At 44.4% G+C, this 143507-nt stretch overlaps 4 protein-coding genes across 31 annotated transcripts in view; 2 read left to right on the forward strand and 2 right to left on the reverse strand.

Annotated features, from left to right (window-relative positions):
• The first annotated feature begins 3492 nt into the window (after nt 1-3492).
• SYNC (syncoilin, intermediate filament protein) lies at nt 3493-26647 on the forward strand. Of its 5 annotated transcripts, none has more exons than XM_055102939.2 (5): nt 3493-3756; nt 10659-11838; nt 22351-22475; nt 22644-22723; nt 24874-26647. In XM_055102939.2, the coding sequence occupies exons 2-5, from the start codon at nt 10870-10872 to the stop codon at nt 24882-24884; spliced, it is 1185 nt and encodes a 394-aa protein (XP_054958914.1). In that variant the 5' UTR covers nt 3493-3756; nt 10659-10869; the 3' UTR covers nt 24885-26647. The 5 variants fall into 5 exon arrangements, with proteins under 5 accessions (XP_054958914.1, XP_054958907.1, XP_008963757.2 ...); XM_008965509.6 differs by lacking the exon at nt 3493-3756 and adding an exon at nt 3834-4098; XM_055102932.2 differs by having other exon boundaries at nt 3508-3756; nt 22644-26647.
• On the reverse strand, nt 26083-55702 carry RBBP4 (RB binding protein 4, chromatin remodeling factor). Its single transcript, XM_003812965.5, has 12 exons — nt 55568-55702; nt 54829-54976; nt 49359-49504; nt 38482-38655; nt 38026-38141; nt 37748-37908; nt 37523-37649; nt 37317-37394; nt 34220-34296; nt 34047-34104; nt 33845-33955; nt 26083-27094 (listed from the first exon to the last, which is right to left on the reverse strand). Exons 1-12 carry the CDS (start codon nt 55581-55583, stop codon nt 27029-27031), a joined length of 1278 nt encoding a protein of 425 aa, XP_003813013.1. The 5' UTR covers nt 55584-55702; the 3' UTR covers nt 26083-27028.
• A 165-nt stretch (nt 55703-55867) lies between these two features.
• ZBTB8OS (zinc finger and BTB domain containing 8 opposite strand) lies at nt 55868-86092 on the forward strand. Of its 15 annotated transcripts, none has more exons than XM_003812970.6 (7): nt 55868-56457; nt 73141-73165; nt 73863-73984; nt 74208-74290; nt 76052-76104; nt 80391-80427; nt 85974-86092. In XM_003812970.6, exons 1-7 carry the CDS (start codon nt 56325-56327, stop codon nt 86058-86060), a joined length of 540 nt encoding a protein of 179 aa, XP_003813018.1. In that variant the 5' UTR covers nt 55868-56324; the 3' UTR covers nt 86061-86092. The 15 variants fall into 15 exon arrangements, with proteins under 15 accessions (XP_003813018.1, XP_034816411.1, XP_057156475.1 ...); XM_055102989.2 differs by lacking the exon at nt 76052-76104 and adding an exon at nt 80070-80158 and having other exon boundaries at nt 56107-56457; XM_014344339.4 differs by having other exon boundaries at nt 56365-56461.
• A 15731-nt stretch (nt 86093-101823) lies between these two features.
• ZBTB8A (zinc finger and BTB domain containing 8A) overlaps nt 101824-143507 on the reverse strand; it is a 69385-nt gene continuing 27701 nt past the window's right edge. For 4 of the 10 annotated variants that reach the window (XM_055102943.2, XM_055102949.2, XM_055102942.2 and 1 more), the window contains 2 exons: nt 115734-116557; nt 107694-112647 (listed from right to left, as the gene is read on the reverse strand). In XM_055102943.2, coding sequence (XP_054958918.2) covers nt 112007-112647; nt 115734-116556 — 1464 coding nt within the window. In that variant the 5' untranslated portion in view covers nt 116557 and the 3' untranslated portion in view covers nt 107694-112006. The other 6 variants (XM_055102959.1, XM_008965514.4, XM_055102961.2 and 3 more) reach the window with 3 other exon arrangements.

Consider the following 143507-nt stretch of genomic DNA (forward strand, 5'->3'; position numbering starts at 1 on the left):
AGCACAGCCCAAGTGCCAATGTTTGCCAAGTGAGCTGAATCTTATGGGCTCAAATACCTCACACTGCCTTGCTGTATGCAATCTGGGCACATGTGTGTCTATCTCCCTGAGTAGACTGGGGCTCCTGAGAGGTGAGTGGCCCAGGCCTAGCACACAGCAGGCATCAAATATTGCCTAAATTAGCCTAAGTAAAACCATCCTCCTTCCCTTCATTCATTCAACAATTTTTTTGGAGCTTCCAGATAGCTGAACATATGGAGGTTCCTGGAGGATGGTGTGCCCAGGGAGGGAATGGAAGCTTCACGCCCCTTCCTCCATAACTCTGCCCTATTCATCTCTTCATCTGTATCCTTTTCAATATCCTTTATAATAAGCCACTAAAGCTAAATATGGCCATGTGACTGAGCTCTGGCAATAGGACACAATCAGAAGTGGTGTGAGGTGAGCGACCCCTCCTTTTTACTTTCACTGGATAGAATGAGGCATTAGAAGGGAGCTTGGACTGGTCTTGGACGGGTGTGGATTAGGGCCACAGTCTGGAGATGGTGGAAGACCAAGCTGTGATTCTGCATCTTTGGCAGATTGTATTTTCCCAAGACAGAGGCAATACTATATCCCATTCCATAAGCTCTTCTTATACTGTGACTTTGACACACCCTTCCCATTAAAAGGTGGCATCTATGTCCCCTCCCCATGAGCTGGAGGCCCGGGTTTTTGTGACTGCCTTTAGCAACAGAATAGGTCAGCAGTGACAGTGTGTAGCTTCCAAGGCTAGCTCAAAAAAAATGCCTTTCACTTCTGCCTTGTTCTTTTGGGACGTTTACTGTTGGAACTTAGCCACCATGCCATGAGGAAGCACAAGCAACCCGTGGAAAAGCCCATGTGGAGGAGAACCAAGACCCCCAGCCAAATACCCTGCTGAGCTCCCAGCTGACAGACCGCATCAACTTGCCAGCCACATGAGTGAGCTGTCCTGGACGCGAGTTCTGCAACCTCTGGGCAAGCCACCTCAGCTGATGCCACGTGAAGCAGAAATGAGCTGCCTCCACCAAGCCGTGCCCAAATCACAGATCTGTGGGTAAAATAAATGATTGTTATTATTATAAAAAACAAAAACAAACAATTTTTTTTAAGGTCCTACTATGTGGTAGTCCCTGTGCTGGGCTCTGGAGACACAGCAGTAAACAAGACACATAAAGTCTCTGCCCTCATGGGGCTTCCATTCTAGTGGGGGAAGCAGAGAAGAAAATAATTGAAAATGAATAGTATTGGCCGGGAGCGGTGGCTCATGCCTGCAATCCCAGCACTTTGGGAGGCCGAGATGGGCGAATCACGAGGTCAGGAAATCGAGACCATCCTGGCTAACACGGTGAAACCCCGTCTCTACTAAAAATACAAAAAAATTAGCTGGGCATGATTGCAGGCGCCTGTAGTCCCAGCTACTCCGGAGGCTGAGGCAGGAGAATGGCCTGAACCCAGGAGGCGGAGCTTGCAGTGAGCTGAGCTCGCACCACTGCACTCCAGCTTGGGCAACAGAGCGAGACTCCGTCTCAAAAAAAAAAGAAAGAAAATGAATAGTATTGTTGCAGATTGATAAGTGCTGCACAGAAAATAAACAGGGTGACAGGGATAAACAGTAAATGGGGTGAGGCATGGTGGCTCCTGCTTGTAATCCCAGCACTTTGGGAGGCTGAGTCTGGAGGATCCCTTGAGGCCAGGAGTTTGAGATCAGCCTTAACAACATAGTGAGACCCCATCTCTATTAAATAAAATTTTACAAAACCCAACAAAACAAAAAAGCCCATAACAAAAAAGTAAATGGGTGGACATTATGGGCAGGGGGTGGGGAGGCATCAGAGAAGGCCTCTGTGAGATGTGATCTGAGACCTGAAGGAGAGTAAAAGGTGGGCTGTGAAGAGCTGGAAAGGGTTTTCTAGGCAGAGGGAGCAGCAGAAAAGGCCTGGCTGGGTGTGGTGGCTCACTCCTGTAATCCCAGCACTTTGGGAGGCTGAGGTAGGAGGACTGCTTGAGCCTAGGAGTTTGAGACCAGCCTAGGCAACACAGTGAGACCTCGTCTTTACAAAAAATACAAAAATTATCCAGGTGTGGTGGTGTGCATCTGTAGTTCCAGCTACTCGGGAGGCTGAGATGGGAGGATCACCTGAGCCCGGCAGGTTGAGGCTGCCGTGAACCATGGTTGCACCACCGTACTCCTGCCTGGATGACAGAGTGAGACCCTGACTGCAAGAAACAACAGCAACAAAAAAAAACAACAACAAAGGCCTGGAGGTGGGGAAGTTTCTGGGACCCTGGGGAATTCAGGGTTTCAGCCTAAAGAAGCGCTGAGCAGGAGGGTAGGAGCGGGTCAGAAATTCAGTCCTGGGGACAGCCTAAGGCCAGGTCCTGGGCTGGGGGTTGGAGGGGCAGAGCCAGCTCCTCTGAATGCCACCCTTGCCGCCTGTTGCTTGGTACCACAGCAAACAGAGCCTCTGGCAGGCCTGCCCTTGCTGCCTTAGCTCTCCTCTGGCGGGCAGCAGATGTCAAATGCCCAGCAGCTGAGGCTTCGCCAGCCTCCTCCCCTGGAATAGTTCGGGGGTAAGTCAGAAAATGACCAGCAGCCTCAAAACCTGGCTTTTTCTCATGCATACCTTACAAGGGTATATTTGGCTGCCCTGGGTGTTAAATCTTCCACCCCCTTGCATTAGACAGAGAAATATAAATATACAGCCACAGGCAGCACACTCAGACGCGAGGATGAATGAACATTTATCAACCCCCAGTCACGCACAAGCACACAGTCAGAGTCACACGCGGGACCATACGCATGCCCCCCACACAGAGTCAAAACCGCCAGCCCCACAAAGACACTCCACCATGGCACAATCACCACACACATTCACCCTGAGATCACACAATCACACATCCACATGCTCACACACAGACATGTACCCCACAATCACCGCAGAGTCACACAGGGGCACACAAGCCCACACACATTCAACACCACGGCATGCTTCCCCCACCGGCCTCCCAGGCACCCCAGCCCCTGGGGCTTGTTATGGTGCCGGCATTCTTCTGCGATTGAGTCAAAGACCTCCCCAGACAGGGTAGCTAAGTGGAAAAAGGAATCTGAAGGAAGAACGCCTGAAGCCCAGGTCTGGGAAGGGGCCCAGCAGCTTCTCTCTTGGGGAGAAAGACGTCAGTGCTGGTTTGACCCTGACACTAGTGGGCTGAGGACGTGGGGGGAGGTATGTCTTGAAGTTGACAGAAGTGGGCTGAGTGGGGTGACAGGTGGAGCAGGAGAGAGACCCCAGGAAGCCTCAAAGGGTGGGGCAGAAAGTGGGGTTAAATATGGACTCAATGTGATAGGCGTAAACTCCTTCGCAGTTCTCTCTAACCCCAGCCACCCAGCCCGCCCCCAGGCTCCAGGCTGTCCCCAAACGCGCGGGGTGTGGCCGTGAACCCTCCTCCCCGGCCGCGCCCTGCCCCGCCCTTCACGACAGCTGCCGGGGACAGCCCGGAGTGCCCAGAGGGTGGCTGCGGCCCTTCCCCTCGTGGGTGGGGACCAGAGGGCGCTGAGCGGCAGCGGACACCCCCAAACAGTCGCGGGAGAGGGGTGCTGGCTCCCTTTGAGCAGCCCGCCCAACCCTGCCCCCACCCTCCCAGGCTGGACAGGGAAGGTGCTCCCTGGGGCTTCAGACCCCCCTTCTGACTCCCCCTGCAACGGGACCTCACGAAAGGAAGGGTGGAGAGAAGGTTCGGGAAGACGAGGGGGCTGGGAGGTTTGGAAAGACAGCTCCAGGCCCCCGTTCCCACCCCCGCCCCAGGCTGGTCCGGGAGGGGCAGCCTCTCCCCGCCCCCGGGTCCGCGCGGCCGCTCCCTCCTCCCCCGGCAGGAGCCCCGGCCAAGTGGGCGCGCCCGGCCCGGGGCCGGCCGGGATCCGGTGTCGGCTGCAGCTGGCAGTGCGGCGGGCGCGGGCGCCGGAGCGAGGGGCCCGCGGGCCCGGCTATTAATAACGCGGCCGCCAGCCCGGGGTCGCGCAGCCATGGCCAGCCCGGAGCCCCGGCGCGGCGGGGACGGCGCCGCCCAGGCCGCGAGGTAGGACAGTGCCGGGCCCGCGTCGCCGCCCCGCTGGGGAAGGGGTGCTGCTGGACGGGTTCCCTTTCCCCCCGACCGCGGGCGTCTTTCGCCTGTCTAGGGGTAGTGGTCCAGCCGGGGTGGGGCACTGGAGCCGCCTCGTGAGGGGACATCGGGGAGTCGGGCCGTCCCGGGGTCCTGGCACCTCCGTTTGTCTGTGGCTTTTTATAATACCCCTCCCCCTCCCGGGGCTACATGAAAATTAACCCTTCCAGGCGAGTGGGCATCCACCGCTCAAGTGCCATTTGGCCCATAGCAGCCAAAGACACTTCTCGCTAGCCTTCATTCCTCCCTGCAAATGTCAGTTGGAGACAGAGGCCTCCCCTGCTGAATTGGCTGTGGGGAAGCCACTTGGTGCAAGGCTGGGCATCTGCCAGCTTGAAGTTAAGAGTCTGTCAGGGCTTGTTCTCTCCCGTCTGGCCTGGGATGGGTGGGGGAAGGGTCCAGGGGCCCTCCCCACTATCCCTGCTGGCAGGGCACGGCTGATTATTGGGGGAAGGGACCTGTGGCTGAGGGGTTTGGGGTGAGGTGTGAGTATTTCTGTCCCAGGTCATACTGTGGCTCTGGGACTTCCCAGTGTACCAAGAGGTGAGGGTGCAAATACACAGCTCCCGACACCCCTTCACTGTCACACAGGGGCACAAAGCTGAGCGGTCTTACACACACACACTCGCCCATACTGCTGTCCACACCTACAGCTACAGTCAGACACACGGACTCTTGCCTGCACAATGTCACATGGACTCCCAGCCACATCCCTGAACAGGGTTGGAGAGCTCTGCGGTTCTCTGGGGACAGGGACAGAGTGGCAGAGGCAGGCTGCCCAGGGCCCAAGGAAGCCCGAGGTCAGGGGCCCCAGCTAAGCTGGCTTCCTCTCCTCTGAGCCTCCTGTCATCTGCTTCTTTCCCTCCTCTCTCTGTTTAAAAGAGGCGGCTGTGTGAGGGCAGCACCCAGCAGAGGCCTGGCACCATGGGTGGGGTGGTGGAGGCAGCACGATGTGTGCTAACAGCACAGCTTGGAGGTCAGGAGGCCTGGGTTTTACTTCCAGCTTTGCCATTCGACCTTGGGCAGATTTCCTCCTTGGAGTTCATCTGGTTTCTGCCTGTCTGCCCTTACAGAGCCCCACCCTAGGATATAGAGCAGAATGAGAACTCTGCTTGTCCTTAGGAAACTCACTATCAGGGAGACAGACACATGTACTTCTGTAACTGGAGCAATAAGTGTGAAGATGTGCTGCATACAGAGTGCCCTGAGAACACACATGGGGCTGTCTGGGAGATACTTTACGGAAGAGATGAAGTTTGAGCAGGGCTTGAAGGATGAGTAGAAATTTGTTAGATAGATAGAAGTATATTGTGGGCCCGGCGCGGTGGCTCACGCCTGTAATCCCAGCACTTTGGGACGCCGAGGTGTGCGGATCACCTGAGGTCAGGAGTTCAAGACCAGCCCGGCCAACATGGTGAAACCCGGCTCTACTAAAAATACAAAAATTAGCCAGGCGTGGTGGCGTGTGCCTGTAATCCTAGTTACTTGGGAGGCTGACAGGAGACTTGCTTGAACTCAGGAGGCAGAGGCTGCAGTGAGTGGAGATCACACCATTGCACTCCAGCCTGGGCAACAAGAGTGAAACTCCATCTCAAAAAAAAAAAAAGTATATTGTGACTGCTGCATGCCAGGCTTTTTATATGTGCTGTAGTTACCTCTTTTGGACCTCACGCCTGTCCTAGGAGGGTGGTAAATACTGCAGGCCTTCTCCAGCCTCCACCACTTACAACAGTTGTGGAACCTTGTGTGAGTTCTTACTCTGTGCATTGGCTTCCTCATCTATAAAATGGAGATAATAGATGAAGATTCTTTCTTTCTTTCTTTCTTTTTTTGAGACAGAGTCTCGGCTCTTGTTGCTCAGGCTGGAGGGCAATGGCGCAATCTCAGTTCACTGCAACCTCTGCCTCCCAGGTTCAAGCAATCCTCCTGCTTCAGCCTCCTGAGTAGCTAGGATTACAGGCACGCACCACCATACCCAGCTAATCGTTTGTATTTTTAGTAGAGACGGAGTTTCACCATGTTGGCCAGGCTGGTCTCAAACTCCTGACCTCAGGTGATCCACCCGCCTCGGCCTCCCAAAGTGCTGGGATTACAGGCGTGAGCCACTGCACCCAGCCAATAGATGATGAGGATTCTATAAATGAGTATTCATGTAAAATGCCTAGAATAATCTTGAACACGGTGAAGTCATTCCAAGGTGGGCGGCTCGGCACGAGAATGATGAAAGGGCCGTCTGCTGGGAAAGCAGGGACTGTTGAATATCAGAGTGAGTTTGGCTGGCTGAGCAGGTGCATCCTTCCTGGCCCTGGCTCTAGGAGCTCTGCCTTCCCAGGTAGTACAGGGTTGTTCTCTAGTTAGGTGGTTTTTGAGAAGCTGCAATTCTCAGCTGGACACCGTGGGCTTAGAGTAGGAGGTGTAAAAAGTTAATGCAAGCTCTAGGATGTCAAGCATTGGGTGGGTTGCAGGAATAATGTGAGAGGAAGCTAAAAAAGGTATGTTTGGGGCCGGGTGTGGTGGCTTATGCCTGTAATCCCAGCACTTTGGGAGGCCGAGGCAGGCAGATCATGAGGTCAGGAGTTCGAGACCAGCCTGACCAAGATGGTGAAACCCTGTCTCTGCTAAAAATACAAAAAATTAGCCAGGCATGGTGGTGGGCGCCTGTAGTCCCAGCTACTCGGGAGGCTGAGGTAGAGAATTGCTTGAAACCAGGAGGCGGAGGTTGCAGTGAGCCGAGATTGCACCACTGCACTCCAGCCTGGGCAACAGAGCGAGACTCTGGCTCAAAAAAAGAAAAAAAAAAAAAAGGTATGTTTGGGCCACATCTTTAAGGACCTTGAAACCATGCGTAGCAATTTGGGTATTTATTGGTGAAGTGGAGCAATAGTTCACTCTGTGTTGTAGCAAGTTAACTGTGGTGGTGTAGAGAATAGATTGAGGTGAGGAGAGGAGGAAGTCCTTTTAGAAGACCAGGACAAAAGTGCCAGTGAGACAGGATGACTTGGAGGAGGGCCCTGATAGTGGGATGCAGAAGAGGGGGATGGAGACTGTAGTCTTTCTAAGATAGAAAGGTCACTTTTTAGCCAGGCGCAGTGACTCGTGCCTGTAATCCCAGCACTTTAGGGGGCCATGATCCCTGGTGGATCACAAGGTCAGGAGATTGAGACCATCCTGGCCAACATGGTGAAACCCGGTCTCTACTAAATACACAAAAATTAGCCAGGCGTGGTGGCAGGCACCTATAGTCCCAGCTACTCAGGAGGCTGAGGCAGGAGAATCACTTGAACCCAGGAGGAGGAGGTTGCAGTGAGCTGAGACCACGCCACTGCACTCCAGCCTGGGCGACAGAGTGAAGCTCCATCTCAAAAAAAAAAGAAAAGAAAAGTCACTTCTCAGTGAACTGGCTATACAGGGGAGGGAAAGAGCTGTCTGAAGATTTCTTGCCTGTGGCCGGATGTGGTGGCTCATGCCTGTAATCCCAGCACTTTGGGAGGTCTAGGTAGGAGGATCGCTTGAGCTCAGGAGTTTGAGACCAGCCTGAGCAACATAGTGAGACTTCATCTCTACAAAAAGTTAAAAAATTAGCGGGTGTGGCGCTACGTGCCTGTAGTCCTGGCTGCCCGGGAGGCTGAGGCAGGAGGATGGCTTGAGCCGGGGAGGTTGAGGCTGCAGTGAGCTATGATCATGCCACAGTACTCAGGCCTGGGCGACAGAGGGAGACTCCATCTCAAAAAAAAAAAAAAGACAAAAACAAAAAAACAGAAACAGGAAAGACCAAAGCTATTTGCATTTGAGGGGCAAAGCAGCAAGAGAACACTCCCCAGTGGGAACTGACTGAGCTGGCAGGCAATAGGCAGCTGGGTCAAAGAGCTCAGATGTCAGAATGATGGAATCTGACTTCAAGAGCGTTTGACAGGATAGAAGGGTGGGCCAGTTCTAACAAGATGAACTTTTACAGAAACAAGAAATGTTGCTTACAAGCACTTGGTATGAAAAACTTTTTTTTTTGATACAGAGTTTGGTTTTGTTGCCCAGGCTGGAGTGCGGTGGCGCAATCTGGGCTCACTGCAAGCTCCGCTTCCCAGGTTCACACCATTCTCCTGCCTCAGCCTCCCGAGTAGCTGGGACTACAGGTGCCCGCCACCACGCCCAGCTAATTTTTTTGTACTTTTAGTAGAGACGGGGTTTCACTGTGTTAGCCAGTATGGTCTCGATCTCCTGACCTCATGATCCGCCTGCCTCAGCCTCCCAAAGTGCTGGGATTACAGGCGTGAGCCACCACGCCCGGCATTTTTTTTTTTTTTTTTTTTTTGAGATGGAGTCCTGGTCTGTCGCCCAGGCTGTGGTGTGATCTCGGCTCACTGCAACCTCTGCCTCCCAGGTTCAAGCGATTCTTGTGCCTCAGCCTCCCGAATAGCTGAGATTACAGGCATGCACCATCATGCCCTGCTAAGTTTTGTATTTTTAGTAGAGACGGGGTTTCACCATGTTGGCTAGGCTGATCTCGAACTCCTGAGCTCAGGTGATCCACCCGTCTTGGCCTCCCAAAGTGCTGGCATTACAGGCGTGAGCCATCTCGCCCAGCCCTGGGGCACTGTTTTTGATACCCATCCCAATTTCTAGCTCTTGGGGAACTTAAGAATAAAGGCAAATTTTAAAAAAATCCTCAAAAGAGTGACAGTCTGAAAGCTGTCACTTGTGTCACAAGGATATGACACAAATGAAGAGGGCACTGGAAACCTGGACATGTATGGAATAACAAAGATAAGCTGGGTTTTTTTTGTTTTTTTTTTTGACAGGGTCTCTGTTGCCCAGGCTGGGGTGCACAGTGGTGCAGTCATGGCTCAGCACAGCCTCGACCTCCCAGGCTCAGGTGATTCTCCCACCACAGCCTCCCAAGTATCTGGGACTACAGGTGTGCACCATCATGCCCAGCTAATTTTTTGTATTTTTTTTAGAGATGGGGTTTCGCCATGTTGCCCACGCTGGCCTTAAACTCCTGGACTCAAGAGGTCTTGGCCTCCCAAAGTGCTGCATTACAGACATGAGCCACCGCACTTGACCATGGTTATCTTTTTTTTTTTTTGAGACGGAGTTTCGCTGTTGTTGCCCAGGCTGGAGTGCAATGGTGCAATCTCGTCTCACTGCAACCTCTGCCTCTGAAGTTCAAGAGATTCTCCTGCCTCAGCGAGTATCTGGGATTACAGGCATGCACCACCACGCCCAGCTAATTTTGTATTTTTAGTAGAGATGGGGTTTCTCCATGTTGGTCAGGCTGGTCTTGAACTCCCGACCTCAGGTGATCCGCCTGATTCGGCCTCCCAAAGTGCTGAGATTACAGGTGTGAGCCACCACGCCTGGCCGACCATGGTTCTCTTTAAGTGTTTAGATAACTTACACAGAAAAGAAGGTAGAAATATCTGATCCTAGAAGGAAGAATCAGGTAAATCCAGTGGCTAAAAGTTACCAGGAATTGCTGGGCATGGTGGCTCAATGCCTGTAATCCCAACACTTTGGGAGGCTGAAGAGGGCGGATCACTTGAGGTCAGGAGTTTGAGACCAGCCTGGCCAACATGGTAAAACCCCATCTCTACTAAAAATACAAAAATCAGCTGAGTGTGATGGCACGTGTCTGTAGTCCCACCTACCTGGGAGGCGGTGGCTGAAATGGCACCACTGCACTCCAGCCTGGGTGACAGAGCAAGACTCCATCTCAAAGAAAAAAAAAAGTTATAAGGAAGGTTTTACCTCAACGTTATAATTTTATTAGAACTGGGCTGGGCGCAGTGGCTCATGCCTATAATCCCAGCACTTTGGGAGGCCGAGGCGGGCAGATCATGAGGTCAGGAGTTTGAGAACAGCCTGACTAACATGGTGAAACCCCATCTCCACTAAAAATACAAAAATTAGCCGGGCGTGGTGGTATGTGTGCCTGTAATCCCAGCTGCTCAGGAGGCTGAGGCAGGAGAATCACCTGAACCTGGGAGGTGGAGGCTGCAGTGAGCCAAGATCGCACCACTGCATTCCAGCCTGGCAATAGAGCAAGACTCCGTCTCAAAAAAAAACAGGCGTGGTGGTGCTACTTTGGAGGCTGAGGCAAGAGAATCGCATGAACTGGGGGACAGAGGTTGCAGTGAGCCGACATCACGCTATTGCACTCCAGCCTCAGCAATACAGCGGGACTCCATCTCAAAAAAAAAAAATTATTATAATTGTGGAACAAACAGTGGTGCCTCAGGTATGTTGAGTCCTTGGAGCTGCATAAGCAGAGACCATATGGTGATGTCGCTGGGATGCTGGCAGGGGATCTACACAGTGGTTGGGTGTGTGGAGGGGTGGATTGACAGAGTGGAGGGAGCAGACGAATGGCTGCTGACATCTAAGAACCTGAGGTAGTCTAGGCCCATGGCTGCTGGCTCCAGAATTGCACCATCCTGGGATTGTGGCTGCCCTTTCACTTTCAATCATTTCTTTTGCAGGAAAACAAGAGTAGAGGCCAATTCTCCTCTTCCAAAGAACTCTGGATCCCTAAATGAGGCAGAAGCCTTGAACCCAGAAGTTACTCTATCTTCAGAGGGGTCCTTAAACCTCGAAGACATTCTCTACCTGGAGGACACAGGTGACCTTGATGAGACACTCTATGTGCAAGAGACTGAGAAGGCAGAGGAGGCCCTGTATATTGAGGAGGCCATGCAGCCAGATGAGGCTCTGCATGTGGAGGAGCCTGGGAATCCAGAGGAGACAGTGTGTGTGGAGGAAACCACGGAGCCAGATCGGATACAGTTTGTGGAGGGGCCCGTGGAGCCAGGAAAGCCCACAAGCCCAGAGCACGTTGTTTATGAGGGAGAGACAGTCACAAGGGCGGAGAAATCTAACCCTGAGGAGAGCCTCAGAGCCGAGCAGAGCCCCAGCATGGAGGAGAACCTGAGCATAGAGGACCTGGAATTGCTAGAGGGGCGTTTCCAGCAGTGTGTCCAAGCTGTGGCCCAGCTGGAAGAGGAGAGGGATCAGCTCATCCATGAGCTTGTATTGCTCCGGGAACCAGCCCTGCAGGAGGTACAGCAAGTCCATCAAGACATCCTGGCTGCCTACAAGCTCCATGCCCAAGCAGAGCTGGAGAGAGATGGCCTAAGGGAGGAGATCCGGCTGGTCAAGCAGAAGCTTTTCAAAGTGACGAAGGAATGTGTGGCCTACCAATACCAGCTGGAGTGCCGCCAGCAGGACGTGGCTCAGTTTGCCGATTTCCGGGAAGTGCTGACTACAAGGGCAACCCAGCTCTCAGAGGAACTGGCCCAGCTCCGGGATGCCTATCAGAAGCAGAAGGAGCAGCTGCGGCAACAACTAGAAGCCCCTCCAAGCCAGAGGGATGGGCACTTTCTCCAGGAAAGCCGGCGACTCTCTGCCCAGTTTGAAAATCTCATGGCAGAGAGCCGCCAGGACCTGGAGGAGGAGTATGAGCCTCAGCTCCTGCGGCTCCTAGAGAGGAAAGAAGCTGGGACCAAAGCTCTGCAGAGAACCCAGGCTGAGATCCAGGAAATGAAGGAGGCTCTGAGACCCCTGCAAGCAGAGGCCCGGCAGCTCCGCCTGCAAAACAGGAACCTGGAGGACCAGATCGCACTTGTGAGGCAAAAACGAGATGAAGAGGTGCAGCAGTACAGGGTAGGCCCATTGGGCATGAAAAGAACTGAGGTCTTTTAACCTGGGGAAAGAGTGGCCAGAGTCCAAGGTCTTTGGGGCTGAAAGATAGTGTCACATGTAGGAAGAAAAATTTGTTCTTTGGGGCCACGCAATTTTTTCTCCATTCTTCATTCATTCAGGCCCATGCTAGGGACTAGAAGTTATCTGCACTGTTTTTTTTTTTTTTTTTTTTTTTTGAGATGGAGTCTCGCTCTGTCGCCCAGGCTAGAGTGCAGTGGTGCGATCTCAGCTCACTACAAGCTCTGCCTCCTGGGTTCATGCCATTCTCCTGCCTCAGCCTCCTGAGTAGCTGGGACTACAGGTGCTCACCACCATGCCCGGCTATTTTTTTGTATTTTTAGTAGAGTCGGGGTTTCACTGTTGTTAACCAGGATGGTCTGGATCTCCTGACCTCGTGATCCGCCTGCCTTGGCCTCCCAAAGTGCTGGGATTACAGGCGTGAGCCACCGCGCCCGGCCTGCACTCTGTTTTTTTGCGACAGGGTCTTGCTGTCACTTAGGCTGGTGCAGTGGCATGATCACAGCTAACTGCAGCCTCGACCTCTCAGGTTCAAGCAATCCTCCCACCTCAGCCTCTTGAGTAGCTGGGACCACAACTGTGCACCAACATGCCCAGCTAATTTTTTCTTTTTTGAGACAGGTGCAATCTTGAGGGCTCACTGCACCTCAAACCTCCTGGGCTCAAGCGATCCTCCTGCCTTAGCGCCCCCAAGCAGCTGGGACTACAAGTGTGTGCCACCATACCTGGCTAATTTTTTGTAGAGACAGAGTTTCACCACGTGGCCCAGGCTGGATTTGAACTCCTGAGCTCAAGCTATCCGCCTGCCTTGGCCTCCCAAAGAGCTAGGATTATAGGTGTGAGCCACCGCAGCCGGCCAATTTTTGTATTTTTTGTAGACAGGGTTTTGCCATGTTGCCCAGGCTGGTCTTGAAATCCTGGGCTCAAGTACTTTTAATGGCAAAAGCTGCAATTAATTTTGCACCAACCTTAATAGAATCCTCTCATCTTCACTTTCCTTTTATGTGCATTTGTCCCCATCTCTCTTGCATTCAAGTTATTTCTGATTAAGTGTGAGCCAGTTCTAATCCCTTTTTAGAACAGAGTGGGATATAAATACTAAGTGAATAAACAATTACGTAGTCCCTCCTAGACTGTGAACTTTCAGAAGGTAGGGAATACATTTTACTTATTGTTGTATTACTCTCTGCTACTCAAGGCTCAGAGCACATGTGCTGCTGGGCACTAATGAGAAGACTGTAGTGTGGTGCTCTAAGCAGTACTTTAATCTTTTGAAACACTGATTCCTTTGGATAAACTTAGAAATCTATGTCTTCCCAGAGATTGTGATATGCCCTTAAGGGAACAAGTTTCTCTGTTGAAATGGCTGCATTCACTTCACTGAAGATTTTGTCAAGCTTTCTGTAGTTTGTATTATGAAAACACTCTGTCTGGGAGCGGTGGCTCACGCCTGTAATCCCAGCACTTTGGTTGGGAGGCTGAGGTGGGTGGATCACAAGGTCAGTAGTTTGAGACAAGTATAGCCAATATGGTGAAACCCCATCTCTACTAAAAAGACAAAAATTAGGGGGGCGTGGTGGCACATGCCTGTAGTCCCAGCTACTTGGGAGGCTGAGGCAGGAGAATCGCTTGAACCTGGGAGGCGGAGGTTGCAGTGAGCTGAGATTGCACCACTGCACTCTAGCCTGGGTGACAGAGTGAGACTCCATCTCAAAAACAAACAAAACAAAAAACAAAAAAAAACACTGTGGTTTTTGGGGTCATAATACTGAATGTTTTTTATTTTTATCTTTATTTATTTATTTTTGAGACAGAGTCTTGCTCTTTCACCCAGGCTGGAGTGCACTGAACCAATCTCGGCTCACTGCAAACTCCACCTCCCGGGTTCAAGCAATTCTCATTTCAGCCTCCTGAGTTGCTGGGACTACAGGTGCCCGCTACTGCACCCAGCTAATTTTTTGTATTTTAGTAGAGATGGGGTTTCACCATGTTGCCCAGGGTGGTCTCAAACTCCTGAGCTTAGGCAGTCCACCCGCCTCGGCCTCCCAGTTATTTTTACAGAGTCTCGCTCTGTCACACAGGCTGGAGTGCAGTGGAGTGCAGTGGCATGATCTCAGCTCACTGCAACCTCTGCCTCCTGGGTTCAAGCAATCCTCCTGCCTCAGTCTCCCAAGTCGCTGGGATTGCAGACCTGTGCCACCATGCCCAGCTAATTTGTGTATTTTAGTAGAGATGGGGTTTCACCATGTTGGTCAGGCTGGTCTCGAACACCTGACCTCAGGTAATCCACCGGCCTCAGCCTCCCAAAGTGTTGGGATTACAGGCGTAAGCCACCACACCCAGAAGTAATACTGAATGTTTTTAAACTCTTCATATTCCCCTTACCCTATTTTTTAAAAAATTGGTTCACAGTCTAGTGAAAAGTCATTTATTTAGCATCAATACTATCCTTAACAGCCAATACTCAGACAGACATTACATTAATAGTTGTATCTCAGAGAAGAAAGTAAAAGGTGATTTATGAGAGGTGCAGGTAAAAGGGCTGTGGGATAGATGATGATGATGATGATTATTATTATTTTTGGAGATGGAGTCTGTCACTCTTGCCCAGGCTGGAGTGCAGTGGCGCTCAGCTCACTGCAAACTCTGCCTCCCGGGTTCGCGCCATTCTCCTGCCTCAGCCTCCCGAGTAGCTGGGATTGCAGGCGCCCGCCACCGCGCCAGGCTAATTTTTTGCATTTTTAATAGAGACGGGGTTTCACCGTGTTAGCCAGGATGGTCTCGATCTCCTGATCTTGTGATCCGCCCGCCTCGCCTCTCAAAGTGCTGGGATTACAGGCATGAGCCACTGCGCCCGGCCGGGATAGATTATTTTTAGGCGCTGGTTAAATCAGAGAACTCTTCATGGAAAAAGAGGTGGAATTTGAGCTAGGTATGAAAGCATAGGGAGAATCTAGACCAGTGCTGCCCAACAGAAATATAATGCAAGTCACATAAATAATTATAAATTTTCTAATAGCCACATTAAAATAGGCAAAAATTCAGCTGAGCTAAGCCTGAGGGGAGCAGGGGAGAAAAGATATAGGTAAAATTAATTTAAATATATTTTATCTAACTCAACATATCTGAAATATAATTAGTAACTTGGCTGCAGGTGACAAGCTTGAGTTTTGGACTTTATTCAGTAGTCTGCTTCATCATTAAAGGGATTTAATCAGGGAAGTAACATGATTGCCTTGCTACTTTTTTTTTTTTTTCTGAGATGGAGTCTCCCTCTGTCACCCATGCTGGAGTGCAGTGGCACGATCTCGCCTTGCTGCAACCTCCACTTCCCAGGTTCAAGCGATTTTCCTGCCTCAGCCTCCCAAGTAGCTGGGATTACAGGCGCCTAACACCATGGACGTGGCTAATTTTTTTTTTAGTCGGAGTCTCTTCTATTGCCTAGGCTGGAGTGCAATAGCATGATCTCGGCTCATTGCAACCTCTACCTCCCGGGTTCAAGCAGTTCTCCTGCCTCAGCCTCCCGAGTAGCTGGGACTACAGGTGCACACTGCCACGCCTGGCAAATTTTTTGTTTTTTTTGTTTTTTGAGAAGGAGTCTCGCTCTGTCACCCAGGCTGGAGTGCAGTGGCATGATCTGGGCTCACTGCAACCTCTGCCTCCTGGGTTCAAGCGATTTTCCTGCCTCAGCCTCCCGAGTAGCTGGGACTACAGGTGCATGCCACCATAGCTGGCTAATTTTTTCTATTTTTATTAGAGACAGTGTTTCACTATGTTAGCCAGGATGGTCTTGATCTCCTGACCTCATGATCCACCTGCCTCGGCCTCCCAAAGTACTGGGATTATAGGTGTGAGCCACTGAGCCCGGCCAATTTTTTGTATAGTAGGGACGGGGTTTCACCGTATTGCCCAGGATGGTCTTGAACTCCTGAGCTCAGGCAGTCTGCCTGCCTCGGCCTCCCAAAGTGCTGGGATTACAGGCATGGGTCACCACGCCCGGCCCTAATTTTCGTGTTTTTGGTAGAGATGAAGTTTTACCATGTTAGCCAGCTGGTCTTGAACTCCTGACCTCAGGTGATCTGCCTGGCTCGGCCTCCCAAAGTGCTGGGATTACAGGCTTGAGCCACTGCCTGCCTCTCTTTTTTTTTTTTTTTTTTCTTTGGAGATGGAGTCTTGCTCTGTCACTCAGGCTAGAGTGCAGTGGCATGATCTTGGCTCACCGAAATCTCCGCCTCCTGGGTCAAGTGATTTCCTGCCTCAGCCTCCCGAGTAGCTGAGATTACAGGTGCCCGCCACCAGGCCTCGCTAATTTTTGTATTTTTAGTAGAGATGGGGCTTCACCATCTTGGCCAGGTTGGTCTCCAACTCCTGACCTCGTGATCCACCCATCTCGGCCTCCCAATGTGCTGGGATTACAAGAAGTACTGGTGGCAGGATATAAAGTGGGCTAGAGATGCAGAGCAATGGAGAATAATTAGAAAGCTACTCTAAGGAAGAGGTTAAGATGGTTTCAGATTTGATGATTTGTGCATCTTCCCAAGGATTGTTTTCCAAAGATAATCTTATGACACAAAGTTTTAAAAAGAATATTCAGAAGTCTGTCTATCTAATCTCTATCAAATGGATCTTTCTCTATTGAGAGGAAGTCTTGGTCTTCCTGCCTCAGCCTCCCGAGTTGCTGAGATTACAGGTGTGAGCCACCTTGTCTGGCCTGAAACACTCTTGGTAGTATAATAGCTTCTCTTGTTGCTATACCATCATTAAAGTAGGAAGCAAGGTCTGAGGGCCCTAATTTTTCTTTCTGAAATGGCTTCCTAAACTGTTTGCTAAAGTTCTATTTCATCAACTTACCTTTTTTTTTTTTTTTTTTTTTTTTTTTTTTTTTGTGACGGTGTCTCACTCTGTTGCTAGGCTGGAGTGCAGTGGCACAATCTTGGCTCACTGCAACCTCTGCCGCCCGGGTTCAAGCGATTCTCCTGCCTCAGCCTCTCAAGTAGCTGGGACTACAGGCTCACGCCACCACGCCCAGCTAATTTTTGTATTTTTAGTAGAGATGGGGTTTCACCATGTTGGCCAGGATGGTTTTGATCTCCTGACCTTGTGATCCGCCCGCCTCGGCTTCCCAAAGTGCTGGGATTACAGGCATGAGCCACCACGCCCGGCCCATCAGCTTACTTCTTAAGGGTGTCCCTTTAATCCTTAGGCTGCACTCCACTCTTAACATTGCCTCTATCATCACCTTCATCAATTCATTCAACAGTTTCTAAGTGCCTAATTACTGTGGGCCAGGCAGTGAGCTATGTGCTGGCAATAGCAATTAGAAATAGTATGTGTGGCCGGGCGCAGTGGATCACAAGGTCAGGAGTTCAAGACCAGCCTGGCCAAGATGGTGAAACCCTGTCTCTGCTAGAACTACAAAAAAATTAGCCAGGCATGGTGGTAGGCACCTGTAATCCCAGCTACTCAGGAGGCTGAGGCAGAATAGCTTGAACCTGGGCAGCAGAAGTTGCAGTGAGCTGAGATTGTGCCACTGCACTCCAGCCTGGGTGACAGTGACTCACCTCAAAAAAAAAAAAAAAAAAAAAAAAAAAAAGCCAGGCGAGGTGGCTCACGCCTGTAATCCCAGCACTTTGGGAGGCCGAGGCGGGCGGATCACGTCAAAAGATCGAGACCATCCTGGCCAACATGGTGAAACCCCCATCTCTACTAAAAAATACAAAAATTAGCTGGGCGTGGTGGCATGTGCCTGTGTTCCCAGCTTCTCGGGAGGATGAGGCAGGAGAATTGCTTGAACCCGGGAGGCAGAGGTTGCAGTGAGCCGAGACTGCGCCACTGCACTCCAGCCTGGCAACAGAGCAAGACTCCGTCTCAGAAAAGAAAAAAAAAAAACAGTGTGTGTGTGTTGCGGGGTGGGGGTAATGCTCCTGCCCTCAAAGAGTTTGTACTCCAGAGGCCGGGTGCAGTGGCCCATGCCTGTGATCCCAGCACTTTGGGAGGCAGAGGCGAGTGGATCATGAGGTCAGGAGATCGAGACCATCCTGGCTAACACGGTGAAACCCTGTCTCGCTAAAAATACAAAAAATTAGCCGGGCGCGGTGGTGCGTGCCTGTATTCCCAGCTACTCGGGGGCTGAGGGAGAATTGCTTGAACCCGCAAGGTGGAGGTTGAGATCGCGCCACTGCACTCCAGCCTGGGCGACAGAGACTCCGCCTTAAAAAAAGTTTGTACTCCAGAAGGAAGCATAACAGACAAAATGAATGTATTTCGTAAAATCTAAGCACTGTTGATTTTAACATGCATCCTGATCGGAGATGTTAAAATGTGGCAGTCTTGGCATCAATTAAACATATTTCAATGTTATAAGCACTGTAATAGCTGTAGTGATAAGGCACTGTCCTGATGAAAACAGGCATGACTACCCCAGCCTGGGCAAAGAGGGGACATTTCATAGATCAACAATAGCTAGTATGTACTTGAAGTTCTTTACACAAAATAATTCCTTTAGTCCTTACATCTCTATGAGTTAGGTATAAGGCATTTGAAAAATAAGAAGACAGAGGTAAGGCAGAGCAGTGATTTGCCCAGGGTTAGGCAGCTTGAGAGTGATGGAGCGAGGATGTAACTCCTGAACAATCTAGCTTGAGTCCATACTCAGGCTCTTCAAGATGCTGGAGCTGAACCTTAAGAATGAATTCATGCCAGGAGCAGTGGCTCACACCTGTAATCCCAGCACTTTGGGAGGCCGAGGCAGGTGGATCACCTGAGGTCAGGAGTTCAAGACCAACCTGACCAATATGGTGAAACCCCGTCTCTACTAAAAATACAAAAATTAGGCCGCCTGTAGTCCCAGCTACTTGGGAGGCTGAGACAGGAGAATCACTTGAACCCAGGAGCCGGAGGTTGCAGTGAACCAAGATGGTGCCAGTGCACTCCAGCCTGAGCGACAGAGCAAGACTCCATCTCAAATAATAATAATAATAATAATAATAATAATAATAATTCACTGGGCAGGTAAGGGAGAGGTCTTCCAGACAGAGGGAACAGCTCATACAAAAGCATGGAAACACAAAAAGACATGTTTTGGGAAGTGAGCTTAGTGGTGGAATCACAAGGAATGTAACTAGATCCAGCTGGGACTAAACATTTTTTTCTTTTTTTTTTGAGACGGAGCCTCGCTCTGTCTCCAGGCTGGAGTGCAGTGGCGCAATCTTGGCTCACTGTAACCTTTGCCTCCCGGGTTCAAGCCAATTCTCCTGCCTCAGCCTCCTGAGCAGTTGGGACTACAGGCGTGTGCCACCATGCCCAACTAATTTTTGTATTTTTAGTAGAGATGGGGTTTCACCACATTGGCCGGGATGGTTTTGATCTCTTGACCTCGTGATCCGCCTTGGCCTCCCAATGTGTTGGGATTACAGGCGTGAACCACCGTGCCTGGCCTACTAAACACTTTTACGTTTTTTTTTTTTTTTTTTTTTTTTTGAGATGAAGTCTCGCTCTTGTCCCCCAGGCTGGAGTGCAATGGCACGATCTCAGCTCATTGCAACCTCCGCCTCCCAGGTTCAAGCAATTCTCCTGCCTCAGCCTCCCGAGTAGCTGAGATTACAGGCACCTGCCACCACGCCCGGCTAATTTTTTGTATTTTTAGTAGAGGCTGGGTTTCACCATGTTGGCCAGGCTGGTCTCGAACTCCTGACCTCAGATGATCCACCCGCCTCAACCTCCCAAAATGCTGGGATTACAGGCATGAGCTACTGTGCCTGGCCAGTTTTATGTATTCTTTAGACTAGTGGTTTCCAAAACTAAAGTTTTCTCTAAAGCTGTGGACCTTCTCCCCCAGATAATTTTACACAGAATGCAATATATAAAGCAGTTAAAAGTGGAGTTATTCTCTAACGGAAAAGTACCAAGGGCACTCCAATTTGGCCAGCTTTTGGGGTTGCACAGAAAGTTTGAGAACCACTAAAAAGCCTATTACCTTGAGTATGAGCTCTAAGCCAATGGCAAATCCTGGCTCTATCACTAAGTTGGAAACTTTGGACAAATTACTTAAGCTCTGTGGCTCAGCACCCTCACATGAAACATGAGATTAATAATACTCCCATATCCATAGGGTTGCAAGGAATGAACTAGTAAGCCACTTTCCCAGAATTCCATGACTATACATTGATTAGACCTCTTCTTCCCCTTTAACTCTTTACTCATCCTTTAAACCCATTTCCCTTCTTCCTGAAGTTTCCCGATATCCTTAGTGTGCGACAGATAACCCTCCTGTTTCCACAGCACCTATTACTTTATACTACTATTGCTGTAGCAGTTCCCCTTTTCCTGAGTTGGGGAATGTATCCTTTCTTTGTCTTTGTCCTGTGTAGAAAATTAAAACTGGCAATGCTGTCAATGCAAGTGCTGGGGCAACTGTAGACAGACATGTACTGGCCCTTGAGAAATTAGTATCTAGGTAGAAGGCAGCAGAAAACAAGGGACTGGCTGTCTAGGTGAAAAAAGTGGCAGGAACACAGGCACACAGATCTGAGTTGGTTAGGCTAGAGTAGTGCCATCACTGCAAGCCACAGATGTCATTTTAAATGTTCTGGTAGCTCTATTAAAAAAAAGAAACAGATGAAATTAACTTTAATGCATTTTATTTAACCCAACACATATGTTTCAACATGTAATCAGTATCAAATATTTTTGACGTATTTTACATTTTGTGTGCTGTCTTAGAAATCTGCTGTGTATTTTACACTTACATTACATCTCAATTGAGACTAGTCATATTTCAAATGAGTCCTATGTGACTAGTGACTTCGGTACTAGTAGTCCAGGGCTAGAGGAAAATGTTCATACGGAAGAGTAACAGAGGTTCAAGTTGGAGGTAGGGGTCAAACTAGAGGGGGTCTGAATGCCACTAAAGAAAGTGGAAAGCCTTTGAAGGATTTTGAGTTGATTGTAAAGTTAATCTAGTGGTTAACACAGGATTAAGAAAGACCATCCTTAATGCCACTGTAGCAATCCTTCCTTCATTTCATTGAGGCTGTTCCACTCTGTCACAGCTTATCACTGGTGGTGCAGACTGCTTTTCCAAGCATGTACTTTTGTACCTTACCAACGGGTCTGGTAGGTAGTGAGGACTGAGCAATCAGGACAGCAGTATGCAGATGCTTCCCTCTTCAGATGACACACTCTTAGGCATGGCTGGGCACTAAAAAAGGTCCTTTGACAATGTTGGTGAAAGCTGAGATTCAGCCAGAGTATCAAACAGTGCGGATTGATGTGCCACAGGTACAATGTCAAGTATGACTCAGAGGACAAATTATCTAGATCCTTCTAATAATAGCATGTACCCCAACAACTGGATTCCTTAGTATTCTTCAAAATCTGAGGTAAAATCACTCTCGCTTTAAAAGATACCAACTTCACCCCTTCCTCTCTTCCCAACTCCCTCCTGCTTCCTTAAGGATCCATGCCAGCTAGCAGGTAAACCAGAGACTGACTTGCTGACATCTTCCTTACCTTATTCCTCAGGTATACATCCTAGGCAGGGAAAATTTACAGAATGCATCCCAGCCTGATTTTGGAAGAATGAGAAAGTTATCTGAGGGATCCCAAGGGCCTCCTGTGCATACCATCTTTATCTTCCAACTTAGAACTAACCAAATTCAGTCTTTTTGTGTAATGAAAAAAGGATAAGCTGGGCACAGTGGCTCACATCTGTAATCCCAGCACTTTGGGAGACCGAGGTGGGAGGACTGCTTGAGCCCAGGAACAAGACCAGCCTGGGCAACATAGCGAGACCCTGTCTCTATACAAAAATAAAGAAGAAGAAAAAAGGATGCAGGAAATTAACAATAGGATAGCCAACACCCTCACTAAAGCATCAATTTCCATATGATGTTAAGTACCAGGTAGAAATATCTCTGACTTTAAGGAGCTTTGGACACAAAAACTTTTCCTTAAACAAGCCATTTATTTTCTAAACATGGACTTCCACTAGTTGTGTAACTCTCCTAGAATTCTAGCCAATATTTAATAATTGTTGCCACACTTTTGTATTTCAACTTAAGTATTTTATATTATTAAAAACTACCAATTATCTTAACAAACCTGCACATGGAGGGAGAGGTATATGAAACTCAGCCCACTAACTAGACCAAAATCCTCCTCAATGACACTAAGGTTGTAATACTAAAAAGTCCCGATCACCCTCCCAGGATTCTATTAAGCAAGCTGTGGTTAACAGACAAGATGCCTTTTTGGTCATCATTTTCAAAAGCATTGTCACTTTTTTTCCAAGACACAACTTCTTTGAACCTGTTTCATAACCTATCATATAAATACCAGCCTCAATACTGCTATCAAGATTAAACAATGAACAAAAAAGTGTTTTATAAATAAGAGTGGACAATGTGAGTTTTTATTGTTTGGCTCATTAGAAATGTTCTTGGCCATCTCATGCAGGAACAGCTGGAGGAAATGGAAGAACGCCAGAGGCAGTTAAGAAATGGGGTGCAACTCCAGCAACAGAAGAACAAAGAGATGGAACAGCTAAGGCTCAGTCTTGCTGAAGAGCTCTCTACTTATAAGTCAGTTTCTGCTGCTATACAAATCTCATCTAATACTGGCTGAGGGGATGGTGGGAGGGCTTAGGGAAAATTTTACCTTAGAGTCAAAAACAAAAAGAGGATTTGGGAAATGATTTTCAAATTGTGCTTATCCAAAAACACATGGAAAATGGCTCTCTCTTTTTAAAGGGCTATGCTACTACCCAAGAGCCTGGAACAGGCTGATGCTCCCACTTCTCAGGCAGGTGGAATGGAGACACAGTCTCAAGGTGATCTTTGTGAAGAGAAGAGTGGTGTTTGCATTGTTACTGCTTTCCTAACAATACTAATTAATGCCTTAAAAACAGGCCGGACGGGGTGGCTCACACCTGTAATCCTAGCACTTTGGGAGGCTGAGGAGGGTGGGTCACCTGCAGTCAGGAGTTCGAGACCAGCCTGGCCAACATGGCGAAACCCCGTCTCCGCTAAAAATACAAAAATTAGCCGGGCATAGTGGCAGGCACTTATAATCCCAGCTACTCAGGAGGCCAAGGCAGGAGAATCGCTTGAACCAGGAGGCAGAGGTTGCAGTGAGTCAAGATCACAATACAGCACTCCAGCTTGTACAACAGAGTGAGACTGCCTCAAAACAAAACAAAAACCCAAAAAACAAAAACAACAAAAAACCCTTGTGTGCCTAATGACAAGGGGATAACCCAAACCTCCAAAATGCCTGAGTCAGGCATTCAGAGTTCATTTGGAATGTTTGTTTCTAGTAGGACTCAAAATATGCCCTGATTATCACCATGAATTCTGTGGCATCTAGGCTTTGGGCATCTTGTTTCCTCATCCTACCCTACCCACCTGCTATTCTCAGTTTTCCTTATAATAGCAGAGAAAGCAGTTGTGCTATCAAAAATAATAAACATATCTATCCATTAAGTTCCTTATATAATATTCAAAGGCTGTGGTTTTGGGTGGAAGCAGAGATGTTCATGTTACACAGACTTACTCTTTTTTTTTTTTTTTGAGACGGAGTCTTGCTCTGTTGCCAGGCTGGAGTGCAGTGGTGTGACCTCTGCCTCCCAGGTTCAAGTGATTCCCCTGCCTCAGCCTCCCAAGTAGCTGGGATTATACGCACGCACCACCACGCCTGGCTAATTTTTTGTATTTTAGTAGAGACGGGGTTTCACCATGTTGGCTAAGATGGTCTCAATCTCCTGACCTTGTGATCCACTTGCCTCGGCCTCCCAAAGTGCTGGGATTTCAGGTGTGAGCCACCATGCTTGGCCTACACAGACTTAACTTTTAGACACTGACAAAACTGAAGGCATCTTTCTGACCAATCACCTACTCAGGATCCCTCCCCCAATGTTTTACCAGTATATTCTGATAAAAGTTCTAGAGTCCGTGAAAGAAACTAAGGATAAAAGAAAGTCCGTGTCAAGTTGTACATTATACAGATGCCTATAAATTTTATTCATTTCCTAAACTTACATCAAATTCACAACTTTCTTTTTTTTTTGAGACAGAGTCTCGCTCTGCCACCCAGGCTGGAGTGCAGTGGCACAGTCTCGGTTCACTGCAACCTCCACCTCCTGGGTTCAAGTGATTCTCCTGCCTCAGCCTCCTGAGTAGCTGGGACTACAGGAGCATGCCACCACGGCCAGCTAGTTTTTGTATTTTTAGTAGAAACGGGGTTTCACCATCTTGGCCAGGCTGGTCTTGAACTCCTGACCTTGTGATCCACGTGCCTCAGCCTCTCAAAGTGCTGGGATTACAGGCGTGAACCACCGCGCCTGGCCCACAAGTAACTATTGTTGCTTTTTCTAATTTTCTAGGATTTTATTTTATTTTTTTAAATTTCTTTTTAGTAGAGATGGGGGGTTGGGTCTTGCTATTTTGCCCAGGCTGGAGTAGTGGCACGATCTTGGCTCACTGCAACTCTGCCTCCTGGGTTCAAACAATACTCCTGCCTCAGCCTGCTAAGTAGCTGGGATTACAGGCATAAGCCATCACACCCAGCCTTGAGGATTTTCTTATACTGTGTTTGAATCCACATGACTGATAATATGCTTAATGTTTGAGAAATTATAACCTTGCAATTGAGGTTAATGATCTACTAACTACCTTTGTGTTGATCAGATTGTGTACAATCTGGAAAAGACAACGACTAATCCAAAGAAATGAAACTACAGAATTTCAGGCATTGTAATTATACCTGTGAGAAGTTAACCTAGCAGAGAAAACGTTTAACTATCCCTCCCATCACCATCACCATTCATTCTATTTGACAAACAGGAGGCATCCAAATATTTGCTAGGGGAAAGTCATCCCTGATCATCCATAAATCACACTGTAACAATCTCTTCTCAACAAAGCCTGCAGTAACTAAACCTCAGAAGTTCACTGTTATAAACTTTTTCTTTCAACTTTACAGGGGCTGTTTAGAAATATATGGCCAAATCTGTAACCCGGAAACAGCAAAAAACTTCTTAGCAAAGGATCACTAAGTACCCTTTGGACGTACTCTTCCAAACAGACAAGAGTGCCAGAAACTTGGCAAGCAATTCATCCTGTGGAAGTTGCAAATACTGGCTGACCTGCTTAAAAAGATTCTAAAGTTGGCCGGAGGCAGAACATGTCAACTCTTTGCTGGATTCTATTTCATCTGCTGTTGATACTGATCTCAATGCACCAAGGAAAGGAAAGATGAGCCTCCTGTCTTCCAGCAACAACCCTCACATATGCACTGAGTAAAAGATGAATGTATGGACACATCTGGGAGTATTTTAAAGAATGTATCTTGCCTTGTGTTGACCCAAACCAAAAACATTTTTGAGGGGCACATGGGGGGTCAAAAAGATAGCCAATTTCCATTACATGGGTTTACAATTTTCATTCTTTTGTGCCACGAGTGTTAGAATTTAAATGAATACTTTTACAAAGTCTACTTTTTGTTCAAGGATATGCTGACCCATATAGTTTACTCTTAAAATTGTGTCAAGGTATTTCTCACTATACTCTAAAACAACTAGACTTGAAAAGAAACCAGTTGAGATTTGAATCTAATGGTTAACGCTATTCAGATTTTCCCAAAGATCTTACCTCATGAAAGTAGTTCTGGGTCAGAATGATCTACTCAGTTAAAAAACAACAACAAAAAAAACTAAGCGATTAGGAAAAAACAGGAATTTTATCTGGTTATTGCATCTGGTGATAGAGGCCTTCAAAGCCTATTATTTCTAACCTAAGTAAAGGCCCCAGTGAAAAACATACTGGGGAGATAAAACCTCTCTCTGAGAAAAGGTTCAAGCACCTTTTCCAAATTTAAATCTTGCCTTAAATTCTCTCTACCACACTGCCTTTGACACTCTTGGAAGTCCATGTAGTTCTCTACAGATAGACTTCAAAGAAACGTTACTTATCAAAGACTAATCTGTGCCACCTCTGATTCAGTGTTTTATGTCTTTCACTTTCCCTGGGAAGGAGTAAAGTTCTTTTCTACAGCTCTGGGACTATTACATTTAATTCTGCTCTTGATAGTCAAAGACCATGGACAACAACTGTCATCTGAAGGACTCTTCTAGAAGCCAGAGACTGGTGTTTGATGGATGTTTTATACTAAATAAAACCCATCAGCATGGGGTTATGTAGAAAAGCAATTTATTCCATTTTAAGCACTTACACAGTTAGTCATGGAGAGTAACAGGCCTGCTGGTGAAACAGGTCACCCAAAATGGAGATGGCATCAAACTAGTGGTCAAGGACTAACTCCTAAAAAAAAAAGCAACTCTTATCAAGGATTAATTTAATTTTTAAAACAAATACAAGTTATTGATTCACTCTTCTCAACTTGACAGTCTACCTGTGGTATAACTGTCAGGTAAAAACATACATCTTTACAACTTGGTGGTCCCAAGTTAAAAAAAAAAAAAAAAAACACCAACAAAAAAAAAAAACACCATTTCACAGACAGGAAATAAACAACATGAAAACAGCTCAAGAAATACACTAACGAGCAAAAATATATGAATATATGGGGAAAGAGGAACGTGTTGTTTTGACTTAACTGAAGAAACCAAGAGGAAACTGGTCTACGTATGAAAATGTGCATACTGGAAAGTCAGGTGTCAAGATTTTCGAGTAGGAATCTATATGACTTGAATCTCCCCCTATTTCCTGAATAAAAGTGACATCTTTCAGTATTTATACTTCATGGCTCAGACACCTACCTCATTTGGCTCTATTCCTTACTCACTCTAGCCTTTACTTAAATGAGTCTGAAAAACTTGGGGATATAGCATAAGAAGAAAAATAATCACACATAATATTCCCCTTTCTGTAGCTACTTTAGACCTGGGTTACTAGAAAATTCCTGAAGAAAATTTCAACATTAAGTCTGTGGCTTTGTTGAATCAAGCCCCCCTATTAATATTTAGAAAACACCCACGGTTTGGGCTAATAGCATTATCGGTGGTACCTATTATATAGAGGGATAGCTGAATAAAGTCTGTCTCAAAACCAGTGTTAAATCACTCTCAGGGTTGAGAAGAAAAAAGGGGAGTCTAAAATCACAACAAGTAAAGACATATCTAGGACCCTTGTCCTTCTGGATCCACGCTTCCTTCAGGGTCTTCATCATTATAAATGTTCTCTGCCTGCCCAAAAACAAGAAAAAGAATTTAAACATGAAGACTTCTTCTAAAACTCAAGGTTTCAACAACAGATTAGGCCAGGAAGCCAGACAGTAAATACTTTATAGCTTTTGGGCCACACAATCTGTGTTACAACTATTCAACTCTTGGATGAAAGTATCCGGAGACAACCTATAATGGGTAATGAAATATTAATTAGCATGATCATGTTCCAATAAAAATAAGCAGCTGATCCCCAGATGCGTGATTAGGACATTCCCACAAAACTGCAGTGTGGATACTATTTGTCTTGATAACCAACATTCTTGAGTTCTTTAACCAGGCATTATAATTTTTCTTTCCTTTTGAGATGGAGCCTTGCTCTGTCTCCCAGGCTGGAGTGCAGTGGCACCATCTCGGCTCACTGCAACCTATGCCTCCCAGGTTCAAGCAATTCTCCTGCCTCAGCCTCCAGAGTAGCTAGGATTACAGGCACATGCCACTACGCCTGGCTAATTTTTGTATTTTTAATAGAGATGGGGTTTCACCATGTTGGCCAGGCTGGTCTCGAACTCCTGATCTCAGGTGATCTGCCCACCTCGGCCTCTCAAAGTGCTAGGATTATAGGAGTAAGCCACTGTGCCCAGCCTAACCAGACATTATTAATAATAGCCAAAAAGTAAAAACAACCCAAATATCCATCAACTACTAAAATGGATACACGATATATCCAATCCATATGATGGAATATTATTTGGCATAAAAAGCCAGTCAGGCCAGGTGTGGTGGCTCACACCTGTAATCCCAGCACTTGGGAGGCTGAGGCAGACAGATCACTTGAGGTCATGAGTTTGAGACTAGCCTGACCAACAAGGCGAAACTGCATCTCTACTACAAACACAAAAATCAGCCATGTGTGGGGGTGCACCCCTGTGGTCCCAGCTACTTTGGAGGCTGAGGCATAAGAATTGATTGAACCTGGGAGGTGGTGGTTGTAGTGAGCCAAGATTGCACCACTGCACTCCAGCCTGGGTGGCAAAGCAAGACTGTGTGCCAAAAAAAAAAAAAAAAAAAAAAAGCTGCCACATACTTTAGGATTTTATTTATATAAGGTGTCCAGGCCAGGTGTGGTGGCTCACGCCTGTAATCCCAGCATTTTGGGAGGCCAAGGCAGGCGTATCACCTGAGGTCAGGAGTTCGAGACCAGTCTGGCCAACATGGTGAAACGCTGTCTCTACTAAAAATATAAAAATTAGCCAGGCATGGTGACAGGCGCCGGTAATCCCAGCTATTTGGGAGACTAAGGCAGGAGAATCGCTTGAACCCAGGAGGCGGAGGTTGCAGTGAGCCAAGATCACACCACTGCACTCCAGCCTGGGGGGCAAGACTTCGTCTAAAAAAAACAGGGGTCCAAAACAGGCAAATCCATAGCTTGGTGGCTGCCTAGGGCTGGGGGACTATGAGAAAAATAGGAAATGATGGCTAATGGGTACAGGGTTTCTTTTTCAGATGATGAAAATGTTCTCAAATTGACTGTGGTTGATGGTTGCACAACTGTAAATACACTGAAGACTGCTGAACTGCACACTTAAAACTTCCAAAACAATATGTTCCGAATCTCTATATATTGAAGAGAAAAACTGTTCTTGTATAGAATAAACTCTACTTCTACTGCTTGACAGAATACCTGTATCCAACGGCATAATCTTAAAATACAGGAACCACTTTCACAGGAGCAAAATTTACTGCTCTTAGCACCTACCATGCACATATCACTATGATAGGTACTGCAGAGGACAGGATAGTCTTACCTTCAAAGAGCTTGTGATCTGACCCCAGAGAAAAGAATACATACAATTGTGTGATGCTTTCTGACGTTACTTCTAACACCAAATGTGGGGTACCCTTTCTTAGGACACCAACTGGGTGTACAACAACTCAATCCTATTCTGACACTATCTGAAGTTGGCTTTGGAGAAGACTGTCCTTACTTCAGAAGCCACTTGCAATTCGCTGGTCCCAGGCTACCTGCACACTTCTATCCCACTTGACTACAAATTTCAGGGTTCCCACTACTGCCTCCTCAGGTCTGATAATTTGATGGAATGACTCACAGAACCCAAGAAAGCTTTTTACTATTACTGTTTTTTGTTTTGTTTTGTTTTGTTTTTTTAAATAAAGGATACAACTGAGGAACCACATGGAAGAGATGCATAGGGCAAGGTGGGGAGGGGCTGCAGAGCTTCCATCAAGTCTCTGGGCATGCTACCCACCCAGTATGTCGAGTTGTTCACCAACCCAGAAGCACATCAAATTAGGAGTTTTTATAGAGTTCAATCTCTGGCCCTGCAACCCCAAGGTTGGCAAGTGGGCCGACAAGTTTTAACCCTCAAATCAAGTGATTGGCCTTTCTGACTAAACCAACTATGAGGCTATCTAGGGGCCCCACCAAAGTCACCTCACAGTAGAACAAACTCAGGTGTGGTCCAAAGTGGATCACTAGGAACGACAAAGACACTCCTAGCACTCTGTAAACTCCGAGTGTTTTTGGAGAGCTCTGTGCCAAGAACTGGGACAAAGACCAAATATTTACTTACTCTATTACAATGCTAAAAACACCAAATAAAGTAACAACTTGGAATGGAGGTGATGGCCTTGCAGGGATCTAGTTTAACCTTGAATTCTTCAGTATTTTTTTTTTGAGACAGGGTCTCGCTCTGTCACCCAGGCTGGAGTGCAGTGGCACCATCTTAGCTCACTGCAACCTCTGCCTCCTGGGATCACGCTAGCCTCCCACTTCAGCCTCCCAAGGAACTGGGACTACAGGTACGTGCCATCATGCCCAGCTATTAAGTTTCTGTATTAATATTGAAGGGATTTATTACAAAAAGAGTGAGGTGAATTTTCTGTTTTCAAGTTACACATCTTTTTTGTAAAAAAATTATAATACAGAAAGGTCTAAAGAAACCAAGAACTAGGTACCAAGCACATTTTAGCAAACAGCTTTTCTTTTTCTTTTTTTTTTTTTTTTGAGATGGAGTTTTGCTCTTGTTGCCCATGTTCGAGTGCAATGGTGCGATCTTGGCTCACCGCAACTCCTCCGCCTCCTGGGTTCAAGCAAGTCTCCTGCCTCAGCCTCCCAAGTAGCTGGGATTACAGGCGCCCGCCACCATGCCTGGCTAATTTTTGTATTTATTTTTTAGTAGAGACGGGGTTTCACTATGTTGACCAGGCTGGTCTCAAACTACTGACCTCAGGTGATCTGCCCACCTCGGCCTCCCAAAGTGTTGGAATTACAGGCGTGAGCCACCACACCTGGCCAGTAATCAGCTTTCTAAATATAGACTAGATACACAAAATTTTAATATGAGGAATACCATTATGCTATTCTTCAGTCTGTGCTTCCCCTTTAACAGCATGTCATGAATATCTTATAACCCTAACCGTACTTCTTTCTTTTCTTCCTTTAGAGACAGGGTCTCGCTATGTCATCTAGGCTGGAGTGCAGTGGTGTGATCACAGCCCACTGTAGCCTCAAACTCCTGGCCTCAAGGGATCCTTCTGTCACGGCCTCCCAAAGAGCAGGGACTAAAGGCACATGCCACCATGTCTCACAGCAGCCTCTACCCGCTGGATTCAAGGTATCCTCCTGCCTCGGCCTCCCAAGTAGCTGGGATCACAGGCACGTACCACCAAGCCTGGCTAATTTTGTTTTGGTAGAGACACGGTCTCACTTTATTGCCCAGGCTAGTCTAGAACTTCTGGGCTCAAGTGATCCTCCGGCTTTGGCCTCCCAAAGTATTTGGATTACAGGTGTGAGCCACTGAGCACAGCCCCTAATCGTACTTTTTAAATTTATTTTTATTATTTTTTTTGAGACAGAGTCTCGCCCTGTCACCCAGGCTAGAGTGCAGTGGCACGATCTCAGCTCACTGCAAGTCCTGCCTCCCGGGTTCACGCCATTCTCCTGCCTCAGCCTCCCGAGTAGCTGGGACTACAGGCGCCCGCCACCACGCCCGGCTAATTTTTTGTATTTTTAGTAGAGTTGGGGTTTCACCGTGTTAGCCAGGATGGTCTCAATCTCCTGATCTTGTGATCCACCCGCCTCGGCCTCCCAAAGTGCTGGGAGTACAGGCGTGAGCCACCGCACCTGGCCCATCCTTCTTTTTGATAAGTAATATTACAAAGTATGGATGTTGTGATGGTATTTGGAGGTAAAAGAAAAAAAAAAGTATGGATGTAGTACAATCTGTTAATCTGGCAGGTCACAAACTTATTTTATTTCTGTCTTCAATTAATAGTGCTATTGCGCCAGGCGCGGTGGCTCACGCCTGTAATTCCAGCACTTTGGGAGGCCGAGGCAGGCAGATCACCTGAGGTCAGGAGTTCGAGGCCAGCCTGACCAACATGGAGAAACCCAGTCTCTACTAAAAAAAATTACAAAAATTTAGCCAGGCGTGGTGGTGCATGCCTGTAATCCCAGCTACTCGGGAGGCTGAGGCAGGAGAATCGCTTGAACCCAGGAGGCGGAGGTTGCAGAGAGCCAAGATCGCACCATTGCACTCCAGGCTGGAAAACAAGAACAAAACTCTGTCTCAAAAATAAAAATGCCGGGCATGGTGGCTCACGTCTGTAATTCCAGTACTTTGGGAGGCCAAAGAGGGCGGATCATGAGGTCAGGAGATCGAGACCACCCTGACCAACATGGTGAAACCCCGTCTCTACTAAATAAAAAACAACAACAAAAAAACTAGCCGGGCATGGTGGTGCATGCCTGTAATCCTAGCTACTCAGCAGGCTGAGGCAGGAGAATTGCTTGAACCTGGGAGGCAGAGGTTGCAGTGAGCTGAGATTGCTCTACTGAACTCCAGCCTGGGTGAGGCAGTGAGACTCTGTCTCAGAAAAAAAAAAAATAAAAAAAAAAAATAAAGAAATAAAAAATAAAGTACTGATGAAAACATCCTCCCTCTCCTCATGATGAGTCAAAAACTATTCCCTGGAACTTAATTCCTGGTACTAGATCTACTCTGAGAGACACCAAGTTTCTTCTGAATTCTTTTCCTTTACCAGACAACCACCAAGTTACGCACTTCTTTAAAAACAAAAAAAAGCGGGGGGGGGGCAGCCTCACATGTGTAATCCCAGCACTCCGGGAGGTGGGCAAATCGCTTGAGCTCACAAGTTCAAGACCAGACTGGCCAACATGGCAAACCCCATCTCTACAAAAAATTTTAAAAATTAACCAGGGCTGGTGATGCACACCTGTGGTCCCAGTTACTAGGGAGGCTGAGGTAGGAGGATGTCTTGAGCCCAGGAATTGGAGGCTGCAGTGAGCTGTAATCGCACCACTGCACTGTAGCCTGAACAACAGAGCAAGAAACTGTCTTCCACCTCCAAATTGTCGCAAACTCCATACAACATAAAACTTATCAGCTTAGCCATTTTAAGTGTACAGTTCAGTGGCATTAAGTACACTCACACTGCATTAACCATAACCACCACCTATCTCTGGAAAATATATATATATATACACACACATATATATATATATTTTAATTGAGACGGAGTCTCGCTCTGTCGCCCAGGCCAGAGTGCAGTGACGCAATCTTGGCTCAATGCAAGCTCCGCCTCCCGGGTTCACGCCATTTTCCTGCCTCAGCCTCCTGAGGAGCTGGGACTACAGGCGCCCGCCACCACGCCCGGCTAATTTTTTTTTGTATTTTTAGTAGAGATGGGGTTTCACTGTGTTAGCCAGGATGGTCTCGATCTCCTGACCTCGTGATCCACCCGCCTCGGCCTCCCAGAGTACTGGGATTACAGGCGTGAGCCAACGTGCTCGGCCGAATATAACTATTTTAAAAATATTAATGTATGAGACACCACAGTTATTTTTATTAAATTGAAGTGCTTTGAAAATTTAAGAGGCCAGGCGCGGTGGCTCATGCCTGCAATCCCAGCACTCTGGGAGGTCGAGGTGGGCGGATCACAAGGTCAGGAGTTTGAGACCAGCCTGGCCAACATAGTGAAACCGTCTCTACTGAAAATACAAAAAAATTAGCCAGGCATGGTGGTACGCACCTATAGTCCCAGCTACTCAGAAGGCTGAGGCAGGAGAATCGATTGAACCTGGGAGGTGGAAGTTGCAGTGAGCCGAGATTGCACCATTGCACTCCAGCCTGGGTGAAAAAGTGAGAGACCATCTCAAAAAAAAAAAAAAAAAAAAAAAAAAAGAAAATTTGAGGAGGGTGTTCACATTCTTTGAGGTAGAGATAGGGAACATTTTTGAAATCTAGACAGCTTTCATGGAGAAATAGTAGTATTTGATGCTGTGATATGATATACCTCCTTTGGGTATGTAAATTTGTACTTGTAAGATGATAAGGAAAGATGGGAGAAACACCGCAGATAGATGGTATGAAATCTGGAAGTGAACTAGAACTAGAGGTAAACAGACATGGAAAATTCTTGAGTTTTCAAGTCTGGTTAGCTAGGAAAATGTTGGAGTCATACAAAAAGAAAGAAAGGAGGAGGAGAGGGAAAAGGAGAAGTGGGAGAGAGGGTCAGTTTTGTTTAGCAGAGTTTAAAATACCAGTGGTATGACCAAATACAGTCTAGAGCAGGCAGCTGAAAATGATAATGTATAGACAAGTCTTAAAATCACACCTGGGAGTAAAATGAACAGAGATGGTAGCTGTAATCATAAAATATACAAATGTAAATTGATTCTATGTCTCACTTATTTCACCTCCCCAAAATAAATGACTAAACCCTTACCATTTGCCACACTTGCATGATATTGTCTTCTGATACAGAACAGATCACCCAAGGTTCATTGGGATTCCAGGAGAAATCAGATATCTTGGCAGTATGACCACCATGAATAAACTGAAAGAGGGAAGAAAACAAAGAGGTGAAATGCAGATAGAGGACATTAAATTACAGACTATTTCAGTACTGTCCAATGCTTTTAACATACCAACAACTCTGGTGGCCCGTCTTCTGCATCTTCTGGGGATTGTTCCTCTCCAATTTTACTAGTACAAAAGCATAATTTTAAAAGTTAAAACAGATTTACCCTTAGTAACTACCTTTGCAAAGTGTAAATAAAGGAAATAATTATGTAGAGAGAGGAATGAATACAAGAATTACCTTAAATCCCAGACATTCAGTCTGCGATCAGTACCACTGGAAGCTAAAATAGTCTCATTGTGAGGTGACCACTGAACCTACACATAGGAATGAAGAAAAGAGCAAAGCCATGAATTAGAAAATAAAGGGAAAAAATTCACAAAATATTTAACAATTTAAAAATTTTGTAAATAAAAGGGAAGAGGAAGTCAAGGTATTATACACGTTACAGTTAAAATTAAGAGCTAAAGAATTTATTTTATGGGCAGGCGCGGTTGGCTCACGCCTGTAATCCCAGCACTTTGGGAGGCAGGTGGATCACATGAGGTCAGGAGTTCAAGACCAGCCTAACCAACATGGTGAAACACTGTCTCTACTAAAAATACAAAAATTAGCTGGGTGTGGTGGCAGGCGCCTGTAATCCCAGCTACTCGGGAGGCTGAGGCAGGAGGATTGCTTGAACCCAGGAGGCAGAGGTTGCAGTGAGCTGAGATCGTGCCACTGCTCTCCAGCCTGGGTGACAGACTCTCTCAAAAACAAACAAAAAGAAAAACAAAAAAAAAATGTTTACAAAAACAACCCATTACTAGACATTTCTAGACCCAGGATATAAGCTTTTGTTCCATTCCCACAGCACCCCCTTGCACACTTTTTCTTGAGACGGAAGTCTTGCTCTGTCACCCAGGCTGGAGTACAATGGCAGGATCTCAGCTCACTGAAACCTCCACCTCCCAGGTTCAAGCGACTCTCCCACCTCAGCCTCCCAGGTAGCTGGGATTACAGGTGTCCGCCACCACGGCCGGCTAATTTTTGTATTTGTGTAGAGATGAGGTTAGGCTGGTATCAAAAAAAAAGAGATGAGGCCTCGCTATATTGCTTCTAGGCTGGACGTGAACTCTTGGGCTCAAGGGATCTCGCTGCCTCAACCTCCTGCGTAGCTGGAGGTGTGTGCCATGTGCCCAGCATCATTTTATCTTTGGAAACATCACATCTTGTCTGTTCTTGTGGGGTGATCTCAGTTCACTGCAATCTCCTCCTCCCATGTTCAAGCGATTCTCCTGCCTCAGCCTCTTAAGTAGCTGGGATTACAGGCGTGCACCACCATGCCTGGCTAATTTTTGTATTTTTATTAGAGACGAGGTTTCACCATGTTGGTCAGGGTGGTCTCAAACTCCTGACCTCATGATCCACCCGCCTCGGCCTCCCAAAGCGCTGAGATTACAGGCATGGGCCATCGTGCCCGGCCTACATCTTGTCTATTCTTATTTGCTAATTCTGGCCTCTACCCAAATGCAATCCAATTCTGACCTAAGAACTAAAGTACAGATGACATATACAATAACTATGTTCCCAAGTATTTACTATGAGTTCTGTATTACATATAAGCCTGATTAAAAATGACTCCATGCAATAATTTTATTAAAGAGTCAGACAAAAAATTTACTACTATATATCCAACAATCAGAGTTTGTTACCAAATATGGTAAAAGTGCTACCTAGCCTTAAGGTACAGAAAAAGAGGGCATTAGTGACCAGCAATTAAGGAAGAATTTGGATTCTGTCCAGGCAAGAACACCGTCACAAGCAAAGCAAAGAGATAGGGTAAGGATAAAATGTTCACCAAGGTGGGCTGAAAAGTAGAAAATAAGAGACTAAGTATGTAGGAGTATGGCTCACCTAAAGCCCAGTTCAGACGCCACCTTCACACACCAGAATTAATCTTTACCACCCTCAGGTTCATAACACTTGACAAAATCTTTTATTATAGTAATTTCTAAACAAGCCCTCCCTCACTATAAAATTTCGGGCTCGGCTGGGCGTGGTGGCTTACGCCTGTAATCCCAGCACTTTGGGAGGTTGAGGCAGGTGGGATCACCTGAGGTCAGGAGTTCGAGACCAGACTGGCCAATATGGTGAAACCCCGTCTCTACTAAATATACAAAAATTAGCCAGGCATGGTGGTGCACGCCTGTAATCCCAGCTACTTGGGAGGCTGAGGCAGGAGAATCGCTTTAGCCTGGGAAGTGGAGGTTGCAGTGAGCCGAGACTGCACCATTGCACTCCAGCCTGGCCAACAAGAGCAAAATGCCGTCTCAAAAAAATTAATTAATTAAAAAAAAAATAAAAAAAATTGGGGGCTCTTTGATAGCAAAGGCTACATAACGTAATCTCTCATAGTGCCCTAGCAACAAGCTTTGAACATAGTGCAATGATTATTTCTTTTTTTAATTTTTGCAATCAGACCTGGGCGATAATCTTGAGCAGGATATAAACTCCCACATGCTTAGCGTTCCAATAATGGAACACTAGGCATAAATGGGTTTAAACTGATGAGGTAGAAAATATGGAGCCAGAGGTTGAGGCTTGGGTTGAGAAATCAACACATGTGGCATGTAATGAAGGATGAAGAATATATTGGAAAAAGGGAAGAGATCACTAAGTGTCAGAAACAAGGCTGAAAAAATAATCAGGCACTAGTTTTCCTTTCTTTGTAAATTTTTATTAAAAAATAAAGAGACAGGGTTGGCCAGGCTGGTCTCAAACTCCTGGCCTCAAGTAATCCACCCATCTCAGCCTCCTAAAGTGCTGGGATTACAGGCATAAGCTACCATACCTGGCCTAGTTTTCTTAATATCTGAAGAATGTAAGTGGTCAATAACCAGTTTGAGAAAGTATAGAAATAACAAAGAAAAAACAATTCCCACAGAAAGTAGCATAGGCATATAGATTTCTATTTTTAGCAACGGCATAAAGCACATGTGTGCCCACTCATACATCCAGGTTTTTCTTTTTTCTTTTTTTTTGAGACGGACTCTCGTTCTGTCGCCCAGGCTAGAGTGCAGTGGCACAATCTCGGCTCACTGCAAACTCTGCCTCCCGGGTTTCATGCCATTCTCCTGCCTCAGCCTCCCGAGTAGCTGGGACTACGGGCATCCGCCACCATGCCCGGCTAATTTTTTATATTTTTAGTAGAGACAGGGTTTCACCGTGTTAGCCAGGATGGTCTCGATCTCCTGACCTTGTGATCCGCCCGCTTCAGCCTCCCAAAGTGCTGGAATTACAGGCGTGAGCGACCGCGCCCAGCAGGTTTTTCTTAAAACAAACAAGTTTCTCTTACCTGGAATATTTCATCCTTATGTGACTCAAAGGAATGCAACTTAAGTTTCAGATTTCTCAGATCCCACAAGGCAACAGTCTATGTACAAAAAGAAAAGCAAGAGTAATCAATTTTTTAAGAAAAAAAAAATATTGTAAGTAAAATATCTCTGCAATTCAAAAAAACCTAGAGAAATTATGTTTTCTATTAAAATAAACGAAACTGACCTTGTCAGCTGATCCTGTGGCAAGAATGAACTCACTATAAGGATTGAAAGAAAGGCAGTTCACTTCAGCAGTGTGAGCATCAACTGAGTGGCTTGGTTTGGAAGTATTGTTTGAACGAGTATCCCAACTTCAGTGAAAAAAAAAAAAAGGAAAAAAACCTTGAGATGGTGACTAAACATAAAACTTAGACAAGATATTTAGAAACTCTGAATGGATTCTACTCACATCATAAGTTTCTGATCATCAGCAACTGACCCAAACAGAGACTCATGGAGTAGATGCCAGGAAACATCTTCTACTACTGCCGTATGCCCTGTAAAGATGGTCTTCGCATCTACCACTTTTCCCTCCTTTGGAACGGCACTGATGTCCCACAGGCAGATGGTCTTAAATGTAAAATTAACCATTATATAAAAGGAAGATTCTCACCTCCCCACACACCCCAAAAAAGAAACCAACTGGTAACTAGCCCAGATTTGCTTCAAAATGGGAAGTATACACACGTGGTCATCTGAAGCACTAAGTAAGTGCCCACTGAGATTTGGGTTCCAAGAAAGCCCATAGCCTTCCTTCTGATGTCCACGGAGACGCAAGTCTGGGTTGCATTCTCCAGAAGGATCTGCAAAGTGACAGACACATCAAGACTACCCAGTCCACTGGCTCTCTGGGCCTACTGAGCATAATGGAATTTTGGTCAAGATGTCTAAAGCTCTTAACATTTATAAATGATATAGGAACCGTTATGATCAAATAGATAATGCTTAAACAGCACCAGTATTTTGTTCTATGTAAAAAAGCATTATTTTTTCATGGAGGCAAAATGAAGAAAAATATACACATATCAATACAAATCACAAGATGTTAAATTACACAGAGTAACATGCAATTAAACTCACAGTGAGTGGAACCATGTATTTCTATAGTGACTCATTTGTATTTGAATAGAAAAGGGCACGTACCTGGTTTAGAAGGATGTTTTGTATAGTCAAAGACAAGAACATCACTGGAAGGAGTCTTTGTTGCAATGATACAAGGGTTCTGGGGCATATAACGGGCCCTGTTTACTTCTCCTTCATGGTTGATCTTGATTTCTATTTCAATTTTTCCACTAACTGAACCAAAACCTCCAAATTCTGTGAATAAATTAATTGCAAATGAGGACAAAACAAGAGCTACTCTAGAGGTTACCCAGAGTATAAGAACACAGGAAAGGATTTTTTTTCCTTAGCAACAAACTGGCATAATACTAGATGTAATCTATACATTTGCTAGCACTATAAAGTGCTTTCCTACCCCTGTGACTCCAGGTAGTTAAATAACTAATAAGAAATACAGTCAGCTCTCCATATCAGTGGGTTCTTTATCCATGAATTCAACTAACCATTAATTGAAAATATTCAGAAAAACATTGCATATGTATTGAACATGTACAGATTTCCCCCTCATCATTATCCCCTGAACAATACAGTCTATTTATATAACATTTACATTATATTAGATATTATAGGTAATCTAGAGACATTTTAAAGTATATGAGAAGATCTGCATAGGTTATGTGTAAACATTATGCCATGCTGTATCAGAGACTTCAGCATCTGTGAATTTTGGTATCCAAAGGAGGTCTTGGAAACAATTCCCCACGGATTCTGAGGGATGGCTGTATTATATTACTATCTGAAATTAAGGAAAACTAGAATTCTACTGATGTAGGGTCCAGCCCTACGGGGCTTAGCGGGTGTTCTCCCCGTGTGCGGAGACGAGAGATCATAAGAAATAAAGACACAAGACAAAAGAGATAAAGAGAAAACAGCTGAGCCTGGGGGACCACTACCACCAAGACGCAGAGACCAGCAGTGGCCCCAAATGGCTGGGTGCGCTGATATTTACTGCATACAAGACAAGGGGGCGGGGTAAGGAGGATGAGTCGTCCAAGTGATTGATAAGGTCAAGCAAGTCACATGATCATGGGACAGGGGCCCTTCCCTTTTAGGCAGCTGAAGCAGAGAGGTAAGGCAGCATACGTCAGCGTTTTCTTCTATGCACTTATCAGAAGGATCAAAGACTTTAAGACTTTCACTATTTTTTCTACTGCTATCTTCTAGGAACTTCAAAGAGGAATCAGGAGTACAGGAGGAACATGAAAGTGGACAAGGAGCATGACCACTGAAGCACAGCACCACAAGGAGGGGTTTAGGCCTCCGGATGACTGTGGGCAGGCCTGGATAATATCCAACCTCCCACAAGAAGCTGGTTGGTGGAGCAGAGTGTTCCCTGACTCCAAGGGAAGGGAGGCTCCCTTTCACGGTCTGCTAAGTAATGGGTACTTTCCCAGGCAATGGTGTTACCGCTTGCCAAGGAGCCCTCAAGTGGCCCTTATGCGGGCGTGACAGAGGGCTCACCTCTTGCCTTCTAGGTCACTTCTCACAATGTCCCTTCAGCACCTCATCCTATACCTGCCAGTTATTCCTTGGTTCTATTAGTAATACAACAAAGAGTAATATTAAAAGTTGATGATTAATAATGTTTATACTAATGATTGATAATGTCCATGATCATCTCTATATCTGCTTTGTATTTTAACTACTCTTATTCTAACTATTTTCTTTATTATACTGAAACAGTTTGTGCCTTCAGTCTCTTGCCTCGGCACCTGGGTAATCCTTCGCCCACATACTTCAAAAACAGATCTTAATAAAGTTTTCAGCCAGGCGCAGTGGCTCACGCCTGTAATCCCAGCACTTTGGGAGGCTGAAGCGGGCAGATCACCTGAGGTCAGGAGTTCGAGACCAGCCTGACCGATATGGTAAAACCCCGTCTCTACTAAAAATACAAAAATTAGCTGGGCGTCGTGGCAGGCGCCTGTAGTCCCCAGCTACTGGGGAGGCTGAGACAGGAGAATTGCTTGAACCTGGGAGGCAGAGGTTGCAGTGAGCCAAGATCGTGCCACTGCACTCCAGCCTGGGTCACAGAGCAAGACTCCGTCTCAAAAAAAAAAATAAAGTTTTCAAATTTCAAAGTGTGCTGAATAAGTATGCTGAATAAATAAAACCAATGCTACTACTATAATGAATATTAAGTACACAGTGTGCTAAACACTAAAGTGCCCTTCTTGCATTGCTTGTATGAAGCTCTAGCTTGGGATGAATGTTCTGAAATACCATCATGCCGTTTATCTTCTCCTTACAGTGTTTCTTTTATTTCAGTGAGGAAAAACAGAGCCACAGCAGCCAGTTCCATTTTGCTACACCCACTTACACATGCCAACCAAAGTCCCTGGTTGAAATAAACCAGGTAGGCAACAACTAGATGAAAACATTTTTTATTCACACATGACTACTATGTGCACTTAGAGAGTTCTCTCAAGTACCATTATAGTATATATAACAATATAATGTGTGATTATGTAAATCTTGGCAAAGCAATATATAAATAAAGGTAGTTAATGATCAAAGAATAATAGAAGGCAGCATGGTACGGTTGCAAAAGTTCCAAAGTAAGAGTCAGACCCAGGCCCCTAAGTGGCTCTGTCACTTACTTAGTTTGGTGATTCAGGGAAGGCCTTCAGTTTCTCTGAGCATCAAATACCTTATCCACAAAGCAAAGAAGTTGTGAGAGTAACTTAAAAATAAATAAAAATATTCTGTCAATTGCATTGCTACATAGTGTTTTTTTTTTTTTTTTTTTTTTTTTTAAAGACAGGGTCTTGCTCTGTCACCCAGACTGGAGTGTAGTGGCACGATCTCGGCTCACTGCAACCTCTGCCTCCTGGGTTCAAGCGATTCTCCTGCCTCAGCCCCCCGAGTAGCTGGGACTGCAGCCATGTGCCACGACGCCCAGCTAATTTTTGCATTTTTAGTAGAGACGGGGTTTCATCATGTTGGCCAGACTGGTCTTGAACTCCTGACATCAGATAATCTACCCGCTTCAGCCTCCCAAAGTGCTGGGATTACAGGAGAGAGCCACTGGGCCGGGCCTAGTGTTATTCTTTGAAGGACAAACATCTTTTCAGAAAGCCAAGATATACATGGGTGGTATGGCTGGCTATTAGATAACTTTCAACTTCAAAATAACTTTTGAAAAGCAAAATGTTTCACACAGGCTAAAAACCTAAAAATAAAAATTCAAGATAGATTCTAAAGGAGAAAAAATCCCTAATTTTTTCCATAACTCCAGCCCACAAGCATCTACAATCTATGAAAAAACAAGGCATATATGGTACGTACCTCAGGAAACTTCAGTCTAAGTACAGGCATAGCTCATTTTATTGTGCGTCACACATATGTTTTTTTCCCCAATTGAAGGTTACAGCAACCCTGCACTAAGTCTATTAGTGGCATTTTCCCAACATGTGTTCAGTTGGTGCCTCTGTGTCAGCATTATTATTATTATTTTTTTAGCAATGAAGTATTTTCAAATTAAGGTATGTACATTGTTTTTTAGACATAATGCTATTGCACGTTTAGGAGACTATAGTATAGTGTAAACATACAAAAAATTTGTGTGGTTTGCTTTATATATTTGCTTTACTGCAGTGATTGGGAACTGAACCCCCATCATATCTCTGAGATATGCACATATACAACTGCAAAGGCCAATGACCACCACCCCCAAAAAAGTGGCTGGGCACGGTGGCTCACACCTGTAATCCCAGCACTTTGGGAGGCCGAGACAGGTGGATCACAAGGTCAGGAGTTTGAGACCAGCATGGCCAATATGGTGAAACCTCATCTCTACTAAAAATACAAAAATTAGCTGGGCATGGTGGCACATGCCTGTAGTCCCAGCTGCTCAGGAGACTGAGGCAGGAGAATTGCTTGAACCCGGGAGGCGGAGGTTGCACTGAACCAAGATTGCACGACTACACTCCAGTCTGGGCGACAGAGTGAGACTCTGTCTCAAAAAACAAACAAACAAACAAACAAACAAACAAAAAAAAGCAGCATAGCTGCCAGAAAAGAGGCACCAATAACAAAGGAGGAGAAGCCACAGTTGGCGGAGCCCACAGAGCAAGGGGTAACCACTACATAACATTGGTTATTTCAGTATTGAGTAGATATTAAATGTAGGCCTCCTAAACCATAAAGAAAACCACAGTAGTAAGAACTTAGCGTATTCAAAATTGAAAATTGGGCCGGCCCAATGTTACTGGGTTATCAGAACTTACTAACATCAGTGTTATCAAAGTTGCACACATCCCTCACTGTTAAATTTGACAGGGTTCAGGAGATCAAGACTATGTTGGCTAACACGGTAAAACCCCATCTCTAATAAAAATACAAAAAAAATTAGCCGGGCGTGGTGGCGGGCGCCTGTAGTCCCAGCTACTTGGGAGGCTGAAGCAGGAGAATGGTATGAACCCAGGAGGCGGAGCTTGCAGTGAGCTGAGATCGCGCCACTGCATACCAGCCTGGGCAACAGAGCGAGACTCCATCTCAAAAAAGAAAAAAAAAAATTGACAGGGTTAAAAAAAGAAATGGAAAATTGCATTTAAAAAACATTTCAAGGCCAGGCGTGGTGGCTCAAGCCTGTAATCACAGCACGTTGAGAGGCCGAGGCAGGCGGATCATGAGGTCAGGAGATTGAGACCATCCTGGCTAACACCGTGAAACCCCGTCACTACTAAAAATACAAAAAATTAGCTGGGCATGGTGGCAGGCACCTGTAGTCCCAGCTACTCGGGAGCCTGAGGCAAGAGAATGGCGTGAACCTGGGAGGCAGAGCTTGCAGTGAGCGGAGATCATGCCACTACACTCCAGCCTGGGCGATAAAGCGAGACTCTGTCTCAAAAAAAAAAAATATTTCAGGGGCTGACTGTGGTGGCACATGCCTCTAAGTCCTAGCTGCTTGGGAGGCTGCGGCTGCAGTGAGCTGTGATCACACTACTGCACTCCGGCCTGGGCAACAGAGCAAGACCCTGTCTGAAAAAATACATATATAGTAATATAATACAAAATAAATAAATAGGTGTTGAAGCTGTTATGCGAAAAGGCCAATCTGAAGTAGTAAAGAAAAGGCTGAGGTATCAACTTGCTTTCCTATTTTGTTGGCTTCTCTCCATATAAATATTATTAAAACAAACGTGAGGTATAACATGATATAGTAAAGGTGCACAAATCGTCGTAGCTTGATGAGTTTTTATATATGTATGCACCAGGTCAAAATATAAAACATTCCCATCTTACCAGAAGGTATGAACTGTGTCTTCCCAGTCAATACTATGTCCTCAAACAAGGTAACCACCATAGTGATTTTTACCACTGAGCCACTTTTTGAGTCCATGAACCTTACAACTAAGAATCTACCAGCTTGAGTAAAATATATAATAATTTATTATAAATTTGGACTAAAGACTAGAGACATCACTTTTTAATTTTTATTTATTTTTATGTTTTTTGAGACGAGTCTTGCTCGTCACCCAGGCTGGAGTGCAGTAGTAGCACGATCTCGGCTCACTGCAACCTCCGCCTCCTGGGTTCAAGCGATTCTACTGCATCAGCCTTCCAAGTAGCTGGGACTACAGGCACACACCACCACGCCCAGCTAATTTTTCTATTTTTAGTAGAGATGGGGTTTCACCACGTTGGCCAAGCTGGTCTTGAACTCCTGACCTCGTGATCCATAAGCCTCGGCCTCCCAAAGTGCTGGAATTACAGTCGCCAGCCACTGCGCCTGGGCTGAGATATCACTTCCTTAAAAAACAAAACTAGGCTGGGCATGGTGGCTCACGCCTATAATCCCAGCACTTTGGGAGGCTGAGGCAGGTGGATCACGAGGTCAGGAGTTCGAGACCAACCTGGCCAACGTAGTGAAACCCCGTCTCTACAAAAAATACAAAATTAGCCGGGTGTGGTGGTGCATGCCTGTAATCCCAGCTACTCGGGAGGCTGAGACAGGAGAATCGCTTGAACCTGGGAGGTGGAGGTTGCAGTGAGCCGAGATTGCACCATTGCACTCCAGCCTGGGTAACAAGAGTGAAATTCTGTATCAAAAAGCAACAACAACAACAACAACAACAAAAATTAGCTGGTGTGGTGGTGGGTACCTGTAATCCCAGCTACTCAGGAGGCTGAGGCAGGAGAATCACTTGAACCCAGGAGGCGGAGGCTGCAGTGAGATCGCACCACTGCACTCAGCCTGGACGACAGAGAGAGACTGTTTGTTAAAAAAACAAAACAAAACCCCCAAAAAACAAAAAAACCCGGGCGTGGTGGCTCAAGCCTGTAATCCCAGCACTCTGGGAGGCCAAGGCTGGCAGATCGCAATGTCAGGAGATGGAGATCATCCTGGCCAACATAGTAAAACCTCATCTCTACTAAAACCACAAAAATTAGCTGGGTGTGGTGGCACAGACCTGTAGTCCCAGCTACTTGGGAGTCTGAGGCAGGAGAATCGCTTGAACCCAAGAGGCGGAAGTTGCAGTGAGCCGAGATTGCCACACTGCACTCCAGCCTGGCGATAGAGCAAGACTGTCTCAAAAAAAAAAAAAAAAAAAAAAAAAGTAGGCAAAGGACATGAACAGACACTTCTCAAAACACATATAAGCGGACAACGAATGTGAAAAAAAAAGATCAACATCACCAATCATCAGAAAAATGCAAATCAAAACAGATAGATGCCTCTCACACCAGTCAGAATGGCTATTATTAAAAAGTTGAAAAATAACATGGTGAGGCTGCAGAGAAAAGGGAACACTTAGACACTGCTGGTGGGAATGCAAATTAGTTCAACAACTGTGAAAAGCAGTCTGTGGAGATTTCTCAAAGAACTAAAAACAGGGCCAGGCATGGTGGTCACGCCTGTAATCCCAGCACTTTGGGAGGCTGACGCAGGTGGATCACCTGAGGTTGGGAGTTCGAGACCAGCCTGACCAACATGGAGAAACCCCATCTCTACTAAAAATACAAAATTAGCTGGGCATGGTGGCGCATGACTGTAATCCCAGATACTCGGGAAGCTGAGGAAGAAGAACTGCTTGAACCTGGGAGGCGGAGAGTGCAGTGAGTTGAGATAGCGCCACTTTACTCCAGCAACAACAGTGAAACTCCATCTCAAAAAAAAAAAAAAGAACTGAAAATAGAACTACCATTCAACCCAGCAATCCCATTACCGGGAATATACCCAAAAGAAAAGAAATTGTTCTACAAAAAAGACACGTGCACTTGTATGTTCACTGTAGCATTATTCACAATACCAAAGATACGGAAATCAACCCAAGTGTCCATCAATGGTTGACTGAATAAAAAAATTTTTTTGGCTGAGTATAGTGGCTCATGCCTATAAGCCCAGAACTTTGGGAAGCCAAAGTGGGTGAATTGCAAGAGCCCAGGAGTTTTCAGACCAGCCTGGGCAACGTGGTGAGACCTACTCTCTACAAAAAATACAATGGAAATCAGCTGGGCATGGTGGCGCATGCCTGCAATCCCAGCTACTCAGGACACTGAGGCAGGAGGATTGCTTGAGCCCAGGAGGCAGAGGTTGCAGTAAGCCGAGATTGTGTGACTGCACTCCAGCCTGGGTGACAAAGCAAGACTCCGCCTCAAAATAACAACAAAAACTCAATCATTTAGGAAAAAAAGGCTGGATTCTGATTCCATACCAAATACCAGAATGACAAAAGTTTTAATGGCCCAAACATAAAAGTCCCAGAAGACAACAATAGATGAACACATACTTTATGAAATCATTGAATGGGAGGTCTGAGGTGGGAAGATTGAGGCCAGAGTTCCAGATCAGCCTGAGCAACATAGTGACATGCCATCTCTTAAAAAAAAAAAAAAAATTAAGTTATCTGCGTGTGGTGGTGGGCGCCTGTAATCCCAGCTACTTGGGAGGCTGAATCAGGAGAATAGCTTGAATCCGGGAGACGGAGGTTGCAGTGAGCAGAGTTTGCGCCACTGCACTACAGCCTGGGCAACAGAGCCAGACTCCGACTCAAAAAAAAAAATAAATAAATAAAATAAAAATCCAGGTATGGTGGTGTATGTCTGTTGCCAGAGCTACTTGGGAGGCATAGGTGGGAGGATCGTTTGAGCCCATAAGGAGGCTGCAGTCAGCTAAGATCATGCCAGTGCACTCCAGTCTGGGTGACAGAGCAAGGCTCCATTAAAAAAGCAACTTACAGCTTCTAACCAATAACAGGACTTAAGATTTTAAGTTAAACAAGAAAATGATCTGCACCTATTTATTGGGTGGAGAGGGTGTCATTTACCTTATATGAAGAGGTAACTCAAAAGGAAATACGGGCAAAAAAACATAAATAAGCAGGAGATGTAAGCTCAACATCACAAATAAAAAAAGAAATGTAAACTTGAGAATGAACTCTACTGAGTCCAGTGTTGGCAAAGGCATGGAGAAACAGACATAAATACATACGCTGTTGTGGGACTTCAAATCTTTTTCTGGAGTGCAACTTAGCAGTATCAATTATATTAAAAAACGGTCCTGCCCTTTGATACAACATTCTACTTAGAAAGTATTTCTATAGCAAAACTATGCTTTTGAAGTCAAAAAATTAGAAACCATCTAAATGTCTATCAGTAAGAATAGTTAATTATGGTCTACTATACAGCCATCAAAAGGAGGCAGGTCTCCATCTACTAACAAAGAAACATGCCCCAGATATATTAGGCCATAAAAGCAAATTATGAACCTATATTGCATATTCTATACCTGGCATACAAAACTACTCAACATATTTGTTGAATGAGTGATCCAATACACAGGATAAATCCTTCAGAAAACAATACATCACAATACATTCATTTAAGTGATATCCAGGGGAAAGGTTTTTCTTTTGTTTTGTTTTTGAGACAGAGTTTCCCTTTTTTTTTTGCCCAGGCTGGAGTGCAATGGTGAGATCTCGGCTCACTGCAATCTCTGCCTCCCGGGTTCAAGTGATGCTCTTGCCTCAGCCTCCTGAGTAGCTGGGATTACAGGTGCGTGCCACTGCACATGGCTAATTTTGTATTTTTAGTAGAGACAGGGTTTCACTATGTTGGCCAGGCTGGTCTTGAACTCCTGACCTCAAGTGATCCACTGGTCTCAGCCTCCCAAAGTGCTGGGATTACAGGAGTGACTCACCGCACCTGGCCAGGGAAAGGTTTATTATATGGGAGAAGGGGTGTGTTTTTTACATTGTGTGTAAAATTATATATATATGTAAAACTACATATATGTGTGTGTATACATTTATATTGTGTGTGTGTAAAATTATATATATTTTATATATATAAAATTTATATGTATTTTATATGTATATATAAATTATATATATTACACACAATATAAATATATACACATGTAGTTTTACATATATAATTTATATATCTATATATAAATATAATACATTTATATTATCTAAAATTATATATAATTATATATATTTTACACACAATATAAATATATACACGCATGTAGTTTTACATATACATACATATATACGTGTATGTTTATATATAAATATAACATTTATATTGTGTAAAATTATACATATAATTTTACACACACACAATATAAATATATACACACACATATATGTAGTTTTACAATTTATCACACTACCAATCAGAGTATTTGTGCCTCAGTAACAACAAGAACAAAAGGCAGGAGGATCATTTGAGGTCTGGAGTTCGAGACCAGCCTGACCAACATGATGAAACCCTGTCTCTACTAAAAATACAAAAAATTAGCCAGGCGTGGTGGTGCATGCCTGTAGTCCCAGCTGCTTGGGAGGCTGAGGCAGGAGAATCGCTTGAACCTGGGAGGTGGAGGTTGCAGTGAACTGAGATCGTGCCACTGCACTCCAGCCTGGGCAGCAGAGCGAGACTCCATCTCCAAAAAAAAAAAAGGAAAGTGTTTAAGCATTTCATGAGCAGTTAAACCCTTAGGTTATGGCCTAAAAACAGGATATAATTAAACAATTCATTGGAACTTAGTTTCTATACACATAGAGAGTGCCATGGTTAAGTCATTTCTACCACTTTAAACCTAGAAAGGGTAATTTAAGTTAGTGTTTCTCAACCTTTTTTTTTTACTATTGCTCCTCTAAGGACTCTTTTAAGAACTATTCCCTCCCCACCAGTCCCATGAAATTTTAATACCATAGATATCCTATGTCCTCTGTGCATATCTGTGCTTTAAACAATCAACCAGTAAGATTATTTACACCTACTCACATACACAAACCAATTTTCACCTCCTTAGGGGTAGTTATCTCCCGTGTTAAGAATGTATAGCAATATGGATGGGTGCGGTGGCTCACGCCTGTAATTCCAGCACTCTGAGAGGCTGAGGTGTGTGGATCACCTGAGGTCAGGAGTTCAAGACCAGCCTGGCCAACTTGGTGAAACCCTGTCTCCACTAAAAATACAAAAATTAACTAGGCGTGGTGGCGGGCGCCTGTAATCCCAACTACTCAGGAGGATGAGGCAGAAGAATCGCTTGAACCCGGGAGGCGGAGGTTGCAGTGAGAGAAGATCGTGCCACTGCACTCCAACCTAGGCAATAGAGCGAGACTGAGTAAAAAAATAAAAAATCAAGAATGTACAGCAATAATATATATTTTTGCTTCTTTCAATTGCAGAAATCCTCCCCACCAGCACCAGCTGAGAAAAGTTTATTGTGAAGGTACAGAACCAAGGATGTGTTAAGTATTTCTTCTGATACCTAAAACTCTAATATAAATACCTACCATTGCAAACTCAGGCTTTCCCTCAACCTTAAATATTGTTTCTAAAGTCAGAGTTTACTTTATCAAAGTGCACATAACTTTTATAATTCAAAGACATAAAAGATATGACCCACACATCTTTACTTCTTTCACCTTTAAGATTCCTACCTCCTTTCTCACTGTCGTAGTGTGACGCATCAAACTGAGCATCATCATTAGGGAGCTGCACACTGGCTATAACAAGATGGTTTTGTTCATCCGATGTGTGTGTCCCCAGGACAAGTCGATGAATGCTGAAATCTTTCCCTTCTGGTCTGTAACGGCAATATATAGTCACTGTTCAAATTAGTAACATCAGGAGACGGCGAAGTCAACAATATACATGTATGTAAAAGTCACTATTACAACCAGGTTTTAAGAGAGGGGAAAAAGTCATTAAGGGTCTTTTCTTTCTTTCTTTTTTTATAAATACAGTCTCACTCTTTCGCCCAGGCTAGAATGGAGTGGTGCGATCTTGGCTCACTGCAACCTCTGGCTCTCCGATTCAAGCGATTCTCATGCCTCAGCCTCTCGAGTAGCTGGGACTACAAGAACCTGCCACCATGCCTGGCTAATTTTTGTATTTTTAGTAGAGACGGGATTTCACCATGTTGGCCAGGCTGGTCTCGAACACCTGGCCTCAAATTATCCACCCACCTCAGCCTCCCAACGTGCAGAGATTACAGGCAAGAGCCACCGTGCCTGGCCAAGAGCCATATTTTCTACTTAATTACTCTGGAGAAAAAGTAAAACGTTTTATGGAATAAAATGTGAATTAACTACTCACTCACTACCAACAGGTTGGAGGGAAAGCAAACCATTGTTGGGTATGCTAATAATTTTGCTTACTAAAACTTTCATTAAAAAGGAAAGAAGGGGAAAGGGTGCAAAGAAATTGAAAAGAATGAAAAAAGGGAAAGAAGAGTAAATAACATAAACCAATTTTTCAAACATTTACTAACCGCCTATCAATGGACACATTGCTCCAAACGCGACGGAAGTACAAAGACGATTAAGACATGATTCCTGACCTCAAAAAACCTGCAGCTGGGCCAGGCATGGTGGCTCACGCCTGTAATCCCAGCACTTTGGGAGGCCGAAGAGGGTGGATTAATTGAGGTCAGGAATTCGAGACCAGCCTGACCAACATGGTGAAACCCCGTCTCTACTAAAAATACAAAAATTAGCCGGGTGTGGTGGCGGTGCCTGTAGTCCTAGCTACTCAGGAGGCTGCGACAGGAGAACTGCTTGAACCCAGGAGGCAGAGGTTGCAGTGAGCCAAGACGGTGCCACTGCACTCCAGCCTGGGCAAAAGAGCAAGACTCTGTCTCAAAAAACAAACAAACAAAACAAAAAAAACCGGCGGCTGGCTAATCCCAGCTACTTGGGAGGCTGAGGCACAAGAATCGCTTGAACCCGAAAGGCGGAGGCTGCAGTGAGCAGAGATCATGTTATTGCACTCCAGCCTGGGTGACAGAGAAAGACTACTTCCTGTCTCAAAAAAGAAAAAAATAAATAAAAGAAAGAAAATTAAACAATTTGCCTAAGATCACACAGCTACTAAGTAACAAGTATGCTGAAGTCCAAATCTGACTTCTGATATGGGAAGCACAGTGGGAGAGAAGGCCGATTAAAACTGACTATTTAGTGTTCTGAATGCCGTCTTAAGGCATTCTGTACTCCATACTGGGTCAAGGGCATCCACATCATCTGGGAACTTGTTAGAAACGCAAATTCTCACATCTACTCCAGACCCATTGAATCAGAAACTCTAGAAGGTGGGGCACAACTAACTGTTTCACAGTACCTCCAGCTGATTATGATGCATATAAACTTTTGAGAATCCCTGGCCTAGATGGGAAAGATGCTACACAACCAGAATTCACTGGGGTTTATAAATTGACTGCCTATAAAATGGAGAAAGAGAAAATGTCAAACTAAAGCCAATTATGATGAAAAGAAATAGGAACAACAGGAGAGAAAGTTGGGGTAAGGCCTTCACGTAAGGAATAATTCCATTTACAACATGTCAAACTGGGGAAGCCAGTAAGATATACCAGGGAAGACACGGGCAGGCAGAAGATAAATCAGGAAAAGCTCTGGAGAAGTTAGGTCTAAAGATATCAATAGGAATTCTTCTGCACAGATGTCACAGGCAAAGCTTTGAGAGCTTCTACATTACACTGAAAAGAAATGAAGAGAGATATGAACAGAAAATTGGAATTACCTGTATGTAGAAGGTTAGACAAGAACCAGAAAAAGAATGAAGGAGAGGACAGTGTTACAGAACTACAACCGTGGTTTTTCTTTCTTTTTAAAGGGGGGAAACGGATCTGGGTAAACACCAGAAAAAGAACACACACAAAAGTAAACACTGCATCAGGGCTGCTTGCTTGTAAGTAATCCTCATCTTAAAAAACAAAAACAGGGCCAGGCACGGTGGCTCATGTCTGTAATCCCAGCACTTTGGGAGGTCAAAGTGGGAGGATCACTGGAGCCCAGAAGTTAAAGAACAGTCTGGACAACATAGCAAAAAAATTTTTCAAAAATTAGCCAGGTATGGTAGCGTGTGCCTGTAGTCCCAACTATTCCAGAGGCTGAGGCAGGAGGATTCCTTGGCCCAGGAGGTCAAGGCTGCAGGGAACTCTGATTGTGCCACTGCAACCCAGTCTGGGCAACAGAGCAAGATCCTGTCTCAAAAACAATTTTCAGCCAGGTGCACTGGCTCACGCCTGTAATCCCAGCACTTTGGGAGGCCGAAGTGGGTGGATTACCCGAGGTCAGGAGTTCGAGACCAGCCTGGATAACATGGTGAAACCCCATCTCTACTAAAAATACAAAAAATTAGCTGGGCGTGGTGGCAGGTGCCTGTATAATCCCAGCTACTTGGGAGGCTGGGGCAGGAGAATCGATTGAACCCAGGAGGCGGAGGTTGCAGTGAGCTGAGATCATGCCACTGCACTCCAGTATGAGTAACAAGAGTGAAACTCCGTCCTCCGTCTCAAAACAGCAACAACAACAAAAAACAATTCTCACATTATTTATCTAGATTTGCTAATGCAGAAAACTACTAAGATGACAGTACAGATTTCAGCCTTGGGGAATTAAGTCTTTAATTCTTGCTTTCGTAACCTAGCTAGTCATTCTATTATATTACTTGGGAAGTTTCTGAAAAGTAGGGGTTCTAGAATGTTTAGTGGGTATGGGATGGCCAATATTTGTGATCCACTAGTCCAATAAGCACAATTTAGCATATGACTATAATAAATGTGGAATCACCATTCCAGTACACTTCTCATTAAGTACTCTGCCACAAGTTCTTTTTCTTTGAGACAGGGTGGCAATCCCTAGCTCAGGCTGGAGTGCAGTAGCAGGATCACAGCTCAATGCAGCCTTGACCTCCCAAGGCTCAGGTGATCCTCCTGCCTCAGCCCCCGCCGAGGAGCTGGGACTAACAGGTACGCACCACCATGCCCGGATAATATTTGTAATTTCAGTAGAGACGGGCTTTTCACCATGTTGCCCAGGCTGGTCTGGAACTCCTGGCCTCAAGCAATCTGCCTGCCTCAGCCTCCCAAAGTGCTGGGATTACACGTGTGAGCCACCATGACCAGCCCACAAGTTCTTAAATGGTTTGAATTACCACTGAAAACTCTTGACAGAAATGATTCCAATTATCCTGAATTCCCCAAGCAATTCTGATGATCAATTGCATGTGGGAACTCCTGGTCATGATAAAGAAGCTTCTAGGCCGGGCGCGGTGGCTCACGCCTGTAATCCCAGCACTTTGGAAGGCCGAGGCGGGTGGATCATGAGGTCAGGAGATTGAGACCATCCTGGCTAACACGGTGAAACCCCGGCTCTACTAAAAATACAAAAAATTAGCCAGGGGTAGTGGCCGGCGCCTGTAGTCCCAGCTACTTGGGAAGCTGAGGCAGGAAAATGGCGTGAACCCGGGAGGCGGAGCTTGCAGTCAGCGGAGATCACGTGACTGCACTCCAGCCTGGGCAACAGAGCGAGACTCCGTCTCAAAAAAAACAAAACACAAAGCAGCTTCTAACTCCCAATTTCTAGGTTTTTACTATGGTTTTGTGTAACATCCCTAGGACACATTTCCCTATTTTTCCTTATGCCACTGTAAAGGTAGCAGCCTCATTCTTAAGTTACTAGTATAATTTCTGCGAAATTTCTATCATTTGTTGAGCTACATCATAGTCTAATAACATTTTGCAATTATCTTAACTTTTAAAGATCCAAGTTTTGAAGGAATTTACTTAGCACACAATCGCTTTTGAATGTTATTCAGAAAACTTAGTTTTGTACCAGAAAATCCATTATTCCAAATGGCACAATGGTCTTGTTAAAACTATGTTAATATCATCTAAATTTACCCTCCTCTTTGTTTTTTGCATTGTCATTTCTTCCTAAGAAATGAGGCAAATTGAGGCAAATTTTCCTTCCTCTGATAATTTTATCTGTACCACTTTTATGCTAATTATAACTAATTTGGATCCCCGATATGTAGCACCAAATACAGCCCCAATAAATGCAAACTATTTTATCCCCTCTACTAGAGATAAGCTACCTACACGTAAGAAACATGGGATTAATCTTTATAGCCCTCATTATGCCCAAACCCCTTATAAGAAAGCCATTCCACCTTCAGGTGTTTTCTAGGTACCCTAATTATCTCTCTACAACTGCTGTCACCATATATAACTATAATTATTAGTTTATATCTGCCACTTCAACTAGACAATGTGCTCCTTGAAGGCAGGTACCATGACATACTACGAGAATTCAAATTAAGTTTTGTTGAGGCCAGGTGCAGTGGCTCACGCCTGTAATCCCGGCACTTTGGGAGGCAGAGGCGGGCGGATCACCAGAGGTCAGGGGGTTGGAGACCAGCCTGTCCCACATGGTAAAACCCCGTCTCTACTAAAAAAACAAAAAAATTTAGCCAGGTGTGGTGGCAGGTGCCTGTAATTCCAGCTACTTGGGAGGGCTTAGGCAGGAGAATCGCTCGAATCTGGGAGGCAGAGGTTGCAGTGAGTCGAGCTCGCGCCACTGCACTCCAGCCTGGACAATAGAGTGAGACTCCGTCTCAAAAAGAAAAACAAAAAAGTTTTGTTGTAAGGACTAGACTCATAGTAATACTTTTTTCTTTTTTTGTGTGGGGGGCAGTAGAGACGGGGGTATTCCCAGGGCTGGTCTCCAACTCCTGGCCTCAAGTAAGCCTCCTGCCTGGGCCTCCCAAAGTGCTCAGATTCCAAGTGTGAGCCACTGCTCCTGGCCATAATACTTTTTGAAAGTTGACAAGTTTTGTACTATTATTTGGTACAGCCACTATTATTACAGGTATTATCATCAGCTACAGCTATTTAATTCAGTATTGAGAAAAAAACGCCAATGTTTTCTCTTGTCAGGTAAGTTACAAAATCATTTTGTTATTTTGCCTTACTTTGTGGCCTAGAAAAAATGTCACCAAGAGGTTTTGATCACATGCCTTCTCCGGGTGACTGAAGAGCGGAAAAAAGAAAATCAATGAGAAATCTACACTGAAAATACATCAAAATAACGTTCGGGAGAGTCATGTCACCTGGTTACATCTGGAAGCCACTGGGCAGTTAGGCTGGGCCACTCCAGAGCATGGGTCATCACCAAATCATAAAGAAAAGGGGTGTTCTTTTTCCATATTTTGTATTCCTCGTTGATCACTCGTTCTTCCACTGCGTCGTCGAAGGCTGCTAAAATTTTTAAAAACAAATTTAAGTTAGCAAACAAACGGAAACCGAGTAATCCTCTGCAAAGCCACCTGCATGACTCCTACATCCTAACCATGAAATGGAGGTGATTTGTCTAAATCCCCACGGCAGAGGCATGCACACTCTCCACTTTCGCGGCGCCGAAACTCCTCGGGCCATCCCCGCCAAACACTCCGTTACCCGTTCCAGGCCACGGGGCCAGCCAGGCCTTCGGAGCACGCTCGCGCGCGCCGAAACTCACAAGCCCGACGAGGAGGCCCGAGCTCCGAGCCTTGTGGGTAGGAAGCGGTGTCCCCACGCTCGGGACAGAGGCCGAGAAACCGATATCGGAGGCAGGAAGAGAAACAAACACTGGCCGGGGGCCCCACCGCTGGCTTCGCCAGCTGCGACCGAAATCGGTCCCAGGGAACTGGCGAGCCGTTAGCCCGCCCCACGGGGAGTTCCCTCTTCACGCCTTCAGTACCGGGGACTGCACTCGGCAAACTCGGGCCTGCCCTCACTGTTAGGCCATGTCGAGGCCGCGGCTCAGCCCAGGCACCCACTGCCCTCCTGGGTCGGCCCCGGCACCCTCACCTTCCTTGTCGGCCATGGCGGACAGGCGAGCCGGGGGAATCCTGGGGTCGAGCGTTGCAGGAGGGGCGGGGAGGCTGCAAGAGCTCGCTCTGTGCGCGCGGCCTCTATTGTTTCCTGCGCCCCCAGCGCGAGGGCTGACTCGCGCACCTTCGCGCCAACATCAGCCAATCGGAGCGCTCCTAATGGCGGGATGGGCGGGGAAGCCGCGTTCGCGACCAATCCAGACGCGCGGAGTAGCTTTCCGCGGGGACCGAGGCGCGCGCTCCGCCCCTCCCCCCACGCCTCCCCGAGCCGACTTCCAGCGATTGCGCGCGCCGGCGTTGACGGGACTGCGCCCGGTCAGGGTCACGTGAGAGAGGTTTGGTCCGCACACTCCCGCGGCAAGAGGGCAGCCATTTTCTTGAAGGCTATTAAGCTTACGACCCTTTCAGAGTACTGAGATGAAAAATCTAGAATGCCTTCGGGTCTAATTATCAATTTTGGGGGTGAAGCGGGGGAAAAAACCTCGCCAGTCAGACCCAGACGGGTTTCATTCAAGGTGCCCTTCAACGTTTTTCGTTAGTCTTTGGAAAGAACTAGTAATGAAGGAAGCGCAGAAGATGGGGTTTTGGCTTTTTAAATATGCGATCCAAGCGGCAGGGTAGGGACTAAAGTAGGTCAACAGCCAACTCCGAGAAAGGAGTGTGGTCCTTTAAGGGTGTGCGCCAAGGGGCGGAGTCTAGAGCGGAAGTAGTAATTCCGGGCCGAAGTCCGGTGGATGAAGGGCGGAAGTAGAGTGTCTAATCCTGCAGTCATGGCGCAGGAAGAGGAAGATGTTAGAGATTACAATTTGACTGAAGAACAGAAGGCGATCAAGGCCAAGTATCCGCCAGTCAATAGGAAGTACGAGTGTGAGTAGGTGGCTTACTTCTCTCTTTACATGTAAGCACACAGGCATCCCCTCTCCTTACCTGCGGCTTCCTGCTGCTCTTTCTACTGTGCCCCATGGGTACTTCAGGCATGATCCCATTTGTGCCGGCTGTTGTAGTCGCGTTCGTACTTCTCCTGGGAATGCTGAAGGAAAAAGCCACCTGGTTTAATAGTCGCGAAACCTGGCCTCCCTCATTTACAGTCTCTTGAACTTCTTCCACATGTGTCTAATCACATTTATCTTCGTAAATTCTAAAGATAACCATATTTTCAGGCGTTTGCAGTGTTGCTACCCCCATGTATTTCCCAACGGTGAGATTAGAGTGTGCGAGGTTAGAGGACTCGGAAAGCTAATTAGGGGATTTCTAACTTGATGTTTCACCTCGATCATATTAGCAAAAAACCTGGTTTTGCCATTTATGATTGTGATTTTTAAAAATGATTATTTTAGGCCGGGCGCGGTGGCTGACGCCTGTGATCCCAGCACTTTGGGAGGCCGAGGCGGGCGGATCACCTGAGGTCGGAAGTTCGAGATCAGCCTGACCAACATGGAAAAACCCCGTCTCTACTAAAAATACAAAATTAGCTGGGCGTGGTGGAGCATGTCTGTAATCCCAGCTACTCGGGAGACTGAGGCAGGAGAATCGCTTGAACCCGGGAGGCGGAGGTTGCGGTGAGCCGAGATCGCCCCATTGCACTCCAGCCTGGGCAACGAGCGAAACTCTGTCTCAAAAAAAAAAAAAAAAAAAATATATATATATATATATATATATATGTGTGTGTGTGTGTGTGTGTGTGTGTTTTTAGACATGGGGTCTCGCTCTGTCGTCCAGGCTGGAGTGCAATGGAGCGATCATAGCCCGCGCTGCAGTGTCCAGCTGGTTTTGCCATTTATTCGCTTAGTGACTTTAGGTAAATCACATAACCTATCTTTGTCTCTTAAATTCTATATTAAACGTTAAGCTGTCATCCCTAAAGGTAGCTGTGGTTTGGGGAGCACAAATCTGACTTTTATTTATCTGCTTAAAATCTTTCATTAATTTCTCATTGTCCTCTCTGTAAAATCTACTTATTTACCATAGTATTCTAGGCAATGTGCTTTCTGGAGCTGGCATACCTCCTAGCATATCCCCTTCTCTTACTTAAAAACAATTTAAAAATATTATAGGCCGTTTGCGGTGGCTCACACTTATAATCCCAGCACTTGGCGAGACCTACGTGGGTGGATCACCTGAGGTCAGGAGTTCCAGACCAGCCTGGCCAACATGGTGAAACCCCGTCTCTACTAAAAATACAAAAATTAGCTGGGCATGATGGTGGACGCCTGTAATCCCAGCTACTCGGCAGGCTGAGGCAGGAGAATTGCTTGAACCCAGGAGGTGGAGGCTGCAGTGAGCCGAGATCACACCACTGCACTCCAGCCTGGGCAACAGAGTGAGACTGTCTCAAAAAAAAAAAAAAAAAAAAAAAGGCCTGGTGCTGTGGCTCACGCCTGTAATCCCAGCACTTTGGGAGGTTGAGGCGGGTGGATCACCTGAGGTCAGGAGTTTGAGGTCAGCCTGGCCTGGCCAACATGGTGAAACCCCATCTCTACTAAAAATACAAAAATTAGCTAGGCATGGTGGTGGGTGCCTGTAATCCCAGCTGCTTGGGCGGCTGAGGCAGGAGAATCGCTTGAACCTGGGAGGCGGAGGTTGCAGTGAGCCGAGATCGCGCCACTGCACTCCAGCCTGGGCGACAGAGCCAGACTCCATCTCAAAAAAAAAATTATTTTTAATAGGTCATATATATTGATTTGAAATTCAGAAAGTGTAACATAGGCAGTGAAAAGTAACTCTGGCAGCCCCCATCCTCAACCACCTAGTCCCCCTCTGTAGAGCAGTCATCGTTACCTTTTTCTTACATGTACATACCTAGATGTTCTAGCATTTGCTTTAACCAATTTTCAGTTGATGGACGTTTAGGCTATTTCTACTCTTGTGGTATTAGAAACAGTGCAGCATTGAATACACTTGTACATCCACTGTTTTGTACATGTGCAAGTGGATCTGTAGAATCAAGTTCTCCAAGTTTTTTTTGTTTCCATTGCTAAGACTTCTACATTTTTTAAAAGGATATTTTAACTTGGACAGTTATTGCCAAATTGCTCTCTATAGGAGTTGTACCAATTTATACTTTCACTAGTATTGTGTGAATGTGCCTCTTTCCTCCCACTTCTACTAATTGTTACCATACTTTTTTATCTTTTCTAATTTGTAAAGTATACTTACTGTATTTTTCTTATTGTAAGTGAAGTTGAACATATTATAGTGTTTTGGAAGCTATTTGTATTTCCCATTCTGGGGTGTGTATGTTAATATTCTTAGCCCTTTTTTCTCTTGGGTTATTTTTTTTTTCTCTTGGGTTGTTGGTTTTTCTTACTAGGCAGAAAGTATTTTTATGCAATGCAGTTCATTAACTAGCGGTCCCCAACCTTTTTGGCACCAGGGACTGGTTTCACGGAAGTCAGTTTTTCCACCAACGGGGGTTGTAGGGGAGGATGGTTTCAGGATGATTCAAGTGCATTACATTTATTGTGCATTTTATTTCTATTATTATTACATTGTAATATATAATGAAATAATTATACAACTCACTGTAATATAGAATCAGTGGGAGCCCTGAACTTGTTTTCTTGTAACTAGATGGTCCCATCTGGGGATGACAGATCATCAGGCTTTAGATTCTCATAAGGAGCACACAGCCTAGATCCCTCAATGTGCAGTTCACAATAGTGTTCAAGCTCCTATTAGAATCTAATGCTGTGTCTGATCTGAAAGGAGGTGGAGCTCAGGCAGTAATGCTAGCAATGGGGAGCTGTTGTAAATATAGAAGAAGCTTTGTGAGCTCACGTCCTGCTGTGCTGCCTGGTTCCTAACAGGCCACCAACTGGTACCGGCCAGGGGGTTGGGGACCCCCTGCATTGACCCTTTCTTTCTTTTCTTTTTTTTTTTTTTTTTTTTGAGACAGAGTCTCGCTTTGTCATCCAGGTTGGAGTGCAGTGGCATGATCTCCAGTCACTGCAACCTCTGCCTCCCAGGTTCAAGTAATTCTTCTGCCTCAGCCTCCTGAGTAGCTGGGACTACAGACATGCACCACCACACCTGGCTAATTTTTTTTTTTTTTTTTTTTTGAGACAGAGTAGCTGGGATTACAGGCATGCACCACCGTGCCTGGCTAATTTTGTATTTTTAGTAGAGACAGGGTTTCTCCATGTTGGTCAGGGTGGTCTCGAACTTCCAATCTCGAACTTCCAATCTCAGGTGATCCGCCCGCCTCGGCCTCCGAAGTGCTGGGATTACAGGTGTAAGCCACCACGCCTGGCATTTTTTTTTTTTTTTTTTTTTTTTTTTTTGAGACAGTATCTTGCTCTGTCTCCCAGGCTGGAGTGCAGTGGCACCATCTCAGCTCACAGCAACCTCCGCCTCCTGGGTTCAAGTGATTCTCTTGCCTCAACCTTCCGTATGGCTGGGATTACAGGTGCCCACCACCACACCCGGCTAATTTTTGTGGTTTTTTTTAGTAGAGACAGGGTTTCACCATGCTGGCCAGGATGGTCTTGAACTCCTGACCTCAAGTGATCCGCCCACCTGAGCCTCCCAAAGTGCTGGGGTTACAGGCATGAGCCACCACTCCTGGCCAACCCTTTTTTTTTATGGCTTCTAAGATAAGAAGTCATACTCAGGGAATGCCTCGTCCACTGAGATTTTAAAATAATTTTCCTAATTTTTTTTTTATACATTTGAAAATAGAACTTTTGGCCGGCGGATCACGAGGTCAGGAGATCGAGGCCATCCTGGCTAACATGGTGAAACCCTGTCTCTACTAAAAATACAAAAAAATTAGCCAGGCGAGGTGGCGGGCGCCTGTAGTCCCAGCTACTCGGGAGGCTGAGGCAGGAGAATGGCGTGAACCCGGGAGGCGGAGCTTGCAGTGAGCCGAGATTGCACCACTGCACTCCAGCCTGGGCGACAGAGTGAGACTCTGTCTCAAAAAATAATAATAATAAAATAAAAAACTTTAATTGAATAACCTGGAATTAGATACCAAGAAAAAAAAATCTTTTTTTTTTTTTTCCCCTGAGACAGTCTCGTTCTGTCACCCAAGCTGGAGTAGTGCAGTGGTGCGACTTTGACTCACTACAACCTCTGCCTCCTGGACTCAAGTGATCCTCCAACCTCAGCCTCTTGAGTAGCTGGGATTACAGGCGTGCACCACCATACCCAGCTAATTTTTCATTTTTAGTAGTGATGGAGTTTCACCATGTTGGCCAGGCTGGTCTCAAATTCCTGACCTCAGATGATCTGTCTGCCTTGGCCTGCCAAAGTGCTGGGAGTACAGACGTGAGGCACTGCACCCAGCCAAAATACATCTTTTATTGAAGTATGATGTACTTATAGAAGAGTGCCCGTGTCATAAGTGAATTTTCAGAAACTGAGTACACTTGTATAAGTAGTATAATAGTTCTCAAAATGTAATCTCTGTATTCCTGGGGTTCCCTATACCCTTCCAGAGGGTCTGTGATGTCAAAACTATTTTCATAATAATACTGAGGTGTTATTGTTTTCACTGTGTTGATATTTGTACTGGTGGTACAAAATCACTGGTTGGTAAAACTGGCCACAGCCTGTAGTCCCAGCTACTCCAGAGGCTGAGGTGGGAGCATCACTTGAACCCAGGAGTTTGAGACTGGGCTTGGTCTTTTGGAGCTATAATTGCACCACTGCACTCTATCCTGGGCTACAGAGTAAGGCTGGGCTCTATCTTTTGGAGCTATAATTGCCCCCACTGCACTCCATCCTGGGCTACATAGCAAGACTCTGTCTGTGAAAGAAAAAGCAAAAACAAAATCTCTTGGCCCTTTAGCACAAATTGAGACAGCAGCACCAAACTGTATGCTAGAAAGGGTCTCCCTCTGTCTCCCAGGCTGGAGTATAGTGGCGCTGTCATGGCTCACTGCAAGCTTGAGCTCCTAGGCTCAAGCTGTTCTCCCACCTCAGCCTCCTGAGTAGATGGGACTACTGTCTATGCCTGGCTACTACACCTAGCTAATTATGTTATTTTTTATAGAGATGGGGTCTTGTGGTGTTGCCTAGGCTGATCTTGAAATCCTGGCCCTAAGCAATCGTCCTGCCTTGGCCTCCCAAAGTGCTGGGATTACAGGTGTGAGCTACTGCACCTAGCCCTAAGGACATTCTTGAATGAAAATGACTTTTTTTTTTGAGATGAAGTCTCACTCTGTTGACAGGCTGGAGTGCAGTGGCGCCATCTTGGCTCACTGCAACCTCCTCCTCCCAGGTGCAAACAATTATCCTGCCTCAGCCTCCTGAGTAGCCGGGACTACAGGCACACGCCACCATGCCCAGCTAATTTTTGTATTTTTAGTAGAGACGGGGTTTCACCATGTTGGCCAGGATGGTCTCAATCTCTTGACCTCGTGATCTGCCCACCTCGGCCTCCCAAAGTGCTGGGATTACAGGCATGAGCCACCGTGTCTGGCTACCTTTTTATTATTATATTATTTTTAATTTTAAGTGCATGGTAGTAAATTAAACACCTGGGTGAGGTGGCTTGTGCCTATAATCCTAACACTTTGGGAGGCCTAAGCCGGAGGATTTCTTGAACCCAGGATTTCCAGATTAGTCTGGGCAACACAGTGAAACACATCTCTACAAAAAAAAAAAAAAAAAGCTGGGTGTGGTGGCATGTGTGTGTAGTCCTGTAGTCGCACCTACTGGGGAAGCTGAGCTGGAAGGATTGCTTGAGCTCAGGCGTTCAAGGTTGCAGTGGGTTATCATCATGCCACTATACTCCCGGCCTGGGTGACAGAGTCCCTGACTCCAAAAAAAAAAAAGGAGAAAGAAAAGAACATTCTTAGGATAGAAGCAGTGGCTCACACCTATAATCCCAACACTTTGGGAGGCTGTAATGCCCATCCTGGTATTTACTAACTCTGTTTTTAGACTCTCCCTTTTCCCTTAATCACCTAGTCTTGTTTCCACCTGAATTGACTCTCCCTTAGCTAAGAGAGCCAGAGAGACTCCATCTTGGCTCTTTCACTGGCAGCCCCTTCCTCAAGGACTTAACTTGTGCAAGCTGACTCCTAGCACATCCAAGAATGCAATTAACTGATAAGATACTGTGGCAAGCTATATCCGCAGTTCCCAGGAATTCGTCCGATTGATAAACGCCCAAAGCCCCGGATCTATCACCTTGTAATAGTCTTAAAGCCCCTGCACCTGGAACTGTTTACTTTCCTGTAACCATTTGTCCTTTTAACTTTTTGACTACTTTACTTCTGTAAAATTGTTTTAACTAGACCCCCCCTCCCCTTCCTAAACCAAGGTATAAAAGTTAATCAAGCCCCTTCCTTGGGGCCGAGAGAATTTTGAGCATTAGCCGTCTCTAGGTCGCCGGCTGGTAAAGGACTCTTAATTTGTCTCAAAGTGTGGCGTTTTTCTAACTCGCTTGGGTACAACAAGGCCAAGGTGGAAGGATCACTTGAAGCTAGGAGTTTGAGCAACCTGTGCAACCTAGTGAGACCCCCATCTTTTTAATAGAAAAAGAAGAAAAAAAAGTAAAAAAAATTAGCTGGGGCCAGGCATGGTGGCTCACGCCTGTAATCCCAGCACTTTGGGAGGCTGAGGCAGGCGGATCACGAGGTCAGGAGTTGGAGACCAGCCTGGCCAACATAGTGAAACCCCCTCTCTACTAAAAATACAAAAAATTAGCCCAGTGTGGTGGTGCACGCCTGTAGTCGTAGCTACTCGGGAGGCTGAGGCAGAAGAATAGCTTGAACCCGGGAGGCAGGGGTTGTGGTGAGCCGAGATCATGCCACTGCACTCCAGCCTGGGCCACAGTCCCAGCTACCTAGAGGCTGAGGCAGGAGTGATCTCTTGAGCCCAGGAGGTCAAGGCTGCAGTGAGCCATGATTGTGCCACTGTACTCCACCTTGGTAGACAGTGAGAACCCATCTCTTTAAAGAAAACAAAAACAAAAACAAAAACTAAAGGCCAAGTGCAGTGGCTAACATCTGTAATCCCAGTACTTTGGGAGGCCAAGGCGGGTGAATCACCTGAGGTCAGGGGTTCGAGACCAGCCTGACAAACATGGAGAAACCCCCGTCTCTACTAAAAATACAAAAAATTAGCCATGCGTGGTGGTGCATCCCTGTAATCCCAGTTACTTGGGAGGCTGAGGCAGGAGAATTGCTTGAACCCGGGAGGCAGAGGTTGCAGTGAGTGGAGATCGTGCCATTGTACTCTAGCCTGGGCAACAAGAGTGAAACTCTATCTCAAAAAAAAAAAAAAAAAAAAGGCCAGGCACGGTGGCTCACGTCTGTGATTCCAGCATTTTGGGAGGCCGAGGCCCGCAGATCACCTGAGGTCAAGGGTTTGAGACCAGCCTGGCAAACATGGTGAAACTCTGTCTCTACTAAAAATACAAAAATTAGCCGTGCGTGGTGGCGCGTGACTGTAATCCCAGCTACTCCGGAGGCTGAGAGCAGGAGAATCCCTTGAATCTGGGAGGCGGAGGTTGCAGTGAGCTAAAATTGGACCATTGCACTCCAGCCTGGACGACAGAGGAGACTCCATTTGAAAAAAAAAAAATTTTGTTTTGGCCAGGCGCCGGTGGCTCACGCCTGTAATCCCAGCACTTTGGGAGGCCGAGGCAGGCGGATCATGAGGTCAAGGGATCGAGACCATCCTGGCCAACGTTGTGAAACTCCGTCTCTACTAAAAATACAAAAATTAGCCAGGCGTGGTGGCACGCGCATGTAGTCCCAGCTATTCGGGAGGCTGAGGCAGGAGAATCGCTTGAACCCGGGAGGCGGAGGTTGCAGTGAGCAGAGATTGTGCCACTGCCCTCCAGCCTGGGTGATAGAGCGAGACTCGGTCTCAAAAAAAAAAATATTTGATGAATCAATAAGAACTGTTGATGTTATTAAATCTTAACTTTTAATATTCTGAATAGGTGCCTTTTTAATTGTTGACAAAATAGTCGAACTCTATAAAATATTTGAAGAGATGTATTCTGAGCCAAATGTGACCATGGCCCCTGACACAGCCCTCTGGAGATCCTGAGAACATGTGCTCAGTGTGCCCAAGGTGGTCAGGGCACAGTTTGGTTTTATACATTTCAGAGAGGCATGAGACATTAATCAATTAAGTTTAGGAAATACGTTGCTTTGGTCCAGAAAGGTGGGACAACTCAAAGCTGGGGGGTGGGCGGGAGGGGGGAGGGGGGAGGGGTGGGGTAGCTTCCATGCTATAAGTGAATTTAAACATTTTTTGATTGATAATGGGTTGAGTTTGTCTAAAGACCTGGGATTGTGGCTCATGCCTGTAATAATCCCAGCACTTTGGGAGGCCAAGGCTGGCGGATCATGAGGTAAGGAGATTGAGAGCATCCTGGCCAACATGGTGAAACTCCGTCTCTGCTAAAATACAAAAAATTAGCCAGGCATGGTGGCACGCGTCTGTAATCCCAGCTACTCAGGAGGCTGAGGCAGGGGAATTGCTTGAACCCAGGAGGCGGAAGTTGCAGTAAGCCGAGATTGTGCCACTGTACTCCAGTCTGGTGACAGAGCGAGACTCCGTCTCAAAAAAAAAAAAAAAAAAAAAAAAAAAAGACCTAGAATTGATGGAAAGGGAATGTTCTGGTTAAGATAAAAGATTGTGGAGAACAAAGTTCTTTTGAAGTCTTATAGTGGCTGCCCTTAGAGACAATAGATGACAAATGTTTCCTATTCAGATGTTAGTTAACATCTTTAGGATTGGGAGGGTCTGGAAGAAAAAGATCTAGCTATGTTAATAGAGATTCTTTATGGATGCAAATTCTCCCCCAGAAAGAACAGCTTTGCCGGGCCATTTCTTTTTTTTCCTTTTTTTTTTTTGAGACAGAGTCTCGCTCTGTCACCCAGGCTGGAATGCAGTGGCACCATCTTGGCTCACTGCAACCTCTGTCTCCTGGGTTCAAGCAATTCTCCTACCTCACCCTCCCGAGTAGCTGGGATTACAGGTGCCCGCCACTACGCCCAGCTAATTTTTGCATTTTTAGTAGATACGGGGTTTCACCACGTTGGCCAGGCTGGTCTTGAACTCCTGATCTCAGGTGATTTGCCTGCCTTGGCCTCCCAAAGTGCTGGGATTACAGGTATGAACCACCGCGCCCGGCCCTGGCCATTTCAAAATATGGCAAAGAAACATGCTTTGGGGTAAAATATTTTGATTTTCTTCCTTGTGTTGTATCTTGTAATTTTATGCCAGACTCAGGTTAGAAAGTAAGTCACGATGTATAGGGTTAAATAAAATCCTTCTGATGAGAATTTATGATTTGTAGGGCATGACTCCCCAAACCCCTTAGATAGGAATTTGGGCAAGATAAAAAAAAAAATCAGAGTTTAGTTGTCAAAATATTCTATGTAACAAAATTAGAAGTATGTATAAAGTTTTTGTTTTGTTTTGTTTTGTTTGAGACAGTCTCGCTCTGTCACCCAGGCTGGAGTGCTGGAGTGCAGTGGCACAATCTCGGCTCACTGCAACCTCCGTCTCCCGGGTTCACGCCATTCTCCCGCCTCAGCCTCCTGAGTAGCTGGGACTACAGGCGCCAGCCACCATGCCTGGCTAATTTTTTTTTTTTTGTATTTTTTAGTAGAGACGGGGTTTCACCGTGTTAGCCAGGATGGTCTCGATCTGCTGATCTCGTGATCCGCCCGCCTCGGCCTCCCAAAGTGCTGGGATTACAGGCGTGAGCCACCGTGCCCGAGCCACCGTGCCCGGCCTGTATAAAGTACTTTTGTGGCATGTTAAGTGTTGATTACTCGTGGAAAAGAACAATAATTGGCCGGGCGCGGTGGCTCATGCCTGTAATCCCAGCACTTTGGGAGGCCAAGGCGGTGGTGGATCACCTGAGATTGGGAGTTCGAGACCAGCCTGACCAACATGGAGAAACCCCATTTCTACTAAAAATACAAAATTAGCCCGGCGTGGAGGCGCATCCCTGTAATCCCAGCTACTCAGGAGGCTGAGGCAGGAGAATTGTTTGAACCCAGTAGGCAGATGTTTTGGTGAGCTGAGATTGCGCCATTGCACTCCAGCCTGGGCAACAAGAGCAAAATCTGTCTCAAAAAAAAACAAAAAACAAAAAACTTGTGTAATTGAGTTGTGAGCTGAACTAGGTCCGTTTTTCATGGAACACTTTTTCTTGAAAGAATGAAAGACATGCTTTTGTTATTCAGACTTCAGTATTTGGCTTGCTTTATTGCCCAGGCTGGAGAGCAGTGGCACGATCTCGGCTTACTGCAACCTCCACCTTCTAGGTTCAAGGGAGTCTTCTGCCTCGGCCTCCCGATTAGCTGGGATTACAGGCCCCACCACCATGCCCAGCTAATTTTTTTTTTTTTTTTTTTTTTTTGTATTTTTAGTAGAGACAGGGTTTCACCGTGTTGGCCAGGCTGGTCTTGAACTCCTGACCTCAGGTGATCGGCCCACCTCGGCCTCCCAAAGTGTTGGGATTACAGGTGTGGGCCTCCACACCCTTGAAAGTGAACAGTGATCTGTCACATCAAGGAAAATAGCTGACAATATTTGTTGATAATGGTAAAATTCAAGTCCAGTTAAAATTTTCAGGCCTGATGAGCTTAATCTCAGCACTTTGGGAGGCCAAGGGAGACAGATGGCTTGAGCCCATAAGTTCGAGACCAGCCTGGGCAACGTGGCAAAACCCTGTCTCTTATAAAACATTAACTAGGTGTGGTGGTGCATGTCTGTAGTCCTTACCACTTGGGAGACTTGAGGCGGAAGTATCACTTGGACCTTGGAGGTCCAAGCTGTAGTGAGCTGTGATTGTGCCACTGCACTTCAGCCTGGATGACGGAGTGAGACTCCGTCTCAAAAAAGAAAACAAAAAGATTCATTCTAAGTGCATAGTAGATCAATGGATTTTAATTTTACAGTATGGTAAGTTCATTGTGATGGTTACAGAATCCACATTGCAACTAACGTTGAAAAAACTACCATGTTTTGGTCGGTGCAGTGGCTCATGCCTGTAATCCCAGCACTTTGGGAGGCCGAGAGGGGTGGATTGCCTGAGGTCAGGAGTTCGAGACCAGTCTGACTAACATGGTGAAACCCCGTCTCTACTAAAAATACAAAAAAATAATTAGCCAGGCGTGGTGGCGTGCACCTGTAATCCCAGCTACTCGGGAGGCTGAGGCAGGGGAATTGCTTGAACCAGGGAGGTGGAGGTTGCAGTGAGCTGAGATTGCACCACTGCACTCCAGCCTGGGCGACGGAGCAAGACTGTCTCAAAAAAAAAATACCATGTTTTGAGTTTTGGTATAACATAAAAAAAGATTATCCATAATTTTTTTAAAAGGCTAGTTAAGTAAAGCAGTGGGAGTGGAGAAGGAACAAAGAAATGTATAACTGGTTATGATGAATTAATTGTAAACATCACTGCACTTGGACCAGCCTAGCCACAATTATTTGAAAAAGCTATTAAAATGCTCCTGTATTTTCCTTCTGCATATTTGTGAGGTTGGATTTTATTTATGCACTCCAACTAAATGACTATATTGCCAGACATTTAAAATATTTGAAAAAATGTAAAACAGTGCCAGTCTTCACTAAATTTTTTTTAATTAATAACTTTTATTTTTTTTTAGAGTTGGGACCTTACTCTGTTGCCCACACTGGAATGCAGCTCACTGCACTCTTAGCTCACTGCAGCCCAAGCTCCTAGGGTCAGGCAGTCCTCCCCATCTCAGCCTCCCAAGTAGCTGGGACTACAGGCATGCACTACCACGCCTGGTTTTTTAAAAACTTTTTAAGAGATGGAGTCACACTATGTTGTCCAGGCTAGTCTTGAACTCCTGACCTCAAGCTGTCCTCCTGCCTCAGCCTCTTCAGTTGCTGGGGTTACAGGAATGAGCCACCATGACCAGTTAAATCTTTTAACAATATAGTTACTTTTTCATAAAAATATGCAAGGCCAGGATGGTGGTAAGCACTTGAGCCCAGGAATACTAGGATATATTGTACTATGGTCGTGCCTGTGACTAGCCACTGCACTCCAGCCTGGGCAACATAGGGAAACTCCATCTTTTTTTTTTTTAATTTTTTTTGGGGTGGTGGAGTCTTGCTCTGTTGCCCAGGCTGGAGTGCAGTGGCATGATCTCGGCTCACTGCAACCTCTACCTCCCAGGTCCAAGCAGCTCTTCTGCCTCAGCCTCCCGAGTAGCTGGGACTACAGGCACATGCTACCACACCGGGCTAATTTTTGTATTTTTAGTAGAGATGGAGTTTCACCATGTTGGCCAGGCTGGTCTCGAATTCCTGACCTCAAGTGATCCACCTACCTCAGCCTCCCAAAGTATTGGGATTACAGGTGTAAACCAATGCGCCTGGCCAGGAAACTCCATCTTTAAGATAAATAAATAAAAGCAAAAAGATAAAAATACTCAATTTATGTTCAATAAAATGGAATGATTGTTATTATTATTATTATTATTTAGATGGAGTCTCACTCTGTCACACAGGCTGGAGTGCAGTAGTGCGATCTCAACTCATTGCAACCTTTGCCACCTGGGTTCAAGCGATTTTCATGCTTCAGCCTCCCAAGTAGCTGGGATTACAGGGTTGTGCCACTATCCCCAGCTAATTTTTTCTATTTTCAGTAGAGACAGGGTTTCACCATGTTGGCCAGGCTGTTCTCGAACTCCTAATTTCAAGTGAACTACCCACCTTGGCCTCCCAAACTGCTGAGATTACAGTCGTGAGCCACCACACCCAGCCTATTGTTATTTTTAAATGAATTAATACGTATTTAAAAATCTTTTCACTTAAAATTTGCAGTGTGGTCATTGACAGATATAACCCATATTAATAAAAGCTCTTTGGGGTCTTCAATAATTTTTAGGAGAATAAAGAATTCTGGGCTGGTCGCAGTGGCTCACGCCTGTAATCCCAGCTTTTGGGAGGCTGAGGTGGGCGGATTACAAGGTCAAGAGATCAAGACCATCCTGGCCAACATGGTGAAACCCCGTCTCTACTAAAAATACAAAAATTAGCTGGGCATGGTGGCGCATGCCTGTAATCCCAGCTACTTAGGAGGCTAAGGCAGGAGAATCACTTGAACCTGGGAGGTGGAAGTTGCAGCGAGGCTGTCTCAAAAAAAAAAAAAAAAAAAAAGAATTCTGGAGACTCCAAAATTTGAGAACCACTGCCCTATAGCAGTGTGTCACTGTCTTTTAAATTGATTTTTTTTAATTGAAATATAATTTAGTCTGGGCGCGGTGGCTCAGGCCTGTAATCCCAGCACTTTGGGAAGCCAGTGTAGGTGGTTCACCTGAGATTAGACGTTTGAGACCTGCCTGGCCAACATGGCAAAATCCTGTCTATACTTAAAAAATACAAAAAATTAGCCAGGCATGGTGGTGGACTCCTGTAATCCCAGGTACTCAGGAGGTTGAGGCGGGAGAATCACTTGAACCTGGGAGGCAGAGGTTGCAGTGAGCCAAGATAACTCCACTGCACTCCAGCCTGGGCTACAGAGCGAGACTCTGTCTCAAAAAAAAATTATATATTTTACCTGAGTAAGGTGCTCAGACCTTATGGTGTAAAGTCCAGTGAGTTTTTATAAACAGATGCATACATCTCTGTAACCAACACTCCATCCAATCTATAGAACGTGTCCATCACCAGAGAAAGTTCGCTTTTGCTCTTTTCCAGTCAATCCTCCACTTCCTTGTCTTGAGAAAAACACTTGTGTTTTCTACCACCATAGCTTAATTTTGCCCATTTTAGTTTTCATATAGCTGGAACCACACAGTTTAGATTCTTTTTTTTTTTTTTGAGGCAGTCTTGCTCTGTCACCCACACTGGAGTGCGGTGGTGCAATCTTGGCTCACTGCAACCTCCGCCTCCAGGGTTCAAGCAGTTCTCCTGCCTCAGCTTCCGGAGTAGCTGGGACTACAGGCGGGTGCCACCACGCCCAGCTCATTTTTTTTTTGTATTATTAGTAAAGATGGGGTTTCACCATATTGGCCAGGCTGGTCTCGAGCCCCTGACCTCGTGATCCACCCACCTCGGCCTCCCCAAGTGTTGGGATTACAGGCGTGAGCCACCGCGCCCGGCCAGATTCTTTTATGTCTGGCTTCTTCACTCGTGTGTGAAAGGTAAATACAACTCGACGTTACTCAGAGCAGTGAAAACAGGTTTTATTTAATAACTACTGTGGGAAAAGAGCTGAGCTCCATTCTGATTTGTGTGGGGATGACTGAGCATTTTAAAGGGAGAGGAGTGAGGGGGACTTAGTAGAGTCAGAGAAGTGAAAAAGTACAAAGAGTTGATCAGTGTAAATGTGATTAGTCTAGCTGTGTCTGACAGCTGACAGTGTGGAAATTAGGATTCTTTCCTCCCACAGAGGCTGGAAGACAGACAAAGGCCCATCCTTCCCATTGATTACATTTCAATGGAATGGCTCTTGGGTTTTAGAGAAAGACACTTCTAAGTAGTAAGAGATGGATATTCACATTTGTAAGCTCTTTTTAGTACCTGCTCTAAGAAAGGAAATTTGGGGGCCTACATAAGGTGTTTGCTAGAACAAACATATTCTCCTGGCCATGATGCTCTTTCTCAGGCAGGCATTTCTACGACGGACAGAGGGTTAGGGTCATCCTAGGGACCTGACCCTCTCCTTCCCCCCCCCCCTTTTTTTTTTTCATTTTTTGAGTTTTGCTCTTGTTGCCCAGGCTGGAATGCAGTGGCGTGATCTTGGCTCACTGCAACCTCCGTCTCCTGGGTTCAAGCTATTCTCCTGCCTCAGCCTCCTGAGTAGATGGGTTTACAGGTGCGCGCCACCACGCCCAGCTAAGTTTTTGTGTTTTTAGTAGAGACAAGCTTTCATCATGTTGGCCAGGATGGTCTCTATCTCCTGACCTTGTGATCCACCTGCCTCGGCCTCCCGAAGTGCTGGGATTACAGGCGTGAGCAACTGCGCCCAGACTCAAGTTTTTTCTTATAAGTGTAACCGCCCAATGGGTTAACTTTGCCTGCTGCCCAGACAAAGCCGATTCATCAAGATGGGGGAATTGCAGTGGAGAAAGTAATTTACGCAGAGCTGGTTGTGCTTGAGACCGGAGTTTTATTACTCAAATCAGTCTCCCTGAGCATTTGGGGATCAGAGTTTTTAAAGACAATTTGGCTGGTAGGGGCTTGGGAAGTGGATACTACTGATTGGTCAGGTTGGAGATGGAATCACAGGGGATTGAAGTGAGTTTTTCTTGCTGTCTTCTCTTCCTGGGTGGGATGGCAAAACTGGTTGAGCCAGATAACGAGTCTGGGTGGTGTCAGCTGAGTGCAGGGTCTGCAAAATATCTCAAGTACTGATCTTAGGTTTTACAATAGTGATGTTATCCACGAGAGCAATTTGGGGAGGTTCAGACTGATAGAGGTAGAGGCTACATGACCCTTAAACTCTAATTTCTAATCTTGTAGCTAATTTGTTAATCCCAGAAAGACAGACTGGTTGTTCCCCAGGCAAGAAGGGGGTCTTTTCGGGAAAGGGCTGTTACTAATCTTGTTTCAGAGTCTAACCATGAACTGAATTCCTTCCCAAAGTTAGTTGGGCCCACCAGAAATGAACAAGGACAATTTACAGGTTAGAAGTAAGATGGAGTCAGTTAGGTCTGATTTCTTTCACTGTCATAATTTCCTCAGTTATAATTTTGCAAAGGCAGTTCCAAGTGAAGGAATCATATTCATGATCTCCAGGAATTCCTTCCAGCCCTAATATTCTATGATCCTAAGTGGGAAGAACTGATGAAAGTCATGTTGTGGGCCAGGCGCAGTGGCTCACGCCTGTGATCCCAGCACTTTGGGAGGCCTAGGTGGGCGGATCACCTGAGGTCAAGAGTTCAAGAGCAGTCTGGCCAACATGGTGAAACCTCATCTCTACTAAAAATACAAAAATTAGCCGGGTGTGGTGGTGTGCGCCTGTAATCCCAGCTACTCAGGAGGCTGAGGCAGGAGAATCACTTGAACCCTGGAGGCAGAGGCTGCAGTGAGCCAAGATCGCACCACTGTACTCCAGCTTGGGTGACAGAGTGAAACTCCAACTAAAAAAAAAAAAAAGAGTCATGATATGGATGAAGAATGTTGAGAGGAGAGATCCAATGGGAATGTGCTATAGTACCATTTGTTACTTTCTGGTTTTCCTGTGGGAATATCAGGAAAAAGCTCATATATTGTGGAGTTTATTTTCTAAATTGATTTTATCTAGGATTAGGTTCACTGTAAAAGAAAAGGTGAGACAGAAACCTGGAATTTTATTTTATTTATTTATTTATTTTTTTGAGATGGAGTCTTGCTCTGTTGCCCAGGCTGGAGTGCAGTGGCGCGATCTTGGCTCTCTGTCCCAAAAAAAAAAAAAAAAGATTCCAACAAAGCAAAGCAATTAGCTTTGTTGAGTGAATAGATAGCAAAAGGTGTGGATGGACTGGCCCACATTTTCTTGCTCTTTAAAGATGATATTCCTAATAATAATGGACTAGAGTTATTTTGTGTGTGTGATTTGAGAGTCAAGTTTAGTGTCTTATAAGTGTTTTTCCCTCTGTCCCTCAGATTTGGATCATACAGCAGATGTCCAGTGAGTATAGCAGGAGTTCATTCCTTTGAAACCACGTCAATAGGAAGACTGAATGTTTCAATCTTGGTATCCCTATCTTTAATTTTTCTCCTCTCATTTTGGTTCCTTCACAATATGAAAATGATGGTTTGAAAGCACTCAGTTTTGCAGGGTTCAGTGGCTCAGTGAGCCGAGATTGCACCACTGCACCCCAGCCTGGGTGACAGAGAGAGACCCCATCTCAAAAAATAAAAAATAAAAATAAGGCCGGGTGTGGTGGCTCAACGCCTGTAATCCCAGCACTTTGGGAGGCTGAGGCGGACGGATCATGAGGTCAGGAGTTCGAGACCAGCCTGACCAACATGGTAAAACCCCGTCTCTACTAAAAATACAAAAATTAGCCGGGTCTGGTGGTGCCTGCCTGTAATCCCAGCTACTTGTGAGGCTGAGGCAGGAGAATTGCTTGAACCCAGGAGGCAGAGGTTGCAGTGACCCGAGATCGCACTACTGCACTCCAGCTTGGGCAACAGAGTGAGACTCAGTCTAAAAAAACATAAATAAATAATAAAAAGAAAAGCACCCGGTTGCAGTGCCGTTAAATTGATTGAGGCCTTAAAATTTGTATTTATCATACTGAATTTATTTTGACTTTGCCTGCTATCAAATTTTCTTTCTCGCAGTGGATTGTATTACACAGAGCATGAATATACTTCTTTAGGTTACACGCATGGGGAGATACTCTGGAGGAAGCATTCGAGCAATGTGCAATGGCCATGTTTGGTTACATGACAGATACTGGGACAGTGGAGCCCCTCCAAACAGTAGAAGTAGAAACCCAAGGTAAATGATTTATTCACAAGGAAGAAATTGTTATACAGTACTGTATAGAATTGTGCAGTATTCTACATAATCTGAGTATATTTTCACAAAAAGAACCAGAAAATTAAGGATGAGTCTTTTCTTTCTCTTTAAACTGACCTAAGACATTTATTTATTGCACTTTTAAATTCAAGTATGTTTTTAGAGACCAGAATTATTAAATATACTATTTGATCTTGTGTAGGAGATGACTTACAGTCTCTTCTGTTTCACTTTTTGGATGAATGGCTTTATAAGTTCAGTGCTGATGAATTCTTCATACCCCGGGTAAGCAAAGGTTTTTCTTTTTTACTGAGCAAATGGATTCTTAGTTCATATTTTAAAATAGAACAGATGATTTAAAATAGGACATGTGAAACAAAACCAATCCATACAAATAAGATGATACTGATTTGCAGAGATTATAATGACCACGGGCACTTCCTGGTTAACCTGCATTTGCCTATGTGGGAACATTTCGTATTTAGATCTCATGTATTTGTCACTAATCAGGATTGTGTGATAAAAATGTACCTACAGTTTTCATCCACATTTTTTTCTGTTTTTGTTTTTGATAGAGACAGGGTGTTGCTATGTTGTCGAGGCTAGTCTTGAACTCCTAGCTTCCAGCAATCCTCCTGCCTCAATTTTGCAAAGTGCTGGGATTACAGGTGTGAGCATTGCACGCAGCCTCATCCACACTTTTTATGTTTCCCAAGTTTGAGCTATATTTATGTCCATCCATTGTTCCTTTTGTTCCATTTGAAATTTAGTAGCCCTGTCACATTGGCCTAAGTTAAACAACTGCAGCTTTTAGTTTTCCTTAACATGAAAAAAGGAAAAGCCAAATGGAGATTGCTTGCTGCTGTCATCCTTTAGAAGGGAACACATCTGCAATGTCATTGTTATTTAATAGAGATGGCACTCTCTGCTTTTATAATTCCTCCATTCTCTGCTTTACCAGCTTCACTACTTATACTCATTCTATCAACTGAGTCACTCATCCTACAGAATTCAAGTGCCTACCAGTAGTTTATTAGGCTCAGAGTGATTGAAATCCTATGTCGTCCTCCTCCACCATATATCTGTTTTCCCCCAGCGTTAAACAACAGCTTTTATGGAAGTGACAGTGTACAGCAGCGGCAGAGGTACTGCCCCTGTGTGCCCAGAGTAGTTCTCTACCATGTGTCTTGCAGAGAAATTCTTTTGACTCATATTTTTAGATCTTACATTTTTCTAGAATACCTCCCTTGAATATGTAAGAAAAAACTTATTTCCTTGAAATATATTTAATACTCAGCTTGGGCAACATGGCGAAACTCCCTGTCTCAAAAAAAACAAAAAAACAATAATTATCTGGGCGCAGTGGCACATGCCTGTGGTCCCAGCTACTCCAGAGGCTGAGGCGGGAGGATTGCTTGAGCTCGGGAGGTGAAGGTTGCAGTGAGCCAAGATCATGCCATGGCACTCCAGACTGGGCAACAGAGCAAAACCTTGTCTCAAACAAACAAACAAAAAAAACTGCATACATATATATCTCATTTGTTGTCCTATTTTAGCTAACATTTTAATTTTCTTTGCTTCACGGAAGTTGTGTGCTATTGTTTTCTAGAAAAGGTTGTAAAGGCCAGGCGCGGTGGCTCACGCCTGTAATCCCAGCATTTTGGGAAGCCGAGGCAGGTGGATCACCTGAGGTCAGGAGTTCGAGACCAGTCTGACCAATAAGGTGAAACCCCGTCTCTACTAAAAATACAAAAAAAATCGATTGGCCGGGCGTGGTGGCAGGCGCCTGTAGTCCCAGATGCTCAGCAGGTTGAGACAGGAGAATTGCTTGAACCTGGGAGGTGGAGGTTGCAGTGAGCCGAGATCACGCCACTGTACTCCAGCCTGGGCGATGGAGTAAGGCTCCATCTCAAAAAAAAAAAAAAAAAAAAAAGATTTTACCAATTTTTAGTAGATGGTCCAAAAAAACAAAACAGAACAAAAAGATTTGTAGTAGATAGTCTATTATGAACTTTTTTTAACTAAAAAATTTTTCTTCCTGTCTAGGAAGTGAAAGTACTTAGCATTGATCAAAGAAATTTCAAATTACGATCAATTGGGTAAGTTTTGAAAGTCTTTTAAGTACCGAGTTAAAGTTATATTCTTCATTGAATTCAATGAGCAAGGAAACAGATGGAAACATATATCAGAGGGCCACTTGCAGATTGAGTTTTGTGGGATGTCTAAGGGCTTGGAAGGACCAGAAACTTAACAAAATAAAGTTGATTTTAATTGTTAAATCTGATTCCCAATTTGTTGATTTTTTAGGGAGAGAATACATGTAATTGCTAAATGGCACAGCATAAAGCCCAGCTTAGTGGATGGGAAACACTGACACTTTTTTTCTCATATGTTCTCACTCCTAGACCTATTTAAATCAATTCCTTCTTTTAACAAATCGTACTTTTATTTTCCTTCCAGAGTTTGCAAACACTTGATTAGGTCACTTTGATTGGACTTGTTTCTCAGGTTTCTTTAGTCACTTAATTATATTTTTTAGGTTTTTTCTTTTTTCTTTTTTTTTTTTTTTTTTTTGATACAGGGTCTTGTTCTGTCTCCCAGGCTGGAGTACAGTGGTGTGGTCATGGCTCACTGCAGCTTCAGCCTCCTGGGCTCAAGGGATCCTCCCACCTCAGCTATTAAGTGGCCACTATGCCTGGCTGACTTTTTTGTTTTCTGAAGAGATGGGGTCTCCCCATGTTGCCCAGGCTGGTCTCAAACTCCTGGGCTCAAGCAGTCCTCTGGCCTCGGCCTCCCAAAGTGCTGAGGTAATAGGCATGAGCCACTGTGCCTGGCCCTCCTAGGTTACTTTTACATATAGCTTTTTTATTTTATTTTCATTTATTATTTATTTATTTATTTATTTATTTATTTATTTATTTTTGAGACAGAGTCTCGCTCTGTTGCTCAGGCTGGAGTGTGTGATCTCAGCTCACTGCAACCTCCACCTCCTGGGTTCAAGCGATTCTTCTGCCTCAGCCTCCCGAGTAGCTGAGATTATACGCGCCTGCTACCACGCCTGGCTAATTTTTTGTATTTTTAGTATAGACGGGGTTTCACTGTGTTGGCCAGGCTGGTCTGAAGCTCCTGACCTCAGGTGATCTGCCCGCATCAGCCCTCCCAAAGTGTCGAGATTACAGGCTTGAGCCACTGTGCCCGGCCTCATTTATTTTTTTAGAAATGGGTTCTCATTCACTATGTTGCCCAGGCATCCTCAAACTCCTGGGCTCAAGTGATCCTCCTGCCTTGGCCTCCTGAGTAGCTGGGACAACAGGTGCATACCACCACGCCCGGCTCCATTTAATTTAATTTAATTTAATTGATTGACTGATTGATTTGAGACAGGGTCTTGCCCTGTCCCCCAGGTTGGAGTGCAGTGGTGTAATCATGGCTCACTGCAGCTTTGAACTCCTGGGTTCAAGTGATCCTCCTTTCTCAGCCTCCCAAGTAGCTGGGACTACAGGTGCGCACTACCATGCCGAGCTAATTTGTTGTTGTTGAGACAGAGTCTTGCTCTGTTGCCCAGGCTGGAGGGCAGTGGTGCAGTCTTGGCTCGCTGCAACCTCTGCCTCCAGAGTTCAAGCGATTCTCCTGCCTGAGCCTCCTGAGTAGCTGGGATTACAGGCGCCTGCCACCGTGCCTGGCTAATCTCAGCTAATTTTTAATTTTTTTATAGAGATGGGGTCTTGCTATGTTGCTAGGCTGGTCTCTAACTCCTGTGGCCCCATTTTATATTGAATTTCATTCATTCTTTTTGTAAAGTGAGGTCTTTTATTATCTTCTCTGTGTTTTTGTTTTGTTTTGTTTTTTGTTGTTTTTTAATGAGTAAAGAAACAGGCTTGCTGGGTGCAGTGGCTCACGCCTGTAATCCCAGCACTTTGGGAGGCCGAGGCGTGCAGATCATGAGGTCAAGAGATTGAGACCATCCTAGCCAACATGGTGGAACCCCATCCCTACTAAAAATACAAAAATTAGCCAGGTGTGGTGGTGGGCACCTGTAATCTGAACTACTCAGGAGGCTGAGGCAGGAGAATCGCTTGAACCCAGGAGGCAGAGGTTGCAGTGAGCCAAGATTGTGCCACTGCACTCCAGCCTGGCAACAGCGTGAGACTCCGGCTCAAAAAAAAAAAAAAAAAAAGAAACAAGCATGTCCAAAAGTACTAGCTAATAAGTGTTTGAACAGAATTTTAAAGCTTTGCTCTTTCTATTATACCACGTTGTGATCTTCACTCACATTAGTGTCAAAGACAGAGAGGAGACTGATCCCAAGTTCTAGATTACTTTTCTAGGGCCTTCTATATACAGATCATGGATATTTTTGGAAAAGTTGTAAAGTGTAAACCAAGTTCGGACTGTATTATAGAGTCTAGTATTTTGCCTTTGTGGTACTCAGACTTGCTTTCTCCAATGGGAGGTATTATTTAATTAGTTTTTGTTTTTCTTTTTTGTTTCGTTTTTGTTGTTTTTGTTTTGAGAGAGGGTTTTGCTTTGTCTCTCAGCCTGGAGTGCAGTGGCATGATCATGGCTCACTGCAGCCATGACCTTTTGGGCTCAAGCAATCCTCCTACCTCAAACTCCCATGTAGCTAGGACAACAGACATATGCCACCATGCCTGGCTAATTTTTTTTTTTTTTTAATCTTTTGTAGAGACAGGGTCTCGCTACATTGCCCAGGCTGGTCTCGAACCCCTGAGCTCAAGCTATCTTCCTGCCTCAATCTCCCAAAGTGCTGAGATTACAGGTGTGAGCCACCGCACACTGCCTACTTAACTAGTTTCATAACTGAGGATAGTACAAATTTTGAATATGTTACTACTCTGTTTTGAAACAATATTTACTAAACAATGTTTATTGAGATTCCACCATAGGTACACTATATTGGGGCACATTTATTTTGAGATCAACTATCAACCTTTTTTTAAAGTTTTTAAAATTAATTTTTTGTTTGTTTGTTTTTTGACAGTCTCACTCTGTTGCCCAGGCTGGGAGTGCAATGATGTGATCTTGGTTCACTGCAATGTCCGCCTCTCAGATTCAAACCATTCTTATGCCTCAGCCTCCTGAGTAGGTAGGACCACGGGCGCATGGCACCATGCCTGCCTAATTTTTGTATTTTTAGTAGAGACGAGTTCTCACCATGTTGGCCAGGCTGGTCTTGAACTCCTGGATTCATCTACCTCTGCCTCCCAAAGTGCTGGGATTACAGGTGGGAGCCACTGTGCCTGGCCACTAGAATTAAATTTTTTTTTTTTTTTGAGACAGAGTCTCGCTCTGTCGCCCAGGCTGGAGTGCAGTGGCATGATCTCAGCTCACTGCAATCTCCGCCTCCTGGCTCAAGCGATTCTCCTGCCTCAGCCTCCTGAGTAGTTCGGATTACAGGTGCCTACCACCACACCTGGCTAATTTTTGTATTTTTAGTAGAGACAGAGTTTCATCATGTTGGCCAGGCTGGTCTTGAACTCCTGACCTCAGGTGATCCGCCTACCTTGGCCTCCCAAAGTGCTGGGATTACAGGCATGAGCCACCGCGCCTGACCTTTTTCATTTCGCTCTGTTGCCTAGGCTGGAGTGCAGTGGCCCGATCTTGGCTCACTGCAACCTCCACCTCCTGGGTTCAAGCGATTCTCCTGCCTCTGCCTCCCAAGTAGCTGGGATTACAGACATGCGCCACCACGCCCGGCTAATTTTGTGTTTTTAGTAGAGACAGGGTTTTTCCATGTTGGTCAGGCTGGTCTCAAACTGCCGGCCTCAACTGCCGACCTCAGATGATCCACCTGCTTCGGCCTCCCAAAGTGCTGGGATTACAGGCATGAGCCACCGCGCCTGGCCTATAATTAAAAATTTTTTTGAAACACAGTCTTGCCCTAACACCCAGGCTAGAGTGCGGTGGTGCAATCACAGCTCACTGCAGCCTTGACTTCTGGGCTCAAGCAATCTTCCTGCCTCCTCCTCGTGAGTGGCTGGGACCACAGGCATGTGCCACCACACCCAGCTAAATTTTTTTATTTTTTTAATTTTGTGTACAGATGAGGTCTCCCTATGTTGCTCAGGCTGTTCTCAAACTCCTGGGCTCAAGCGATCCTCCCTTTGGCCTCCGGAAGTGCCAGGATTATAGGTATGAGCCACCACACCTGGCCTTAACTATCAACCTTGAGAGCAAATGATGACACTGCACACACGTCCCTCAACAGCTGTATCTTCTGACAAATGAAAATGAAACTTAACAGCTCCCTGACCCCCTCCTGTCTCTTTTGGCTTTCTAGCATGTTAACCACATTTACAAGGCTTATTTTAAAACATATAAAGAGAGAACAAATCTTAATCATGTTTTAATTTGTATTCTCAAGGTGGGGAGAAGAATTTTCATTGTCCAAGCACCCTCAGGTATGTTTTAAAATCCAGCCATTAAGAACATGAAAAATTTCCTTACCATAAAGTTCATATATGTGACAATCAACTTCAGTTAGTTCTAACTGGTGTAAAGTGATAAGTTTTTCTCAAGCTTCTCTGACCTGTCTGGATATATTTTGTTAAAATACTGTGATTATACACACCTGATTTAGTGGATGAGGCATCAGCATTGGGTTCTAGGGTCAAGTTTCTTCAGATTATTGTGGAATTTGAAATTCTCTTTGCCTTTTTGACCTTTATTTCTTCTCCTATAATAAAGATGTTGGACTAGATGTTCTCTATTGTGCCTTCTACTTTCTGTGTGTCTCTAGATTCTGTATTTGCCGACCTGTATGGCCTCACTCTATGGTAGGAAAATCTATTGGAACAGGAGTTGGCAGTTTTTTTCTGTAAAATGGACAGATAATAAATGTTTTAAGATTTGTGGGCCCAGAATGACAGAAGAGCAGCTACTCAGTGCTTCTGTTGTAGCACCAAAGTAGCCATAGATAATACTTAAATGAATGAGTTCACTTGTATTCTAGTAAAACTTATTTATGCCCATTGAAATTTGAATTTCTTATCATTTTCAAATGTAACAAAATGTCATTGTTTTGATTTTTTTCCCCAACCATTTAAAAATGTAAAAATCAGGGCAGGCATGGTGGCTCAGACCTGTAATCCCAGCACTTTGGGAGGCCAAGGCAGGCAGATCGCTTTAGGTCAGGAGTTTGAGACCAGCCTGGCCAACATAGTGAAACCTAGCCTCTACTAAAAATACAAAAATTAGCTGGGCGTGGTGGCACGCGCCTGTAATCCTAGCTGCTCAGGAGGCTGAGGCAGGAGAATCACTTTAACCTGGGTGGCAGAGGTTGCAGTGAGCCGAGATCATGCCACTGCACTCCAGCTTGGGTGACAGAGCGAGACTGGTCTCAAAAAAATAAAATAAAAGTAAATAAATAAAGATGTAAAAATCACTCTTACTTTATGGGACTGTACAAAAAGGCAATTTGGCCTGTGGGCTATATATATTTTGCTGACCCCTGTGTTTAGGCCAGAAAAAAAATACAGACAGGTCACTTAACTACTGGGATACATTCTGAGAAATGCATCTTTAGGTGATTACATCATTGTGCAAACATCATAGAGTGTACTTACACAAACCTAGATGCTATAACCTATGCTATATGGTATAGCCTATCGCTCCTAGGCTATGAACCTGTACAGCATATTACTATACTGAATACTATAGGCAGTTGTTACACATTGGTAAATATTTGTGTATTTATATTTCTAAATACCAAAAAAAGGTATAGTAAAAATACAGTATTATAGGCCCGGCATGGTGGTTCACGCCTGTAATCCCCGCACTTTGGGAGGCCGAGGTGGGTGAATCACCTGAAGTCAGGAGTTCTAGACCAGCCCGGCCAACGTGGTGAAACCCCATCTCTACTAAAAATACAAAAATTAGCTGGGTGCGGTGGCGGGCGCTTGTAATCCCAGCTATTTGGGAGGCTGAGGCAGGAGAATCGCTTGAACCTGGGAGGCGGAGGTTGCAGTGAGCGGAGATCACGCCATTGCACACTCCAGCCTGGGCGACAAGAGCAAAACTCCATCTAAAAAAAAAAAAAAGAAACAGTATTATAATCTTCTCAGACCACCATCATATATGCAGTTAGTCATTGACCAAAATGTTATGTGGCACATAACTGTATTCTGAATTCATATTTGTCATTGGAAGTGTTCAGAATGGATTGTGAGCAAATTAATTTCATTTATTCCTAAGAGTTTTTGTTTATGTGAGACAGTGCCTTGCTATGTTGCCCAGGCTGATCCGAAACTCCTAGTCTCAAGCAATCCCCCCACCTCAGTCTCCTGAGTAGCTGAGCTTACAGGTGCACACCACCAATTCCAGCTTGGTACTCCTAACAGTTTTTGTTTTGTTTTGTTTTGTTTTGTTTTTGAGACGGAGTCTCATGCTATTGCCCAGGCTGGAGTGCAGTGGCACGATCTCAGCTCACTGCAACCTCCGCCTCCCAGGTTCAAGCGATTCTCCTGCCTCAGCCTCACAAGTAGCTGTGATTACAGGCACATGACGCCATACCTGGCTAATTTTTTGTATTTTTAGTAGAGATGGGGTTTCACCATGTTGGCCAGGCTGATCTCGAACTCCTGAGCTCAGGTGATTTACCTACCTCAGCCTCCCAAAGGAGGCGTGAGCCATCGCGCCCAGCCAACAGTTTTTTTTATTATTATTCTTCTTTCTTTTTTTTTTGAGACAGTCTCACCCTGTCACCCAGGCTGGAGTGCAGTGACGTGACCTCTACTCACTGCAACCTCCCCCTCCCGGGTTCAAGCGATTCTCGTGTCTCAGCCTCCCGAGTAGCTGGGATTACAGGCCCATGCAACCATGCCAGGCTAATTTTTGTATTTTAGTAGAGACCGGGTTTCACCATGTTGGCCAGGCTGGTTTCAAACTCCCGACCTCAGGTGATCCACCCACCTTGGCCTCCCAAAGTGCTGGGATTATAGGCGTGAGCCACTGCGCCCAGCTACTTCTTATTTTTTGGATGAATGATCAAATAACTCTTTTTTTTTTTGAGATGGAGTCTCACTCTGTTGCCCAGGCTGGAGTGCAGTGGCGTAATCTCAGCTCACTGCAACCTCCACCTCCCAGGTTCAAGCGATTCTCCTGTCTCTGCTTCCTGAGTAGCTGGGATTACAGGTGTATGCCACCACAGCCGGCTAATTTTTGTATTTTTAGTAGAGGTGGGGTTTCACCATGTTGGTCAGGCTGGTCTCAAACTCCTGACTTCAGGTGATCCACCCGCCTCGGCCTCCCAAAGTGCTGAGATTACAGGCATGAGCCACTGGGCCCAGCCAATCAACTTTTCAAAGCAAAAAGGAATGTTTTACAAATAGCTTATTAAAACATCTGGTTCCTGGAATATTTCTTGGTTTAAAAATACCTTCCTGGTTTTAATACTGTCTTTACCTTCTCTCCATGAATCCATATGCCATCCATCCATGAATTTATGCATGCATTCAGCAAATACTTATCAAGTGCCTCCAGTGTTTCCGACTTTTTTTTATGCACTCGAGGTAGAAATGTAATAGGATAAGCGAAGTCTCTGCCCTTACTGAGTTTAAAATGTAGTGGGAGAAGTGAGCCAGACAAACATGTAAACACATAATATAATTTCAGATAGTGAACAGTGCCATCAGGATAAGGTAAGAGTGGTTGGAGGAGGGGAGGGGGTAGTCAGAAAATATATGTTTATTAACCCATTCTCACGCTGCTGATAAAGACATACCCGAGACTGGGTGATTTATAAAGGAAAGGGGCTTAATTGATTCATAGTTCAGCATGGCTGGGGAGACCTCAGGAAACTTACAATCATGGTGGAGGGGGAAGCAAACCCTTCCTTCTTCACATTGTGGCAGGAAGAGAAGTGAGTGCTGAGCGAAGGGGGAAGCCCCTTAGAAAACCATCAGATCTCCTGAAAACTCACGCACTATCACTAGAACAGCATGGTGGAAACCGCCCCCGTGATTCAATGATCTCCACCTGCTCCCTCCCACAACACGTGGAGATTATGAGCACTGCAGTTCAAGATGAGATTTGGGTGGGGACACAGCCAAAATATATCAGTATGTTTGAGAAAGTGATATTTGAGCAGAGGCAAGAGAGATGAGGAGTGAGCAGAAATAAGGAAGAACTTTCTAGGTGAAGAAACAGGTGTAAAGGCCCTGAAATGAGGTAAGTTCAGGGAACAGCAAGCTGGAGCTGAGAGTGAAGGTGTAATAGTAGGAGACAAGGTTGTAGAGATAGGGCCACAGCCTCTTTGGTAAAATTTGGTAAGGGGGGTATAGGATCAAGTACTCACGTATAGGAGTTGGCCTTCTGATGGGAGCCAGGGACAAGCCATTCATTGCAATCAGGCTAAGGTGAGTACAGATACAGCATGATGGTAGATTTGGTGGTAGGAAAATGGGTCAGTTCTTACTGAGTTGCTCTTACTTTCTCTAGGAAGCACAGTTGATTGAGAGTGAGAATGAGGGAGGAATGATCACTAGAGGAGAAGAGAAAGAATTGTCTCAGAGAGTGAAAAAGGGAATTTATTGGTAATTGTAAGATTTTACTGCGAGTACTGAATTCCTGTTTGAGATGTGTGGACATACACTCAGGGTGATACCAGTTAGCATGGTGTGTGCTGCCATAAGCAGACAGTTGAACTTGAATTATGTTGTGGTTTTGCCAGGTGATTGTGGCAGAGGAGAAAAAGCAGTGGCAGTGCCACTTATATCCTTCTGTGAAATCTTCCTTTTTTTGTGTGGTGTAGAGCTAGCAAATGCCATTTACCTATTGCCTGGTACATTTTATGGTGCACAGAATTATTGTAGATTCCTTTTGGAGCTGGAAAGAACCTAAGAGAACATCTAATTCTGTGGTTTTAAACTGGGGCAGGGTTGGGCAATGTCATGTATCAGAGACGTGTGGAGAGCTTTTGACCTGGGAAACTATATCTTATTCTTCAGCTAGACTTGGAAAGAGAAGAGTCCCAAGAGGTGAAGTGAGTGTTGTCAACTGAGGAAAAGAGAATAAGTTGAATTCCTAGGGCCTAGGTCAGAGTATAAGGAGGTGGTTTGGATTTCAGAAAGAGCCCTGAGCCAAATAGTAGAAAAGCTTGTGTTCTTTGATTCAACCTGTTTAATTTTTTTTTTTTTAATCATCCTCAAAAGTTTTTTACTTTTTTTTCTTTCCAACTTTTATTTTTAGGTTCATGGGGTACACATACGAGTTTGTTACATGGGTAAATTGCATGTTGTGGGGGTTTAGTGTACAGATAATTTTGTCACCTAGGTAATCAGCATAATACTTGATAGGCAGTTTTTCAATCCTCACCCTCCCCCAACTCTCAAATAGACCCGGTGTCTTGTTTCCCTCTTTGTGTTCATGTGTACTCAATGTTTATGTCCCAAATAAATATATGGAAACATGGTATTTGATTTTCTGCTCCTGCATGAATTCACTTAGGATAATGGCCTCCAGCTCCATCCACGTTGTTGCAAAGGACATGATCTCATTCTTTTTTATGGCTGTGTAGTATTCTATGGTGTATATGTGTCACATTTTCTTTATCCAGTCTACCATTGATGGGCATGTGGATTGATTCTATGTCTTTGCTATTGTGAATAGTGCTGCAGTGAACATACCCATGGATGTGTCTTTATGTGATTTAACCCATTTTATAAATGAAAAACTGATGTCCAGACAGGCCAGACAATTTCTATACACCCAGGTGGAAACAAAGCCAGGATTAGAGTTCCATGTCCCAACTCCATTGTGCATGTGTTGCCTCTCATTTTTCTTGGATCCCTGTATATTCTCCTAATTTGATAACTAATTGTTTCATGTGAGTTTTTCATTTTCAAAATACTAAAATTTTTACTTTCTGCTGATTGTTGCTAGAGTTAATGATTATGATTTCAATATCCTATTTTCCTTTTTTTTTTTTTTTCTCTAACCCCAACTTTAGGGAACAGAAGTCAAAGCAATAACATATTCAGCAATGCAGGTCTATAATGAAGAGAAGCCGGAAGTTTTTGTGATCATTGACATTTAAGACACCAAAAAATAAAAGACTCCTATGAAGAACTGTTTTTGTTTTCCTCTTCCTTTTGAGAAGACACTATGAATTAAATTCTACAGCTTTTTTTTGATATATGGAAATTTGTAGAACAGAAATATTTTAGTTAAAGTGTGACTTTCAGAAAGGGAAAATCAGGGCACAGCCTTGGTCTGTGTTCCCCAAATATTCACACTTTAAAGAATTCTTCAACCCCCCAAGGGACAGTTATGGTCCTTTGATTCTCTGCTGTGGCAGTAGGTGTGCCTCATGCCCTTCCAGTGCAATGCAAGCCCTCCAGCCTCACCCCAGAGAGGATCACTGATGTCAGCAGCAGCCTGAGGCTGAATCCAGGTTGAAAGAAGAATAACTTGAAAAAATATATTTCCACACACAGAATTTTGTTTTTCTTCCAAGTTGGTTAAGACATATATTTTGTTTCTTTTTTTTTTTTTTTTTTTTTTTGAGACGGAGTCTCGCTCTGTAGCCCAGGCTGAAGCGCAGTGGTGTGAGCTCGGCTTACTGCAAGCTCCACCTCCTGGGTTCACGCCATTCTCCTACCTCAGCCTCCCGAGTAGCTGGGACTATAGGCACCCGCCACCATGCCCGGCTAATTTTTGTATCTTTAGTAGAGACGGGGTTTCACTGTGTTAGCTAGGATGGTCTTGATCTCCTGACCTTGTGATCCGCCCACCTTGGCCTCCCAAGGTACTGCGATTACAGGCATGAGCTACCATGCCCGGCCACAAGAGATAGATTTTCTATATGCACATAAGGGAGGTGCTGGTTTAGGTTGCTATTGGACAGAGCTATCCTGTATTCCAGTTGGTTTTTGTAGAGAAACAATTAGACTTCTCTAGATAGAGCCCTGATTTTTCTCTCACGCTTTCAGTTTTTTAAAAGCACTAATGATATTTCCTGTTTTCTCATAAGAAAAAGTCAATACTATGCCTTACAAAGAGACCTTTCCTTCTAATATAGAATTTTATTTGAAAGTGAGTACATGTTTATAACTAGAGAATAAAAGGAGAATTTTTGAAAAATTTCTTTATTGTTGTTTTTGTTTAACTACTTAAGCTATTCGTCCTTTTTTTTTGAGACAGGATCTTGCTCTGTCCCCCAGGCTGGAATGCACTGGTGCAATCATAGCTTACTGTGGCCTCGAACTGGGCTCGAGCAGTCCTTCCAACTCAGCTTCCCAAATTGCTGGAACTACAGGAATGCACCACCATACCTGGCTAATTTTTAAATTTTTTTGTAGAGACAGGGTCTCACTATGTTGTCTTGAACTGGTCTTGAACTCCTGGGCTCAAGTGATCCACCTTGGCCCCCCAAAGTAGTGGGATTACAGGTGTGAACCACTGCACCAGGCCTAGCTATTTGTCTTTAAGGAGACAGGAGGCCAGGAAAACAACCTTAAAATGATCTGAACTCTTAAAGTAGATGACTTTTTAAAAATGAAATTTAGTTTGATTTGCACCTTTTTTCTTGTTTCTATTGATTGAGGTATTCTCTTTTGGGATCAAGAGTTTGCAAAGTTGCTATTTATTCCCAAGAACATAAGAAAAAATTGCCACTGGGTGGTGCTAAATATCATCATAGTATGGCGAACCTGAACTAAAAGGAACGGATTAGCAATTATTTTTCTATGGGTATTTAACAGAAAACAGGGTTAATGAAAGCTGGGCACAGTGGCTCACACCTGTAATCCCAACACTTTGGGAGGCTGAGGCAGGCGGATCACCTGAGGTCAGGAGTTCAAGCCCAGCCTGGTCAACATAGTGAAACCCCATCTCTACTAAAAATACAAAATATTAGCCTGGCTTGGTGGCAGGCACCCATAATCCAAGCTACTCGAAAGCCTGAGGCAATGAGAATCGCTTGAACCCAGGAGGTGGAGGTTGCAAGTGAGCTGAGATTTGCCCCTGAACTGCAGCCTAGGTGACAGAGTGAGACTCTGACTCAAAACAGAAAAAGAAAATAGGGTTAATGAAGAATAGGCCAAGAGCCTGTGGTTTGAAAAGCAGCTCTTCAAATGAATATATATTAGGAACACTGGGTAGTGCTTTTTAACCTCCTTTGTACTCAGGCACATTTTACAAATTTAAATTGTTACTCTCCAAGCCAAACACATCCCTCAGAATCCTTTTACCTTTTATTAGGGTTGATTGCCAGGCTGTGATGGGGCTCTTTTTTTCACAGAACCTTTGCATATCGTGGGCTAATTGGGGCTTAATTGTGAAAATGAACAATGGAAGACCATGAAGGCAATGAAGGCCAAATCCAGAGTAAGAAGAGGGTGAGAGTTGGAATACAATAAAACCAAATAGAGCTGGGCACAGTGGCTCATGCCTGTAATCCTAGCACTTTGGGAGGCCAAGGTGGGTGGATCACTTGAGCCCATGAGTTTGGGACCAGCCTGGACAACATGGTGAAACCCTGTTTCTACAAAAAATATAAAAATTAGCCAGGTGTGGTGGCATGCACCGGTAGTCCCAGCTACTTGGGAGGCTGAGGCAGGAGAATCTCTTGAACCCCGGAGGCAGAGGTTGCAGTGAGCCGAGATCACACCACTGCACTCCAGCCTGGGCGACAGGAGTAAAACCTTGTCTCAAACAAAACAAAAACTAAGTGAGGCACAGACTTGCCTAGGACAAAAAGCATGCAAGGCAACCATATTGTTACCAGTGAAAGGTTTTGACTATGAGTTGACAGGTTCTTGGCGTTTTGAACAAATAATTGGACAAAATGCACAAAGCAAAAAAATGAAGCAATGAAAGCACACATTTATTGAAACAAAAAGTACACTCCACAGAGTGTAAGCAGGCTCAAGCAAGGGGCTCAAGAGTGCTAGTTACAGGATTTTTCTGGGGTTTAAATACCCTCTAGAGGTTTCCCATTGGTTACTTGCTTATACTGTATGTAAATTAAGGAGTGGCCCACGACCAGTCTGATTGGTTGTAGGAGGTGACCAATCAGAGGCTGAAGTAAAGTTCTGAATGAAGACTGTGGAGCCAAAGGGAGTACAGTCTGATCCTCTTGATTCAGTTCTAGGAAGTCAGCACAAATCTGCCTTAGGTTCCCCGCCTCCAGACCCTATTCTGCCTCAATATTGCTTACTACCAGCACTACATAATGGAGTTAAGTAAAAACAAGTGAGATGTAATTATGCAATACAAATTATAATTTATGATAAACTTATAATCTACTATATTTTAATGTAAATTTCAAATCTTAATATGTGTTTTTGGCTGGGCACAGTCGCTCATGCCTCTAATCCTAGCACTTTGGGAGGCTGAGGCGGGCAGATCATCTGAGGTTGGGAGTTCCAGACCAGCCTGACCAACATGGAGAAACCCCGTCTCTACTAAGAAATACAGAATTAGCCAGACGTGGTGACACATGCCTGTAGTCCCAGCTGCTTGGGAGGCTGAGGCAGGGGAATCGCTTGAACTTGGGAGGCAGAGGTTGCAGTGAGCAGAGATCACGCTATTGCACTCCAGCCTGGGCAACAAGAGCAAAACTCCGTCTCAAAAAAAAAAAAAAAAAAAGAAAAATGTGTGTTAGTTTTTAAGTATGCCAAAATGTAATGAATAGAAGGAAGTTGAGTGTGTCACCCTTTATATAGAAAATTGGCATCTTTAGTCCATCAGCAGCAATGCACAGTTTATTTTTGGTTTATTTATTGAAATGGCTGCACTGGCTGTCACCAGATTCTTCTGCTAATTTCAAATAGGTGTTTTGGCCTAGGGAGCAGATTCTCCCCCAACTGCAGAGCTAATTGATTTAAATGGGGACTGAACCTTATCCTCACATGAAAACTCTGTTCTAGTTATAAACGTCTCAACATTATCTCTCACCTCATGACATACCCACTCATCTTCACTTCTCTGTCCAGTTCTCCTTTCTGGGCTGCCTTTATCCTTCCTCCTAAAGTAAGGGAAGAAAACCCACTGCCTAAGGAGCCAGGTGGGTAATGGGATTGGCTATGTGTTGAGCCCAGGGCTTATAGTGTCTGAGAGGTCAGCTGCCTCAGCGATAGCCCTTGTCGGTAGTGGGAATACAAGCTGAGTTTTGTAGTTTCTCATGACACCTCAAAAATTGGGATTTTTATGTGAAAGCTCCCAATTTTTTGGAAAAAAAAAACCCAAAACACTATGGTCATCACAATGAGGGGCAAACATCTTGCAAGTTCTGCTTTAAAGTCCACATCAGGCCGGGCGTGGTGGCTCACGTTCGTAATCCCAAAACTTTGGGAGGCCGAGGCAGGTGGATCATGAGGTCAGGAGTTCAAGACCAGCCTGGCCAAGATGGTGAAACCCGTCTCTACTGAAAATACAAAAATTGGCTCGGCATGGTGTCGGGCGCCTGTAATTCCAGCTACTCGGGAAGCTGAGGCAGAGAATTGCTTGAACCCGGGAGGCAGAGGTTGTAGTGAGCCAAGATTGTGCCACTGCACTCCAGCCTGGGTGACAGAGTGAGGCTCTGTCTAAAAAAATAAATAAATAAATAAAGTCCACGTCAAAGCCTGTCACCAAGAAACCTTGCCAACCATTTCAGCCATTAGTGGTCTTCTCTGAATTGCACCTGTCTAGTTAGTTTTAAAGATTTGCCAGCTTAGTCAATTTTATAATTGTCGAACGTTTGCTAGTTTTGTCTCTCTGAATAGAAAGCAAGCCCCCAGATCACATAATGGTCATTGGCTACTTAATGATGAATGGATTAAGCGTTTTAGGGCTACTTAAATCTCTTAGGCAGAGACTGCAGGTCAACTTCTTGAACAAATCTCAAGAGTTTAAGAATCTCAAGTCAGGCTTGGGAGGCCAACACAGGTGGATCACTTGAGCCTAGGAGTTTGAGGCCAGCCTGGGCAACATGCTGAAACTCCACCTCTACTAAAAATACAGAAAAATAACCGGGGATGGTAGCACAGGCCTGTAGTCCCAACTTGGGCAGTTGAGGTGGGAGAATCACCTGAGGCCAGGAAGTCTAGGCTGCAGTGAGCCATGATGACGCCACTGCACCCCAGCCCGGGTGAGAGTGAGACCTTGCCTCCAAAAAAAAAAAAAAAAAAAAAGGAATCTTAAGTCACAAGCCTTGATTCCTAATCCTTGCTCTACTGATGACCTTGGTCCTTATCTATGTATTATGGGTAACAATAGTGGTATGATTTTTTTTTTTTTTTTGAGATGGAGTCTCGCTCTGTCGCCCAGTGTGGAGTGCAGTGGCATGATCTCGGCTCACTGCAAGCTCCGCCTCCTGGGTTCATGCCATTCTCCTGCCTCAGCCTCCCGAGTAGCTTGGACTACAGGCGCCTGCCACCACGCCCAGCTAATTTTGTGTGTGTGTGTTTTTAGTAGAGACGGGGTTTCACCATGTTAGCCAGAATGGTCTCTATCTCCTGACCTCGTGATCCGCCCGCCTTGGCCTCCCAAAGTGGTGGGATTACAGGCGTAAATCACCGCGCCCAGCCAATGATCTTTTTAAACATTTTTATTTTTATTTTAGAGATGGGATCTTACTACGTTGCCCAGGCTGGTCTTGAACTCCTGGGATCAAGAGATCCTCTTGCCATGGCCTTCCAAAGTGCTAGGATAACAGGTGTGAGCCACCACACCCAGCTGATCTCTTATCACTGGTACCTCCCATCTAAGATGGCTAAGTGGTTGTATTCACAGCCTCTTTTGCCAGTTCTTTCCAGTTTGGAAGAGAATGTTCAAGGAGAACCATTCATACCCTTCTCAAGACAGGAGCAGTGCCATCATGAACTACTGGGGCTACTCCCTCACCCAATCTGACCTGCAGAAGGCTTGGGGATTACCAGATTCTGCCCAGTAAGAAGCCCTGAATGATCTCAACAATACTAGCTTTGCCGCAGAGAAACTATGAGACTGAGAATTTAGTTTCCTCACTTCAGAAACGAGGACATTGGAAAAGATATCCTCCAAAAGCTCCTCCAGAGCAAACTGTCAGAATTTAGTGACTGTATTACTGTATCAGTATGATTTCCTAAAGTGCTATGTACATTTTTTTTTGTTTAATTACCTATAAGTGGCCTGGCGCGATAGCTCATGCCTGTAATCACAGCACTTTGGGAGGCTGAGGTAGGTGGATCACCTAAGGTCAGGAGTTCGAGACAAGCCTGGCCAACGTGGTGAAACCCCATCTCTACTAAAAATACAAAAATTAGCTGGGCATGGTGGCAGGCGCCTGTCATCCCAGCTACTCTGGAGGCTGAGGCAGGAGAATTGTTTGAACCTGGGAGGTGGAGGTTGCAGTGAGCCAAAATCACACCATTGCACTCCAGCCTGGGCGACAAGAGCAAAACTCCTTTTCAAAAAAAAAAAATTTACATATAAGTAATTGCTTAATGTTAAATTCTGGACATGAAAGAGTGTGCTTTTAGAATGAACCAACATTATGGCCAGGCGCAGTGGCTCATGCCTGTAATCCCAGCACTTTGGGAGGCCGAGGCAGGTGGATCACCTGAGGTTGGGAGTTTGAGACCTGCCTGACCAACGTGGAGAAACCCCGTCTCTACTAAAAGTACAAAATTAGCTGGGCATGGTGGCACATGCCTGTAATCCCAGCTACTAGGGAGGCCGAGGCAGGAGAATCGCTTGAACCTGGGAGGTGGAGGTTGCGGTGAGCTGAGATCTCACCACTGCACTCCAGCCTGGGCAACAAGAGCGAAACTCCATCTCAAAAAAAGAATGAACCAACATTTATTTTGTCATAAATGCATATCCAGGTCTCCACTGTACAAAACATTTTTCTAGGTGCTTCCATCTGGAAAATGTTACCCATTTGTCATACCGGCAATTTTACATGTAGTACATTTATTCTACTTTTTATTAATGAGGAAATTAGTGACAACTAAGACTATCTGGCTATAAGAGGCAGACTTGGGACTTCAGACTCTAGTCAATGTATTTACACAAGATTCTTTTTTTTTTGAGACAGAGTCTCACTCTGTCGCCAGGCTGGAGTGCAGTGGCGTGATCTTGGCTCACTGCAACCTCTGCCTCCTGGGTTTAAGTGATTCCCCTGCCTCAGCCTCCCAAGTAGGTGGGACTACAGGCACCAACCACCATGCCTGGCTAATTTTTTGTATTTTTAGTAGAGATGGGGTTTCACCATGTTGGCCAGGATGGTCTCAATCTCCTGACCTCGTGATCCACTTGCCTTGGCCTCCCAAACGTGCATGGTGGCGCGCGCCTGTAATCGCAGCTACTCGGGAGGCTGAGGCAGGAGAATCGCTGGAACCCAGGAGGCAGAGGTTGCAGTGAGCCAAGATTGCACCACTGCCCTCCAGCCTGGGCAACAGAGCGAGACTCCGTCTCAAAAATAAAATGAAATATAATAATAATATAATATAATATAATAATAAACTACCTCCCAGTATAAACACTAAAGACATTATAGTCATGGGCTCTGAGGACTAGGCTCTGATTTTTTTTCTTGCCCAAATTCCTATCTAAGGGGTCTGGGGAATCATGCCCTACAAACCATAAATTTTCATCAGATGAGTTTTATTTAACCCCATATATCATGACTTACTTTCCAATCTGACTCTGGCATAACATTTTTTTTTTTTTGAGACAGTCTCAGTCTGTCACCCAGGCTGGAGTACAGTGGTGCGATCTCGGCTCACTGCAGCCTCCACCTCCTGGGTTTAAGTGATTCTCCTACCTCACCTCCCAAGTAGCTGGGACTATGGGCATGTGCCATCGCACCCGGCTAATTTTTGTATTTTTAGTAGAGACAGGGTTTCACCATGTTGGCCAGGCTGGTCTGGAACTCCTGGCCTCAGGTGATCTGCCCACCTCGGCCTCCCAAAGTGCTGGAATTACAGGTGTAAGCCACCGTGCCCAGCATTCTTTTTAGAAAGAAGGTCTGGCTCTGTTGCTCGGAGTACAGTGGCATGATCATAGCTCACTGCAGCCTTAAACTCCTGGGCTCAGATGATCATCCTGCCTCAGCCTCCTGAGTGGCTGGGACTACAGGCATGTGTCACTATGCCTGACTGCTGTTTTTTTGGGAGACAGTGTAACTACCCAGTGGGTTCACCTTACCTGCTGCCTAGACAGAGGCGATTTATGAAGACAGGGGAATTGCAATAGGGAAAGAGTAATTCACGCAGAGCTGGCTCTGCGGGAGACCAGAGTTATATTATTACTCAATTAAGATTGCCCAGTATTTGGGGATCAGAGTTTTTAAGGACAACTTGGTGGGTGGGGGGAAACCAGTGAGCCGGGAGTGCTAATTGGTCAGGTCACAGATGAAATCATAGGGAGTGGAAGCTGTCTTCTTGCGCTAAGTCAGTTCTTAGGTGTGGGGGGATCACAAGATCAGATGAGCCAGTTTATCGATCTGGGTGGTCCCAGCTGATCCATCAAGTGTAGGGTCTGCAAAATATCTCAAACACTGATCTGAAGAGCAGTTTAGGGAAGGTCAAGATTTTGTAACCTCCAGCTGCATGAATCCTAAACCATAATTTCTAATCTTGTGGCTAATTTCTTAGTCCTACAAAGGCAGCCTAGTCCCCAGGCAAGGAGGTTTGTTTTGGGAAAGGGCTGTTATCATCTTTGTTTTAAACTATAAACTATAAGTTTCTCCCGAAGTTAGTTCAGCCTCCACCCAGGAATGAACAAGGACCGCTTGGAGGTTAGAAGCAAGATGGAGTCAGGTTAGATCTCTTTCCAGTTTGCAAAGGCAGTATTTTGCCGAGGCTGGTCTTAAACTCCTGGCCTCAAGCAATCCTTCCACTTCCTCCTCCCAAAGTGCTGGTATTACAGGCGTCAGCCACTGTGTCCAGCCCCCTCTTTAATTCTAAAGAAGGTCCACAGTGCTTGGTGAAGGGGTGTCATCATTCTAGAGACAACCCTGGGAGCCCGTGCCATCTGCACAAGTGACATGGTAGCTAGAATCTTAGTTTATTAAGCTGGGCAGGCTGAGTCACTCGTTTCTGCTTTTCCCTCTCCTTTCTCTTCTCCAGACTTATTTCCCGTCTCCTACTTATCTACTGTGGCTTTTTCCTGTGCTAATCTAGCTTTCTTTCTCCCATATCTTAGTTGAGCATCTATATTCAAAAGCCTGCACTTCAGGCCAGGCGCGGTGGCTCACGCTTGTAATCCCAGCACTTTGGGAGGCGAGGTGGGTGGATCACATGAGGCCAGGAGTTCAAGACCAGTCTGGCCAACATGGTGAAACCTCGTCTCTAATAAAAATACAAAAAAATTAGCCGGGCATGTGGCGCACGCCCATAATCTCAGATACTAGGGAGGCTGAGGCGGAAGAATCGCTTCAACCCGGGAGGCAGAGATCACAGTGAGCTGAGATCGAGCCACTGCACCCCAGCCTGGGCGACAGGACGCCAGTGAGATGCCTCTGGCCAAATCCCACGGGAGTGGTTCCCTAGCATCACGCGTCCAGGCTCCGCCCCGGCCCTTCTCACGGCTCCCATTGGCTCGGCCGCGGACTCCTGGGGCGCCGACACCTCCTACTGGCCGCCGCGGCGAGGTCGGGGAGCAGGGCACTGGCCAGTCCCAGCTGAGTTGGGAGGTGTCGGGGACGCAAGTGACTTCACAGAGCACAATGTCATAACCTTAAGTAACACCAGACAACTTTTCCTAAAGTGGGGATAAGATAGGCTTGCTCTCTAGGCTGCAGGTCTTAAGCACCTGCCGCGGCATCTGATCGCGTGGATTCGAGTCCCCTCCGCCCCTGAGTCGTGGCGTGGCTTCCAGGTTAGTCATTCCAGTGCACAACCCCCCAAGTCCAACTGTTTTAAATGAGGACGGTGCTGGATCTAGTCGGTGCCTGGCAAATGTGGGCTTTTTATTTTTGTTTTTTAATTTATTTTTATATTTTTTTTCTGAGATGGAGTTTTGCTCTTTTTGCCCAGGCTGGAGTGCAATGGCATGATCTCGGCTCACTGCAACCTCCGCCTCCCGGGTTCAAGTGATTCTTCTGCCTCAGCCTCCCGAGTAGCTGGGATTACAGGCGCCCACCACCACGCTCTGCTAATTTTGTATTTTTAGTAGAGACGGGGTTTCACGATGTTGGCCACACTGACCTGACCTCAGGTGATCCGCCGGCCTCGACCTCCCAAAGTGCTGGGATTACAGGCGTAAGCCACTGCGCCGGGCCAAATGTGGGCTTTTTATAAGGCGTCCACTACACACAACAGAAAAATGCCTATTTCCCCCTACCGCCCCCAGAGTCTAGCTAATCTAGCTTTAGGAGTATCTGGTAAATCCAAGGCCTCTCCGACGGGGGCGGTGGGGGAAGGAGAGTCTAGCTGTTAGACTGAATAACTTTCCAGGAAAAGTAGTTGTGACAAAAAACAGGACTGAAAAGGAAGAGTTTCTACCCCTTAATCTCGCTCACTGGCATAGTCATCCCTGAAAATAATATATAAAGTCATGGTTTATAGAGGGTTCACTTGCTTGAACGTGATATCCATTGTTTAGGGAGAAAAAATCCAGGCTTTTTTATTTATTTGTTACTTTTTTAATAGACAGGGTCTCACAATGTGGCCCAGGCTGGAGTGCAGTGGCGCAATCATAGCTCACTGCAGTTTTGAATTCCTGGGCTCAAGGGATCCTCTCGCCCCAGCTTCGCTTCCCAAATAGCTGGGACTACAGGCCTGTGCCACCATGCCCGCCTAATTTTAATTTTTTGGGTTTTTTTGGTGGAGGTAGAATGTCACTGATGCCCAGGCTGGCCTCGAACTCCTGGCCTCAAGTGATTCTCCCACCTCAGCCTCCCAAAGCGCTGATATTACAGGAGTGAACCAATGTGGCCATATCTCAAGGCCTTCATTTTTTAACACGTGGTGCTAATACTTTCAGGTGGGGTTTTCAACTCCTGGGTTTTTTGTGGACTTTTTCCTCAGTATACAGAAAAAGTTTAAAATCAATTCAGATAGGCAACAAAAGGCACAGTATCTTTTCTTTTGTTTTTTGAGAAGTTTCACTCTTGTTGCCCAGGCTGGAGTGCAGTGGCACAATCTCAGCTCACTGCAACGTTGCCTCCTGGGTTCAAGCGGTTCTCCTGCCTCAGCCTCCTGAGTAGCTGGGATCACAGGTGTGCACCAACACGCCCGGCTAATTTTTGTATTTTTGGTAGAGACGGGGTTTCACCATGTTGGCCAGGCTGGTCTTGAACTCCTGACCTCAAGTGATCCACCTGCCTCGGCTTCCCAAAGTGCTGGAATTACAGGTGTGAGCCACAGCGCCTGGACTCAGCATGTAACCTTTTAAAATTATGCAAGAAAATAAAAAGAAAAAAAATTATGGGCCAGTCATGGTGGCTCACGCCTGTAATCCTAGCACTTTGGGAGGCCGGGGCTGGCGGATCATCTGAGGTCAGGAGTTTGAGACCAACCGGGCCAATATGGCGAAACCCCATCTCTACTAAAAATACAAAAATTAGCTGGGTATGGTGGCCCATGCCTATAATCCCAGCTGCTTTGAGGCTGAGGCAGGAGAATCGCTTGAACCCGGGAGGCGGAGGTGTGAGCCAAGATCACACCACTGCACTCCAGCCTGGGCGACAGAGCAAGACTCCGCCTCAAAAAAAAAAAAATTATGCAAGAAAGTACCATTTTGTCATTGGAAGAAATTCTTTTTTGCAGGAGACTGAAGAGATATACTTGTCATGAATGGATTGCAAACATAACCTTCAAGGTGGGAATGAAAATGGTACTCTATCTAAAAGTTGTGTTTTAAGTTATTTTTAAAGCTTTTTTTAAAAATGGTAATTCTTGAAGAAATAAAGCAAAAGAGAAGTTTGCTTTGTTTCCAAATTCGTCTGAAGTCTTCTTTAAATAATACAGTAGTATTTTCCTGCCTCTCTAGTATTCCATTTAACTGGAACTAAAGAATGACTTAATTCAATTATTTTATGGAATTCAAAAGTGTAGCAATTGAGCTTTTACAGAGCTTGGAGTGTTCTGGTTCCTTTCTTTAAAAAGAAAATATTAAAGCTTGTAAAATTTCAGTATGTAGTATTTCAGTCATGTATTCATTACATAGTTCTTTTATTGGTTTGAAATACTGTGTGAATTCCCAGAATGCAATACCCATAATCAAATAAAATGCAAATGCATCCCAAAATAAAAATGGGGTATTTTAAGATTACTCATTATTTTATTAGAGTGTCGATATTACTTGTCTCTATTAAAAACCTTAGATAATGGAACATGCAGTGTGTCTTGAAATTTTACAAAAATAAATATTTTCCTGGACTGGACACCTCTATTTTTAAATTTTTCCTTGATGATACGGTTGAGAACCAGTGGACTGTAAGGTCAAATAGTCCTACTGCCTCTCCTTGGCATCTATATGGGGAGGACAGAGGGAAACCTTGAATGGGCCCTATTTTGCATGTCACAAACTTTGGGAAGCTTCTATTTATTTATTTATTTTTATTTTTAGAGCCAAGATCTTGCTGTATCGTCCAGGCTGAAGTGCAGTGGCACCATCATAGCTCACTGCATCCTTCACTCAGTGATCCTAAGGCTCAAGTGATCCTCCCACCCGAGCCTCCTGAGTAGCTGAGACTACAGGCATGTGCCACCACGCCCACCTAATTTTTAAATTTTTTGTAGAGACTGCGACTTGTTATGTTGCCCAGGCTGGTCTCAAACTCCTAGGCTCAAGCAATCCTCCTACCTCTGTCTCCCAAAGTGTTGGGATTACAGGCATGAGCCACTGTATCCAGCCTAGGTTTTTTTTTTTTCAGACGGAGTCTCGTTCTGTCGCCAGGCTGGAGTGCAGTGGCGCAATCTCAGCTCACTGCAACCTCCGCCTCCCAGGTTCAAGCGATTCTCCTGCCTCAGCCTCCTGAGTAGCTGGGACTACAGGCATGCGCCACCACACCCAGCTAATTTTTGTATTTTTAGTAGAGATGGGGTTTCACCATGTTGGCCGGGATGGTCTCGATCTCTTGACCTCCTGATCCACCCGCCTTGGCCTCCCAAAGTGCTGGGATTACAGGCGTGAGCCACCGCGCCCAGCCAGCCTAGCTTGCAAAAATACTTACAGCCAAGCCCCACCTGCCCGAGATTCTGATTTGCCTAGGCATCTGTATTTTAAAAGATCCACAGGTGATTCTAATGTGCAACCAAAGTTGAGGATCTCTGGTCTAGGCAGAAATGTTGTTCCCTTTTTCCCTTATGGGCTGAATAAAAATAAGTTTCTCTTTAATAAAGAAAATAAGTAGTTGTAAGTAATATCAACAAGGAAATAAATGATTTTCCCAATGGGAAAATCAAGAAACTATATAATGGAATTGTGTATCTGGAAATCTGAAAGAGCAAAGCAGGCAAAGTATAAAATTCTGCTTGCAAATGATCTAGCTAAGCGCAAAGGTAAAGGTAAAGGGTATTTCCCTGGTCTCTGGTTTCCTTTTTTCTTTTTGAGACAGTCTTGCTCTGTCACCCAGGCTGGAGTGCAGTGGCGTGATCTCAGCTCACTGCAACCTCCACCTCCTAGGTTCAAGCAATTATTGTGCCTCGGCCTCCTGAGTAGCTGGGGTTACAGGCATGCGGCACCACGCCAGGCTAATTTTTGTATTTTTTATAGAGATGGGGTTTTACCATGTTGGCCAGGCTGGTCTTGAACTCCTAGCCTCAAATGATCCGACCACCTCAGCCTCCCAAAGTTCTGGGATTACAGGTGTGAGCCACTGTACCCAGCCTCTGGTTTCCTATTTAAAAGTGAGAAAGTATGCAACGGATTTTGATGGTTTGAAGAAAGAAAAAAAAAAAGAAAGAGTAGAGAAAAGTGTTATACTATTTCAGTAATTGCAAAATATTTTGACTTCAAGATATTTTGACTTCAAGAGTCCCTTTGCTTCTATTGCTGTGTGGTTCATTACTTGTTAACATTATATTTAAATATTTTACTTTTTTGGTGGCATTAATACAGTTCTGTGGGGAGAAGGCTGACGTGAAAATGAAGTTTACAGATCCTCGGTGGATTTCATTTTTCTGGCCTATTCATAGGTCCGTTAGCAGGAATAGTTAAGAAACTCCTGTATCAAAATTATATGTTACTTATACTTCACAATATATAAAACAGCTGGCTATATACTACCATTTCTGTGATAACTTGAATTTTATCATTAAAACTCTTGTAACTAAAGGCACCAGTGGCCCGTCTGTAACAGCCTCTGCTGTGATGCCAGCTGCAGTGAGGGAAACGCAGCTGAGGCTCACGGCTCCACGAAGCCCACAGGGGCTGGCTACAGGCAGGAGCCCTGCCCCTACTGAATCGGCAGGGCTGGAGTCCCACACTCCTGGGCACAGCTGCAGCCGCCCAGCTGCGGCTCCAGACCTGGGCATCCCTGCACTCTTCAGGGCTTGGGAAGCTCCCAGCGCCCACAGGCTCAGAAGTGCCTGCTCCCATTCCCTGGCCTCTTTCTGCTCCTGCACCTGCTCTGTTGCAGAGCAAAGTTGGGCCAAACCTAGGTGTTGTCGTGACCTGGCCAGGTTGAGCATGCTAGAGGTGGCACTGACACGCCAGCCCCCTGCCACCTCAGCCCCCTCTAAACTTTGGGCACCCATGTGCGTGGGAGGGAAGCCAGTCAGGGGGTTGATGACGGTGGCTTGGTTTGGGCCTGCAGGCGCCCCTTGGCACAAACAGCCTGGGCACCATGGAGGGCATGTTGATGGCAGGAGGCAGACAGGTTCCTGGGTGGAAAAGGCTGGGTTCCCAGTGAAATCCCCCCTTCAAGCCAGGGAATGCCTGAAGCCTGGGGGTTGGTCTGGCAGTTCCTGGTGGAGTCCAGGGCTAGAGTAAGAACTTGTGGTGTTTTCTGGGCTGCCCATGGACACCCACAGACCAAGCAGCATGCACTTCCTCCCTTCTGAGCCCATAAAAACCCCTGGTCTCAGCAGACTCAGCCGCCTGTCAGGACTACCAGCTGCGGGAAGGAGCTACCCGCTTTGAGTCTCCTTAAAAGGACCTGCCTGCAGGTCTCCTCTTGGGTGAGAGCTGGTCATCTGGACACTCATCAGGTCGACCTGCCTGTGGAAAGGAGCTACCCACTTTGGGTCTCCTGAGAGCTGTTCTGTTGCTCAGTGAAGCTCCTTTCGGCCTTGCTCACCCTCCAGTTGTCTGCGTACCTCATTCTTCTCGGATGCAGGAAAAGAACTCGGGATCCACCAAATGGTGGACTGAAAGAGCTGTAACACAAGCAGGGCTGAAACACGCTCCCTGCTCACCACGTTGTGGGCGACGAGGAGAGAAGAGCTGCAGCCCTTCTGGCAGCCCAGACCTCGGGGCTCCCTGAGCTATGGTGTGACATGCTGTAACACCCTCTTTGGGGCTCTGCAGTTCCTGGCATCTCTGAGCTTTCAGGCACCACTGCGTTCCACTTGTCCAAATGCTGATGCCCGCAGCGGAAGCCGCTTTCAGTACGTCTGGTCCTGCTGCAGCCTGGCATGGAGCTGGTGCCTGTGCCAGCGCCTAGAGCTGTCCACCCCGCTGCAGCCAGTGTGCCTGGTTGTGTGCAGTGGCCGGACCCCACGCTAGCTCACTCACACACCCGTCACTCCGTGCCTGGCTCACCCTCGGCAGGCATGAGATCCAGGCTGGTACCACCAGTGGACCACAGCCTGCCAGTCCACATGAGTGGAATGAGCCCAGCAGGCACAAGCAAAACCCAAGCAGAGGAGCCACCGGCCAAGAGGTTTCTGGCTGGTGGCAAAGCAACACCCTAAGGATCCTGTGACATAACTAAAGTCACATCCTTTACATAACATTTATTCCATATAGAATGTATCCACATACAATGACGTCAGCTTTAAAACAATCCACTGTTAACTTATATAAAATCATCTATAAAATAGAGTGATACACAACACACCTCAGTGAATTAGGCTGATGGTCTAGGATTCAGAAAATGTGATCATTCTATTTCCTATTTTTTGCTACCATTTCACTGGGTTGTCTTAGGTTTTTTTTTTTTTTTTTTTTGAGATGGAGTCTCGCCCTGTCACCCAGCCTGGAGTGCAGTAGCGTGATCTTGGCTCACTGCAACCTCCACCTCCTGAGTTCAAGCAATTCTCCTGTCTCAGCCCCCAGAGTAGCTGGGATTACAGGTGCCCACCACCATGCCTGGCTAATTTTTGTATTTTTAGTAGAGAAGGGGTTTCACTATATTGCCCAGGCTGGTCTCCAACTCTTGACCTAAAGTGATCCACCCGCCTTGGCCTCCCAAAGTGCTGGGATTACAGGTGTGAGCCACCACGCCTGACCCTGAGGCTTTTTTTACTGTTCTGTGCCTCAATTTATTTACCTTTCATGTGGGATAACTGTCCTATTTCATATATATGTAAAGAATAACAAAAATTATTAAACACTTTGCAAATATAAAATGCTATATAAATGATAAATAGTAATACTGATACACTCATATAAAATAACATAAAACTTTCTGGTTTATAATCTAAAGTTTGGTCCTCCTGTACCTATTATTCTATTATTATCACCCTTCCCAGTTAAACACATCTTTTTTTTTTTTTTTTTTTGATGGAGTCTCGCTCTGTCACCCAGGCTGGAGTGCAGTGGTGCGATCTCAGCCACTGCAACCTCCACCTCCCGGGTTCAAGCGATTCTCCTGCCTCAGCCTCCCGAGTACCTGGGATTACAGGCACCCACCATCATGCCCAGCTATTTTTTGTATTTTTACTAGAGACGGGGTTTCACCATGTTGGCCAGGATGGTCTCGAACTCCTGGCCTTAAGTGATCCGCCCGCCTCGGCCTCCCAAAGTGCTAGGATTACAGGCATGAGCCACCGTGCCCGGCCAGTTAAACACACCTTATCCTACACTGCTTTTAGTGATTTTCCATACTTATTAATTTTAGGACTAAAAAAAATTTTAAAAACCAATATGAGTGGAAATTTCAATATATCTTGGCATGACTTGGCAAAATGACTTTAATGAATTGAGTTCTGAGCTCATAAATAATTGAAGCACCAAACTTCTTTCATCCATTAGGCAGTACTTAGCCATACAGAAAACAGTAACTATGCTTATTTTGATTGCATTACTGAAAATATAATATTGAAACATTTGTTCCTAAATTTTAAAAAGTCTTAAGATCTGATACCCATAGAAGGAACATCATGTGCTAAGGATGTGATTTGCTTCACTAAGAGACCACATGGTTATCTGCTTATAAGCACAGTGAGTAACAGGAGTAACGAAATGAGGCTGCAAGGCTCAAAGGAAATTCAGGAAGTTGTCTAATTCCATGGTTTTCAACGTTGTGCACCTGAGTTCTGCAGAGGTGTCTGGGGAAAGGTTTGTGGGGGACTTTAACCACAGCAGCTCTGATTTTAGAGTTTATCCCTTAAATTTGAGCATCTTTAGGAAACAATTCATTTGAAGAGTTTCTCGGGTTAAATTATTTTAAACTGCAGGTCTAGTCCATTTTGTTTCTCCCAGACACTAGGCATGACTGCAGTGGTGCTTTCTTTTTGTAATGCTTCATCCTATACCCAGACACTCTTGAGGGTAATGGAGTTAGAAGGGCATTCAGAAGCTGATAAATGGCATTCCTGCAAGAGCAAACTTTGGTCTAACCAAGTCTTGATATTAAAAAAAAATCCTTGGCATAAATAAAGCTTATTTAAACAGATTATACCCCTATGTAACATTTGCCCACATGTAAAAACCAAAGAATTCAATTTTCTCAAATCATCAATAGACAGTTTCACTCTAGAAAATAACTGGTCTCTAACGTCTTAGATATATATGCTATAACTGGAGTCATTATTTACAACTTACAAACATGTCAAATGTTCTTCTATGATGTTAAAATGATACAACAGATTCTTTGTCTAGTTTGGTGAACTTGATCGTTGTTTTGTGGGGATAGTTTGATGCTTGTTATAAACAATTATGAGAAAGCATTATTTCTGAAAAGGCAATTACAAGTGCTGGTGGCACTGTGTTCAGTGAATGTTGGATATTCATGCTGATGTATGTAAAGTTTGCATGCAGAAGATAATAGCATAAAAGGACATTTAGATCATAGACTAAAGTGCATTAGAGTACACACATGCAAGCACTACTTCATTTATATGAAAAAGGTTCAAATCAGCCATTTTTCCTACTGGCTCCAACAACTAAAAAATCAGGTTTTAATTTCAAAAGGTGTCAGTATTAATAGGGTAAGACTAGAGAATGACAAGCATTTCCTTCCTCATTCAGATACACTTTAATTGTTAAGAATCCTGATTTAGGCCGGGCGTGGTGGCTCACGCCTGTAATCCCAGCACTTTGGGAGGCTGAGGCAGGCAGATCACGAGGTCAGGAGTTTGAGACCAGCCTGGCCAACATAGCAAAACCCTGTCTCTACTAAAAATACAAAAATTAGCCAGGCATGGTGGCACATGCCTGTAGTCCTGGCTACTCAGGAGGCTGAGGCAGGAGAATCGCTTGAACCCGGGAGGCAGAGGTTGTGGTGAGCGAGATCACGCCACTGCACTCCAGCTTGGGCAACAGAGCGAGAGTCCGTCTCAAAAAAACCAGAATCCTGATTTAGGAACAGCCATGTTGGGAGAACAGAGAACTCAATGCACATCATCCAGTCTTGAAGCAACTGCAAATGTGCCATCAGGGGAATCTTGAAAAAGTCTCAATTAAGTACCATGAAACAAATGGTTATTCATCTATTTTTAAATTTTTTAAAAGAAAGTAACCAATTTAGCCTAGAAATTGGTATCAAGGACAATAATTAATGAAAGAACAAGAGAAAATAGTAACATAAAAAGGATAATTTTGAGGTATGTCATGGCATTTAAAAATACAGTAAAATTGGCCGGGCGCGGTGGCTCACACCTGTAATCCCAGCACTTTGGGAGGCCGAGGTGGGCGGATCATGAGGTCAGGAGATCGAGACCATCCTGGCTAACATGGTGAAATCCCATCTCTATTAAAAATACAAAAAATTAGCTGGGAGTGGTGGTGGGCGCCTGTAGTCCCAGCTACTCGGGAGGCTGAGGCAGGAGAATGGCGTGAACCTGGGAGGCGGAGCTTGCAGTGAGCCGAGACTGCACCACTGTACTCCAGCCTGGGCGACAGAGCGAGACTCCGTCTCAAAAAAAAAAAAAAAAAAAAAAAAAAAAAAAAAAAAAAACAGTAAAATAGATGGAGCCTCTCCATATACAGTGAAATTCTATCAAGCTTCACTGTGATAACTTGCAGAAGAGATCTTTATGAAGCTCAGTTCTCTACTTCAGATATTTAGATTTTACCTTTAGAACTAAAACAATGCTTCTCTAATTTAGCTGTAATTTTGGAATGTTTCATAATTTATGCAGGGGAGAAGTTTTTTTTGTTGTTGTTTTTGTTTTTGAGACAGAGTTTCGCTCTTGTTGCCCAGGTTGGAGTGCAATGGCGCAACCTCAGCCCACCGCGGCCTCTGCCTCCTGGGTTCAAGCTATTCTCCTGCCTCAGCCTTCTGAGTAGCTGGGATTACAGGCATGCACCACCACGCCCGGCTAATTTTGTATTTTTAGTAGAGACGGGGTTTCTCCATGTTGGTCAGGCTGGTCTCAAACTCCCGACCTCGGTGATCCACCTGCCTCAGCCTCCCAAAGTGCTGGGATTACAGGCGTGAGCCACTGGGCCCAGCCCAAAGGGGAGAAGTTTAAACTTTGTATACTAGGAGAAAAGTTTGTTTTGAAAATATTATATAAACAAGAGAAGCAAAAATGTTCAACATATTTAAGTGAATAATTTGTTCAAATAGTTTTATACTTTAAATTTACATATAAATAACTTGACATAAAAACATACCAATAGGTACTGTAGGGACATTACTTAGCATTATTTGAAAATCTCTAGATCAAGATATTGTATGTTGTTGAAAATGATTCAATTCCTCCTTTCATACTTTCTAATTCTGATTGGCTTATTTTTATAATTACTGCCAACTGGTGAGGTTTGACTTCTATTCTTTGCCATTTCAGGAGACATACAGGGAGAGAAGGTTGAAAGAGGATTGTTTAAAATCAGACCCTGTCCAATCATCAGTTTTATCTCTCAGACTTTCTGACCTTAATTTCCTCATTTGTAAATCTGAGATAGTATCCACCTCACTGAGAAAATACATGAGAGAGTACTTTATAAATAATATAGCACTACATAAACGTTAGAAATCACTCATATATGGTAAGAACCTCCTAGTTTGTTTTCCTTTTTTTTTTGAGACGGAGTTTCGCTCTTGTTGCCCAGGCTGGAGTGCAACGGTGTGATCTCGGCTCACTGCAACTTCTGCCTTCCAGGTTCAATCGATTCTCCTGCCTCAGCCTCCCGAGTAGCTGGGATTATAGGCACCCGCCACCATGCCCGGCTAATTTTGTATTTTTTAGTAGAGACGAGGTTTCACCATGTTGGCCAGGCTGGTTTCAAACTCCTGACCTTGTGATCCGCCTGCCTTGGCCTCCCAAAGTATTGGGATTATAGGCATGAGCCACAGCGCCCAGCCTGTTTTTCTTTAGAGAGATGGACAACCATATTGACAGATTGTCTTCACAAACTACCTTGACTTTTAGGCAACATTAGTTTCCTGCTTTAAGAAAATATCTGTATATAATCTTTGGTCAGCCTCTACTTTTTTTTTTTAACAATACTGAGAGTAATTTTTAAGCTAATGATAAAAATTTCAAATATGAATGATTTCAAACATTTTAGTCTTCTTCCATAATCCTTAAACGTTCAGGATATCAGAGTAATGACAGGTTGTTTCAGATCTCAAATTAATAGAAAGACTAATTTGTTTAGTAAGGTGGGTTGCCAGATCCTTAAATGTGCTCTTAACTGGTTCCCTGTGAAATTAAACATTGGTAGTTATGTGTTTTTGAAACACCTTGAAATTGTCTTACATAAAGTTTGGTTGTGGTGAATTTATTTAAAGTATTTTCTTTGAAAAAAGTTTGCTAAGTAGATCCTCCAATATTAAAAGAAAAAGGGTATCTCTGTAATAAAGTAAGAGGATTGTAATGAAAGTAAGAGGATAATTGTTCATCCATCAAGCCAACTCAAGCTAGTTCTTTCTTTCCAGTGCAGCAACACATTTTAGGGCAACAAAGTTCAGAATGGATACAATGGCCTGTTCAGAAAGCATGCAAGTTATATCAGATCATTTCTTTAAAGTCAGTGTGATAAATTTGTTAACTAGACTCCGACCATAGAAAGAGAGAGATACAGGAAGTCAATGTAAATTGCAGACATGCCAGCTCTGTTGGTTCACATTACAGCTACCTAATGTTGGGCTTAATTTCTTTTTCTTCTTCTTCTTCACTATCATCAACCTGTTGGATGACCAGATCAGCAGACCCATCTTCTACAATCTCCACATAGGATCTATTCTCATCTTCACTCAAGTGCCATCTGGAATCCTTATCTCCATCTGATGGGGACATAAGATGTTGTTCAGCTTCCAAGTCAATGGGGAGGCTGTCTATGCCAAATTCTGCAAGACACTCATTACACAGTCTGTAGCGCCTGGTTCCCTCCTGTACCACTTGCCCTGTTAGATCTGTCACATGACGTTTACATTTTCTGCAGATGAGTTTACATGCCTGGTGAATCTGTGTAGAGATTTAAATAGTGATAAAAGTGATTTTTCAAAAGCAGGACAGTTTGATATTTTAGGTACCAGTTCATAAACTTAAGATGTTCAAAGCCATGCATTAAACTCAAATTAACATCTATTATTAGAAAAAGATCAAGGGTTTTAGTGGTGAATTGATGTCACAGAAATATTAAACATCAGCTTTCTCTAAATAGTGGCTATCATGTTTTTTATTATTAATATGACATAATAATTTCACCTATCCCTTAATCCAATAGCATTTGGTATCTGAGGTAACTTCCTATGATAATAATAATTGCAAACACTATGTGCCATGTACTTATTTACTTATTTTTATTATTTATTTATTTATTTATTTTTGAGACAGAGTCTCACTCTGTTGCCCAGGCTGGAGTGCAATGGTGCGATCTCGGCTCACTGCAACCTCCGCCTCCCGGGTTCATGCAATTCTCCTGCCTCAGCCTCCTGAGTAGCTGGTATTACAGGCATGTGCCACCACGCCCAGCTAATTTTTGTATTTTTAGTAGAGACGGGGTTTCACCATGTTGGTCAGGCTGGTCTCAAACTCCTGACCTCGTCATCTGTCTGCCTCGGCCGCCCAAAGCGCTGGGATTATAGGTGTGAGGCACCGCGCCCAGCATACTTTTTATTTTTAAAATAGGGTCTCGCTCTGTCACCCAGGCTACGGTGTAGTGGTGACCATGGCTCACTGCAGCCTCAGCCTCCCAGGCTCAAGCAATCCTCCCATTCCAACCTACCGAGGAGCTGGGACTACAGGTGCATGCCACCACACCTGGCTAATTAAAAAAATTTTTTTTATAGAGAAAGGGTCTCACTGTTTTCCAGGCTGAACATATCTTAATTTGAGGTGGGGGCGGGGGGTGGAATCTCTCTTGTTCTGTGTATTAATTTTTTGTTATTTTACTAGAGAAAGAAAAATATTGCATAAATTTAAATTTATTAATATTTTAGATAGAAGGAGAACTTGCCATTTTTATTAATAAAAGATCTGGTGGAAAGAGGACCACAGGGATTGGAAGGGTTGGGGTTCTAGTTATTTACTATCTTCGTCACTTACTAACCATGTATCTTGGAGCAAGTAATTTAAAACATTATATAAACCTGCTTTAGGGTGACAGTTAAAATATTTAACTGGTAAGATATGGGCACCACCCAGACAGATGAGAAGCCTGACTAATTCTACTGGACACTCATCATAAACAACTACTATGGTGCTGCTTCTACATATCAGCCTAGTATTATCTTTGCTTGCTTCCTTTGGCTAATGGAAATATCACTCACAGGGTTAACGTGAGGACCAAATTAGTTAACATGTGTGAAATGCTTTGGTAAACAGTTGTAGTGAGGAATAATTACGTATTATAATTAGTAATAAACAATTTTGTTCAATAGCTGTCAGAACAGTAGATTATGGGTTCTAATCTAAAAATTATAAAAATTAATTGTATAATGTTGAATCAATGTTTATGGAATATTCATTTAATAAAGTCAGGACAGTGCAGAAGTAGGGCACCAAACACAGTAAAAAAATCCAAGAAGCTGGGCACTGTGGCTCACACCTGTAATCCCAGCACTTTGGAAGGCTGAGGTGAGTGGATCACTTGAGGTCAGCAGTTTGAGATCAGCCTGGCCAACATGGTAAAACTCCATCTTTACTAAAAAAAAAATACAAAACTTAGCTGGGCATGGTGGCACACGCCTGTAATTCCAGCTACACGGGAGGCTGAGGCAGGAGAATCACTTGAGCCCAGGAGGCGGAGGTTTCAGTGAGCTGAGATTGTGCCACTGCACTCCAGCTTAGATGACACAGTGAGACTCCATCTCAAAAAAAAAAAAAAAAAAAAAAAAATCCAAGAAAGCTAATACAGTCTGGTAAAATATGTAGGAAAATGTATGGAATTACCACTAGTACAGTTATTATCCTGTGTGTAACTGTTGACATATTAATCAGTAAACATTAAAAGTACATGATTTGAATGAATTCTGATTTCTCCTGAGATAGTAATATTATGTGTATTAGGCTGGGCGTACTACCTCACATCTGTAATCCCAGCACTTTGGGAAGTGGAGGTGGGTGGATCACTTGAGGCCAGGAGTTCAAGACCAGCCTGGCCAACATGGTGAAACCGCATCTCTATTAAAAATACAAAAAAAAAAAAAAATTAGCCGGATATGTGCTTGTAATCCCAGCTACTCAGGAGGCCAAGGCAGGAGAATCACTTGAACCCAGCAGGTGGAGGTTGTGGTAAGCTGAGATCGTGCCACTGCACTCCAGCCTGGATGACAGAGCAAGACTCTGTCTCAAAAAACAAACAAACAAACAAACAAAACTATGGGTATCAAATGTGGTATTGTTTTTGTTACAAGCTCTGATACAGATTCATGTCCATCCCTCCAAAATATGTATCTTCTAACTCTATCCACTGAAATAGTGTAAAAGAAATGACACCTCCATAACAATGACTGCCCAGACTTTGGGCTCTAATTTCACTTTCCACTAAAGGAAATGGATTGAGAAATGGCTGATTCCAGCTCTGTGGTAGGGAAAGTACAAAGTGAGTCTAGGCCTCTTTTGGAGCCAGAGAACAAGGACACTTTCAAAATTTAATGGAGTTGTGACAAAAGGAGACAAGAGCCAGCATCAAGGTAGAGCCTGTTCACTGGATAAAACTAAAAATTTGAGTGTCAAAAGGAATAATAATTGTGGATCCAAACATAATAAACCAATACAATTCCTCAAATTCCTGAGACCATATGATATCTAAAAATGTAAGACCAGCAGACGTGGTGGCTCACACCTGTAATCCCAGTACTTTGGGAGGCCGAGGTAGATGGATCACTTGAGGTCAGGAATTCAAGACCAGCCTGGCCAACATGGTGAAACCCCATCTCTACCAAAAATACAAAAACTAGGTGGGCACCTATAGTCCCAGCTACTCGGGAGGCTGAGACAGAAGAATTGTTTGAACCTGGGAGGCAGAGGTTGCAGTGGGGCAAGATCATGCCATTACACTCCAGCCTAGGCAACAGAGTGAGACTCTGTCTCAAAAAAAAAAAAAGAAAAAAGAAAGTAGGTGTAGTGGAGACCTCCTTTGGTTGGACAGCCGCAACTAGACTGAGATCCTACCAGACAAGGATTCAGTAATCACTGGTAGATGCTGAGTATCTACAGTAGTGATTCTGACCTAGACACTTAAAGCATTTATACAGTTTATATTATCTTTGGCTCTGAACAGACCAGTATATAAAAACATATTAGACTAAGTGAATTAAAATGGAAATATAAAACTATTTACCATCAAAAGAATATACCCCACTTCAAGGTCTCGAAGGAGATAAAAATCAATATACATAATTACACTTTACGTGCAAAGTAAAAACACTAAGTTGGAAGAATTTTAAATATGGTAGAGTTGTGTGAAAATATTTCCCTCAGCAAATGAGATGATCCTAAAGCCCATAAATGTACATTTTTTTTTGTTTGTTTGTTTGAGACAGGGTCTCACTCTGTTATTCAGGCTGGAGTGCAGTGGCGCGATCTCAGCTCACTGTAACCTCCACTTCCTGGGTTCGGGCAATTCTCGTGCCTCAGCCTCCTGAGTAGCTGGGATTATAGGTGTGCACTACCATGCCAGCTAATTTTTGTATTTTTGGTGGATGGGGTTTCACCATGTTAGCCAGGCTGGTCTTTTTTTTTTTTTTTTTGAGATGGAGTCTCGCTCAGTTGCCCAGGCTGGAGTGCAGTGGCGCAATCTCGGCTCACTGCAAGCTCCACCTCCCAGGTTCACGCCATTCTCCTGCCTCAGCCTCCTGAGTAGCTGGGATTGCAGGCGCCCGCCACCACGCCTGGCTAATTTTTTTGTATTTTTAGTAGAGACGGGGTTTCATCATGTTAGCCAGGATGGTCTCGATCTCCTGACCTCATGATCCGCCCGCCTCGGCCTCCCAAAGTGCTGGGATTACAGGCGTGAGCCACCGCGCCCAGTCAACCAGGCTGGTCTTGAACTGAACTGGCCTCAAGTAATCTGCCCGCCTTGGCCTCCCAAAGTGCTGGGATTAAGTGTGTGAGCCACTGTGCCTGGCCAACTGTACATATTTCTTAAGAAGTAAAATGATGGGCCAGGTACTGTGGCTCACGCCTGTAACCCCAGCATTTTGGGAGGCTGAGGCAGGTGGATCACTTGACCCCAGGAGTTCAAGACCAGCCTGGGCAACATGATGAAACCCCATCTCTACAAAAAATATAAAAATACAAAAATTAGCCTGGCATGTTGGTGCAGGCCTGTAGTCCCAGCCACTCAGGAGGCTGAGGCGGGAGGATAATTTGAGCCTGAGAAGTCACGGCTGCAGTGAGCTGAGATGGCGCCACTGCACTCCAGCTTGGGCAATAGAGAGAGGCCCTGTCTCAAAAAAAAACAAAACAAGGCCGGGCGTGGTGGCTCATGCCTGTAATCCCAGCACTTTTGGGAGGCTGAGGCAGGTGAATCACCTGAGGTTGGGTGTTCGAGACCAGCCAGGCCAATGTGGTAAAACCCCATCTCTACTAAAAATACAAAAATTAGCCAGGCGTGGTGGCACACACCTGTATCCCAACTACTTGGGAGGCTGAGGCAGGAGAATTGCTTGAACCCGGGAGGCAGAGGTTGCAGCGAGCTGAGGTTACACCATTGTACTCCAGCCTCGGCAACAAGAGTGAAACTCCATCTCAAAAAAACAAAAACAAAAACCAAAAAAGAATTAGTAAAACGATGAAAAAAAATCATACATACTGTTCGAAAATGGCTACTTAGATGGTCTAGCCTGCTAAATCTTTTTCCACAAGCTTGACATGGATAGGGCCTTTCTCCTGTATGACAACGAAGGTGGCGCTTTAGGTCTGCCTTCCGCTTCACCACATGTGTGCAGTACGGGCACTTGAATCGCATCCGAGGCAGATCATCTGTCAAGAGACGCTTTGATTAAATCACTGGAAAGTTCATAACAATTCTAGTAACAGAAAGAATCCAATCCAAGCCCAATGGAAACAAGGAAAGAAAAAAATAAACTTAAAATAAAAAAGAATTCACAAGGAGTTAGCCCAAAAAGTAAGAGATGAAAGAAATTTTATTAAGACTAGATTGTCAATGTAATCCTAAGCATAGAACTTTAACTTCAGTATTTGATATATTTAGAAAGTTGGGTAAATTCAGACTGCTATGCTTTCTTTTTTTTGAGATAGAGTTTCGCTCTGTTGCCCAGGCTGGAGTGCAATGGCGCAATCTCCACACACTGCAACCTCTGCCTCCTGGGTTCTCCTGAAGTGATTCTCCTGCCTCAGGCTCCTGAGTAGCTGGGATTACAGACACGCGCCAGCACTCCCAGCTAATTTTTGTATTTTTCATAGAGACATGGTTTCACCATGTTGGTCAGGTTGGTCTTGAACTCCTGACCTCGTGATCTGCCTGCCTCAGCTTCCCAAAGTGCTGGGATTACAGGCGTGAGCCACTGTGCCCAGCCCGTCATGTTTTTTTTTTTTTTAATTTAATGCAGTAGGGTCATTAGATTTTAAATGTAAAATAGTACTATATTTTTTAACTGTACACAATTTCAAAGTAAAAGTATTTAATATTTAAGCTTTTTTCTTGGAGGAAAATCACTTGAGGTAAGGGGCTTGAGACCAGCTTGGCCAATATGGTAAAACCCCATCTCTACCAAAAATTAAAAAATTAGCCAGGTGTGGTGGTGCACGCCTGTAGTCCCAGCTATTTGGGAGGCTGAAGTGGGAGAATCGCTTGAACCCGGGAGGTGAAAGTTGCAGTGAGCCAAGATTGCACGACTGCATTCCAGTCTGGGCAACAGTGTGAAACCCTGACTCAAAAAAAAAAAAAAAATTATTGTTCAATTTAGGTATGATAATAGTATTATATTTTTTCTATAATATTTTAAGGACACATTCTGAACTATTTACAGGTGAAAACATATGATGTCTGAGATTGGTTTAAAAATAATAAAGGGAGTGGGTTAGGGGTAAGGATACAGACATGAGACAGGCCATGAGTTGGAGGTTGTGGGACTAGGTCATGGGTGCATGGAGGTTAATTATACCATTCTCTTTACTTTTGTATATGTTTGAAATTTTTCTAAAATAAAAATCAGGCTGGGCATGGTGGCTCATTCCTGTAATGCCAGCACTTTGGGAGGCTGAGGTGGGAGGATCATTTCAGGCCAGGAGTTCAAGACCAGCCTGGGAAACAGTGAGAACCCCATCTCTACAAAATAGCAAAATAAAATAAAATAAATATATAATCTATACCTTACAACCTTCAGGAGTTTCATTTTAATATAATTTTCCTTTAAATTTACATGGAAACTATTAAGCAAATTTGTTAACTGATTAATTGGGGGGAAAATTGTGATATGCATTTCTTATCCCTATTCTCTACTTCCAGTGAGGGAGGATTATTCTGAAACTGTCAACTTACATGGTCTTTCTGCATTTTACTATTATCATGAAAATGAGATGTCTCATGTTGCATATTGGTCCATGGTAGATTTACAGTATCAGTGTTATGGGTTGTATGTGAGGTGTTTGTTCTTTTTTGGGTGGGAGATGGGGTCTCACTCTGTTGTCTATGCTGGTCTTTTAACTCCTGGGCTCAAGTGATGCTCTGCCTTAGCCTCCCCAGTAGCTAGGACTACAGGCAATCCTTAAAAAAAAAAAAAAAAAAAATTATGTGCTAGGCGTGGTGGCTCACGCCTGTAATCCCAGCACTTTGACAGGCTGAGGCGGCTGGATCACCTGAGGTCAGGAGTTGAAGACCAGCCTGGGAAACATGGATAAACCCCTTCTCTACTAAAAATACAAAAAATTAGCTGGGCGTGGTGGTGGATGCCTATAATCCCAGCTACTTGGGAGGCTGAGGCAGGAGAATTGCTTGAACCCGGGAGGCGGAGGTTGCAGTGAGCCAAGATTGAGCATTGCACTCCAGCCTGGGCAACAAGAGCAAAACTCTGTCTCAAAAAAAAAATACTTTTTTTTTTTTTGAGACGGAATCTCCCTCTGTCACCCAGGCTGGAGTGTAGTGGTGTGATCTCAGCTCACCACAACCTCCGCCTCCTGGGTTCAAGCAATTTTCCTGCCTCAGCCTCCCGAGTAGCTGGGATTACAGGCGTGTACCACCACGCCCGGCTAATTTATTTTGTATTTTTAGTAGAGATGGGGTTTCACCATATTGGCCAGGCTGGTCACGAACTCCTGACCTTGTGATCCGCTTGCTTCAGCCTCCCAAAGTGCTGGGATTACAGGCGTGAGCCACTGTGCCCGGTCTGTATTTGTATCTTAATAAGCTAAATACTCCTCTGAGTAAATACACAGGAAAAAAAAAAACTATTTAAAGTGAAAATATGTGTCTCAGGGATTGAACTATTTAGAAAAGAGCTTTAAACATTTAAGAGTAATCGAACCACCCACAGATACAGGTTTGGAAAATCATGGGTTTTGACCCTTAGTATTCTTATTATTTTGATTGTCATTATATTTATTCAATATTATTTTGAATTAAAAAATTTAAATCCACGTTTTATGAAATGAATTTCTTCTTTTTTTTGAGACAGAGTCTCACTCTATCGCCCAGGATGGAGTGCAGTGGCGTAATCTCAGCTCCCTGCAACCTCCACCTCCCGGGTTCAAGTGATTCTCCTGCCTCAGCCTCCTGAATAGCTGGAATTACAGGCACACATCACAATGCTCGGCTAATTTTTTTGTACTTTTAGTGGAGACGGGGTTTTGCCATGTTGGCCAGGCTGGTCTTGAACTCCTGACCTCAGGTGATCTGCCCGCCTCAGCCTCCCAAACTGCTGGAATCACAGGCGTGAGCCACAACGCCTATCCTTACTAAATAAATTTCATTACAAAAATAGAACTTTTGAAAAAAATCACTTGCTTCAACTGCTTAGAGCACCTGAAACTAAGGGTGTTTTGACAGTAGACTGATTAATATAGCAGTTTGGAACCTGGATGAGGGGACTTATGCTCTTTTTGGGTACCTGGGAAGCTTTTGGATGTGACATCAGATCCTTGACCGTACTGATAGCCAACAGGAGTAGAGTTCATTTCAGCATCAATCTGTGCTTGTTCTTCAGACTGGGAAACATGGCTGGAAGAATCAGATGTTCGTACTTCTCGTTTGCCTGACTTATAATGAGTAACTTCAGAAGGCTGTGACAATCTCAAATGTTTGGTCTTTTTAATGGACTCTTTCCTTGGTTCATGCTTGGCCAAGGGTTGTTGAGTATTCTTCTGGGAGGCTGGATGATAATTATACTTATTCCAAGATTTTCCACTTATTATACCTGTTCCTTGCTCTGGGCTTAGGTGAGAACGTGGAGAACTGCTTCCTTCTTGCCAGCCACCACTATAAAAAGAGGAACGTTCTACACCATTAGAATTGGCATCTTTATCTGAGAGACTGAAATAGCGATCTTTTTCTTTCTCACTAATGTCTAAGGAAGATTTAATAAAAGTCTTACATACACTTATGACATCAGTCATCTGAAGGAAGCTAGCAGCCGACATCACTTCTATGACATTCTGACCAGTAAGAGACAGTTTGCCAGAATACACGAAGTCCAAGATAACTGTAAAAGTGTCAGGGGAGAAAGCCTGAAATGTAGCTGTGGTTGGCTGACTTGTCTCCTTTGAATTCTGAGAAAGAAGCATTTTAAAGTAGCCGCTACTAGCGAATAATACATTTCGATGTGCTTTGAAGACCTTCCCTTCAACTAGAATACTGCAGTCACAAAATACATCTTGCCTGCGCTGCTCGTTCAGTTGCTGCAGGAGGTGAGACTGATGAGAGGAGATCTCCATTCTGAAGAGGAAAAGACACATGTGGTTACCAAAACCTACATTACAATTATTTTATTTTGTTTTGAGACAGGATCTTGCTCTGTTGCCCAGGCTGCAGTGCAGTGGTGTGATCAAAGCTCACTGTGGCTGGGCACAGTGGCTCACTCCTGTAATCCCAGCACTTTGGGAGGCCAATGCGGGGGAGATCACCTGAGGTCAGGAATTCGAGGCCAGCATGGACAACATGGCGAAACCCTGTCTCTACCAAAAATACAAAAATTAGCTGGGCGTGGTGGCGGGTGCCTGTAATCCCAGCTACTCAGGAGGCTGAGGCAGACAAATCGCTTGAACCTGGGAGGTGGAGGTTGCAGTGAGCGAAGATCACACCACTGCACTCCAGCCTGGGCCACAGAGCAAGACTCTATCTCAAAAAACAAACAAACACCCCAAAAACAAACAAACAAAAAAAGCTCACTGCAACCTTGAACTCCTGGTTTCAAGTGATCCTCCTACCTCAGCCTCCCAAGTAGCTGGGACTACAGGTGTGCACCACCATGCCTGTTTTTTTTGTTTTTTTGTTTTTAGTAGAGATAAGGTCTCACCACGTACCCCAGCTGGTCTCTAACTCCTGGGCTCAAGCAATCCTCCTGCCTCAGCCTCCCAAAATGAACAATCCTTTTCTAAGGTGAGTCAACTAAAATAATAATCAGAAGCCTCTTTTATTCCATTAAGAACACTTTCTTGTTGGAGAATATAATCGCCAAGACACAGAAGATAATAGGTTTCAACATATCACTTAATACTAGACTGTTATTGGCCAGGCGTGGTGGCTCACACCTATAATCCCAGCACTTTGGGAGGCCAAGGCGGGCAGACCACAAGGTCAAGAGATGGAGACCATCCTGGCCAACATGGTGAAACCCCGTCTCTACTAAAAATACAAAAATTAGCTGGGCGTGGTGGTGCGTGCCTGTAGTCCCAGCTGCTCGGGAGGCTGAGGCAGGAGAATCGCTTGAACCTGGGAGGTGGAGGCTGCAGTGAGCCGAGGTTGCGCCACTGCACTCCAGCCTGGCGACAGAGCGAGACCCTGTCTGAAAAAACAAACAAACAAACAAACAAAAAACAAAAAAACAACTAGACCGTTATTAGATTTTAGAAAATTACTTGTTTTATTAGCAAAATTTATTGAGCATCTTCTTTCATTTTTTAAATATAGAGATGAGGTCTATGTTGCCCAGGCTGGTCTTGAACTCCTAGGCTCAAGCGATCCTCTGGCCTCAGCCTCCCAAAATGCTAGGATTACAGGCATGAGCCACTGCGTCCAGCCAAGCATCTTCAATAAATCAGGCCTTCTGCTCTATGCTGAACCAACACATTTGATTTTTGCCTTCATGTTGTTTTCAGTCTAAAAGTGTTATCAGACATTAAACAAAGACTCCAGCCCAGGGTGGTAGCTCACACCTATAATCCCAGCACTTTGGGAGTCAGAGGCAGGAGGACAGCTTGAGCCCAGGAGTGTGAGACCAGCCTGTTGAACACAGCAAGACCCTGTCTCTACAAAAAAAAATATATATTTTTTAATTAGCCAGGTGTGATGGAGAACACCTGTAGTCCTAGCTACTTGGGAGGCTGAAGCAGGAGGATCACTTGAGCCCAGCGGGTGAAAGCTGCAGTGAGCCATGATCATGCCACTCACTGTACTCCAGTCTGGGCCACAGAGAGAGACTCTGTCTCTAAAAAAGTTAAATTAGGCCGGGAGTGGTGGCTCACACCTGTAATCCCAGCACTTTGGGAGGCTGAGGCAGGCAGATCACTTGAGGTCAGGAGTTCAAGACCAGCCTGGCCAACATGGCGAAACCCTGTTTCTACTAAAAATACAAAAAAAAAAAAAAAAAGTTTAGCTGGGCATCATGGCGCACATCTGTAATCCCAGTTATTTGGGAGGCTGAGGCAGGAGAATTGCTTGAACCCAGGAAGTGGAGGTTGCAGCGAGTTGAGATTGCACCACTGCACTCCAGCCTGGGTGACAAAGTGAGACTCCGTATTAAAAAAAAAAGTTAAATTAAATTCAACAAAGACTTGTATGAAGTTACAATAAGTGCTAAGAAAAAAGAAGGTGCTATGAGTAGCATAAAGGGGCTATGAGTAGTATCCTAGTTTAGACTGAGATGGACAAAGTTAGGGATACCTCTTTAGAAGTAACATTTAAACTGAGACCTCAAAGGTGAGCAGGAATTAGCCAGGTAGAGTGAGGAGAAAAATTTCTGGTTCCAGCAAGATAGGTGAAAACTTTCCTGCCACGAATTCCTAGAGACGCTGGATAAAATACAGCTGAAGTTTTTTAAATGTGTGGCTGGACTTGCAAGAAAGATGTAGAAATCCCTAGATGCCAGCTAAGCGGAGGCAGCACAGCCCAAGCTCTGTGGGCCAGTAATGGCTAAGGGACTAGGTCCTTACCAGTACCAAACTCTGATCTATTAGAACTGACAGCTGGGAAGTTAGAAACCTCTGAGGACCACAACCTTAGTGAAAAGGGACTAAAAATTCTGACCGTATGTCCAAGGAGAAGGTAAAAAAGTTTGTCTTTGCAGGGCCCTGGGTAGGGAAAAAAAGGCCTTAGGTGAGATACTGAAGCCCAGTGGTTTGCCTTGTGAGATTCTGGAGACCAGATTTACTTTACCTGCTTGGTGTGGGAAATCTCAACCTGAAAAATTAACATGGGCCGGGCGCAGTGGCTCATGCCTGTAATCCCAGCACTTTGGGAGGCTGAGGTGGGCAGATCGCTTGAGCCCAGGAGTTCGAGACCAGCCTGGGCAACATGGTAAGATCCCCATCTCTATAAAAATAAATAAATAATAAATAAAGTTAAAAAAAAAAGAAAAATTAACGTGAAAATTGGTCCTGGGCTGGTGGTGCCTTCAGGGCACCTTGCAGAAGCAAATGCAACATTGCTTAGGAAGGGTGGGTCTCTGAATCCAAGCCAGGCAGAAATAAACTATGCTTAAGCTGAACTCAAAATCATTCCCCTCTGTACATAAAGTGGATAATTACCAATATTGTATAAACATGATATCAAATATCTCCTATCTTAAAAATGAACAGAGGCCGGGCGTGGTGACTCATGCCTGTAATCCCAGCACTTTGAGAGGCCGAGGCTGACGGATCACCTGAGGTCAGGAGTTCGAGACCAGCCTGGCCAGCATGGTGAAACCCCGTCTCTACTAAAAATACCAAAAAATCAGCCAGGCATGGTGGTGCCTACCTGTAATCCCAGCTACTCGGGAGGCTGAGGTAGGAGAATTGCTTGACCCCCGGAGGTGGAGGTTGTAGTGAGCAGAGATTGCGCCACTGCACTGCACTAGAGCCTGGGCAACAGACTGAGACTGCACCTCAAACAAACAAACAAACAGGCTGGGCGCGGTGGCTCACACCTGTAATCCCAGCACTTTGGGAGGCTGAGGCAGGCGGATCACCTGAGGTCAGGAGTTCTAGACCAGCCTGAGCAACATGGCGAACCCCTATCTCTACTAAAAATACAAATATTAGCTGGGTGTGGTGGCAGGTGCCTGTAATCCGAGCTACTCAGGAGGCTGAGGCAGGAGAATCGCTTGAACCTGGGAGGCAGAAGTTGCAGTGAGCCGAGATTGCGCCACTGCACTCCAGCCTTGGCGACAGAGCAAGACTCCAACTCAAAAACAAACAAACACATGTGCCAACAAAAACTTCCCCTTCAGCCTGGGTGACACAACAAGACTCTGTCTCAAAAACAAAAAACAAAAAAATCCTCCCCTTGATTTCACATCTACTTTTGGCCTCTATTCCATTTTTCTTTTCAACTCCCTTTACACAAAATTCATTGGAACAGTTTTGCTTTGTTTTGTTTGTATTTGCTGTCTCCATGTCTCCTCCTGTCTCTCTTGATCAACCCATTCCAATCAGGTTTTCATCACCATCCATCAAAACCACTTTTTTTTTTGAGATAGAGTCTCACTCTGTCACCCAGGCTGGAGTGCAGTGGTGCGATCTTGGCTTACTGCAACCTCTGCCTCCCGGGTTCAAGAGATTCTCCTGCTTCAGCCTCCTGAGTAGCTAGGATTACAGGCGCATGCTACCATACCCAGCTAATTTTTGTATTTTTGGTAGAGATGGGGTTTCACCACGTTGGCCAGGCTGGTCTCGAACTCTCAACTTCAGGTGATCTGCCTGCCTCGGCCTCCCAAAGTGCTGGGATTATAGGTGTGAGCCATCGGGCCTGGCCAAAACCATTTTTATGGTTATTAGTAACTCACATGTTGTCAAATCCAATGATCATTTCTTTATCTTCATTTTGCCTACACAGTTGATCATTGTCTTCATCCTAAAACACTTTCTTCATTTGACCACCAGGACACTACTCCTTCATGGCTCTCCTACCTCACCGGCTACTCCTTCTCAGTCTCCTTTGCTGGTTCTTCTCCATTTTCCTAATCTCCAAATTTTGGAATGTATTGGGTCTCAGGCCTCAAACATCTTCTCTACCTATATCATTCCCTAGGGAGTATTTAGATCCCATCCAGGCTCATAGTTTCAAGCACCAAGCAAGCAATCAGCTCTGCACCGACACCAGCGAGTTGTCCTGTAACTCAATTCAATTCCAATACTATGTACCTGGAGAGAACATCAGATCCCACAGGTTGAAGGCTCGGTCCCATAAGGCATCCCCCAACTTCTGATGCAGGCCCCAGCTTGTTTTATGTGTGCTTCTGACTAACCAGCTATAAACTGGGGTTTCCATAACGCCCTCCTTAAGTTTGATTAATTTGCTAGAGTAGCTCACAGAACTTAGGAAAACACTTAAGTTTCTTGGTTTGTTATAAAGGATATTACAAAGGATACAGATGAAGAGATGCATAGGGCAAGGCACGTGGGAAGCGCTTGGAGCTTCCACGCCCTCCCCAAGTGCACCACCCTCCAGGAACCTCCACATGTTCAGCTATCTGGAAGCACTCCAAATCCAGTCCTTTTGGGTTTTATGGAAACTTCGTTATGTAGGCATAACTGATTACAGCATTTGCCATTGGTGATCAAATTAACTTTTAGCCTCTCTCTCTTCCCCAGAGGCTGGGGGGTGGGCTGAAAGTCCTACCTCTCTACTCCTGCTTGATCTTTCTGGTGACCAGCCCCAAACCTGAAGCTACCTAGAGGCTGCCAGCCAGCCAGCAGTCAATTCATGAGCATACAAAAAGATATCACTTTGGAGATTCTAAGGATTTTAGTTGTATCCCAGGAAAGAGGGATGAGGACCAAACACATATTTCATAATATCATAGCATCTTTTTAAAAAAATTATTTATTTTAAATAAATAGAGACACAGTCTCACTATGTTGCCCAGCCTGGTCTCAAACCGCTGGGCTCAAACGATCCTCCTGCCTTGGCCTCCCTAAATGCTGGGATTACAGGCATGAGCCACCACGCCCAGCCAATCACAGCATCTTAACATGTGCAAAACCATACTTTTTGTTCACCTCCATCCTAAATCTACCTTTCCTACAGTCTTATCCATCTTAGGAAATGTAATCTCCATTCTACCAGCTGTTTAGATCAAAGACATTGAGTCGTCTTTGACTCCATGTTGTTGGTTTTACCTTCAGAATAGCAAAATCCCACCACTTCTCTCCAAGACTGCTGCTGCCACCTTGATCCAAGTCACCATCACTTATCATCTAGAGGCTATTTATCTGAGATGGAGTTTCACTCTTGTTGCCCAGGTTGGAGTGCAGTGGTGTGATCTCGGCTCACTGAAACCTCCGCCTCCAGAGTTCAAGCGATTCTCCTACCTCAGCCTCCCGAGTGGCTGGGATTACAGGCGCCTGCCACCACGCCCAGCTAATTTTTGTATTTTTAGTAGTGACGGATTTTGCCATGTTGGCCAGGCTGGTCTCGAACTCCTGACCTCAACCGCCCGCCTTGGCCTCCCAAAGTGCTGGGATTACAGGCGTGAGCCACCGCACCTGACCCTAAATGCTATTTTAATAGCTTCCTTGCAACTTCAGCCTAGTCTGAATACAGCAGCCACAGTGATCCTTCTAAAACGTAAGTGAAATCACATTACTCCTCTGCACAAAACCTTCCAATGGTTTATCATCCAACTCCAAAGTTCTTCTCATAACCTAAAAGGCCCTATATGATCTGCATGCTCCCCATCCCAGTACTTCTCCAACCTCATCTCCACCGCTCTGCTCCTCACTCACTGCATTCTAGCTACCAGGACCTCTGCTTGTTTCTGAACATTCAAGGTATGTTCCTGCCACACAGCCTTTGTACTTGCCAGTCTCTCTACTTGGAACATTCTTCCCCCAGATAAACACAGAGCTCACATTTTCACTTCCTATAGGTTTCAGTTCCAACGTCACCTTATCAGACAGGCTTTCCGTTAACAACCTATAAGCTCTCCTTCTCACTCTCTGTACTTTTATGTATTTGTTTATTATCTGTCTTCTCCTACTAAAATGTAAAGTCCAAGAGAGAAGAGACTTTGCCTATTTTGCTTACTTATGTATTCCAGCTCCTTGAACAGCTCTCAGACAACAGATAGTCAATTAATGTTGTTGAATGAATGATTCAAAAATGTTAAAACACATAAGGAAATCATTCTTTTTTTTGAGACGGAGTCTCGCTCTTGCTACCCAGGCTGGAATGCAATGGCGAGATCTCGGTTCACCACAGCCTCTCCCTCCTGGGTTCAAGCAATTCTCCTGCCTCAGCATCCTGAGTAGCTGGGATTACAGGCATGCACCACCACCCCGGTTAATTTTGTATTTTTTTAAGTACAGACGGGGTTTCTCCCTGTTGGTCAGGGTGGTCTCAAACTCCCAAACTCAGGTGATCCACCCACCTCGGCCTCCCAAAGTGCTGACATTACAGGCATGAGCCACCGTGCCCGGCCAGAAATCGTTCTTTTGTTTTTGTTTTTGTTTTTGAGACGGAGTTTCACTCCTGTTGCCCAGGCTGGAGTGCAATGGCGCGATCTTGGCTCACCGCAACCTCCACCTCCTGGGTTCAAGCAATTCTCCTGCCTCAGCCTCCTGAGTAGCTGGGACTATAGGAGCCCGCCACCACGCCCGGCTGATTTTTGTATTTTTAGCAGAGACGGGGTTTCACCATGTTTGCCAGTCTGGTCTCGAACTCCTGACTTCAGGTGATCCACCCACCTTGGCCTCCCAAAGTGCTGGGATTACAGGTGTTGAGCCACCAGGCCTGGCTTCAAGTAACATTTTTTTCAAAAATGCTGTCGACCCTTCTACCTCATAAACATTAGCATCAGTTTGACAAGCTTCATTATTGTATTGAACTTATAGATTAATTTAGGGGAGAATTCACATCTTTATAATGTTGAGTCTCACCATCTGTGAACATGGTATAATTCATTTATTCAGGTCTTTCCTACTCTTCAATGTTATTTGATCTGTTAAGATCTTACATATTTTTGTTAGATTTATTCCTACTGCTCATAGATTTTATTGCTATAGTGAATGGGCATTTTTTTTCCTACTGCATTATTACTGGTTTATAGGCATACTATTCATACTTGTATATTAATCTGGTATGTAGCAACCTCTCTTATTAGCTAAAGTCTCTTATTCTAATGGTTTATCCAGAGATTTTCTGAGTCCAGGTGCTATAGCTCACACCTATAATCCCAGCACTTTGGGAGGCCAAGTTGGGAGAATCGCTTGAGCCCAGGAGTTCAAGAGCAGCCTGGGCAACATAGGGAGACTGTCTCTACAAAAATAAGAAAATGGCACATATCTGTGGTCTTGGCTACTTGGGAGGCCGAGGTAGGAGGATTGCTTGAGCCCAGGAGGTTGAGGCTGCAGTAAGTCATGATGGTGCTACTGCACTCCGGCCTGAGCCTCAGAGCAAGACCCTTCTCAAAAAAAAAAAAAAAAAAAGAAATCTGAAACATTCTTCGTAGATAATTATATGTCTGCAAATAAGGAGTTTTATTTCATGTAGTCCCATTTTTCTGTCTCATTTCTTATGTTTGTCCTATTGCATGTGCTAGGATCTCCCATAAAGTGTGGAAAAGAGGCCATGACAGCAGGCGTCATTTGCTGAATGGAAACACTGCTAAAATTTAACTATTAATAATGATGTTTAGGCTGGGCATGGTGGCTTACACCTCTAATCACGGCACTTTGGGAGGCCAAGGCGGGAGGATCACTTGAGCCCAGGAGTTTGAGACCAGCCTAGGCAACAAAGTGAGATCCTGTCTCTACAAACAAAACAAAACAAAAAAAATTAGCTGGGCATGGTGGCATGCACCTGTGGTTCCAGCTACATGGGATGCTGAGGTGGCAGGATCCCTCGAGCCCAGGAGCTCAAGGCTGCAGTGATCCTTGTTTGTGCCACTGCACTCCAGCCTGGGCAATAGTGACAGACTCTATCTCAAAAAAAAAAAAAAAAAAAAGAAAGAAAGAAAGAAAAAAAGAATGATGACGTTTAGTATAGGAGTTTGATTGGTGCCCTTTTGTTTTCAATTTGCTAAAACTTAAAAAATCGTAAATTAGTGCTAAATTATATTAAGTGTTTATTCTGCATTTATACGTTTTCCCATCTTTGTATATTAGTTTCCTAGGGCTGCCATAACAAAGTACCACAAACTAGGTAACTTAAAAAAATATAATTTTATTGTCTTGCAATCTGGAGGCTAGAAATCCAAAATTAAATTGCAAACAGGACCATGGTTTTTCTGAAACCTGTAAGGGAGGAATCCTTCTTTATTTCATTCTATCTTCTGGTGGCCCTAGGTGTTCCTTGGTTTGAAGCAGCTTATCCCCAATCTCTGCCTCTGTCTTCATATGGCCATCTTCTCCCTGCGTGTGTGTCTCTGTATCTTTACAAAGTATTCTCTCCTCCTTGGTCAGGTGTGGTGGCTTACACCTGTAATCCCAGCACTTTGGGAGGCCGGAGGCAGGTGGATCACTTAAGGTCAAGAGTTCGAGACCAACATGGTCACCATGGTAAGATCAACATGGTAAAACCCTGTCTTTACTAAAAATACGAAAATTAGCCAGGCATGGTGGCGGGCCTCTGTAATTCCAGCTACTCGGGAGGTTGAGGGAGGAGAATCGCTTGAACCTGGGTGGCGGAGGTTGCAGTGAGCTGAGATCCCGCCACTGCACTCTAGCCTGGGTGACAGAGTGAGACTCCATTTCAAAAACAAAAAACCCAAAGTATTCTCTCCTCACATCTTCACACTGTCTTCTCATAAGGACACCAGTGATACTGGATTAAGGGCCCACCCTACCCTAGTGACCATATCTTAATTTAATTACATCTTCAATGGCCTTATTTCCAAATAAAAGACTGCAGATTAGGGCTTAATCATATCATTTTGGGGGAACAAATTTAACCCATAACAATCTATTAAAATGGTATATTACATTAATGGATTTCTTGGATGTTGAATGACCTTTGTATTACTGGAATAATCTAATCCAGTCTTTACCTATGAGTGAGACTATATTAATGCCTCACCATCTGAACTCCCACCCCAGATTCAGTCACTTAACCTGACTTTTTTTTTTTTTTTTTTGAGACAGGGTCTCACTCTGTCACCCAGGCTGGAGTGCCAGTGGCACAATCTTGGCTCACTATAACCTCTGCTTCCCAGGTTCAAGCAATCCTCCTACCTCAGCCTCTAGAGTAGCTAGGACTACAGGCTTGCACCCCCATGCCTGGCTAATTTTCTGTATTTTTAGTAGAGATGGGGTTTCACTGTTTCCCAGGCTGGTCCCAAACTCCTGGGCTCAAGCAATCCACCTGCCTCGGTCTCCCAAAGTGTTGGGATTACAGGTGTGAGCCACTGCACCTGGCCTAAGCAGTTATTTAAAAAAATACATTAACTTCTACTCAGTACTCTATGAAAGTTATAAATATGAACATATATAGAGATGAAGACTCTATAATGAATTAGTTCTCAAGGAGTTTTATCTATAATGACGTTTCTTCCATGTTTAATATATAGGCCAGGTTCTACTGGTAATGGGCTTCGAAATCCCAAATCTCCCAGAAATTATTAAACAAAAAAGACTGAGTCACTTAGCTAGGGATTGGACATTCTCATTATGTGCCCAAAGACCCAGCTTTTGCTGAGTCCTTATATGACCTTGTTTCTGGAGTACAGACAAACCCGGGATACTGTGCTAACAGAGACATAATATATGCATGGTTATGTCAGACAAGTGCGGAACAAGACATCTGGGAATATTGCTATAGAAGCATTAAATCAATGCCTAATCTTTTACAGGTTGAGTATCCTTCTTTTTTTTTTGAGAGAGAGTTTCACTCCTGTTGCCCAGGCTGGAGTGCAATGGCACGATCTCACTGCAACCTCCGCCTCCCGGGTTCAAGCGATTCTCCTGTCTCAGCCTCCCAAGTAGCTGGGATTACAGGTATGTGCCACCATGTCCAGCTAATTTTTGTATTTTTAGTAGAGACAGGGTTTCTTCATGTTTGTCAGGCTGGTCTCAAACTCCTGACCTCAGGTGATCCGCCCGCCTCGGCCTCCCAAAGTGCTGGGATTACATGGGTAAGCCACTGCACCCAGCCAGGTTGAGTATCCTTTATCCAAAATGCTTGGGACCAGAAGCATTTTGAATTTCATTTTTTTTTTTGGATTTTGGGATATTTCCATTATACTTAGGCTCAGCATCCCTAATTGGAAAATCCAAAATCCAAAATGCTCCAGTGAGCATTTCCTTTGAGCATCAAGTTAGTACTCAAAAAGTTTTAGATTTTGGAGCATTTCAGATTTTGAATTTTTGGGTTAGGGATACTCAACCTGTACTAGCATATCCTCTCAGTTAAAATATAATAATTCCTCTGTTCTCTTTGAAACAAGGTAGTTGGGTCATGACTACATTTTTTTGATATGATAAATAATGCTTAATATGGTTTGGCTGTGTCCCCACCCAAAATCTCATCTTGAATTGTAATCCTCATGGGTAGGACCAGGTGGAGGTAACTGAATCATAGGAGCAGCTCCCCCCATGCTATTCTCATTACAGTGAGTGAGTCTCACGAGATCTGATGGTGTTGTAAGCATCTGGCATTTCCTCTGCTGGCACTCACTCCATCCTGCCGCCCTGTAAAGAAGATGCCTGCTTCTCCTTCACCTTCTGCCATGATTGTAAGTTTCCTGAGGCCTCCCCAGCAATGCAGAACTGAGTCAATTAAACCTCTTTCTTTTATGAATTACCCAGTCTCAGGTATTTCTTCGTATCAGTGTGAGAACAAACTAATACAATGCTGCAACAAATACTTTTGCAGGCTGGGCACAGTGGCTCACGCCTGTAATCCTAGCACTTTGGGAGGCCGAGGCGGGTGGATCACCTGAGGTCAGGAGTTTGAGACCAGCCTGGCCAACGTGGCGAAACCCCATCTCTACTAAAAATACAAAAATTAGCCAGACATGTTGGCATGTGCCTGTAATCCCAGCTACTTGGGAGGCTGAGGCAGGAGAATCGCTTGAACCTGGGGGATGGAGGTTGCAGTGAGCCAAGGTCTTGCCATTGCACTCCAGCCTGGGCAACAAGAGGGAAACTCTATCTCAAAAAAAATATATATATAATACATATTTTTATATATTATATATATTTATATATTATATATTATATAATATATAAATATATATTAATATTGTATTATTATATAATATATATCTATATATTACAATTATATTATTTATAATAATATTTATAATATATAATATAACATATATTATTTATAATATATAATATAACATTATATTTATAATATATAACATATTATATTATTTATAATATAACATATTATATTATTTATAATATAACATATTATATTATTTATAATATATAATATAACATATTATATTATTTATAATATATAACATATTATATTATTTATAATATATAACATATTATATTATTTATAATATATAACATATTATATGATATATTTTATATTATATATATTATATATTATATATAATTATATAATACATAATATATATTATATATTATATATCATATATTATATAAATATATGATATATAATTATATATATTATATATAATATATAAAAATATATATTATATAGTGTAACATATAATATATAAAAATATATATTATATGTTACACTATATAATATATACAATATATCATATATAATACATAATATATAATATATAATATAATATATATTATATATAATACATACTATATAACATATATTATATAACATATATTATAATATATTATATAAATTATATAATATACAATATATAATATATATTATATAATTTATATATTTAATATATTTATAATATATATTTATATATTATAACTATATTATAATATATATTTATATATTATAACTATATTATAATATATATTTATATATTATAACTATATTATAATATATATTTATATATTATAACTATATTATAATATATTTATAATATATTTAATATATATAAATATATATTTATATATATTATATATTATATATATTTATATATTATCTATATATAATCCTTGAGCATTGCTATGGTTTTAATGTCCCTACAAACTCATGTAACAGTATTAAGAGGTAACAGTATTAAGAGGTAGATTAAAGAAGTTATTAGGTCGTGTGGACACCTCATTCATGCATGGATTAATGCCGTTATCTTGGCAGTGGGTTAGTTAGCATGGGAGTGGGCTCCTGCTAAGAGTTTGGCCCCCTTGTTGTCTCTCTGTGTTGCTCCTGTGCTTCCTTGCCATGGGATGCCTTCCACCATCCGATGATCCTTGCCAGATGCTGGCATGAGATCTGTGAGCTAAATAAACTTCTGTTCTTTATAAATTACCCAGTCTGTGGTATTCTGTTATAGCAACAGAAACGGACTAAGACAAGCATTTAGGACATAATTTGATTCCTAGAAGTCCAGTTGTTAAGTGGGTACTGACAAACGGCCTTCCGAAAACACTATATCAATTTGTATCTCCATCAACACCATAGGACAGTGCCCTTTTCCCCAGTATTGTCATTAACCCTGAAAATTCTCTCTCTTTTTTTTTTTCAGACAGAATCTTACTCTGTTGCCCAGCCTGGAGTACAGTTGTGCGATCTTGGTTCACTGCAACCTCTGCCTCCCAGGTTCAAGCAATTCTCGTGCCTCAAGCTTCCCTAATAGCTGCGACTATAGGCATGTGCCACCATGCCTGGCTAATTTTTAGTAGAGACAGAGTTTCACCATGTTGGCCAGGCTTGTCTCGAACTCCTGAACTCAAGTGATCTGCCTGCCTCAGCCTCCCAAAGTGCTGGGATTATATACAGGCATGAGCCACTGTGCCCAGTCAATGCTCTCTTTAAAAAAATTTTTTTTGTTTTTGTTTTTTTGAGATGGAGTCTCACTTTGTAGCCCAAGCTAGAATGCAGTGGTGCGATCTTGGCTCACTGCAACGTCCACCACCCAGGCTCAAGTGATTCTTCAATCCACCTGCCTGAGCTTCCCCAAGTTCTGGGATTATAGGTGTGAGCCACCATGCCCTGCCTCCCTTTAAAATGTTGTCCCATCTACCCTTACAGAAAAATACCAGGAAAATATCAATACTATTATTTAACATTGTCCTGGAAGTACTAGCCAATGAATTAGACAAGATAACTAACTACAACGTGTGAATATTAGAAATAATAAGTTATTATTACTGCAGGTGATACTGTATATCTATAAAGTAAAAAATGTAAAATCAGAAAACTATAAAAGTAAAATTCTTTTCACATGTTGGAGTAACTGGTACTAGACTTGGCCTTCTGCTATAAACAATTAGAAAAACTGAACAAAATACATGAAAAAAATTGTTTTCAGACAATGAAATCAGTGAGTATGCGACTGTGATCCCTGAGAGAATGGAACCAAGTGAGGTATGTCCTACTATCACTTTGGCTTTCTGGACTGGAATACAGGAATGGAAAATCACACTGAATGGAGCAGAGATCAGTGTTCAGGAACATGAGGTGCCTGGAAGTTTGAGGCAAAGTACCAGAGAAGAAGCAACTATGCAAAGAGATCAATAACTCTTCACAGGAGTCCTGAGTTTCTATGAGCAGAAAAATTCCCAGAGCTCACACACACAGAGTTGGAAGATATTTAAGTTGTTTTTTTTCTTTTCTTTTCTTTTTTTTTTTTTGAGATGGAATCTTGCTCTGTTGCCCAGGCTGGAGTGCAATGGCGTGATCTCAGCTCACTGCAACCTCCGCCTCCCGGGTTGAAGTGATTCTCCTGCTTCAGCCTCCTGAGTAGCTGAGATTACAGGCATCTGCCACCATGCCCCGGCTAATTTTTGTATTTTTTAGCAGAGACGGGGTTTCACCATGTTGGTCAGGCTGGTCTTGAACTCCTGACCTTAGGTGATCCATCCGCCTCAGCCTCCCAAAGTGCTGGTATTTTAGGTGTGAGCCAGTGCGCCTGGCTGATATTTAAGTTTTGACCAGCCAGAGTAAACATTCTTTGCTGAAGCTGAACATCCAGGGCATAAAGTAGAGACCCTGGAAGAGTAATATCTTAGTAGTACGACTAACCTAACACAACAGTAAAGATAACTCTAGAACTGCCCCAAAGCTTAAAAACAAGCCTCCAAATCAAGCTGATCCATTAACAAATTAACAAGTAAACCAAAATTCAATTAAAGACAGACAACAAAATTCAGACACTCAAAAATATATATTTATAGTGTCCACCATTCCATAAAAAAAAGATTAGTGCTGGGCACAATGGCATGAGGCTGTAGTCCCGCCTACTTGAAAAGCTGAGGCAGCAGGATCGCTTGAGTACAGGAGTTAGAGGCTGTAGCGCGCTATGATCACACCTGTAAATAGCCACTGCACTCCAGCCTGGATAACACAGTGAGAGCCTGTCTCCATAAATAAATAAATAATAAATAAATAATTTTTTTAAATCAGAAGGAAAAATTCGTCAATAGAAACAGGTCTAGAAATGAAAGAGATGCTAGAGTTAGCAAAGAAGGATGTAAAAGCATTAACTATACATATACTCAAAGATTTTTTAAAAAATGAACATATTGAAAGATATAAAAATAGTCAAATAAAATTTCTAGAAATTAGGGCCGGGCCTGGTGGCTCACGTCTGTAATCTCAGCACTTTGGGAGGCCGAGGCGGGCGGATCACTTGAGGTCAGGAGATGGAGACCAGACTAGCTAACATGGTGAAACCGCGTCTCTACTAAAAATACAAAAATTAGGCTGGATGTGGTGGCTCAGGCCTGTAATCCCAGCACTTTGGGAGGCGGAGGCAGGCAGATCACCTGAGGTCAGGAGTTTGAGACCAGCCTGCCCAACATGGCAAAATCCCATCTCTACAAAAATACAAAAAAAAAAAAAAATTAGCCAGGAGTGGTGGCATGCTCCTGTAATCCCAGCTACTTGGGAGGCTGAGGCAGAAAAATTGCTTGAACCCGGGAGGTAGAGGTTGCAGTAAGCTAGGGTTGTGCCAGCCTGGGCGACAGAGCAAGACTCCATCTCAAAAAACAAACAAACAAAAAAATTAGCTGGGGATGGTGGCATGCACCTGTAATCCCAGCTGCTGGGGAGGCTGAGGCAGGAGAATCACTTGAACCCAGGAGGTGGAGGTTGCAGTGAGCTGAGATCACACCACTGCACGCCAGACTGGGCAACAGAGCAACACTCCCTTTCAAAAAAAAAATTTATAGAAATTAAAAAATACAATATCTGGGCCAAGTGAAGTGGCTCACACCTGTAATCCCAGTATTTTGGGAGGCTGAAGCAGGCAGATTACTTGAGGCCAGGAGTTTGAGACCAGTCTGGTCAACTTGGTGAAACCCCCTCTCTACTAAAAGTACAAAAATATTAGCAGGGGTGGTGGCAAACACCTGTAATCCCAGCTACTCGGGAGGCTAGGGCATGAGAATCATTTGAACCTGGGAGGTGGAGGCTACAATGAGCTGAGATCATGCCAGCCTGGGTGACAGAGAAAGACTCTGTCTCAAAAAAAAAAAAAAAAAAAAAAGAATACAATATCTGAAATTAAAAATGCATTAGATGGGCTTAATAAGAGATTATAAACTGCAGAAGACTACTCCATGAATTTGAAGACATGAAGTGGAAATTATCTGAACTAAAGTTAAAAAAAAAAAAGACTGACGGCAGGGCTCAGTGGCTCACGCCTGTAATCCCAGCACTTTGGAAGGCTGAGGCGGGTGGATTGCCTGAGCTCAGGAGCTCAACACCAGCCTGGGCAACAGAGTGAAACACACCTGTAATCCCAGCTACTGAGGAGGTTGAGGCATGAGAATCGCTTGAACCTGGGAGGTGAAGATTGCAGTGAGCTGAGATCGTGCCACTGCACTCCAGCCTGGGCAACAGAGCAAGACTCTGTCTCAAAAAGAAAACAAAAAAGGACTGACAAAAAATGAACAAAGGCCAGGCATGGTGGCTCACATCTGTAATCCCAGCACTTTGGGAGGCCAAGGCGGGCAGATCACCTGAGGTCAAGAGTCGAGACTAGCCTGGCCAACATGGTGAAACCCTGTCTTTACTAAAAAATACAAAAAATTAGCTTGGTGTCATGGTGCACACCTGTAATCCCAGCTACTAGGGAGGCTTAGCCAGGAGAATCACTTGGACCTGGAAGGAGGAGGTTGCAGTTAGCTGAGATCATGCCACTGCACTCCAGCCTGGATAACAGAGTGAGACTCCATCTCAAAAAAAAAAAAAAAAGGAGTCTGTGCATGGTGGCTCACGCCTGTAATCCCAGCACTTTGAGAGGCCAAGGTGGGCAGATCACTTGAGGTCAGGAGATGGAGATCAAACTGGCCAACATGGTGAAACCCTGTGTCTACCAAAAATACAAAAATTAGGCTGGGCATGGTGGCTCAGGCCTGTAATCCCAGCACTTTGGGAGGCTGAGGCAGGCAGATCACCTGAGGTCAGGAGTTTGAGACCACCCTGGCCAACACAGTGAGACCCCGTCTCTACTAAAAACACAAAAATTAGCCAGGCATGGTGGTGGGCACCTGTAGTTCCAGCTACTCAGGAGGCTGAGGCAGAAGAATCGCTTGAACCTGGGAGGTGGAGGTTACAGTGAGCCAACATTGCGCCATTGCACTGCAGCCTGGGCAACAAGAACGAAACTGTCTCAAAGAAAAAAAAATGAACGGAGCTTTAGTGAAATGTAGAACAATATCAAATAGTCTAATATATTTGTAACTGAGGTTCCAGAAACGGTGGGGACAGAAAAAACATTTGAAGAAAAAGGGAAAAACAGAAATATACTGTAAGGTTCTTATAATATACATGAGAAGTTGGCAAACTTTTACTTAAAAGGCCACACAGTAAATACTTTTGGCTTTGCAGGCTATGTAGCCTCCATTGCAACTACTCAACCCTGTCCTTATAGCACAAAATGTGTCATATTTATGTAGACATTTTGGACTTGATGAAAAAATATGTAAATGAATGACCATGGCTATGTTCCCATAAAACCTTATTTACAAAAGCAGGTAGGCATTCAGGCTTGGCTTGAAGGCTGTAGTTTGTGAAATCTGCTATATATGAAGCTCTATAATATGTGATGAGTAATAAGTGAAATGCATATTGTGATGAGGGAAAATGCATATTGTAATCCTGAGAGCAACTACTAAAAATAAGACAGAGATTAAGTTAATAAGCCAATAGTGGAGATGAAACAGAATACTAAAAAAGTACTCAATATTCTTTTCGTTTGTTTGTTTCAGGGATAGGGTCTCGGTTTGTTGTCCAGGCTGGAGTTCAGTGGCATGATTATAGCTTTACCGTAACCTTGAACTCCTGGCCTCAAGTGATCCTCCCACCTCAGCCCCCCGAGTAGCTGGGACTACAGGAGACCACCATCATGCCTATTTTTTTTTTTTTAATTTTTTGCAGAGATGGGGTCCTGCTGTGTTGCTCAGGCTGGTCTTGAACTCCTGGCCCTAAGCGATCCTCCCACCATGGACCCTCAAAGTATTGGGATTATAGGCGTGAGTCACCTCAATATTCTTTAACTGAGGCAGGATAAAGAAAAGCAAAAGAACAAAAGATGGGCCGGGCGCGGTGGCTCACGCCTGTAATCTCAGCACTTTGGGAGGCTGAGGCGGGCAGATCATGAAGTCAGGAGTTCGAGACCAGCCTGACCAGCATGGTGAAACCCCATCTCTACTAAAAATACAAAAATTAGCCAGGTGTGGTGGCAAGCACCTGTAATCCCAGCTGCTCAGGAGGCTGGAGCAGGAGAATCGCTTGAAACCTGAAGGCAGAGGTTGCAGTGAGCTGACATTGTGCCACTGCACTCCAGCCTCGGGGAAAGAGCGAAACTGTCTCAAAAAAAAAAAAAAAAAAAAAAAGGAAAGAAAAGAAAACAAAAAGAACAAAAGACATTAAAAAAAAGTTGGCATAAATAGAAAACAAATAGCAAGACAGTACACTTAAATCCAACTATATTGATAATTACATTAAATGTTAATAGTCTGAACTCCATTTAAAAAGGACATTATCAGGCCAGGCATGGTGGCTCACGCCTGTAATCCCAGCACTTTGAGAGGCCAAAGTGGGCGAACTACTTGGGGGCAGCAGTTCAAGACCAGCCTGGGCAACACAGAGAGATACCCATCTCTACAAAATAAAAATTAGCTTGGCATGGCGGCATGCACCTGTGGTCCCAGCTACTGATGGGGCTGAGTTGTGAGAATCACTTGTGCTTAGGAGGTCAAGTCTGCAGTGAACCATGTCAGCACCACTGCAACTCTAGCCTGGGTGACAGAGTGAGATCCTGTCTCAAAATAATAAAATAAATAAAACACTTGAGCAATACTATCAACCAACTTGGACAAATTTACATTTACAGCACACTCTACACAACAAGAGCAAAATATACATTCTTTTTAAGTACACAGCAAACATTAATCAAGATAGACCATACCCTGAGCCATAAAACATGTTATAATTTTTAAAAAATTTTTTATTTTTTAATTTTAGAGACAGGGTCTTGCTCTGTCTTTCAGTCTGGAGTGCAGGGCTGCAATCATAGCTCACTATAACCTCAAACTTCTGGGCTCAGGCAATCCTCCAGCCTCATCTTCCCAAGTAACTAGGACCACAGGTGCATGCCACCACACCTGGCTAATTTTTAAGTTTTTTGTAGAGTCAGGGGTCTGCCTACATTGCCCAGGCTGGTCTCAAACTCCTGGCCTCAAATTATCCTTCTGCCTCAGCCTCAGGGATTACAGGCGTAAGCCACCGCACGTGGCCTAAGTTTTTAGTATATTTAAAGGATTAAAATCACACAGAGTATGTTCTCTGACCATATAGAATCAAACTAGAAGTCAATAGCACATGAAAATCCTGAAATACTTGGAAATTAAACATTAAACTTCTAAATAAATAGACATTTATAGAACACTCTACACAAATCAAAATGTGTTGTTTGCAGTTCAAGCAGTTTAGAGGAAAACGTATAGTTCATTTATTATTTTATTTATTATTTTTTATTTTTTGAGACAGAGTTTTCGCTCTTGTTGCCCAGGCTGGAATGCAATGGTGCGATCTCAGCTCACTGCAACCTCCTCTTCCCGGGTTCAAGCGATTCTCCTGCCTCAGCCTCCCAAATAGCTGGGATTACAGGCATGCGCTGCCACACCCGGCTAATTTTTTGGATTTTTAGTAGAGATGGGGTTTCACCATGTTGGTCAGGTTAGTCTCGAACTCCCGACCTCAGGTGATCCGCCTGTCTCGGCCTCCCAAAGTGCTGGGATTACAGGCATGAGCCACTGCGCCCGGCCAGGAAAATGTATAGTTTTAAATTCTTATATTTAAAAAAAAAAAAAAAAAAAAAGTTTTAGCTGGGTGTGGTGGCTTTTGCCTGTAATCCCAGCACTTTGGGAGGCTGAGATGGGCAGATCACTTGAGCCCAGGAGTTCGAGACCAGCCTGGGCAACATAGTGAAACCCTGTCTCTACAAAAAATACAAAAAATTAGCCAAATGTGGTGGCTTGCGCCTGTAGTCCCAGCTATTTGGGAATCTAAGGTGGGAGAATCACCTGAGCCCAGGAAGTCGAGGCTGCAGTGAGCCATGATCATGCCACCACACATCAGCCTGGGTGATGGGAGTGAGACCTTTCTCAATTAAAAAAAAAAAAAAGAAGAAAGTTCTGAAAAAATTAATGAATTAAGTTTCAACTTAAGAATCTAGAGAAGGGCCAGGCGCGGTGGCTCACGCCTGTAATCACAGCACTTCGGGAGGCCGAGGCGGGCAGATCACGAGGTCAGGAGTTCGAGACCAGCCTGACCAACGTGCTGAAACCCCATCTCTACTAAAAAAAAAAAAAAAATTAGCCGGGCGTGGTGGCACGCACCTGTAATCCCAGCTACTCAGGAGGTTGAGGCAGGAGAATCACTTGAACCCGGGAGGGGGAGGTTGCAGTTAGCTGAGATCATGCCACTGCACTCCAGCCTGGGTGACAGAGGGAGACCCAGTCTCAAAAAAAAAAAAAAAAAAAAAAAAGAATCTAGAGAACTAGAGAAAAGGAGATCAAATTAAACCCAATGTATGTAGAAGGAAGGAAATGAACAAAATAGAAACCAAAGAAATGATAGAGAAAAATCAATGAAACCAAAAGCTGGTTATCTGTATCAGTATCAATAAATTAATCATTATCAATAAAGATTGATTAACCTTTAGCTAGATCAACCAAGAAAAAAAAAAGAAGACATAAATTACCAGTATTAGGAATGAAAGAGGGAAGCATCACTACAGATTCTACAAACATTGAAAGAATAAAAAGAAACTATTATGAACTCTATGCTAATACATTCAACAAATTAAATGAAATAGATGAATTTCCTGAGTGATATAAGTGATCAAAATTAGTATAAGAGGCTGGGCATAGTGGTTCACGCCTGTAATCCCAGCACTTTGGGAGGCCAAGGTGGGTGGATTACCCAAGGTCAGGAGTTTTGAGACTAGCCTGGCCAACATGGCGAAACCCCATCTCTACTAAAAATACAAAAATTAGCCAGGTGTGGTGGTGTGTGCCTATATTCCTAGCTGCTCAGGAGGCTGAGACATGAGAATCACTTGAACCCAGGAGGCGGAGGTTGCAGTAAGGTGAGATCACGCCACTGTACTCCAGCCTGGGTAACAGAGTGAGACTCTGTCTCAAAAAAAGAAAAAAAAAAACTAATACAAGAAAAAAATTAAAAATCTGAATAGCCATATATCAAACTTAAAATTTAAATTATATTAAATCAATTTAAAATATAACTTAAAAACTGCCCACAAAGAAAACTCCAGACCCAAATGGCTTCAGTGTTGAATTCTATCAAACATTTAAGAAAGACATAATACTCATCTATAAAAACACTTTCATAAAATAGACAAGGAGAAAAACTTTCAACTCATTTTATGAGGCCAGTATTACTCTGGTACCTAAACCAAAGACATTATAAGAAAATAAAACTACAGACCAATATCCCTTGTAAACATGGACACAAAAATCCTAAATTAGCTGGGCGTGGTGGTGTGCACCTGTAGTCCCAGCTACTCAGGAGGCTGAGACAGGAGAATCACTTGAACCTGGGAGGCAGAGGTTGTAGTGAGCCAAGATTGTTCCACTGCACTCTAGCCCAGGTGACAGAGTGAGATTCCGTCTCAAAAAAAACAAACAAAAAAAACCCCCAACTTAATATTATATTTGTGGCCGGGCGCAGTGGTTCACACCTGTAATTCCAGCACTTTGGGAGGCCGAGGCGGGTGGATCACCTGAAGTCAGGAGTTCGAGACCAACCTGGCCAACATAGCAAAACCCTATCTGTACTAAAAGTACAAAAAAATTAGCTGGGCATGGTGGCGGATGCCTGTAATACCAGCTATTTGTGACGCTGAGGCAGGAGAATTGCTTGAACCCAGGAGGCAGAGGTTGCAGTGAGCCAAGATCGCACCATTGCATTCCAGCCTGGGTGACAGAGCGAGACGTTGTCTCAAAAAAAAAAATTATATTTGTAAATCAAATATATATGAAAGGATAATACCACGTGAGGTTTATCGCTGGAATACAAGATGTTTAACAGTTGAAAATTAATCAGTACAATCCACTACATTAACAGAACAAAAAAAAAATAAGGCTATCTCAACAGACACAGAACAAACATTTGAAAAATCCAACACTTATTCATAATAAAAACTCCAGTGAAACAGAAATAGAAGGAAACTTCCTCAGCTGCTAAAGGCCATCTACAAAAAGCCAACTGCTAATATCTTACTTAACTGTGAAAGATCAAATGCTTTCCCCCTAAGGCAGGGAACAGGGCAAAGATTTGTGCTCTCAACTATTTCTATCCAACACTGTACTAGAGGTGTTGGTCAGTGCAGTAAGAGATGTTAAAGAAATAACAGGCATAGGCCGGGTGTGGTGGCTCACGCCTGTAATCCCAGCACTTTGGGAGGCTGGGGTGGGCGGATCACCTGAGGTCAGGACTTTGAGACCAGCCTGACCAACATGGTGAAGCCCCATCTCTGCTAAAATTACACAAATAAGCCGGGCGTGGTGGTGGGCACCCGTAATCCCAGCTACTCAGGAGACTGAGGCAGGAGAATTGCCTGAACTTGGGAGGTGGAGGTTGCAGTGAGCCAAGATTGCACCATTGCACTCCAGCCTGGGTGACAGAGCGAGACTCAGTCTTAAAAAAAAAAAAAAGAAATAACAAGCATAAAGAGTAACAAGGAAAAAGAAAACTGTTATTGTTTATAGATGACACAATTATGTATACAGAAAATCCTATAAAGAATCTTCTTGAACAAATAACTGAATTTAACAAGGTCACAAGATACAGGATCAACATATGAAAATCAGTTTTATTTCTATATGTTAGCAATGAACAGCTGGAAAATAAAAATTTTAAACAATGCATTCGTAAGAGCACCAAAAATGCTTAGGGGTCAATATAACTAAATTATTTGCAAATTCTATGTATTCAAAACCACAAAATACTTGAGAGAAATATAAACAATCTAAATAAGTGGAAAGATAAGCCATGCAGATGAATTAGAAGAAACAGTTAATATGTCAATTCTATTCAAGTGGACGTACAGGATTAATGTAATCCCAACAAAATCCAAGCAAATTTATCTTTGTAGAAAGTATCAAGCTGCTTCTAAAATTTAAAGGGAATTCAGTGGACCTAAAATAGCCAAAACAATTTTGAAAAAGAAGAGGAAAAGGGAACTTACCCTACGTAATTACAAGACTTACTATAACTATGGTAACCAAGATAGTGTATTATTGGCAGTAAGACAGGCACATAGATCAATGGAATAGAGTCCAGAAATAGACACATGAATATATTATCAATTGATTTTTTAGTCAGGTTTACTTTATCAATTGGCTTTTGACAAAGATATCACAGTCACTGAATGGGGAAAGGTTCATGTTTTCAAACAAATGGTGCCAGAACAACTGGACATACATTAGAGAAGAAAAAACAATCTTGATTCTTACTTTACACAACATACAAATTTTCATTTGACAAGGATCATAGAAAAAGTTCATAGAAAAAGATCATGGTAAAAGCTAAATTTCAGAAGAAAACAAAGGAGAAAGTCTTTGGGACCTTGGGGTGGACAAAGATTTCTTAAGACACAAAAAGTGTGAAGTACACCAAGTGCAGTGGCTCACACCTATAATCCCAGCACTTTGGGAGGCTGACGTGTACAGATTGCTTGAGACCAGGAGTTCAAGAGTAGCCTGGGGAACATAGCAAAACCCTATCTCTATTTTTTACAGAAAAAAAAAAAAAAAAAAGAAATAGCATGAACTATAAGAAAAAGTTGACAAATGGCTTTATCAAAATTCTGCTCTTTTAAAGATACCATTAAGGAAAGGAAAAGCTGGCCGGGAGCGGTGGCTCATGCCTGTAATCCCAGCACTTTGGGAGGCTGAGGCGGGTGGATCACGAAGTCAGGAGATAGAGACCATCCTGGCTAACACGGTGAAACCACGTCTCTACTAAAAATACAAAAATTAGCTGGGTATGGTGACAGGCGCCTGTAGTTCTAGCTACTCAGGAGGCTGAGGCAGGAGAATGGCGTGAATCCGGGAGGCGGAGCTGGCAGTGAGCTGAGATCGCATCACTGCACTCCAGCCTGGGCAACAGAGCAAGACTCTGTCTCAAAAAAAAAAAAAAAAAAAAAAAAAAAAAAGGAAAGGAAAACCAGACCACAAACCAGGATAAAATGTTTGCAGTATATATATCTGACAAAAGAGTTGTACCCAGAATACATAAAGAACTCAACACTAGGACAAAAAACCCATGGGCAAATGATTTGAACAGACATTTCATAATAGAAAACAAACAAAATAAGCACATGAAAAGATGTCACTGGTCATCAGGGAAATGCCAATTAAAACCACGAGGAAATGTCATTACACACCCACCATCATGGCTAAAGACAAAATGACTGACAATACCAAATGTTGGCAAGGATGTGGAGAAGTTGGTTCTCTCATGTATTGCTGGTGGAAATGTAAAATGCTACAGTCACTTTGGAAAACTATTTAGCAGTTCTAATAAAGTTATACCTACTCTAAGACCCGGCAGTTCTACTCCTAGGTATTTATGCAAGAGAAATGAAAACACATGACTACAAAAAAATTTATACAAGAATTTTCATAGCAGCTTTGTTCATATTAGCCCCAAATTGGAAATAAAATGTGCATCCGCTGGTGAATAAATAAATTGTAGTATATCCATACCATGGAATACTACTGAACAACAGAGCCAACAAACCTCTGATACAAGCAGTGATGTGAATGACTCTCAAAATCATTAGGCTCAATGAAAGAAGCCAGACACCAAAGAATACCTACTGTGTGAGTCCAGTTATATGAAATCTTAAGAATAGGCAGGGCCGGGCGCAGTGGCTCACGCCTGTAATCCCAGCACTTTGGGAGGCCGAGGCAGGCGGATCACGAGGTTAGGAGATCGAGACCATCTTGGCTAACATGGTGAAACCCCATCTCTACTAAAAACACAAAAAATTAGCCGGGCGTAGTGGCGGGCGCCTGTAGTCCCAGCTACTCAGGAGGCTGAGGCAGGAGAATGGCGTGAACCCGGCAGGCGGAGCTTGCAGTGAGCAGAGATCACGCCACTGCATTCTAGCCTGGGCGACAGAGTGAGACTCCATCTCAATAAAAAAAAAAGAATAGGCAGAACTAATCTATAATCACGTAAGGGAGATTACAGTTGCCTGAAACTGGGAACGAAACAGGAGGCTCTACTACAAAATGGCATAAGAAAAAAAAGGCATGAGGGAAATTGTAGGTAATGAAAATGTTTCATGTATTATTTATGGTGATTATTACATATGAACATATGTCAAACATTAAATTGTACATTTACAATGGGGGCATTTTACTGTATGTAAATTATATCTTAATTTTTTCTCTAGACAGAGTCTTGCTCTGTCGCCCAGGCTGGAGTGCAGTGGCATGATCTCAGCTCACTACAACCTCTGCCTCCCAGCTCCCAGGTTCAATCAATTCTCCTGCCTCAGCCTCCCTAGTAGCTGGGATTACAAGTGTGTGCCACCACACTTGGCTAATTTTTTTGTATTTTTAGTAGAGACGGGGTTTCACCATGTTAGCCAGGCTGGTCTCAAACTCCTGACCTCATGATCTGCCTGCCTCGGCCTCCCAAAGTGCTGGGATTACAGGCGTGAGCCACTGTGCCCAGGCTAAATTATATCTTTTTTTTGTTTTGTTTTGTTTTTGTTTGTTTGTTTGTTTGTTTTTTGAGACAGAGTCTTGCTCTATCGCCCAGGCTGGAGTGTAGTGGCGCAATCTCGGCTCACTGCAAGCTCCGCCTCCCGGGTTCACGCCATTCTCCTGCCTCAGCCTCCCGAGTAGCTGGGACTACAGGCGCCCACCATCACACCAGGATAATATTTCTATTTTAGTAGAAACCGGGTTTCATCGTGTTAGCCAGGACGGTCTCGATCTCCTGACCTTGTGATCTGCCTGCCTCCACCTCCCAAAGTGCTGGGATTACAGGTGTGAGCCACCATGCCCAGCCTAAATTACATCTTAATAAAGCCAATTAAACCTAGAAACAAAAGAATTTGGTAAAAGAGCCAGTTTATGATAAAATTAATACACAAAAATAGCTAGGTGGCAGATACAAGAGAAGATCCCTGATATGGTTTGGATTTGTGTCCCCCGCCCAAATCTCATGTTGAATTGTAATCCCCAGTGTTAGAGAGAGGACCTGGTGGAAAGTGACTGGATCATGTGGGCAGATTTCCCTCTTGCTATTCTTGTGATAGTGAGTTCTCACGAGATCTGGTTGTTTAAAAGTGTGTAGCACCTCCTCCTTCACTCTCTTCCTCCCGCTCCAGACATGTAGGATGGGCCTGCTTCCCCTGTGCCTTTTGCCATCACTGTAAGTTTCCTGAGGCCTGCCCAGTCATGCTTCCTTTACAGCTTGTGGAACTGTGAGCCAATTAAACCTCTTTTCTGTATAAATTACCCAGTCTTAGGGAGTTCTTTATAGCAATGCGAGAATGGACTAATACAATCCCTTTCACAAAAATAAATGAGTTAAATACTTTGACCTCCAGTGGCTCCCATCTCACTAAGAAAGAAATCCAAAGTCTTTACCCTGGTCTAAAAGTGCTGCCAGATCTCTGAAAGATCTCCCCTACCTGCAGCTCTCATCTTACTGCTTTTGATGCCTCCCAAGGTGCCAAGCTCATTCCTGGCATCCCTTGTGTCTGAAACATTCCTCACCCAGGAGTGAAGGATCTTCACATAACTTGTTCCCCAACTCTACACAAGTCTTTGCTTAAATGTCACTTCATCAGAGGTTTCCTTGACAAGCCCATCTTTAGTATGGGGAGCTTTAGTTAATCACTATGGCTCAA

The sequence above is a fragment of the Pan paniscus genome, chromosome 1, assembly GCF_029289425.2.
Source record: "Pan paniscus chromosome 1, NHGRI_mPanPan1-v2.0_pri, whole genome shotgun sequence".
Lineage (NCBI taxonomy): Eukaryota > Metazoa > Chordata > Mammalia > Primates > Hominidae > Pan > Pan paniscus.

Excerpts from the sequence above, each read along its gene's own strand:
- RBBP4 (XM_003812965.5), bottom strand. Across the intron at positions 37,650-37,747 it reads GATGATCAGAAACTTATGAT|TTGGGATACTCGTTCAAACA; the intron begins GTGAGTAGAATC and ends TTTTCACTGAAG. Across the intron at positions 34,105-34,219 it reads CTGAATGTCTGGGATTTAAG|TAAAATTGGAGAGGAACAAT; the intron begins GTAATTCTTGTA and ends CTTTTGTACTAG.
- SYNC (XM_055102919.2), top strand. The coding sequence starts at position 4,046 with ATGGCCAGCCCGGAGCCCCGGCGCGGCGGGGACGGCGCCGCCCAGGCC. Across the intron at positions 4,099-10,658 it reads GGCGCCGCCCAGGCCGCGAG|GAAAACAAGAGTAGAGGCCA; the intron begins GTAGGACAGTGC and ends TTTCTTTTGCAG. Across the intron at positions 22,476-22,643 it reads GAAGAGCTCTCTACTTATAA|GGCTATGCTACTACCCAAGA; the intron begins GTCAGTTTCTGC and ends CTCTTTTTAAAG.
- ZBTB8OS (XM_055102989.2), top strand. The coding sequence starts at position 56,325 with ATGAAGGGCGGAAGTAGAGTGTCTAATCCTGCAGTCATGGCGCAGGAA. Across the intron at positions 80,159-80,390 it reads CGGAAGTGCCAGGATTATAG|GTGGGGAGAAGAATTTTCAT; the intron begins GTATGAGCCACC and ends TGTATTCTCAAG. Across the intron at positions 80,428-85,973 it reads CATTGTCCAAGCACCCTCAG|GGAACAGAAGTCAAAGCAAT; the intron begins GTATGTTTTAAA and ends CCCCAACTTTAG.